The 144,179-nt window shown below is 39.7% G+C and overlaps 2 protein-coding genes across 2 annotated transcripts in view; one reads left to right on the top strand and one right to left on the bottom strand.

The window, feature by feature from the left end:
• LOC110192332 (uncharacterized) overlaps positions 1-1,816 on the bottom strand; it is a 23,563-nt gene extending 21,747 nt beyond the window's left edge. The window contains exon 1 of the mRNA XM_020963432.1: positions 1,331-1,816. Within this exon, the coding sequence (XP_020819091.1) occupies positions 1,331-1,766 (436 nt within the window). The 5' untranslated portion in view covers positions 1,767-1,816. The remainder of the gene's footprint in view (positions 1-1,330) is intronic.
• Positions 1,817-35,465: 33,649 nt separating this feature from the next.
• Positions 35,466-131,391, top strand: LRCH2 (leucine rich repeats and calponin homology domain containing 2). The gene is made up of 22 exons (XM_020963466.2): positions 35,466-36,024; positions 57,961-58,105; positions 63,832-63,958; positions 77,215-77,320; positions 77,402-77,538; positions 88,726-88,859; positions 89,300-89,387; positions 91,756-91,867; positions 92,083-92,180; positions 92,302-92,360; positions 95,944-96,051; positions 101,196-101,273; positions 103,280-103,348; positions 106,184-106,232; positions 106,313-106,429; positions 120,716-120,760; positions 122,482-122,532; positions 124,323-124,380; positions 125,184-125,296; positions 125,504-125,641; positions 125,823-125,900; positions 126,662-131,391. Exons 1-22 carry the CDS (start codon positions 35,712-35,714, stop codon positions 126,779-126,781), a joined length of 2,343 nt encoding a protein of 780 aa, XP_020819125.1. The 5' UTR covers positions 35,466-35,711; the 3' UTR covers positions 126,782-131,391.
• Positions 131,392-144,179: the final 12,788 nt, after the last annotated feature.

Below are 144,179 nucleotides of genomic sequence, written 5' to 3'. Positions count from 1 at the left end.
AGTGACTTATTAGTAACATATTTGCATCATATCATTGCTGGAGTCAGCTCATACCGATCATGAAAATAGACTGTTAAATTTTCAAAGTAAGCATTTACACCAGGGAAATCAGCAAATGCTACACATCATGGCTTGGTTATTGTCATTTTGATTGTCTAGATTTAAGAAGGTGATGAAAAGTATGCTAATAATGCATATTAAACTTAAAACTATGTTTTGCATATTTTTTTACATGCATACACCTGATCTTATAAATGATTTTTTTTTCCAGAGGAAAAAGGCAATAAATGATTTTTTTGTAGTAAAAAAAAAAAGCCCATATTATAGAGGAGAAAAGTAAGACCCAAAGAGAAGGGACAGCCCATGATCATCTACTACTGAACCTCAGATTTGAACCAATATCCTACACCAGAATCTCAAGGAGGCTACAAAGGAAGAGTAAGGTTAAAAAAAAAAAAATCAAAGAAAAAAAAAAAGAAAAAAGAACCGTACAGTGGCTGAAAAGCAAAGCTTGTTCATCCACCCCACAAACAACTCACAAAATGGCTGAGAAAACAAAGGCATTTTGTGTCTGCCATTTAAAAAAAAAAGACGTCATCTAGAGCTTATCACACCATTTTAAGTTCGAAGACGTTACTTTAAGTTTGAAAACACTATTTTAGGTTCAAAAACGCCATTTCCAAAAAGACACCATGTAAAGCTTATCGACGCCATTTGAAGTTGAAAGAGTTACTTTAACTTTCAAAAAGCCCTTTAAAAATTCCAGAAACGAATCCTAACTGGTTCTTGAAACATTTTTGAGAAGGCACCCAGGCCATGTGCTTGGGCGGCAACTCCTCTGCTAAACCCCAAAAGTATTTTGGGGGCTGTTTTCAAGGGCCTTTCGTTTGCTTCAGCCCTTTCCTTTACTCCCCTCGGGAGCACGAGGTGGTGGGGGGCAGGGGAGAGGCAGGAGGAGGAGGAGGAGGAGGGGGAGGCGGCGGCGGCGGCGGCCAAGGTTAAGGTTAAGGTTAAGGGCCGCGGTAGCCACTAGATGACTACCCCCGAAAGCCCGCGACCAAGCCCCGGGCTTTCCTGACAAGCAGAGCCGCGCAGGCCAAAGGGGCGGGGCGGAGGCCTAAGCGGGTATGGTCACCAGCTACCGGGCAGTTGGCCGGAGGCCCTGGGCAATCCGAGCGCCTGGCTCTCCCGCCCCGCCCAGGGTCTCCTCTGGGGTGGGAAGAAAGCTCCTACAGGGCCCGGAGGCCCAGGAAAGACTGAGGATCGGAAAGGGCCAGCAGGCCGCGGTTGCCCCTCCCCGCTCCCGTCCCAGCTCGCCCGGTCCACTCACCCAGAGACATGTCGATGAACGCACGGCTGCCGCGGCGCTTCCTGGGAGCGTCCACTGTGACCGCCGCCGCTGGATCTTGAGCTGAGGATGCCGCTGATGTCGAAGGAACTTCGGGCACTGGGGGGACAGGGCTCCGCTCCGTACTCACCGCCTTCTGTGGAGCGGAGATGACCTGGGCCTCCAGAACTTCACCCTCATTCGCAGGGGAGGCGGCGGCCGCGGCTTCCTCCATTGCTTTTGCTTTTGCCTCTGCTGCCTCCTCTTCTGTTGGGACCTCGACCTGATCCTGGGCCTGGGCCTGGACCTGGGCCTGGACCTGGGCCTGGACCTGGGCCTGGGCCTGGGCCTGGGCCTGGGCCTGGGCCTGGGCCTGGGCCTGGGCCTGGGCCTGGGCCTGGGCCGAGGCTTCCGGCGCCTCCGATGCGGTAGCTGCCATCGTCGTCTAATTTCTTCGTCCAAAGTGGGAGCTCGAGCTGCGCACTCCAGGGGGCAGTGGTGGAGTGTGCAGCGCCCCCCAGGGGTTTGCGAGGTCGAGCTGCGGCCCCGCCCCTTCCCCTTCCTCCTGGCACTACTGGCATTGGCCGGCTCCTGTCACGCTCTAGATGTCGCTCACGGAAAAGGCACCCTCTCAGCTCAGAGGGTGCAGCATCCAAGGCCCGCCCCCCGTGAACCTTCCCTTTCCCACCAGGTCTTTGGCCCTCACAGGCTTGCAAACCGACTGACTGCTTAACAAAGCCTTGGTAAAGGGAACCTTTCAAACTTTCCCTCAGCAGAAAGCTGTGCCAACCGTAAAGCCAAGAGAATTCTTTGCAGGGTTACATAAAATCATAAAGAAACCTACGTGGAGAAATAAGAAAAAGCATTACTCAGTGATTATCTTGGCAAACCATCGGTATGAGAGGACAGAGAAATAGGAACCCCCAAACAAATGTCCACAAAACATTAGTGTTTGATATAGCTTTAAAAACTACCCAAGGAAAGAATTCCTTATTTCACAGACCTACTTGAGAAACCTGGTCATGATCGGCAGTTTGGCTGGAAAGGAATTTAGCTCCTCGGTTCTCACTCTCTGCGTCAATGAATTGAACTCGATGATAAACAGAAAGGGGCAAAAACACCGTATAATTTAATTCGACAGACATTGAGTGCCCACTCTGTAAACATAAAAAAATAGAAGCAAATGGAACAAAGTGGATGTGAGGTGACTATTCAACAAATAGAAGCTATTATATTAGCACAGAATAGTTGTGCTTGACTACATGAGATGTAAAATTACATGGCAAAATCAATATAACAAAAATGAAAAAAATAGGAAAAATACTGACAGCAAATACCACAGATTGAAATATATCCCAAATTGATATAGAGAACTTGTAAAAATATACAAAGGTAATCCTATTACATAATGGATAAATGATCGAGGAATATATATGAACAGACACTTTTCAAGAAAGGAAGCACTTAGGGGCAGCTAGGTGGAGCAGTGGATAGAGCACCAGCCCTGCAGTCAAGAGGACCTGAGTTCACATGCGGCCTCAGACGCTTGACACGTAATAGCTGTGTGACCCTGGGCAAGTCACTTAGCCCTGATTGCCTAAAAAAATAAAAAAGGAAGGAAGCACTTGAAAATAATGGAAAAAATTGTTCCAATAGTCTGACAATTTTCAGGTACAAAATTAAAAATAATGAAATGAGGGGACAGAAGGAAAGGAAGGGGGACACTAGGTTGCTACTGGTGAGGTTGCAAACTTGTAGAATCTTTATGGAGAGCAACCTGACAATAGACAGTAAAAATACACCACCACCACCCCACCTAAATCATACCCATTGACCCAACAATTTAATCACTGGAGATAGGCCCTGAAGGTGTTATCAGGAGCAAAACAAAACAATAAAAGAGCTGTCAGTTCCAAAGTTTTTCATAGAACTATTATTTGTAATGGCAAAGCCCAGGAAGAAACCTCAATATCCAGCAAGGAGGGGAATGGTTCAATTAGTTCTGAAAAGGTGAATGGGAATGAACAAAGAACCCTGATGGAGACTTGTAGACACCAAAAAGTTAAGTAATTTTTTGGTGTCAAAATAAATTTCCTTAAGTGAAGTTGAAATCATGTCTAAAAGGTTATATTGATGTTTAATATTAGATTTTCCATAAATCATTCAAAGAATGGAGGAGCTGACAGCATTCTGGACCACCCTGGTTCCACAATTCCTGCCCTGGTCACTTCCCTGTGGTTTGAATTTGTTACCCTGTCCTTTATTTTCTCATCATTACTCAGACTAGCGCTCACTTGAGGTAATCATTGGAATAGTTATTAACTGGGTAGCGGAAAGTGAGGCTGCACTCTTTCTCTGTTAGTTGAGTCATCAGGTATGTTCTTTTCTTCAGGTATGCACCTTCTCTAATTTCTATTTGCTGTGCATTTAGATAAATGGATGATTTACTTTTTGGTCTGTGTGTTCATTGTGGAACTGGCATTTATTGGAAAAGAAGGAAGTAAACATTTATTAAGTGCCTAAAATGCATGCCAAGCATTTTAGAAATATCTTATTTGATCCTCACAACTCTGGGAGGTAGATGCTATTATTATCTCCATTTTATAGTTGATGATACTGAGACAGACAGTCCAGGGTCATACAGAGAGTATCTGAGGCTGTATTGGAACTAAGGTCTTCCTCTGGGGAGCCAAGGGAATCCATCCTTGGTTATATACCTTGGGACACTCTTTCCTCACTAAGAGAGAGATAGCAAGAGCTTAGCCAGAACCTAAAAATTATCTCCCATAAACTAAAAGTATTTTTTGGGGGGAGTAGAGTATAGAAATATGATTACAGCCCAGTCCACTTTCTCTGAGGAGAATGGAGTGGCCAGCCTTTGGCCCCAACCTCCTCTTCTCCTTGTCACAGTAATAAAAATCTCCCTTGGAAAAAGGTGCATGGAAGAGATTCTAGAGAGAGCTGTTCACTGCAAGCTCCATCTAGACAGAGTCATGTGGTCACACGTAACCTACAGTACGTGTATTTCACATTGTAGGTTTATGGCTAGAGTGTTGGACCTGGAGTCAGGAAAACCTGAGTTCAGATTTGGCCTCAGACACCTACTAGCTATGTAATCCTGGGCAAGCCACTAAACTGCTATCTGCCTCGATTTCCTCATCTGTAAAAGGGGGGTGATAACCTAACTCCCAGGGTTGTTGTGAGGAACAAATGAGATCATATTTGTAAAGTGCTTAACACAATGCCTGGCACATAGTAGGTGCTATAAAATGCTTATTCTCTTCCTCTTCCCTAATGTGTAATCAGCCTAGAAAGATAGGCTGAATAGCAAGAAAAAAACGTACAAAAATATACCGGAGAGCAGAAGGATATTCAGAAGAAGGTACAGACAAGCAAGGCAGTATTGGTACTGCCATGTTAAATTTAATATATGCTTAAATAAAACTCTGTAATAGAAGTTCACAGTTTTGTGTACAACCATCTTTGTCTGTTTTTTGTATATCAAAATGTTCATCTTTGTTGCGTTTGCAAAGTTCATGCTAAAAAAAGAACCTTTTTTTTGGTATAAAACCATTTGGTACAAAAACATTTCCCTGAGTTTGAGACATACTGTTACATGCAAATCTTGATATGGGATAAAATTGGGCCCTTTCTCTTCTGTGCGCACTCCTGCATAGATTCTCTGCCTGATTTTAATTGTAGACATTCTAGATTGTGACATCCTAGAAAAATTTGGTAATTTATTATTATTTTAGGCTGTAATTGTGTAGTCATTTCTTTTTTCTGGTGAATGTTCCCTCAGAAGTTTGTTCTGTTGATTTAATTTTATAAGCTTTTGTTAATTGCTCGACTGTTTAAATACTGATAATTTACTCTTGAATTCTCTATAAATATTGGTATTTAGTAGGAGAAATCTGGAGCTTAAATCACTGGAGTCCTGTTGAGTAGTAGAAATGTCCATATTGTTCTTTTGTATTTAAACAGACCTAGACTACTGACCTTTTTGTGACAACAAGATGCCCTACAATTTCTTGCTCCCTCCAGTCCCTTCTCCACCCATTAAGAAGGCAAGCAATAATATGATACCCATTATACATGTGAGGTTATGCAAAACATATTTCCATATTAGCCATGTTCATTCTGCACTCAGAGCTCATCAGTTCTGTCTCTGGAGTCTGTTGATCATTGTATTGATCAGAGTAACTAAGTCTTGGAGAGTTGATCACTATTTCAATAGTGCTGTTACTTGTGCACGGTGTTTTCCTGGTTCTGCTCACTTTGCCTTATATTAGTTCGTATAAATCTTTCCAGGTTTTTCTGAAACCATTCCCTGCATCATTTCTTATAGCACAATAGTATTCAGTTGTAATCATTATACCATACCTTGTTCAGCCATTCCCCATTTGATGGGCATCCCCTCAATTTCCAGTTCTTTGGCACCACCAAAAGAGATGCTATAAATATGTTTGTCCATATGGGTACTTTTATTTTTCTTTGACCTCTTTGGGGTACAGGCTTAGTAGTATTATTAGCGGGCGGCTGCAAGGGGTACGCACACCCAAATCAAGCAGCCCCGATCAGGGGCAGAGCTTGAGTTTATAAAGGCAGAGGCCACAGAGGAAACGGTCAGGGGTTGCGTAAGGGGGAAGTTACAGAAGCCAAACAAGCGATTGGTTAATCCTGCCTTTGGGACCATATAAGGATCATGGAATAAGATTGGGGCGGGTATCTTTCTTGGCGGGTTTTCTAAGGTGGGAACTCCTAATTCCTGAAGAAGGGCATACAAGGTGAAGGTCAGAAAACAAAATGGAGTTCAGCACATGGAGTTCAGTACTTCATTATTTGTCAATACATTATTAAGCAGTTGCTATGTTCTAGACTTTGTATTAAGTGCTAGGGATACAAAGAAAGACAAAAAGACTGTTCTTGCCCTCAAGGAGCTCACATTCTTTCTTTTTTGTTTAAGTGATGGGGTTAAGTGACCTGCCCAGGGTCACACAGCTAGTGAGTGTTATGTGTCTGAGGCCAGATTTGAACTCAGGTCCTCCTGAGTCCAGGGCCAGTGCTCTATCCACTGTGCTACCTAGCTGCCCCTGGAGCTTACATTCTTATGGGGGAGATGTCATGTAAATAACTAAATACATATAAAGTAGATGAAAATAATCTGAAAGGGTAAAGCTTTAGTAGTTGCTGAAAGTGTGAAAGGTCTCTAGCAGGAGGTGGTATTTGAGTTGTATTTTAAAAATTAATTTTATTTATTTTTTGTTACATTTTATGTTCCAAACTGTCTCCCTCCCTCCCCACCCGGCACTAGAGAAGGCTACTATTTGACTTAGTTTTATAAATATATGTAAAACCATACTATGCATACGTCTTATCAGTTCTTTCTCTGGAGATGGATAGCATCTTCCTTCATAGGTCCTTTATAGTTGATTTGAATATTTATAATACACAAAATGAATTAGTTGTTAAAAGTTCTTAGAACAATATTGCTGTTACTGTGTACAATGTTCTCTTGGCTCTGCTCATTTCACCCTTCATTACTTCATGCAATCTTTCCATGTTTTTCTAAAATCAACCAGCTCGTCATTTCTTATAGCACAGTAGTATTCCATCACAATCATATACCACAACTTGTTCAGCCATTCCCCAATTGGACCATCCTCTCAATTTCCAGATCTTTGCTACCACAAAGAGAGATGCTGCAAATATTTTCAGAACACAAAAGTTCTTCTCCTTTTCCCCTGATCACCTTGAGAAACAGACCTAATAGTGGTGTTGCTGGGTCAGAGGGAATACAGTTTTATAACTCTTTGGGAATAATGCCAAATTGCTCTCCAAAGTGGTTGGATCAGTTCACAGTTCCACCAACAGTGAATTAGTGTCCCAATTTTTCCACATCCCCTCCAACATTTGTCATTTCCCCTTTCTATCATTTTAGTCAATCTGATAAGTGTGAGATAATATCTCAACATTGTTTTAATTTGCACTTCTCTAATCAATAATGATTTAGAGCATTTTTTTCTTATGACTATATATAATTTTGATTTCTTCACCTAAAAAGTGCCTGTTTATATCCTTTGACTATTCATCATTTGAGAAATGATTCATATTCTTATAAATTTGACAAAGTTCTCTATATAATTTGAGATATGAGACTTTTATCTGAGAAGCTGTCTATAAAAATTTCCCCCAATTTTCTGCTTTCCTTCTAATCTTGACTCCATTGGTTTTATTTGTACAAAACCTTTTTAATTCAATATAATCAAAATTATCCATTTCATACCTCACAATGCTCTCTTGTTTATTCATAAATTGTTCTCCCATCCATATGACTAATAGGTAATGTGTTCCATGTTCTTCTAATTTCCTTATATCTCCCTTTATATCTAGGTCATGTATCCATTTTGACCTTATCTTGGTAAATGATGTAAGGTATTGGTTTATACCTAATTTCTGCCAGACTGCTTTCCAGTTTTCACAGCACTTTTTACCAAATAGTGTATTCTTATCCCAAAAGCTTAAATCTTTATATTTGTCAAACACAAAGTTACTACAATCATTTACTACTGTGATTTGTATGTCTACTCTATTCAACTGATCTACTTTTCTATTTCTTAGCCAGTACCAGATAGTTTTGATAATTGTTGCCTTATAGTATAGTTTGAGATCTGTCACTGCTAAATCTCCTTCCTTTACATTTTTTTCATTAATTTTTTTGATATTATTGATCTTTTTTTCTTCCAAATAGATTTTGTTACTATATTTTCTAGCCCAATAAAATATTTTTTTTTTGTAATTTAAAAGTAGATAAGTTGAATCAGTATTGTCATTTTATTACATTGGCTCTGCCTTCCCATGAACAATTAGTATTTCTCCAATTATTTAAATTTTTATTTGTGTAAAAAGTGTTTTATAATTATGTTCATGTAGTTCCTGAGTTTGTCTTGGCAGGTGTACTCCCAGGTATTTTATACTGTCTACAATTATTTTAAATGGGGTATATCTTACTGTCTTTTCTTGCAGAGTTTTGTTGGTGACGTATAGAAATGCTGATGATTTGTGTGGGTTTATTTTATATTCTGCTACTCTGCTAAAATTATTGTTTCAACTAACTTTTTGGTTGAATCGCTAGGATTTTACAAGTATATCATCATATCATCCATGAAAAGAGATAGTTTGATTACCTCATTGCCTATTTTGATTCCTTCCATTTCTTTTTCTTCTCTTATTGCTATTGCTAGCATTTCTAGCACAATATTGAATAATATTGGTGATAACGGCATCCTTGTTTCCCTCCTGATCTTATTGGGAAGGCTTCTAGATTATCCCCATTACAAATAGTGCTTACTGGTGATTTTAGGTAAATGCTTCTTCTCACTTTAAGGAAAAATCCATTTATACATATGCATTCAAGTGTATTTAATATTTGAGCTGTATTGAGGGAAGCTGGGGAAACTAGGAGGTGGCGGTGAAGGAGCAGAACATTCCAGACATGTGAGACTACCAGTGCAAAAGCATAGGCATAGGAGGAATGATGGATTGGAGGAGTAGGCCAGTGTAGCTGTACCTACATGGTATACAGGTGAGGAAGGTGTGAGAAGACTCCAAAGATAGGAAGCAGCCAGCTTATGAAGAGCTTTAAATGCCAAGCAGAGGATTTGATATTTGATCTTAGAAGTAATAGGGAGCCACTAGAGGTCATTGAGGGGACAAGATGCTATATAACAGCAAGACCTGAAACCCTGCTGCCTCCAAAGAACTACAAATCCCAAAGAGGGCAAATAAGAAATGTATGATGGTTGTGAGCAGGCTGATATATATAACCAATGAGGAACTACAAAGAACAACAGGAATAAAAGGAATCATCAAGAAATTATATGATAACCCATTATATGATAACCCAGCAATAGCACTTCTAGGGCTGTAGCCCAAAGAGATCACACAAATGGGAAAAGGACCCACATGTTAAAAAATATTCATAGCAGCTCTTTCTGTGGTGGCCAAGAATTGGAAATTGAGAGGATGCCCATCCTTTGGGGAATGGCGGAACAAGCTGTGGTATATGAATGGAATGGAATACTATTGTGCTATAAGAAATGATGAGCAGGCAGACTTCAGAAAAACCTGGAAAGACTTATATGGACTGATGCTGAGTGAAGTGAGAAGAACCAGGAGAACATTGTACACAGTAACAGCCACGTTGTACTGTGACCAACTTTGATATACTTGGCTCTTCTCAGCAATGCAAGGATCTAAGGCATCTCCAAAAGTCTCATGATGGAAAATGCTGTCCACTTCCAAAGAAACAACTATAGAGTTTGAATGCAGATCAAAGTGTACTATTTGCTCTTTTTTTATTTTCTTCTGTTGCATTTTGTTTCCTCTTTCTGGTGGATCCTCCTATTGGTTCTAATTCTTCTTTACAACATCAGTAATGTGAAAATAGGTTTAGTAGGAATGTATATGTAGAGCCTATATCAGATTACACATCATCTTGGGGAGAGAGGTGGGGAGGTAGGCAGAGAAAATTTAAAACTCAAAAGCTTATGGAAGTGATTATTGAAAACTAAAATTTAATTAATTAATTAAAAAAAGAAATTATATGATAGAACAAGAAGATGAAGATGGCATGGTCCCACGGTAAGAGTAAGGGATGACAGGTGGATGGCCTGAGTTCTACTCTCGTGCCCTCCAGTGGAAGCAAGGAAGGCCTCTGGAACCTTGGGTGGACTGTCTTTGGTGATCAAGAGTTACACAGGATGGGCAGGCCTGGATAGGCTAGGATCCACAACCTTGGAAGGAACTCCTAAATGAATAAGATCACAGAACCTTTTGAGTATTTCAGTATTCCCGGTGTCTAGCATAGTGTCTGGCATATAGTAGGAGTTTAATCAATGCTTGTTAGTTGATTGGTTAATGGTAATGGTCTGTTGAATCCATGGAACAGTTAGCAGTCTAGCTTTGTGTCTCTAGAGGAGAATCATGTAAAATGAGGCTTGAAAGGTACGTTGGACCTAGATTGTGAAGAATCCTAAATGTCAAAGAGGTATCTGTACTTTATTCTAAGAGGCCACCAAAGGATTTGAGAAGTGGAATGATATGGGCAGAATTGTGCTTGAAGAAGATGATTCTGGCAACTTGGTGACACAACTATGAAACACACAACTGTGTGTGCCTATAAAATAAGGCAGGCCTTGACATTTACTAACAGCAACCATCAATAATCCATAAATATGGTCTGCTTTTAGTGTTTCTTAGACTAGAAACCTGGAGTCACACACAGAACCATTTCAGTGTGGTAGGAAAACTAGAGCTGTGTAGCCCCAGAGGCCATTGCATCACTCAATAGACTAGTGAGTTGCCAGATTTTAAAATGTTGTTATTTTTATGGAAAACAAAGGAGGCATATCAGATTATAAAAAAGTTTGATAACTACTGCCTTGTGCTAAAAGCAACAAATAAATTAAAAAACCACTCTGCTGACTTTCATTTCTACTCTCAGAGTCTGGTGAGGAAAAAAAATACAACCATCTGTTGACACTCATGTCCTGTTTGTCCTAGAAAGACAGCAGGAACATTCAGGGGTGGATCAGTGGGTGATTTGTAATGAAAGGGAGAATGCTTCAGCTAGACTCTGACTGCCCAAGTCTGGAGGTTTCCCTCATCGTATGCACAGGGTAAAACTGATATTCAGGACTTAGGCTGAAATGTTTGCAAACTTGCCCAAGTGCAGAGAAAGGCTCCATTTAAGGCTGCAAATATGATCACTTAAAAAGCACCATTAGGAAGTTAAAAATAAATGTCAAAAACAACTAATTTTAAAGTAAATGAAAATTTCTGCAAGAGCACCTTTAATCTGTATCCTTTTTTCATTTGGATTAATCTTAACCATATAACCTACATAATCACAAAATTGTAGAGTTGAAAGTTATCTCAGCAATCACCCAGGCCAACCTGTACCTGAAAGGAATCCTTACTATAAAATGCATGTCTAATACTGAGAAACCGCTGCTGGGCCCAGAGGGGTGGGGACACTGTCCCTACTTTTCTTCTATTAAGAGCTCCATCTCTGCTCTGGACCCAGGCCTGTGGTCCAGACTGAGTTTGGTCCTGGGGGAGCCTGGACCCTAAGAAGAGGGTTTACGTATCCTTTTCTATCGTTGGGCTCTTTAAGCCCCTCACTCAGTCACACCAGGAAAATGCTGCTTAAGGCCAGGTTGCCTCCACTCTAGGGTCTCTCCAACGGGTAGTAAAAAAAATGTGCTTGGTATATGATATGAATTAGGTATGTATTTCCTATATACAAAGGAAATGTCCAAGCTCACAAAAGACTCAGTGTGCACTGGCAGAGTGACATGAATAGGATTCAGTAGCTTAATTTATAACTCGTTATATTTTACCAGGAGGTTATTGAATCACAAACATCAAAACATCAGTTTGTGGGGCTGATGCACAGACATGGCTACATTTTCTCTCTCTCCTTCATGGGCCGTACAACTCCCAGGATCCTCCAATTAGGGGCCATCTTCCTGGATGAAGAAACTCTTTGCAGCTTGTCAGCTTTGTCCAATGGACAGAGTGCTTCTGGAACTCAGAAGGTCAACTCCTAGCCTGGACATGTTCCTCTTGAGAACACTGGTCACCTACTTGGGAAAAGGAATACAAAAGATCACAAGGCAGCCAGGGGCCCAGGTGCGAGCTAGCTTTGCTGAGTGAGTCCACACTACATCTGAGAGAAGAGCACTCCCCCTACCCATAATCCTATCCACCACAGGAAATCTTCTGCCACATGGGAGAGAAGAAGGAAGAGAGTCAGAGACTGAGTCTACTTTGAAACTTATATTCTCCCTGCTACTGAGGAAGCTCCAGGGACCACCCAGAGTTTGCTACAGTTATAGCAAACTTCTAGGTTGGTTTTTTTTTCCCCAGAAGAAGCAGGTAAAATATTGGCCAGAAGCAGCCAGGAGCTTCTAACCCTCAAAACATTAAATCCCATAAGCACTGAGTTACACATACCTGTTCAATCTCTCTTCCATATATAAAGTTTAAATGTATATTTATACTTTAATACAGTCATCTATACCGCTCAGTCTCTGAAACACAGACCATCTCCTGTTAATATATCTTTGCACAAGCTGTTCCCCCCCACCCCTGCCTGGGGCGCCTCCCTCCTCTCCCCCATCCTTTTCTGGTTTCCCTCTGTTGAAATCCCTACTGGCTGCTTCAAGGCTTAGCGCAGCTGTGACCTCCTACAAGAAGCCTTTCATGATCCTCCCAGTTTAAGGCCGGTACTCTCTTGTATTTCTCTATATGTGAACATTTTGTCTCTCCCCTTCCATTAACCCTCTAGTAAAATGTAACCAATAGATGTCTTGGTCCTGTGTTTTGAAGCAGTTAGACTAAGTCGCCCAGGAACTGGTTAGTTTGTTTTTTTATCCCCATGGACTAGCACAGTGCCCTGTACACAGTAGGTGATTAATAAATGTTTGTTGAATCTAATTAAATGAATAAAAACATTTCACTGAGTTAACAGTGAATTTTAAAATGAAATTAATGAAAAGCTTTTAAGTTAAAAATAGTGTATTAACTTCTTTTTAAATTTGTTATTTCTTGACTCGATAAAATTGCTATAAAAATTAGTTCCCTTATTATTGATCCAGGAATAAATTTTTTCCCTGTAATTGCACAGATTGCATTGATCAATCTATAAATAGGCTGGTTTCTGAATCTAGGCTTTAACATAAATGTGAAGCTTTGAAATTCAGATTTCGCTATTGTAGCTGGCATCTTTCTAAGCCTTAAGGTTTTCAGTGGAAGCTAAGGAATGCACTTACCTTAATTAATTTTTAAATTCCTCTTAAGCACCTTTTAAATTCTGACAAATAAGTTGCCTCAACAAATACTTATTAAGTGCTTACTACAGCACATAAATGATGGAGCTGGATTGGAAATGCATGGAGGGGAGGGAAGAATAAGAAAACTAAGGATGTAGGGAGGAGCCAGGGTGGGGTAAAGAGCTTGAATGCCAATCAGATGATTTTATATTTGATCCTGGAGGTAACAGGGAGTAAGTGTTACCTTTTAAGTAAGGTTGGGTTGGGGGAGGCAGTGTGTGACATGGTCAAACTTACCAGTTAAGAAAAGTTATCTGGAAGCAGCTAGGTGGCGCAGTGTATAGAGCTCCGGCCTTGGAGTCAGGAGGACCTGAATTCAAATCCAGCCTCAGACACATAACACTAGCTGTGTGACCCTAGGCAAGTCACTTAATCCCAATTGCCTCACCAAAAAAAAAAAATCATCTGGCATTTGAGTGTGGGGTGGATCATAGTGGAGAGAGACAAGGCAGGGAGAATAATTTTGAGGTTATTGCAGTAGTCTAGGTGGTAGGTGACGAGGGCTTTGTGAATGGAGAGAAGGGAATATTGTGAAGGTAGAAATGACAAGATTTGGCTAGAGAACAGCTATGTGTGGTAAGCGAAGGCGGGGAGTCAAGGGTGGCACTGAGGTTATGAGCTTGGGTGTCTAGGAGGATGGTGGCACCCTGGACGGCAGTTGGGAAATTCAGAAGATGGGAGGGTTTGGAGGAAAAGAGAATGGGTTTTACTTGGATATGTTAAGTATCCAGTTTGAGATGTCCAAAAGGCAGCTGGTGATGTGGAACTAGAGTTCAAAAGAGAGAGAGAGAGATTAGTGCTTAATTTCTGCATCTGGGACTCATCTGCATAGCGATGCTAATTAAGCCCACGGGAGCTGATGAGAGAAGTTAGAGTGAGTGAGTAAATCGAGAGGGAAAAGAGAAGAAGGCTCACAAAAGACCTTTCGGGGATATGCATGGTGAGTGGGCATGACGTGGATGAAAATCCCACAAAGGAGACACAGAGAGACAGTTATGGGACAGGTGGAAGAGCCAGGAGATAGCAGTGTTACTAAAACCTAGGGAGAAGATGATCCAGGAGAAGGTGATCTGATAGCTGAACAAAAGATGGATCTCAAAAGAAGACATCCAAGCTATCTATAGCCATAAAAATCTGTAAGGATTAGAGAAATGCATATTAAAGCCATTCGGAGATTTCCCATCACACCCATCATGACAAAAGAGGAAAATGGCAGGAAGCCCCAGGGAGTAATTGATCAAGTCATTCTGGAAAGCAATTGGAAGTTTTCCCTTAAAGTTACTAAAACATGCAAACCCTTTAACTCAGCAATACCAGAAAAGGGCCCGCATGGGGAAAAAAATATTTATAGCAGCTCTTTTTGTAGCAACAAAGAACTGGAAATTAAAGGGATGCTCATCAACTGAGTAACAGCTGAATAAGTTATGGTATATGAATACAATTGACTCCTATTTTGCCATGAGAATTCGTTTTCATATGCTGGTTGAAATGCCCCACCAGAACTTTATTAATCTTAAGGAAACTTGTACACCATTTGTACTTTCCCCCTTACCTCCTTTTCCAAGGAAATGCTTTGGTCCTCAATTTGAAATCAGAAAGCATTACTAAAGAAAGAATCTCATTGCAAATTAGTATGTATGTATAGACATACATTATGCATTTACATATGCATATACATGTACATGTATATATGCATATGCACACACATATGCATACACACACGCCCACAAGCTGAGCAGTTTGCCCTGATGGACAGCCTTGTTATCATGCTGTGCTGAGTACACGTGGGGAAATATGCCTCCTGATTCACTGAGAGGAAGCTGAGCTAGACACTGCATACCTGCATGAATAGAGAAAGGATTTCTGCAAATGGCTGGAGGACTTTGAGAGAGGTGATTGAAACGGTCAGGTGCAAGTTTTTGAACAGCTCTCAGGAGCCCTTGGTGCCACAGACACACAAGGGAAGCCAGCCCCTTCCCTCTCCCCACCCTCCCCCGCAGCCAACATGTCCCTTGACTTAGCCCTTGTAAGCTTAGTGACTTCTAAGAGTGGATTCCATATTCTCAATGAGATCATTCTCTCCCCTCGGGAACAGAGATGCTATCCCACTCCCAAAGATGTCATCTACTTTTGTGTACATATTTTTTTTAAGGCAATTGGGGTTAAGTGACTTGCCCAGGGTCACACAGCTAGTACATGTCAAGTGTTTGGTCTGAGGCTGGATTTGAACTCAGGTCCTCCTGACTTCAGGGCCGGTGCTCTATCCACTGCGCCACCTGGCTGCCCCAACTTTTGTGTATTCTTGAACCTATTCTAATCTTCATAACTTTCCCAACTTCTATTTACTGCTTACTTAAATAAAGAGATGTACTAACTATTCATGATGGTCTTTTGTATAACTAGCATTTGATGAGAAGGAGCTAAGATGGTGATAGCAAGCTAAACATTATTCTCCCCTAGAGAGGAACAGGATATTTCTCCTTGGCTCCAAAGTGTTATATACCTAAATTACCAATATTTGAGGTGTGGTAGAAAAATATAATTACATCTCAATACCTCTTTTGGAGATAAGTGAGGGAAAGAGCAAGTGCCTAACTGCCACCTTCTTCCTGCTCCCCCAAAAGGCAGAAATTGCAGTTTTTCTTGGAGAGGAGTAGGCCAGATGCCAGATCCCATATCTATCCATTTCACATGTAAGCTGAATTTTCTTAATCTATATGCAGCAACCACACACTTATCCTATTTGTGTATGTACACATATATGTGTGTGTGTGTATGAAAAGTCCAGTTACTAATAAGAAAATAAAGTGTGATTTCCCACCTAGCTGCACTCATTTGTACTTTGGACAGCTCTATCTTTCCCCTTCTTATGATGAGGCTGTGCCTTGGATTTATCATGGAGATGAATCATATCTCTTCTGTCTCCTTAGTTGTGTCCCTGCCCCAACCTGGGATACACTGCCAAACTTGCGTAAGGTATCTCATAGCACAAATAACTGACTTGGAAAACAGATAAAGTAGAAAAAATTTAAGAATAATGGACTACCTGAATGCCATGACCAAAACAAGAGTATAGACATCATACTTCAAAAAATCTTAACTTAAAAGAAAACTGCCTAGATGTCTTAGAACCAGAATGCCAAGTGAAAATAGAAAGAATCCACTGGTTACCTCCTAAAAGAAATCTCAAAATGAAAACTCTCAGGAACATTATAACCAACAGCCAGAGTTTCTGAGTCAAGGAGGAAAATGCTGCAAGCATCCAGAAGCTAGGATAACATGTGATTTAGCAGCCACCACAATAAAGGAGCAAAGAGCTTGGAATATGATAATTCAGAAGCTAAAGAGTATTGGCTTACAGCCAAGAATAACTTACCCAGCAAAAGTGAACATAATCCTACAGGGGAAAACACAGACTTGATGAAATAGAGAACTTCTAAGCATTCCTGATGAAAAAAGCAGTGCTGCAGAGAAACTTTGAAGTACAAACACAAGAGTTAAAAAAAAAAAAAAAGAAAAGCAGTATTAAGCAATCATAAGTGATTAAATAAAGATAAATGGTTTATATTCTAATTTTTTTGGGGGAGATACATATATCTTCTTAGAACCCTATCATAATCAGGGGTCTTAGAAAGAGTCTGGGAGTGGTTCTATTATGTTTTGATTATCTTAAAAGAAGCACAAAAAGGGAGGGAAAGAGGACTACACCAGGAGGAAAGGAGGGAGTGAGGGGGAAAGATGGGAGAAATTATCTCACATAATATGGGAGTCCACAAGTAGAAATCTTTACAAACAGAAGGAGTGAGGGAAAGTGACTGATGCTTGAACCTCATTCTCATCTGAAGTGGTAAAAGGAGGGAAGAATACTCAGACATGCAATAGAATTGCCATTATGTCGTATGAAATGATAAAGGGGAAGGTTTCAGGGAAATTGGGAAGAATGATACAAAGTGAAGTGAGCAGAACTAGAAGAACAATTTATATCGTTGAATAATATTGTAAAGATAAATTATCTGAAAGACTTAGGAATACCGATCAGGAGCAGGTAGGTGGCACTGCAGATAAAGCACCAGAGTCAGGAGGACCTGAGTTCAAATTTGAAAACAAACCTCAGGCACTTACTAGCTGTGTGACCCTGGGCAAATCACTTAACCCTCGATTGCTACCAAAAAAAAAATAATTCTGATCAGTCCAATGACCAATCATGATTCCATAGGACTCATAACGAAACATGCTCCCTGATAGGGAGGTGAAGGATTAAGAGTGAAGACCGAGATTTTTTTTTTTTTTTTGCACATGGCCAATGCAGCATTTTTTGCTTGACTATATATTTGTAATGTAGATTTTCTTTTTCTTTATGTCTCAAGTAGAAAAGGAAGATTTTTTTTTTTGCTGATTTAAAAAATAAAATTGAATTAAAAAGAGGAAAAACCTTTCTAGTAATGAGAATTTCTAGCAACTGATAGAATGTCAGCTTCTTGAGAGCAGAGATTCTTTCTTTTCCCCTTTTTTGTCTTTTTATCCTTTTGCCTAGCACAGTGCCTGGTGCGCAGTAAGCATTTAAATGCTTGTTGGTTTAAAAAAAAAAAAAGGAAAACAAGAGAGGGTATTTTAAAGAAGAGAAGATGACAGACAACTGGAGTTGTTATGAGAATGAAGTGAGATGTGAATGGAGTACTCTTGAAAACCTATATAAATATAAAATATTTTTAGTTTTTGTTTAATGTTGACCAAGTCACTTCTTGCATTTGTTTCTCAACTTTATCATCTATAGATTGAGGGAGATGGACTAGATGATCTCCAAGGTCGCTTTCAGCTCTACTTCTGTTTCTGTGCAATGACCTGGGCCTCCCTTCCCTTCTAATTATTCTACGTTTAACTCATATTCATTGTATTGTGATATTCATTGTTTATCCATTGTTTGTATTTCTTTGCTTCTTGCAGCCCCTTCTGGGCACCAGGTAGAGATATTGTCTACTTCTGTCATAGCCTTTTCTTGAGGTCCTGCAGAGACTTTTAGGGGCTACCCCTGTTGTCGTTCAGTTGGTTCGGTCGTGTCTGACTCTCTGTGACCCTATTTTGGGGTTTTCTTGGCGAAGATACTGAAGTGGTTTGCCATTTCCTTCTCCAACTCTTTTTGCAGGTGAGGAAACTAAGGCAAGCAGGGTTGGGTGGCTTCCGCAGGATCACACAGCTGCTGGGTGTCTGAGGCCAGATTTGAACTAAGGAGGATGAATCTTTCTGATCTCGGGCCCAGTGCTCTATCCATTGCACCACCTAGCTGCCCTCAGAGCTACCCTCAACACATGTAACTCACTGCCACAATTCCCATATCCCCTTTAGTTGTATCTTTCATTATTTTACAACAATCCATGTTGTTCCCTCTGTGCCTGGAATAGTACCCTCCTCACCTCCAACTCTTGGAATCCCTTACCGACTCACCTTAACTGCCACCTCCCATATTAGGACTGCCTTTTAAAAAATCTATCCATTCCCATTAGCTATTATACCATCTCTCTTCTTGTCTTTTGTGGCTCAACAACTTGAAGACCCTCTGCAATAGGTGCCTCCACTTCCTTTTCCTCTGACTTCTTAACTCTATAGAGTAAATCTTCAGATTTCATTATTTAACTGGACTGCTCTTTCCAAAGTTGCCAGTGCTCTCTTTTATTGCCAAATCCAAAGGTCTTTTCTCAGTCTTACCTTTTGACACCTTCAACCACCCTCTTCTTGAAACTCTCTTCTCTAGGTTTTCATGATACTACTTTCTCCTGGTTCTCCGTACCCATTTGAAGCCTCCTCAGTTCCTTTGCTGGATCCTTCTCCAGATCACGCCCTCTAAGCATAGGTGTCCCACAGGGCTCTCTTCTGGGCCCCTCTTCTCCCTCTACACTACTTCATTTGGTAATCTCATTAACTCTAAAGGATTCAATTTTCATCTCCATGCCGATGATTCTCAAATCTATTTTTTCAGTCTTAACCTCCCTGCTGACCTCCAGTCTTCCATTCCCAGTTGCTTATTGCATATCTTGAACTGGTTGTCCTGTAAATACATTGGACTCCACATGCCCCAAATGGACTTCATTGTCTTTCCCCTCCAACCTTCCCTTCTATTGCTGTTGAGGGTGTCTCTATTCTCCATCACCAAGGCTCACTTCTTAGCTGCCATCTTGGTCACCATCCTTACTCTCACTCTCCCTATGTCTAGTCAGTTGCCAAACATCTCACACACACGTCTCTTTCTCTCTTCATGCTTGCCTGGACTATTTCAGTAACCTCTTGGTTGCTCCCCTGCCTCATGTTTCTCCCCACTCCAGTTCTCTCCCTACACACAGCTGCTGAAGGGCTTTCTAAAGCCCAGGTCTGCCTCTGCTCTCCTCCCTCCCCTTATTCAATAAACTCCAGTGGCTCCCTATCACCTCCAGGATCAAATAGAAAATTCTCTGGAGTTTAAAACCCTTCATAACTAGGCCTCCTGCCGACTCTTCTAGTCTTCTTAAACCTTATGCCTCCCCTTTCTCTCTACCCTTCTCCACGTACTCTTTGATCCAACACCACTAACTTCCTTGCTGTGGTTTGACCAAGATACTCATCTCCTGCCTCCAGGCATTTTCACTAGCTGTCCTCCAAGCTTGAAATATTATCTCTGCTTTTCTCTGCCTCTGGGCTTCCTTGGGCTTCCTACGGGTCCCAGCTAATATCCCACCCACAAGAAGCCTTTCCCAATCCCCTATTACCTTATCTCTGTGGATTATATCTAATTTATCCTGCACTTGTCTTCTACATAGTTGTTCTCTTATCTGACCTCTGGTTTCCTTGAATCCAAGCCCAGTGCCCTACCCACTATGCAACCTAGCTACCTCTTGGGGGGTGGGGGTGGGTGGGATTTAGGCTGTGCTTTTATGGAATATGCCTGCGCATGTAATCTTCATTATGGAGAAACTCTTGTGTATCAATTCCTATGACATAAATATGAATTTCTGAATGCTCAAAAAAAATCAAGTGTTAGAGAAAACTAATTGGACTAGTTTATCAAGTGGAAATACACATTAAAGATGAAAAGTTTTGTTCTTGGCAGTCAGCACTAATCTCGATGTGTATTCCTTTAACTAGCACATTGTCATTCTGGAACTATAACAATAGTGCTCATTTCTGTAGCTCTTTAAGCTTTCCAAAGTACTTTGCTCACCGCAGCTCTGGTGAAGCAAGGTTAACATTTTGCAGATAAGGAAATTGAGCCCAGGAAGAGTTAAGAGAATTGCTTGGGGCTCCATCGCTGATAAGCTATGGAGTCAAGATGAGAACTCTGATCCTCTGGGTCCCAATCCAGAGGGCTATTCAGTACACATGCAGGATTTTCCTAATCAGTGCCTGCAGTAATAGAGTTTTGTTTGGTAAAGAGAATTTTTCAAGTGCTGCTAAACACGACACTGTGTATAAACTATTCCCGTGAAGAAATTCCAATGATTAGGCATTGTCTTATCTTGTTCAACCTGTATTGAAAAGGATAGATTTGAAAAATGTGGTTCTATTAGAACATCAACAAGGAAGATGCTAGATAAAAGAAGCACTGATGGGCTGCTTGTACTCGGACCCCACTTCCAAGATCATATTTCTCTTTAGCCTCAAGGCACTATCCCTGACAGTTTTCTCCCCAGCCCAAAGACCCTCTCTCTGGCAATAACTCAGGAGCGTGCCCAGTGAGGCGAACTATGTCTCCCTGTTACAAGAGCAAGCTGACCTCTGTAGAATTGCCCTTGTATGACCAGGACTATCTTGTACCAGCACAACTATCAAGTACTGATGCCCACAGTTACGTATACAATCCAGAGGTCCAGCTATAGACGTCAACTCCCGAAACTATCTTGTTACAGACATAACAGACCAAAAACACACCCCTTAGGAAACTCCCCTCCCCTCAGTTTCCAGTAGTGAATAACGTAGCTGTATGTTATCACCTAATTGGCATGCTTGGCGCACAATCCACTACTTTTCCTATATAAGATTTAGCATCATTTGTGTTAGGTTGCAAGTTCCCTAAGGAGCTCTGTCCGCCATGGCAGAATTCCTTAAGGAGCTCTGCCCGCTGTATAGCGTAACAATAAATCTTTGCCACCTTTACTCAAAGAATTTGAACTCAGGCCTCTCTGATTCTAAGTGCAGCATTTTCTCTATTAAGCCCCCCAGCTGCCTCTTTGTCTTAGCCTGCTTCCCAACAGTATATGCCTGATAGATGAGGCTGGTACAAATTATACATTGTTGGGCCATTAAAGACAAATTTTCAGCCAATTTTTTTTTAATTGTAGGACTAATACGAGTTAATACGAATGATATCAATTCCTTCTTTGCTCAAGTGCCTAGATTAGTCAGTAGAGGGGAAAGGAAAGTTAAGTCCTAATTATTCTGCCTGAGGGATGAAAAAGGCACGGATCTTGGCTAAGGTTTCTTTTTAAAGTGGCCTGCTCATTCCCACGATGTTCTGAGATTGTAATTCTGAAAAATCTCTCTGCATGGGCTTCATGCAGTCTATGAAAACATAAAGATGCCCAAGTTTCTTCTTAACTTGTATTTCTGATTTCCCTTTTTACTCTCCAGAAATCAGTGAACACGTGAGAAGGAAGGAGCTTCTCAGTACTTCACATACTAGAATATCCTCACAAGTTCCAGAGAATGGCAGGGGTGGGGGGTGGGGATGGGGGAGTCGGGGAGGATGGTGTCTGCAGACAATTGCAAGAGGCTATATTAGGTCCACTTGCAAATATCCTTTGATAAATGTTTAACAATCCCAAAGATAAGATTAAGATCATTTGGATGGGCCACGTTAGGGTAGTTTGGATTTTCTATGGTTTGATAGCATTTCCAACTTCCCAAAGTCTGCTCAACTGTTTACTACATTTAAATGGACACCTTGCCAATCCATAGAATCCACAGTGGAATGCTTAAGATAGTCATTAACTTCTAGAAGAGTAGACGAAACCTTGGGACTATGTAACAGTCCTAATTCCTAAAACCAGTTACAGAATTCTGATCAAAGAGGATCGAACTTACAAGTGTTGCCAACAACTGTTGCCAACGAGTGACGTTCTAGGCATCATTTTCAAATCAACAGCACTTCTAGCCAGTGATTTCCCAAAATCACAATGTTAAAACTTATAAAACACGAATATAAAACAATCTCATGGAATTAAAACATAAACACAACATTTACTGGCATTCAAATAACATGAATCCAGTCGAATGCTTCTCCAGATCAGGTACATGAAAAAAACATTCCAATTCAGATACCAATTTGGGCAATTCAATACTAGTTGCATTCAGAAGCCATTTTAGAGTATTTATCACTTTTTATTCTCAATTACAAAAAGGTGGCAACCAGCAATTATTATTCAGAGCACAGATCAATTAATCTGTAATAATTGTCCTTAATTAATTTATCAAACCCAATATAAATCTAAAATTTAAATTGGGAGGTAATAAGCATTTATTAAGCACCTACTATGTGCCAGGCACTGTGCTAAGCACTTTACAAATGTTATCTCATTTGATACAACAATCTTGGGAGGTAGGTGCCATTATTACCCCCATTTTACAGTTGAGGAAATTGAGGCAGAGGTGAACCGACTTGTCTAGCGTCACATAACTAATATTTACTAGTTATTATTTTCAGATATTTATCTGAGGCTGGATTTGAACTCAGATCTTCCTGACTCCGGTCCCAATGCTCTACACACTGTGCTACCTAGCTGCCTCAAAATTAAAGGTTGCTACATGATTCTAGCTATTTCCCCACATCCACAAGGATACCAGAATCTGTGAAGTTAAGCTTCGAAATCATTAGCAAAAACTAACTCCAGTGGATAGAGATCCGGCCTTGGAGTCAGGAGGACCTGAGTTCAAATCTGACCTCACTTACTAGCTGTGTGACCTTGGGCAAGTCACTTAACCCCCAATTGCCTTACCAAAAAGCAAAAAAAAAAAAACCCCAAAAAAACAAAACTCCAGTAAAGATCTTTATTTAAGTAGAAAAAAACCCCATTACTTCTCTTGCTGCTGGGGACTCAGAAACTGACGTCACTCATCAGGGCTCTAGATGAGCTAATACCAGGGTATACGGAGTTGCATTTAGTTTTTTTTTTTTTTTTTACTTTTAAGACCACCCCCATACACTTCTCATTACCTTTTAATGGAACCTCAAGTCTATACTATGCCAGTGTAAACTATCTTTACTTTCTTTTAGTTCTTTTTTTTTTGTTGTTACTGACCTTGATTGTTCTAAACTGATCCTTTCAAATCACAGAAATGCATTTTTCTTTACAATGATTCATTATTTCGCTTTTTTCAAATACTGCTAATTTCTTAATCTCATATTTGTCTATTTTTAGTTTATGTTTCAAATTGTTTTCAGATCTAGTTTCCTTTTCTTTCCCTATTGGATATCTAGCAAATTAGCAAATTTTCTTGTGCGTTTCAAATTCATTACAAAACTTTGCTTGTAGGTGATCAGAGCTGAAACTTCCAGGTTTAATGATTGTTTCCAATGTTGCTATGTAAAATATTTCCAATTTGGTTTCTTACTTAACTTGCAAATGCAAGGTCTATCCTAATTCCATTTAGGTGACTTTGCTTCTAATTAACTCAGGCAACTAAATTCTACCACATCATTCAGAGAAGCCCACTGTGGTGGGGTAAACCAAACTTAAAATGGAATTTTGCTTTCTTCCAAATTATTTTACTGGCCTTTTCTGAGACAAAGCCTTCTTTGCTCCAGGTGATTTATACAAAAAGACCATTTAAGGGCATACATACTAGATGGATTTTAAGCATCAGTTAAGGCTTACTTCAAACTGCAAACTGCCAATTTTCTCTCTCCCTCCGTGTCTCTCTCTCTCTCTCTCTCTCCTCTCTCTCTCTCTCTCTCTCTCTCTCTCTCTCTCTCTCTCTCTCTCTGGTTATAAACAGGCAGTTTTCAGACAAAGTAATTAAAGCTATCTCTAGTCATATAAAGAATGCTCTAAATCACTAGTGACTAGATAAATGCAAATCAAAATAACTCTGAGATACTATCCTACACGTATCAGATTGGCTAATATAACAGAAAAGGAAAATGACAAATGTTGGAGGGGATGTTGGAAAATTGAGACAGTAATGCACTGTTGCCCTGAACTGATTCAAGCATTCTGTAGAGCAATTTGGAACTCTAAAACTGTGCATACCCTTTGATCCAGCAATATCACTGCTAGGCCTGTATCCCAAAAATATTTTTTTAAAAGGAAAAGGACCTATATATACAAAAATATTTTCTAGAAGCTCTTTTTGTGGTGGCAAAGAATTGGAAGCTGAGGGGATGCCCATGAAATGGAGAATGGCTGAACAAGTTGTAGTATGTGATTATGATGGAATACTATTGTGCTATAAGAAATGATGAGCAGGTGGACTTCAGAAAAACCTGGAAAGACTTACATGAACTGAAGCACAATGAAATGAACAAAACCAGGAGAACATTGTACATAGTCATAATAATATTGTATGATGATCAACTGTGAATGACTTAGCTATTCTCAGTAATGCAATGATCTAAGACAATTCCAAAGGACTTATAATGAAAAATACTCCAAGGAAAGAATTAATAGAGTCTGAATGCAGATCAAAGCATGCTTTTTTAAACTTTCTTTTTCTTTTTTTATCTGTGTTTTCTTTCATGACATGACTAATACAGAAGTATGTTTTGCATGACTGCACATGTATAACTTATATTAAATTGCTTGCCTTCTCAATGAGGGGGCAGGAGAGGGAGGAGAGGAAAGAATTTGGAACTCAAAATTAAAAAAAAGACTTAAAATTGTTTTTACATGTAATTAGAACAAATAAATATTAAATTAAAAATATTGTTCAATTATCTGTGATGCCTGAAGTATAATGTGGGCTCCTAATCATCTCTTTTAATAGTATTATTGTTGTCTTATCTGCAATCATGGTTGCCACTCCTGATTTTCTGAATTCAATTTAAGTGTGACATATTTTATGCCAGCCCCTCATTTTAATTCTATGTGGATCTTTTGTATTTTCTGCATGTTTCTTGTATGCTGCAAATTGTTGGGTTTTGTTTTCTAATTGATTCTGCAACCTCCTTCCATTTTAGGGTAGAGTTTGTTTCACTAACATCCAAAATTTATAATTAAGTTTGTTTTTCTCTCCATCAAAGCATGTTGTCTTTTTAAAAAAATAAGCACAAAGTATCCATAGCTTGTTTTGCTTGAAACAATCTGATCTCAGTCTGTCCAAAACACACACACACACACACACACACACACACACACACACACACACACACACACGCGAACACAAACACTCTTTTACTCCTCCCCCACACACATACACTCTCCATTCCTTCTACACTTTTTTTTTTTTTGGTGAGGGCTGGGGGTGGGGAGACATACAATCACATCTAAGTATCTTTGGTTTGTTTTACTTGATGCAGTTTCTTCCCTTACTTCACTCTCCGATCCAGACACACACATCTTTCTCCTTTCCCAATGCCCAGCTCACTCTTTGCTGATTTTTACTGCCATAATCTTTTTAGTATTTTCTTTAGTTCAGATCAGAGTATGGTTCAGGAGCTCTTCCTCTCCCCTAGGCCTTTGTTTAAATGATCTTCACCTACAGCATTCAATTTTGAGAAATGAAAGCCCTTTCCTTTCCCTCCTTTCTTTTTCCTTCTCTGAGGTATTCCTTTCTGATCACCCAAGATCATAGCTGATTTCTAGTTTATCCTCTCAATGATCCACAAATAGAGTGGGAATCCGGTGTAATAAGTCTTGTCTCTCCCTCATAGTACATAATCACTAACTCCTTTCAAGCTATTCATACTTGTTTACTATTCTTAATTTTCTTTTGATCACGGCATCTGCCCTTTAAAAAACTCTATTCAACTGGTCTTGTTAAAAGGAATGCTTGAAAATTATTAATACTGGTTAAGTGGAGGGAATCCTGTCCAATCTCTGCCTACTGTAGAAGACCCAACCCTCACTTAAAAACCTTCACTGATGGGAGGTTACAAGGCATCTCACAAGGCGGTCCATTTCATCTTTTGGACAGCTCTCATCACTAGGAAACAGAGTGTAAGATATTGTCCAACAAAATGTGATCTCCTTCCTAAACAGACAAATCTCTACTCGCTGTGAAGATCTCCTAGAATACTAAGAGAGCAGGTTTTGCTTGGAGGACATGTCACGTTGCCATCTGCCTTCCTGCCCTGTACATACACTGTCCCTGACCCCTACTGCAACATTCCACTTCTTGCTTTCACTCTGGGAACAGTAATCAATAAAATCAATGCAAACATTGTTGCTGTAAAGGCCATGTCAATCTACTGCCCTATGGCTCCAATCACAGTCCCCCTGACTGTCTAGATCATGGGCCCCAGCTTGGTTAGCTACTCCCCAATTGACGGTCATCTACTTGGTTTCCAGTTCTTTGTTACTATAAATATTGTAGTGGTGTATATGAGGCCTTTTTTTCATTGACCTCTTTAATATATACATATATATGTGCACACACACACACACACACACACACATATATATATATATATACCCCCCAAATATATAAATACATACAAATATATGGATACATATGATTATATATTCCATGTGATTACATATATATATATATATATATATATATATATATATATATATATATATATATATATATATATGTATTCATTTTGCAAAGCTATCCATGTATGTCTCTGGGTCAGAAAGTATAGATCTTTCATCCACTTTTTTGTCAAAATTCCAAATTGCTTTCCAGAATGGCTGGACCAATTCACAGCTCTACCAATAGTGACTTAGTCTACGGAAAGGGCAGAGCCAAGATGGTGGGGTAGCGGGAAGAAATATGATGAGCTCTCCCCACAATCTCCTCCAAATATCTAGAAAATGCAACAGACCAAATAATTAAGATAAAATCCAAGAAAAGTCACAGTGAGTCCAGGTTGACATAGGGACACAAACAGAGAAGTCTCCAGACACTAAGGATGCTGACTGGCCAGGACATGCTGCACAGAGCATTCCAGTGCTCAGGGACTGAAAGAGGACCAACACTATACATTGGTGCAAGACAAAGTCCTAGATGTATACCAGAGTACTGTGACCTCATGCAGGGTGTAGGAAGAGGTGCCAACTGGCAGTTTGGTTGCTCACTCCCCAGTTCTGAGTCACAATTCGAATGCCGGCAAAGGAGGGGGGCTTGTACCTTTAGGCCTGAGGGGTGATTGCAGGCTCTAGACTGTGTGCTAAGAGAGGAGATAGTCCAAAAGCAAACAGCAGCAGTGCAGCTCAGACCTTAGGAGTGGAATGGGGTCTGAGTTCCAACTTCCAGCCTAGCCTGAAGCCTGCAGAGGATAACCAGTGCAAGAATCCCATACCAATGGGGAGCTTATGGTTTTATCACTCTGAATCAGAAGAGCATCCCAGGTTCCTGAGAACCTAGAATAACACAATACTTAATACCCCAAGAAAGCAGCCACAGGCCCAGGCCAGACTTTTTCTCCAGAAATGCATGGAGCCTGGCTGTTCCTAACAAAAAGTACAAAGTCAGAAATTAGGTAGGAAAAATGAGCAGACAGAAAAAGAATCCCATGTTAAAAAAGCCATTATGGCAACAGGGACACTTAAGACACAAACCCAGAAGAAGAGAATGAATAAAATATCTCCAAGCAAAACCGCAAAGAAAAACAGAGTTTGGGCAAAAATTCAACCAGAATACCTGGAAGAGATGAAGCAAGTATTAAAAATGTTTTTTTTTTAATAAGTAAAATGAGAGTGCTAGAGGAAAAATGTAAAAGAAAAGACCAGAGCTATGTAGGAACTTGGAAGTTCAAGCACAGAAGCTAAGAGATGTATAAAAAGCTAAATAGGAAGAGCGATTATAAGGGACTAAATAAGGATAAGCTGCTTATATTCAAACCTAGGGAGAAGAGACATGTGACCCTGCCTGGTCCCTCTCATCATTAGAGGGTCATAGAGGAAGTTTAATTAGACTGAAACCCTGGGAGTGGTTCTGTTCGTTCATGATCATCTCAAAAGAAGAACGGAAAGGTAGGGTAAATTATTTCACATATTTGAGATGTGCAATTGAGGTGTGAAGTCTGTACTAAAAAAGAAGTGGGAATCGAGGGGAGGAGCTGATATTTGAACCTCATCGTCATCTGACTTGGTAAAAGGAGAGAAGAATACATAGACACACACAGAGTTCCTTCAATAGGGAAATAGGAGGGAAAGATGGGGCCACCTCCAGTCATCCTGATCTATGTCTTGCCACTGGACCCAGATGGCTCCTGACGAGAGAGTGAGGCTGGTGACTTTGCACAGCCCTGCCTCACTTAAATCCAATTCACTGGCAAGTCAAGACATCCCCTTCCTGATGTCTTGGATATGATTGGTTCTAGAACAAAGGACAAAGAAGAAGAAGAATGGGAGGGGAAGAGGAGTTGGGAGCAGGGGGAATTAAAGAGAAGGGAGATTAAGGGAGGGATAATTCTAAGTATGTTAGAATTACAAAGATATTTGTAGCTATTTGTGAGGTGGCAAACAATTAGAATATGAGGGAGTGCCCATCAACTGAGGAAGGGTTGACCAAGCTATGATATATAAATATGAGTTCATCTAATATGGGAATGATCTTCAACTTTTTTCTATGTCATGGAGCATCCCTTTTGGCAGTCTGCTGAGGTGTATGGACCCCTTCTATGAAGAATGTTTTAAAATGCAAAAACTAGAATAAATGGGATTACAAAGGAAACCAAATATATTATTCATTTTTTCCAACACCATCTTTCCAAAGAAGTCTAACTAAGGAGATTGCTGAAAAGAAATCTCTACAACATCTCTAACAATCGGTGACTCGGCCCGTGCTCTTGGCCTGCAAGAAAAATGCTCTGAATTTGTCTACTGGTATTACAATGATGCAAGAACTTGGTTTGAATGTCATTGCCACAATGATATTTTAAGTAATACTGTTGTTGGGATGGTTTAATACATAAACCACTTGGTCTCTAGACATCAGAGTCATTACTTTGGAGTTTGACCAGAAGCAAATATATGAACAGGCCATATTGTGGTGCCCAGGTTTTAAGTGGTGCGCCCAGATGGTGCCTTTAAGCAACAAGCCGCTGTTGGGTAATAATTGAAACTTTGGGATGATTGTCAAGTTTTTCAAGTACCAAGCAAAAAGAAATTCTCATGTCATGGAATGAAAAAACATAGATAAAGCAGAACTGCCACCTGACAAGCTTCCATCCCATTACTGAGCCTGCCTTGTCAGTATTGAACCAGTCCTGCAGACAGATTCTGGGAAATTGGAGTCAGATGAATGTGCTGTATTAGCAGACATCCTTGGATACTAAAACATCATGCTAATTTCTCTACATGTGTGGTCGTTTGTGGCCCAATCTATTTCATGGAGGAAGGATTCCCTGTGGGTAGTTGGGTCTTCCACATGCTTTTGTTTATGGATACTATAGATATTGTGCTGACTGCATTGAGTCTCCCCCCTCACTCCCTGCCCCAATCCTATTGAGTCTCCTTTGCAATTTTCATATTCATTCAGAAGAAATTGGCCTAACTTTCCACACAGGAAAAATCGAGTAGATACAGAATGCCCATTTCCCAGATTAGAACAGGAACCTGGATGGCTTGTCCATTCAATTAGTCCATATATCTTAGACAAGCACTGAGTATGGCTAGCCATATGAGCTGCCTCCTCAGCTGAATAGGAAGAGGCAAATGAATATGTTAGTTCAGATCAGAATTGCTTTGTTTGTATCTTTGTATGCCCAGTGTTTAATATAGGGCCTTGTACATAGTACATGCCTAATAAATGTTTGTTGAATTAAAGTTAATTGAATGGAAAGTGGGTTATACTGTATTTGGGAAACAGTGATGTCAAGTTGCTCCCTGATACCACAGCTTATCTTTTTTTTTTTTTAAACACCAGTATTCTCTTGGTGGTGCTATATGGCTGACAATCATAGAATGCCAGGATCTGTGAAAAATCAAAATTAGGAGTAACCCAAAGGGCACTAGCTAGGGGCAAAGTGAACTTAAATAGACTATAGACCTTAAATAGACCTTACCATGTGTATAAGAAGTGGTGAGAGAGATATCATCGGGGACAAGTATGACTGTAAGAGGAGACAGGCTATGAAGGCCCAGCTGGCTGGCAGATCCTCCACCACTGGGAGTGCCCCTTTATCCCTCTTTAACACCCCCCCCTTATCCTTTCCTCCTGCTGGGGCTGCTTGACTGTTTGTGTGTCTTGGATAAGAGAGCATTCACTAGTCCTTCCAGTGAGAAGGAGGACCACTAGGCCTTGCCATCTGCCTGGTCACTGCTTCCTAAAGTCCTCCAGGCTTTACCACCCTTCCTGACTCTATGCCCTTCAGATCCCTGGCACAGTCATCTGACCCAATGACATAAGCTAAGGACCCCTTGGGCCTAACCATATGCCTCTGTTGCTGACTCTTTGGCACTTCCAGACTTTACCATTTGCACTCCCTCTGTCAGAACTCTCTTTTAAGTGTTACCTCCTCCAATTGGAATGGGAACTCCTTAAGGGCAGTAACTGTCCCATTTTTTTCCCCTCTTGTATTCCCAGTACTTAGCACAGGGCTTGGCATATAATAAGCACTTAATAAGTGGTCTTTTTCATTCATTCATTTATTCATTCATTCATTCATTTATTCATGAATTGCATTCGAGCCATTCCAGATGGATAGTCAAAGTGCCCCACTGCTACAGAGTGTTTATGGATGGGCTTGGACAAGAGTGACAAAGGAGGAAAAGGCATTAATGGTTCTAGATCTGCATTGGCATAAGAAGTACCCATAGTAGCGAGATCCTGAATCCATCAGAGCCCTCTGGCTAGTCCTATAGCAAACGTGGGGGATAACGGACGGATGGCCCAAGTGTTGCAGCAATACTTCAGAACTTCAGGGATTTGGGGATCACATTGATGGGAGCATCCTCTCCATTACTGCCAGCTATGACCCATCTACTCTTCTTACCAGTGGGAACTGTGTTCATGTTTCTCTGTGGATGCACCACAAGTTTCACAAAGAGTGTTTGTGAACTGGAAACTTTGGCTAGATCCTCTATGATCTACTACTGAGATCACAGATCCTTTGAACTGTCAAAGAAGTGTGGAGAGCAGTTCTTAACTTGGGGCCTCTAAATGTTTTAGTATTTTAATAACTATATTTAAATATTATTGATTTTCTTTAGAATCATACATATTTTATGCATTTAACAACATTATTTTGAGAAGGGGTCCGTGGGCTTCACCAGGCTGCCTGCCCAAGGTGTCCTTCACAACACAAAAAAGGCGAAGATGCTCTGCTTTAGAGACGTCTCATTTCACACAAAAGGCATATTCTTTAAAAAATGACCTGGATTTCTTTTGTAAAATGAATCATATTTTAAATACACATTATTTAAAGGAACTTTCTAGTGAATCAATTTATAAAGCCAGAATTTTTGTGCAATGAAAATATTCCCTAATTTGTTGTTTTTGTAAGTTCTGATCTTCCCATGCCATATCAGGTTTTCTTAAAGCAGGATTGACCTGTACTGTCTGCCTGAATTATGGTCTCTATTTCCTCAGGCTCCTTTGCTGGAGGCCCTTAACTGTGAGTGGGCTCCAAGGCTCTGTCCTGGGCCTTTTTTTCTTCCCTCTCTACACTTGTTTCATATGGAGACTTCAGTTCCCACATGGATTTAATTATCATCTCTATGCTACATATTCAGCCTTAATCTTTCTCCTAGTCGCTAATCCCCCATCACCAAAGGCTGATTGGATATTTCCACCTGGATATCTTGTAGACATCTTAAACTCATTATATACGAAACTGAACTCGTGATCCACTCCCCCTCCCTAAAATCTCTCCCCCCCCCACCCCATTCCAAACTTTCCTGTTACTGTTGAGGGCACCACCATTCTTCCATCCCTCTGACTCATAACCTGGCTGTTATCCTGGATTCCTCACTAGATCTCACCCTCTTATCCAATTGGTTGTCAAAGCCTACCGATTTCACATTTGAATATTTCTCAAATACTCCCCCGTTCTCTCTTCTGACACTGCCCCTACCCTGGTGCTTCACCTCACACCTAGCCTATTGCAATAGTTGCTGGGGGGGCCTGCCCGACTCAAGTCTCTCCCCAGTCCAATCCATCTTTCATTCAGTTGCTCAAGTGATTTTCCTAAAGCACCCTTCCCTACTCAATAAACTCCAGCGGCTCCCTGCTACTTCCAGTATCAAATAATAATAGCTAACGTTTATATAGCATCTACTTATATGCCAGGCACAATGCTAAGTGCTTTACAAAGATAATTTCATTGATTCCTCACAACAACCCTGGCTGGTAGGTGATATTAATATCCCCACTTTACAGATGAGGAAACTGAAGCAAATCGAGGTTAAGTGAATTGCCCAGGGCTGCTCAGCTAGTATCTGAGGCCACATTTGAATTCAGGTCTTCCTGACTCCAGGCCCAGGGCTCTATCCACTGTGCTACCTAGCTATCCTAAATATAAAGTCCTTTGGCTTTTATTGTCCTTTCTAACCTAGCCCCTTCCTACATTTACAACCTTCTTATCCCTCCCACCTTCCCTCGGTCCCCCACCATGTACTCTTGCTGGCTTCCTAGCTGTTTCTTACAGAGATGTTCTGTCTCCTGGCTCTGCCTTTTCATTGGCTCTCCCCATGCCTAGAATGGACACCCTCATCTACTCCCCTTAGATTTAGATGACAGTGTAACTTTGGGAAACTGATCAGGTAAGTTAACAGTTAAGGTAGTCCGAATTAAAACAACAAACAAACCAACCTAACAAATAGATATATGCCACTTCTGGCAATGAAGCCTATATTCTGTACCTACCTTCATTGGGACCTCTGTGACTGCTGGGAAAAAGAGAGAGCTTTCTGGCTATAGTACTATCACCTTCTCACTCCCTTTTCGGTAGATCTAATTTGCATATGCTAATATGCTTCAGCCCAACGTGTATATCTCCATTGCCATTGGAGGCATCTAGTTTGGATTATTTGGGCATTGTTGATTCACTGGGCTGTGGGGACTCTGTTCCTTGAGGTCAGTGCCACATGCGCCCTTGACCATCTTTTCTGAATCCTTCCTTATTGTCTTGAGCGTGCCCGTGTCAGAATTTAAAGGACCCTGACAATCACCTCTAACATTTCCACGGGGAAATTCCATTTTCTAGATATTTCTACAGACGTCCTAGTATATTAAAGATGATCTATTTGTTAAACACATTTCCTGGGCCGAGGAAATGTCAGATATTGCCTTCCCGTCCTCATTCTGTTTGCTTGAATTAATTTGAACTTTGGACAAAGCTTGGAAGGGCTTTCAGGCTATTCAAATCTTCCAAGAAAACATAATGAAAAGCCCCTACGCGTGCACTGCTGCATCTCTTGGTAGGTAGCATTCCATTAAATACGTGTAATCTAGCAAAATGCTGTTTACCATGCCATTTAATCTCACCAGCTCAATGACATATTATGTATATTTAGGTCATTGGTTCCGAATTTCACTTACATTGACCGAGACTATTCTGTTTTCCTCACTACAGGAAATGCCCCACAGATACTTTAGGGAAGCAGGCAGACAGCTGGCAGACATCCTCATCGCCGGCCTGAGGGCTACAAAAAGCAATTCACCAAATCTGTCTTGCCCCACTTCATTTCACATCAGATTTTCAAGAATTCTACTTTTGCCCTGAGGATTTCAGCACGTCTCTCCCCAGCGGAGCAGCCGAAACTGCGCCTGTGAATTAGTCACCATCGATTTGCATATTCATTCGGAGGGATTTTGGCCACTACTTACTTTCTCAACACCTTTTCCTATTTTTGATTAGTTAATTCTTTTCTCTACAATTACTTCCCGCCTCCGCCCAATACATTTTAAAGCAGGACTGTAGGTTCGGACGTAGAAGGGACTTTAAGAGTGTCTACCAGTCCATCTCCTACATTTTACTGAGGAGGAACCCGAAGCGCCGAGATGTTAAGGGACTTCCCTAAGGTCACACATCAGGTCGTCTTAATTCGAAGTCCCACCCCTTCTCCCGGGTACCACAATGCCTCCTCTGGCACTTTCTCTTTAAACGTGCCGCCTGCGGCTTGATGAATTAGCTCCGCTAGGGGGTGAGGGAAGGATGGCACAAAACAGAGTATCCTCAGCAAAAGTGGGGGGGCAGCAATTACAAAAAGGAAGGAAATAATCATGTATTAAGCGCCTACTGTGTGCCAAGCACTGTGCTACTGCAAACAGCGCGTTGCAAACGTGGACTCTATCCTCTACGGCTCTCGCAAATAGAAAGCATCTATATGTCCACAATCTAAACGGACTCGCTCCAGTCCAGGTTGGTCCACGGCCAGCCAGCATTCGGGGTGGGGTGGGAGAACGGACCGGGACTTCAACTTTGTATCCGAAATAATAAGCTCAGCGGGCTGTCGGAAGAGGAGAGAGGCACCTTTCTTTCTCGGAGCCGTGGCGGAGACGGTGCCAGGGGGCAGCAGGTGCCGGGGGCCCCCACACTTGGCCGCGATTTCTCTTCCTTTCATCCGCGGGACGTGTCGCCCTCGCAGTTTGGGAGAGGAGAGGAGGGGCGGGAGGGGGAAGCCAGACGAGTTGGCCGCGGCGATCAGGGCTTTTCTGGCCGTGCCGCGCTTCTTTCCTTTCTGCTCTCTTTGGCGACCCTTTTCCGAGCCCCCCGCCCCTACTTAGCCCAGTGAGCTCACAGTGGCCTCCTGTTTGCAGCTATCATTTGCCTTTCTTGCCTGGATCTCCCCCTACTCCTTCCCCCCGGTGCCCGCCTACCCCCCTAGGCAGCTCCCAGCTTCCTCCGGCCAGAGCAGGGCGGGAGGGCGCAGCTCCCACCGAAGCGCCAGGAGCCCGCCTCCGCCTCCTCTGCCTGATGGGGGTTGGTGCTCACCCCGAGCAGCGGAGCCGAGCCTTCGCATCCCTCCCTCCAGGAGTCCCGACCTGCCAGCACCAGGGCTGGTTCCTCTCCAACACCCCCCTCTTCCCCTCCCTAGCCAGGAGGCAGTCCCTGCCCCGCCCCCTCGGCCCCCCTCCTCTTCGCTCCCCTCCCCTCGGCCCCTCTCCTGCTGCGCCCCGCCCCGCCTCTCGCGCCCCCCGCCCGCCGGCGCCCATCCGGCGCATGCGCACCCCCCGCGCTCCACACCCCACAGCCCCCGCTCGGCCAGGAGTACTGTAGCGGGGGCTCGTCGATCTCGCTCGCTTCTTTCTTTCTCTCTCTTTCTTCTCTCTCTCTCTCTCCTCTCTCTCTTCTGCCTGTCCGTCTGTCTCTTCCTTCTCTCTCTCCATACTCACACGCGCGCACACACATACACACACACACACGCACGCACGCACACACGAGCGACACTCGTCCGCTCGCTCCCAGGAACATGGCGGCGAGTCAGGGCAGCGGCGGCGGGGGCGGCGGGGGCAGTCCGGCTCCCGGGCCCGCGGCCGCGGCGGGGGCGGGGGCGGGCCCGGGGGCGGGTCCGGGCCCAGGCCCGGGGCCGGCTCTCTTCAGCCAGCCCTTCTCGGGAGGGCCGCAGTGGCCCCCAGGGAGCCTGCAGCCCCCGCCGGCGGCCGGCCGAAGCCTGGACCGGGCCCTGGAGGAGGCGGGCACGTCGGGCATCCTGAGCCTCAGCGGCCGCAAGCTCCGCGACTTCCCGGGCTGCAGCTACGACCTCACCGACACCACGCAAGCAGGTGCTAGGGGCCGGGCCGAGGGGGGCGGGGAGGCGGCCGGGGCGTGGCGGGGGCGAAGGCTCTTGCGGAGCGGGCGGGGCGCGGCTCTGGATTCCCCCCCCCGCGCCGGTTGGCACCTTGGTAGGAGAGAGCCCCCTTTCTCCTCCCCCCTTCCCCGCCGTGCTCCTGCTAGTTGCCCATGGTCCGCACTGGCTTTCGTGCCCCTAGGATGTCCCAGCCCTTTCCCCTTCGCCAGTCTTCCCGTATTTTTGTTTGTTATCCTCGAATATTGGGGGTTCCTTCATTGTCACAGGCGTCTGTCTCCATCTCTCGGAGCTCTCTCCTCCCTTCGAGTGGAGGTCGTGCCTGGGAATTGGTGGGACTGCTGGGATGGATTGGTGCTCTTGCAACAAATGAAATCACGTCATTTACTTAACGATGTTTGATTTGGGGGGAGCAGGACAATCTCAGCTTGCTTATTTTGGGTTATACCAGAACCTTACAGTTAAATGTATGAGGCGAAACCAAACAAAACCTGGCAAAATTGAAAAGAAAAAAACCTTTCCCCCCCATAAAGTTACCGGGATCAAATTAGACATTGTATGTTAAGTCCGTCAGCTAGCATTGATTAAGTAAGTGCCTACTATGTGCCAGGCCCAGCGTTTATTGTTTTACGGCACCTCTAAATGTTAGGTATTATTATCATTTTGACTGAGAAGATAACTGTTACATTGTTCTCATTTAGCAGTGACCACCCAGTGTTCTTAGCATTCTTTTCTGCTAATCTCTGTCGTGTATCCAGCATTTTCTCTTATGAACACACCCCTTTCTCCCTCTTCCTTCTCACGAGCTAGGGTTGATTATTTTGAAGCGTCTGATGAAACGGTCACTTTGCTTGTTCTTTAGTTTTGTGCTCTCTTCCATTTGCTATACAGAGTTAAATCACAGATGAAATTGCTTTAATTGTTTGGAAATAGATATGGTGATTCTAAAGCATTTAGGCTTGGCTGTGAATTTGCTGTTAATGAGAGAGAATAAAAGACCGTTTATTTGTAGAACAAGATTTCAACGTGTTGAATTTCTGGAAATTCAGAAAATCAAGGTGTAATATTAGCTGACATTATATATTACTATATATATATGTGTGTGTGTGTGTGTATATATACATATATACACACACACACATATATATATACATATATATATATATACATATATATATATATATATATTTTGGTGAGGCAGTTGGGGTTAAGTGACTTGCCTAGGGTCACATAGCTAGTGTCAAGTGTCTGAGGCCAGATTTGAACTCAGATCCTCCTGACTCCAGGGCCAGTGCTCTATCCACTTGGCAACCTAGCCACCCCCTTAGCTTACATTATCAAGGCTTTACATTTTGTCCTCTAGACAGCCCTGTGAGATAGGTAGTACAAAAACCATTTTCCTGATATTACAGATGGTGAAACTGAGGCCCAGAAAGCTTATTTCCCAAGTTCACATGGCAGAGTTAAGATTTGAACCAGGGTCAGTGGATAGGGTGTGGGGCCCAGAGTCAGGAAGACTCATCTTCTGGAGTTTCAGTTTGGCAGCAGATACTTCCTACTATGTGACCCTAGGCAAGTCACTTACCCCTGTTTGCCTCAGTTTCATTATCTGTAAAATGAGCTAGAGAAGGAAATGGCAAACTGCTCCAGTATCTCTGCCAAGAAACCCCCCAGAGAGGGGTCACAAAGAGGCTGAAAAATGACTTAACAACAAGAACTTCGGAGTTCAGGTCCAAAGTTATTGCTGCTCCATGGTGCTGAAGGGATCTTTTTTCCCTTTTAGTCCTATAAGTCTGTGATTAGTATTTCACCTGGAATCCCTTCCTAAGTACTGGCTACTTTCAGTTCATTCATGGAACAAACATTTGTGGTTTAAGGGCCTCTCTGTGCAATACATCCTGAGTTATGGTTCCAGCCCTCAATGATCTTAAAACCTAGTGGATGTCAGAAGACATGTTCACAGAGAAATATAATACAAATTGGACTAGAGGTACATAAGGAAACTAAAAAGTGCTTTGAGATCAGATAAGGCAAAGTCAGACCTGGGGGAATCAGGAAAGCCTTCATAAAAAGTGTTTGTTGTTGTCAAATTGATATTTAGGGATGGATGTGTAATTTGTGAAGCCTGCTAAATGTCTTTTCTTTCACATTACATGTATTGCCCAAACATCACAAATAGATATTAAAGTAACTTTTTTGTTCTCATGTTCTTATTGTATTTGGTCCTTCCTGGGGATGCTTGAGGAAGGAATTATTCTGTCCTACTTCATTGTGCAGAATTGAAAGTATTAACTTTTAGTGATTCCCCATTACCTTACAGGTCAAACTTAGCCTGGACCTTTCTTGACCTAGCTTCCTTAATTGTGGCTCCCCTTTTCCAACACTGTTCTAGTCGCACTCATTGATCCTCTCTAGAAAATTGTACAGACAGTTTCTTTCCCTCTCTATTATCCACCTACCTAATTTGTGCATATATATTTCCAGGTTTAGCTTTCTTTCTTTATGAAATCCTCCTTGAAGTGAACTTTGCCTCTTTTGGACTCCCATATTATTTTACATACTACACATTTGGTTTTTATGCTACCTTTCTTGTTTTCTTTTTTTCCCTCACAGAAGATCATAGAATCAAGGATTTTTAGAGCCAGAAGAGAGCTTAGAGATCTGCTGCTAGTACTGTCTTCATGTTTGATATCCTTGACTAGATTGCACACTCCCTGAAAGAGCCTGAACCCCCCCCCCCCAACTATCACTGTCCCTTGCTCACAGAAGGCAGAGGATAAATATTTGTGCACGATTGGCCTGACGTATGTAATTCTTCTGTTCATTTTGGGATTCCTGGAGTTGTATACACATTTAGCAAACCAGTTTAGTATTTAGAATTTAGAAGCTTCCAAGATCCTGTTGTTGTCTCCTTTCCAGGCAGTCATTTTCCCAGATTTCTTAGCAAATTTAAAAGTCAAAATTAGGGATAGCAAACTTCAAGTCTAGTCCAATCGATCCCTGAAAGGAATTACCACTATGAATACCTACTAAGTGGTCATTTGGCTCTGCTTGAAGACCCCCAAGGAGGGGGAATGGATCCTCTTTCAAGTTGGACTGTTCTACTTTGGAACAGCTCTTATGGTTTAGAAATTTTTTTCACCTGACATTAAGCCCAAATTGACCCTTTGCACCTGCCACCCCCCCCCCAATTGCTCCAGGTTCTGCTGTCTGGTGCCAAACAGAACAAACCTAGTTCCTCTTCCACATGCCAGCCCCTCAGATATTTGATTACTGCTTTCAGGTCACTCTTCATTCTTTTCTTCTCCAGGAAAACATCCCTAGTTCCTACAGATGCTTCTCATATGATAGGGATCCCTTCATATGTTTCCTTCTTTGTACATTCTCTAGCTGTTGATGTCTTTCTTAAACTGTGGTACCCCCAAACCACCCAGATGATGTCTAAGGGCAGAAATCTTATGAAACCCTTCTCTTCATTAGTTTGATTTTAAACGTTGGTCAATGTACATTTTTAATGTTATACAGGAAATATTTTGTTGCTAATGTTTTTATCCTTCTTGATCTTTCTGCAAAGTCTTACATTGCTGCCCATCTATCCCCTTGTTGCTATTTTGACTTCTCTTGGCTTCTATGATACTGCTCTCTTTGTATCTGTCTGATAGCTGCCTCTTAGCCTCAGACACTGGGGTTTTGTGACCCAGGGCAAATCACTTAACCTCTGTTTGCCTCAGTTTCCTCTGCAAAATGGAGGTGATAATAGCACCTACCTCCCAGAGTTGTTGTGAAGCTCAATGAGATTGGTGTCAAGTGCTATGTACATGTTAGTTATTATTGTTATTATTGCTGCTGCTACTCTACTGAACGTAAATGTCCTTCTGAGTTCTGTCCTAGGCTCTCACCCTCCAATTCTCTGTGCTGTTTCCCTTTGCAGTTTCATCTTTGCCCATGACTTTAATTATCACACCTATTTGAATGGATCCCAAATTCCAGCCTGATCTTTAACCTGAATGTCCAGTCCCACATTTCCACCAGCCTCATATGTGTGATACCACCTCAAACACATCACGTCCAAAACATTATCTTTCCCCTAAAACCTCCCCACCTCTCCTTCCTTTCACGTTGCTAATTCCTCTTGATGCCTCCTTTGCCATCTGCCCTGTTACTTGTACTTCAGATCTCAGGATCGTCTTTGACTCTTTCCCTCCTGTCCTACATCTCTCAGTGGACTGACTGACTTTTGCTAAGTTTTGTCTATTCTTCCTTCACAATTTCTCTCCCATTCTTCTGCTTTCCACTTATATACATTGTTTCTAGCCCTATTTCAGGCCTTGACTTTAATAAATAACCCTCTTTCACTGTTTCTCCACTCTCTTCTTTTTCTAAACCATCATTGACATAGCTACCAGAATCATCCTGATGCACCAATCTGACCACAACACTCGGCTGCTAAAAACCCTTCTGTGATTCCCTTTCCACCTCTAGGATAAAATACAAACTCAGCCTGGCTTTTAATGCCCTTCACAACTTGACTGCAATATAACTTCCCAGCTTTCTTTTATACTAGACCTCTTCTTATGTTCTTTGATTTTACACTCTTTGATCTTGTCTTTGGGGATGGCCATTCCCCCATCCCTTGAGCATATGCTTTCTGCATTCTTGCCTAAGAAATCAGCTTCCTTCAAGGACTAGCAAGTTGGTATCTCCTCCTCACAGCTTCACTCATCTTTTCAGCTGAAATGGATCTTCCCACGTTCGCATGTTCAAATAGTGTTTTGCATGGATACCTCTTTACACCTGTTACATTCTGTCTTGAATTGTGCTTGTTTGTGTAGATATCTTATCTCCCCCCTTCGATTTATTTTAATTTTCTTTTATTTTCATTTCTGAATTCTTCCTTTCCTCCTCCTCTCCCACCCATTGGAAAGGCAAGAAACAATGCCTCATCAATTTCCAGATCCTTGAGGGCAGGGAGTGAGTGTTTTTCATCATTATATTGCTAGCACAGAAGCTTCATGAAACAGTGAATTGATTATGTGTTGCATTTGGAGTAAGGAAGACTGGGTTCAAATCCTGCCTTTGACACTCACTAGTTGTATGACCTCAGTGAGCAAGCTACTGAGAATAGCTCTGAGCCTCATACAACCTTAAGAATTATCTACTAAGAGCCTGCATTGAGAGGTATTGATGCACACAGTGCCTGGTACACAGTTAAGCGCTCAATCAATGTTTGTTGAGTTGGATTCTGTAACGTGCTTGTGCTCTGTGTCATGTTGGAAGGCGGCGTTTTTAGAACTCTTCATTCCATGAATGGTGGTGGCTGCGGCTGTTGGTTCTGTGTTATCAATTTACTGGCTATGGCTATGCCATAGCATTAACCAGCTAGACCCATCTTTGCTCTTTATAACTATTTCTTATAACCTTTACTGGTGGTATCTATGCACTTGCACAGGACCTCCTCAGATTGTTGTATCTTGTTTTCTTTTTGTTTTTGAGCAGTAATTCTTCCTTTCTTTCTCCTTTCCCTTCCTCCGTCCCTTCCTGTCTCTCTCCCTCCTTCCCCATCCATAAACCCAATTCCAAAACTGATCAGCTTTAACCTGTCCTGTTTTTTTTCTGACCTGGCTAGGTTTGACTCTCCTTAAGCAGCCTGGTGGCCCTACTGAATTATTAGTAGTAGCAGGGTTGGACTTTAAAATGCTCTACACATATTATCTCATTTAATCCTCACAACAACTCTCTGAAGATGTTATTTCCATTTTATAGATGAAAGAAATGAGACTTAGAGGCAAAGTCTCACAGTCATTAAATGTCAAAGATAGGATTTGAAACCAGACTTTTCCTGACTCTGTCCCCTGTAAGAGATTTTCAGATAAGATTTAGAAACCTACTTAAATTTACTCAAATTTTTCATGGAATACATTCTCAAGAAGTTCTACCTTATGCCCAACTTCTTTTTAGCTATAATTTAAAACTGTTTTCTGTACTTTTGGCATGCCTGCATCCTGTGCAAGTCATTTATAGCCTTCATATATTTGACTATATTTGTTTTGCTCCACAACTTGTCTCTAGAATAAATGGATCTGCCTTTTAAAGCTGTTTCTATAAAACCTGTTTTCAGATCCATTGGTCATTTTCATTGGTCCTTTCTAGACCACTTATTCTGAAGATGTGGATACAAAACTGTTATTAAATATGAAAAAAAAGCTGTGGTCAATCCTAAGGATAAGGAAGGAAGGATGACTTTGATAGAATGTCAAGATCCTGTTTAAATCTCCTTAACTTGGGTTTTAACTTGTGGTACCCTCTTGTCCCCAGTTCTTTTGTGCTGTATTTAAGATCTCCTAGATTGTGTGGCTTATAGTTTATTTTTATTCAAGTCTACTGTTTTTTACTTTGTTTTTTTTTGGCTTACATGCCTTTTTATAGGCCATCTGCCTAAATGATTGGAGCTGTTTCCAAATTGGAATTTTATCAGTTCTTTATTTTAGAGTATTAGTAATCTCTATTATTATCTTCATTATAATCTACTTAGTAATCCACACCTTGTCCCCCCATCTTTCCCCAAGGATGAACAATATCCCAGCCTCTAAGGTAGTCATTACGGTGTCACTCTGGCTAAACTCTGGGAATTCCAATACTGCATCGTTCATCCTTCCAGTTTAACAAAGAGCATTGTACTGGGGGGGGGGACCCCTCTATTTGTCGGCCCAATGAAATGTAAATTTGCGTAGACCATGTCTTCTGATCTTTTTCAAAATAATATTAATGTAGGACATAGAGTAGGGCCTCCTAGTTTTGACATGGATTGAAGCAGTCAGCCTGCCTCTCAGTTATAATTCTCCTTAACTGATAAATAAATCCCGTTTACACATAGCAGATGAATGCTTGTGCCCTCTCTGCACATCCATTACAGATGATGGGGCAGCTCGCTCAGTTCTTATATTGAGACAAAAATCTGCCTCCTTGTATCTTCTCCCCACTGATCCTGTAGGGTAAGTCAAATCCTGTTAAGTTGACAGCACTCCGCCTGTGTGAAGACACTACCAGGTCCCTTTCCAATTTTCCTTGTCTGTTTAAACAGAACAATAATAGTAGCTAACATTTGAATAGTGCATGTATTTGCATGCTTTATTTCATTTGATTTTCACAACAACCTTGTGAGATTAGGTGATACAAATTTCATTATCCCCATTTTACAAATTAAGAAACTGAGGCACATTGAAGCTGAGTGATTCACAGAGCTGGAAGTCGGTGATAGACTTCTTAGTCTCTATCACACTGTACTTGCCTCCTGTTACTTCAGCCATCCCTCACATGAAATGGTTTTGAGTCCCCTTACCATACCCTGGTGGTTTTCCCTTGGATATGTTTCAGCTTCAGTGTGCCTCTTAAAACATGGCTTGCAAGTCCTGCCTCTGACACATACTGACTATGTGACCCTGGGCCAGTCACTTCAACTCTCATTGCTAAAGACTACTAACTATCTTAAGACTACAAACTGCAGAGCAGATATAGATCTGTGTTGGTACAGGGAGACTCCTTACTGGCCAGTTCCCTGCACCAAAATCATGGGTCCAGACAAAAAAAAGACCCCTTAGGATGATACTAACATTTTTGGGTGACCACATCACCAACTGATTTGCATTGCACCTATAGTTACTACAGCTATCTATCTATCCATCTATCCATCTGTCCATACATATACACGCTAATCTGGTTGCCCTTTTGAGAATATACATCAGCATGTAACATGTATATATTTAATAAGAATAGCCAGCAATTCTAGCATTTTAAAGTTTTCAGAACTTTTTATAGATATCTTTACAGCTGGTCTGACTGTTTTAAGATACCTGTTCTTTTTGCTTTTGCTGACTTTGATAGCCATATATATATATATAACCATATATATATGGTTAGTTCATGTGAGAGAGATTCATTCTTTTTTTTTTTAGTGATCACCAGTTTTTGACAGTTTTGGTTCCAGGGTATAGAAATTAATTGAATTCTATTTGATGTCTACTGTGTTAACAGTGTTTTTGATAACATAGCTGATGATGGCCAAAGTATGCTTTTGAAGAATATTTGTATGTTGTGAATGTAAAAGAATTTTTGCTAAAAAAAAAAAGCACCTGATTTCTTTTATGTGTATGTATAATTTTTTAAAAAGAGCAATTGTTACTCCTTGTTCCATTCTTTGATATAAATAAAATAATATAAAACAGGGATTTTATTAGCCCAAGCCCCTTGGCCTTAATTTTGTGTGTGTAGATATACCTTTGATATGTATAGTATGATCATGGGGATTTTTTCTGACCACGATCGGAACTCAAATTCATCCCGTACTTCAGGGGTTGGCAAACTGGAGCCTGCAAGACTAGGGCCTGAGGACCAAAAACATGTAGCGACCAGTTTTTGGGCCAGTGACCTAAGAATGGTTTTTACATTTTAAATACAACCAAACTTTATTTAAAAATGTAAAAACTATTCTTAGCTCAAAGGCTGAACAAAGACAGGTGTATCTGGCCATAGTTTGCTGACCCCTGTTCTGTTTAAAAGAAAAATATGAAAGATGTCAACCAGTCACTAAACATTTATTAAGCACCTACTGTGTACCAGGCACTGTGCTAAGCACTGGGGATAGAAGGAAAGGGAAAAGATAGTTCTTGCCCTCAAGGAATTTATAGTCTAATAGGGGAGACAAGTTGCAAGCAAATACGTACAAACAGGCTGTATACAGGATAAATTTGAAATAGTCAACAGAAGGAAGGCACCCTACCCCCCAAATAACCAAAGGAGGACCTTCCAAGGAGAGGGCCAGACAGTCAAGTAACCATGTGGCTTAGTGAACCAATGCAGTGTGAATAAGTGAATGACTGAATGAATGAATGAACTAGCAAAGCATTTATTAAGCACTTAACTGTGTTCAAAAAATCACTATACTAAGAAGTGGGGATACAAACAGAAAAGTCAGACAGTCCCTGCTTTCAAAGAACTCCCATTCTAATGGAGAAGACCACCCACGGGAAAGGTCCCCGCTTGGCTTGTGCAAGTACTTCTCTTCTCTCCCATGAGTGACTAGAATTGTTGTCTAGATCTGGATGTCCACCTGATTGACTTGATGGTAAAGCATGTAACTAGAAGCTTTTGGACAATTTAGTCCTAACTTGGGGACATTATATGTTCCTCATCACTTGAGAAATGATTCATGTGAATGAATTATTCAAATGCAATTTTCCTTGAAGAGGCTGATTGTCTTTGCATTTTTTAGCAGTTTTCATAAATAATTTTATAGTGTTTTTAAAAACATGCATATAAAATGTTAGTTGTAACAGCTATTTGAGAAAAGAAGTACTATCTAAATGCTCATCTACTTGGGGTGTGTGTGTGTGTGTGTGTGTGTGTGTGTGTGTGTGTGTGTGTCCGTGTGTGTCCGTCCGTCCCCACATGCATGCATGCACGCACAGGTGAATGTTAATGCTCTGCAGCATTAACAGCAAGAACAGTGGCCTGTTTAGTCCTGCCTCATCTTCCCCCTAGTGGTATGCCTCTGGGTAGCTTACTTTGCCCCTCTGGGCTACCCAGCCTCCTTTTAGGTAAAATAAAGGGTTAGATGAGGGTGTCTCCAGTGTACATTTTAGCTTTGGGATTTTACACTTCTCAAGGCTGCCTGATTCCTGATTGGCAGGTTGCATAGTGGATAGTGTACTGGACTTGGAGGAAGACAGGAGTTCAAATCCTGATACAGACATTTATTAACTGTGATCCTGTGCAAGTCATGTAACCTCTTGCAGCCTCAGTTTTCTCATCTGTAAAATGAAGGGATCAGACTTGGTGGCCTCTGCAATTGCTTCTGGTTTTAAATCTACGATTCCCCTTCTAGCCGTTTTAGAAATTATCATTGTTTTTAGGATCTTTCTAGTTGAATATATTTCCTACCCCCCACAAATTAAGTGTGACCTCAAACATTTTGTCTGCCTTCTGTACCACACTCCCATCATTTTGGATAGTGTGATCTGTCCTCCCAAGTCTGAAATCGGGGAATGATTTTTTGTATTCATCTTTCTCCCCCACAGTGCCCAGGCTAATGGTTTTCTTCTCACGTTTCTTTTCTTTTCTCTTTCTTTTTTTTTTGGGAGGGGGTGAGGCAGTTGGGGTTAAGTTGGGGTTAAGTGCCCAGAGTCACACAGCTAGTAAGTGTTATGTGTCTGAGGCCAGATTTGAGCTTAGGTCCTCCTGACTTCACTGCGCCACCTAGCCGCCCCTAATGGTTTTCTTCTTGTCATTGCTCAAACTGTCTCTCATGTTCTTATATCCTGAGTCTGGTTAACTTGTTTTAATAGTATCCCAGCCACCAGCCACTCCAGAACATTCTGTATATTGCAAGTGAAATAGTTTTTAATGTCTACTATTTTATTTTAATTGAATTATCTTAGAGTTCTCTAATTCTTGGAACTTGGTTATTTGATCTTGCAGCTAGAGGCAGTTACGTGGCACAGGAAATAAAGTGTTAGACCTAGACATGAATTCAAATTTGGCCTCAGATGCTTATTAACTCTATATGATGTTAAGTAAATCACTTAACTTCTGTTTGCCTCAGCTTTCTCAACTGCAAAAAGAATAGCACCTACCTCCTAGGGTTATTATGAGGGTCAAATGAGGTAATATTTGTAAAGTGCTTAGCACGGTGCCTAGCACATAGTAGGTACTTAATAAATCCTGCCTCCCTTCCTTCCCTACCCTCCTCCCTTACATTGATCACATTGGGAAGGACATGCTGAAGGGGCTAGCACAAAGCAGTGCCAGCTGCTGGGAGAGGCAGAGGTTCTAAAAGTAAAAAAGTCCCCAGTGGCAGCTCTCTGGCGTCACTTTGCATAGAAGTAGCCAATTCTGCATCCCTGCATAGGGCATCACTGCATGATCGTCGGGGTTTAGAACTATTGGGAGTCATCAAGAAAAGGCTAAATTGTGATTGGTATATTTGGTGTCAGAAGTTGGTCAAGTGCACAGCACATTTTACAGAGAGCTCTGCCCACAGGGTTACAGCCCAAAGTCTTGGGACTTGAAGGGTTAGGTTTCAGTTATTTGCAAAATTAGTTCATAGGAAACTCCTCATTGCTAGAGTGTTGGAGAAATGACTATTACTAGTCTTTGGCTGTAAGCTCTGTGACAGAACTGTGATTTGGATGAGGTCCAGAAGAAATGGCCAGAATGATAGAATAAAGTCTAGTTACATTGACCCAGGGAGAAAAACGGAAAGAAACTGCAGAAGAACTGACCAGGTAGGGGAAAAGTACTTCAAGTATCTGAAGACACATAATGTGAATCATGGTAAACTTGTCTCTGTTGCCTGTGTCTGTTGTTTGTGAGGACAGGTAAAAAGAGTATGAGCTTCTGTTGGAGGAGAAGTTTAGGTTGGAAGTTAGGAAGAACTTCTGGACTCTGAAAATGACACCATCTGCAGTATTTCCAGCCTCTTTTGCTCCTTGGCATCTGTGACGTGGACACAGTAGGGACGATACCCTGGGCATTGGTCTGTGTAGACTTCCTTTTCTTCCCCTGATTTCCTAATGCTTTCATGCTTTAACAATCTACTAGATTGATTTTTAACAGTCCACCAAACATGTATGGACATATCCAGACACTCCAGCACAAACTATTCTGCTTCCTCTCTACCACTGTTTACCTACTAGCTCTACCTTCTTGGTCAAAAATTGGCAAAACAAAATAAGGAAACTCAGAAATGTGTGGCAGTTGAAAGACACTTATTCAGGGGCACCGTGCATTGTATTAAGGGGAAGCATCAGCAGCTCATGGCATGCAGGGGAAAGTTCTTTTAGTGTAATTATTCCAGAGGATGGTGATTGTTGGTCCCAGGCAAAATGAGATTGGGAAGTTTCTTTGCTCTCCTTTGTCCTCACTCCATTTCCCCTTTCGGGTTCTCCTGGATTCACTAGGTTCCTCAGGCCTTCAAGCTCTCCTTCAGTTGTCCAGAGTTTTTTATCGCCACCCTTCATCCAAGCCTGCCTTCTTCATGTTCCCTAGAACACAGAACTACCTTCCCTGGTCACAAATTCCATTTCCTCCACTGAGTGATGGGAAAAAGGCAGTGTGACTATGTAATTAAGGGGTTTCACGTGGGTGCCCCTTGTCTGCGCCCTCACCTCCTCCCTTTCCTACCAGGGCAGAAGAACAGGGGTCAACAAATTGGCATCACCCCCAAATTCTGAAGAGTATCTTTTGGACTGCCTTTGGCCAGATGTCCTAGAAAGCAGTCTTGTACATCTGGTAATAATCCTGTGCCGATTTGTTGACCTCACAGCCAGTGTAATCCAGCAAGCATTTATTAAGTGCCTATTACTGTGGTCAAGGTGCTATGCTAAATGCCAGACAAAACATAGTACAGGTCCTTCCCTCAAGGACCTTATACTTTCCTAGGGACAGGACTGTTAGCCTGGCAGCCATGGATGGATTTTAGGGAGTCCATGAACTTAGATGAGAAAAAAAAGACATCTGTCGTCAATAAAGCACAGGAGTATTGATAGTAGCTGGGACTCTGTCACCGGTTGAAATGACAGCTGTTTTCATATGGAATTATAGTTGTAGCACACATCTCCTAATGTTGTTTACATTTATCCCTGCTTTGGAATCACTGTAGTTGTTAGCCCTTCTGCTGGACTGCATGTGATCCCAGGCTTCCTGCCCTCAGACAGATGCTTCTGGATGGAGCTGGCCACTTCTTGGGGCCCCTAAGTTTTACCTGACTGCTAAAGTGATCCATGACACCCAAAAGGTTAAGAACAAGAACCTTTGTTTTCGGAGGACACAAATTGGGGGGGGTGTCAGAAAAGGCACATGAAGTGAGACTTAATGGAAAGGAGGAGTGCACAGATGCAGAAGGAATGCTGCATGTAGGGAAGAGTTAGCTAGCAGGCAGATTTGGCTAGAGCATTGAGTGGTTGAAGGGAAGTAATTTGTGTAGGCTAAGTTTGGAAAGATTGGCTGGAACTGTTTGTCCCATCCCCAGCCTCAGCATTATTAAGAGGTACCACAGGAGAAGGATGGGTTTACTTTGTGCATGATTAGCATGCCTTTCAGCACTTTTAGCTGACAGCACTTCTGATTTGTTAGTCAGGGTATCTTGGTGGAAAGGAAGGCTGGTAGAATTGTTGAAGGACAGCTGCCAATCCTCTGGCAGTTGGCTCTGCCTCTTTTTCTTCTATGTGAAGGCCCTTCCTTTGATTGTGCCCAATGGCTGCAGTCCTTTCCACGCTGATAGCTATCCCATGTCATCTGTGTTCTGGTTAGTAGCTGGGCCTTTTGCTTTTATTATCAGTTGTTGTTGTGAGCTTTGGGGTTTTTTTGGCTGCTTCGTAGGCTGTTTTTTTCCCCTCACCACCCATTGCTACAAGTCAGAGTGGTCTTTTTCTTGTTGCTTTCCATAATTTGTAATTGTGCCACATATTTCAGTGTGGAATGGTAAAATTTCTTCCCTCCGTGATGCCCCATAATTGATATTTCAGCTTATTTTGGAATAGTTTAGAAATTCTGTGGCCCATTCATTTTGTTTATCCAATGGGGCTTCAGTGCTACAGACCAACTTTATTATTTTGTCCTGATTGATAGTATGACTTCTTGGGAGTACTCAGTCCAGAAATCACCTGTCTCAGCATAGGGCATCTGTTGAAAGCAGATGCCAAAGCCATGAGGTTGTCATTTCCCATCAGGTTCCAGCACCAGAGTCTCCGTTACTTTAAAGGTGCTCTCAGCTGTAGTAGCCACAGCTCTGGATACTGCTCCCTCTTTGCTGTTACTCTTGGTTCTGCTCACTTCACTCGGCATCATACCATATAAGTCTTTCCAGGTTTTTCTGAAGTCAGCCTGTTCATCATTTCTTATAGCACAATAGTATTCCATTACATTCAGATACCACAACTTGCTCAGCCATTCCCCAGTGGATGGGCATCCTCTCAATTTCCAATTCTTTGCCGTGGGGATCTCCTGAAAGAGATCGGTGGATTCTTTCAATTTCTATTTTGCCCTCTGGTTCTAAAATATCAGGGCAGTTATTATGTATAATATGATCATTGATTCCAGCCCAATGAAAACACACAATCAGAATTTGAATAGTGCGAACCAGAATAATGCAGTGACTTCAGGGGATTCATTATTCACACTAGCCAGGACCTAGCTATAAATGTCTGCTGAACTAAACCTTACTTTTCCTGACCCTTTTCAGGGGATAGAGATATCTACTCTAGAGAAAGAAGGCTTTGAAGGTATTGTGGAGTCTTAAATCTTTCCTTTCTCCATTTGTTGTTGTTGTGGTTGTTGTTGAGTCTTTCAGTCTTGTCTGACTCTGTGGACCATAGCACACCAGGTTCTTCTATCCTTCACTGTCTCCTGAAGTCTGTCCAAGCTCATGTTTGCTGCTTCCATGTCATTGTCTACTCATCTCATCCTCTACCATTTTCTTCCTTTTACCTTCGATCTTTCCCAACATCAGGGTCTTTTCCAATGATTCCTGTCTTCTCATTATGTAGCCAAAGTATTTAAGCTTCAGTTTCAGTATTTGTCCTTCCAATGAATTGCCTGAATTAATTTCTTTAAGTATTCACTGATTTGATCTCTTTGCTATGTAAGAGACTCTCAAAAGTCTTCTCCAGCGCAGTTCAAAAGCGTTAATTCTGTGGTGCTCACCTTTCTTTCTCGTAGGCTCTCACAGCCTACATCGCTACTGAAAAAACCATAACTTTGACTCTATAGACCTTTGTTGGCAAGGTTATGTCTTTGCTTTTTAGTGTGCTGTACATGTTTGTTATGGCTTTCCTTCTGAGGAGCAAGCATCTTTTAATTTCAGGGCTGCAGTCGCCATCTGCAGTGATGTTTGAGCCCAAGAATATAAAATCTGCCACTGCTTCCATTTCTTCTCTCTCTATTTGCCAAGAAGTGATGACACTAGTCACCGAGTTCTTAGTTTTTTTGTTGTTAAGCTTCAATCCAGCTTTTACAGTCTCCTCTTTTACTGTTATCAAGAGACTTCTTAATTCTTAACTTTCTGCCGTCAGAATGGTATCATCTGCATATCTGAAATTGTTGATATTTCTCCCAGCAACTTTAATTCTAGCTTTTGATTCATCCATCCTGGCATTTCACATGATGAACTTGCATATAAGTTAAATAAATAAGATGACAATATACAGCCTTGTCATACTCCTTTCCCAATCTTAAATGAATCAGTTGTTCCATGTTCAATTCTAACTGTTGCTTCTTGGCCTGCATTGTATGAAGTTCCTCAGGAGACAAGTAAGATGATCTGGTTTTCCCTTCGCTTTGAGGACTTGCCACGTTTTTGTTGTGATTCACATAGTCAAAGGCTTGAGTGTAGTCAGTGAAGCAGTACATGTTTTTCTCTGGAACTCTCTTGCTTTCTCAATCCAGTGAATGTTGGCAATTTGGTCTCTATTTCTTCTGCCTCTTGAAAAACCAGCCTGCACTTCTGGTAATTCTCCGTTCACATATTGCTGAAGCCTAACTCGCAGAATCTTAAGCATAACCTTGCTGGTGTGTGAAATGAATGCAGTTGTTCAGTAATTTGAATATTATTTGGCATTGCCATTCTTTAGGATTGGGATGTAAACTAATATTTTCCAATCCAGTGGCCATTGTTGCATTTTCCAAATTTGCTGGCATATTGAGTGTAGCACTTTAACAGCATCATCTTTTAGGTTTTTTTTCTTTTTCTAAAATTTATTTTATTAATTTATTTTGATTTATCAACAATCACGTCCATATGCTTTTGAGTTGAAAATTTTTCTCCCCCCTTCTTCCCCACCACCCTCCCTAAGATGACGCACAATCTGATAGAAGCTAGACATTTACATTTCTATTAAACATATTTTGACATTAGTGAAGTTTGTAAGTAGAAATTAAAACCAATAGAAGGAACCATCAGAAAGAGGAAACAAAACTCAACAGAAGAGAAAAAAAAGAAGATAGTGATTCAACTTCCATAGTTCTTTCTTTGGATGTGGATAGCATTTTCCATCACTAGGCCTCTGGAGATGTCTTAGATCCTTGTATTGCTGAGAAGGTTAAGTTTATCAATATTAGTCATTGCCCTTTGTAGTGCTGCTTCCCTTATTTTTGCTGAGGCCCTGGGAGACCAGTTTGCTGGGCTGCTGCACTGCTGTTCCCCGTCTTTCTTCTACTTCAGCTGTTCCAGAGGTTTTTTTTTTTTCCTGGGGTGATATTTTCTTGGTTTTCAGAGGTTGATAGGCAAGGGTGAGAGTGACTACCTTTTTAACCCACCATCTTGGCTCCCACATCTTTTATGATTTTAAATAGCTCAGCTGGAATTCCATCATCTCTACTAGCCTTATTGTTAGCAGTGCTTCCTAAGGCCCACTTGACTTCATTTTCTAGGATGTCTGGGTCGAGATCAGTAACCACACCATTGTGGTGGTCATCAGTGATGTTAAGATCTTTCTTCTATAGTTCATTGCTGTATTCTTGCCCCCTCTTCTTAGTCTTTTTTTTTTTTTGGGGGGGGGAGAGGGATTTTTTTTAATTTTAAACTTAAATATGAAATGAGAAAAGAAAAAAAATTGCCATGTATACAACAGAGCATAAGAGAGGATAAAACAATAAATTTCCATTTCAGGAAGACCTATGTAATAAACACTACATGTTGTTTTCAGAGCTGCCCAGCTTTGCTTCCTTGTTGATTTTCTTTGTTCTCTGCTGTGCATTTTTTATTTTTCCCCCCTTCCTTTCCCCACCACCCAAAGAAGGCTACAATTAAGCATGAATATATATATATATATATATATATATATATATATATATATATATATAATGTATAAACACACACACATAGATATCTATAAACATGTACATAATACACATATATACTCATACACATATATATTGTTAGATCGCAATATGCTTATTTCCTCCTATCATCTGTATCTCTGAAGGTGGACAGCATCTTCCTTCATAAGTCCAAATCTTTCCATATTTTTCTGAATCAACCAACTCGTCATTTCCTATACCAGTATGTTCCAACCCTATCACTTCCTATGTGAGAAATTGTCTATGAGAGTTTTCCTCCCATTTTTCTGTGTTCCTTCTATTCTTGGATACATAGATTTTATTTATACAAGAAAATTTTAATTTTTACACTTCAGCAATGCTGTCACCTTTTAATATAGTTTAAAGTCTGATACTGCTGAATCTACTTCCTTTATATCTTTTTCCTCTGGTTTCTTTGAAGTTCCTGACCTTCTGTCTTCCAAATGAACTTTATTTTTTTTTATAACTCAGTAAATTCTTAATCTCTTATACTTCTATTGCGTCCTGGCCGTTTTTGTCTTTTATCATGCTCATTTTTGCGTGAAATGACCCTTTGATATCTCTAATTTTCTTGAAGAGATCTCTCATCTTTCCCATTGTGTTGTTTTCTTATATTTCTTTGCATTGCTTATTTGTGAAAATCTTCTTATCTCTTTGCTGTTCTCTGGAATTCTGCATTCAGTTGGGTCTATCTTTTCCTTTGTCCTTTCCCTTTGGCTTTCCTTCTTTCCTCAGCTATTTGTAAAGCCTAATTAGATAGCCATTTTCTTTCTTGCTCTTCTTTTTCTTTGGGATGTGGTTTTTTTTTTTTTGCCGCCTCCCATACAATATTGTGAACCTCTGTACATATTTTTTTGGGCACTCAGTCTATTAGATCTAATCCCTTAAATCTGTTCGTCACTTCCCCTTCATATTCATAAGGGATGTTATTTAGGTCGTACCTATATGGTCTAATAGTTTTCTCTACTTTCTTCAATTTTAGTCTAAATTTTGCAATAAGAAGCTCGTGATCTGACCCACAGTCAGCTTCTTCCTTCGTACTACTGCCCTAATGATCTTCCCCAAATGCGGGTCTAGCCACACTAGGCTTTTCCCCTTTCTGCTCCAATACCACCACTTACTGGCTTCCTCCCAGGCACTTGTGCTTTCTATTCTCAGATTACCTTACTTGTTTTGATCAATTTTGCATATGGCTATTTATTTACATGTTGTCTTCCCCATGAAGATGTAAGCTTCTCGAAGGCAGGGATTGTTTCTCAGCTTCATCCATCACAGTAATAATAATAAAAACAATAATAACTGGCATTTATATAGCGGTTTAAAGTTTACAAAATGTTTTTCATATATTATCTCATTATCTCCTAATAACCCTGTGAGGTAAGTACAGTTATTTTTATACTATTTTACAGGTGAGGAAACTGAGGCCCAGAGAGGCTGTGTGGTCACAGAGCTGGGAATTGGGATTTGAGCCTAGGTCCATGACTCCAGCACTCTTTCTGCTATGTTGGCTCATGGGTCATTCCTTTGCCTGTATTCGTCATGAGTACTGCAAGGCAATATGACCAAGTATTTAATGAGCTGATGTTTCTTGTTGCTTTTAGGTCCTCTGAGGAGGACCTAGGAGCTGCTGAGCCGTTTAGCTGCCATAGTGCTTGGAGTGTAGTAGGTGCTTAAATGCTTTTTCATTCATTAATTTACTTTTTGTCTTCTGGTTTCTTTATAGTAGTAATATCTTCATGGATTTTACTGTTCAATTCCTCCAATAGCACATGAAGTTGTTAACTATTGTATAATAACCTTATAAGATACTGAAAGTTAAATTAATGTTGATAGACACTTTAAAAATCATGATTGTTAGCACCTTTTGTCTCCTTCTCAGCCTCTACATACAGAAGAGGGCTGCATAGTACTGAGGCTCTTGTGTATGTTTCTGTTATCTAGGTCTCTGTGGCTGAAGAATTCATCCTCTAGTAGCCAGGGTGCTTGGCAGTAAGCTTGGAGAAGACCATCATCTCTGTACTTATAACTAAGTGGATCCTTAGATAGCAAACACATTTTGTTGCTGAGACTATACACGAAACCTTTCCAGTTTGCAGTCCACTGTGCCAGCCTTTAAGAATTCAGGCAACGAGAAAAGCATCCCAGTGCATATGGCTTTGGCGGAAGAACTTTGTCATCTATCAGACTCATGTAAAAGTTTATCATTGGGGCTTTTTTGGCGGGGAGAGCAAGGTTGGGGGGAAGCATAAGGTGCCACCATTGTGAAATGTTTCAAGAATGTGAACCAGTAGGTCTTTTTGCTGTTTTCTCACCTCCCCTTCTTCTGTGGATCTACTTTTCTTGTTCTTCTTTTGGCAGATTTAGTTGTGTTGCTTATTAAACCTCTACAAAGGATGTTTTTGCTCTTTCAAAACCTGAGGCAAATTGGAAGTAGACTTTGTTAATTAGAGGGTTGGTAATTAGCTAGTATTTTTATTTTGACTATAATATGTATTATCTTCTTCAGCTCCACTAAATTAGAATAATTCTGTAATTTTAAAGTGGTATTTACAAAATAAATAGAAAACCTCCTGCAGAAACTTGGTTAAGCACATTTAATTGGGTAGCCTGGACATGCCTGGAAGTAGCAAAGTCTCTGGAAGGAGCTTGCAAAGTTTTTTTTTTTTTTGGTAGGAGATAATGAAATGCTCTTTTTCTTGAGGGGAAATGGCTGTTAGAGAGAGGAGTAAGGGCTGGCTCTGGGTTCTCATTGTAGTTGGAACCAGAAGCATGTCCTCCTTCAGTGCAGGATGTGAAAAGTAGATCTTCTCTGCAACTGAGAGTCTTTGAGTACTGCCTGGGTACTGACAGGGGAAGTGACTTGCTCAGAGGGTCATGCAACCTGTAGCCTGTATGTATGTATGTATGGTGCATGTGCCACATGCATGTGCAAGCAAGCATGCAGTATATGTACATATGTGCTGTGTATGCATATGTGTACATATGTCTATAGTACACACACGTGTGTGTGTGTATGTACTGTATATATATGTACGGATATATGTATGTGTGTGTCAAAGGTAGGATTTAAAGGTAGGTCTTCTTGGCTCTGAAGACCATTCTCTTTATACTCTAATATGCTGACTCTTGTTGACAAAAGTTGATAGTTTCGTATACAGCCCTTTTTCTGTTTCTGTTGATTAAAACATCCATGTTTGTGTTTAAGTTAATAATAAAAAGAAAATTTAAAAATGTGTAGGTTATAAAAAAAATTCACGTGCTATTCTGAAACTGGAGAGGCAGCATGCTGACCTCAGCATTTGCGGGATTGGGCTTCAGGTCCTCTGATACATGCATGCTTCCCCTCTCAGGACCACGGGCAGTTCTCAAAGACTCAGTTGTAGAGCTGGGGGGGGGTCCTAACCAGGAGCTCCCCACCATAATATAGTCAGAGCTCTGTACCAGTAGACTATATTCACTTGCATATTTCATGTTATACTCATTAACCCCCTTTATAATCTGGGATGAAAATATGAGACAATGTTTTTCTAGCATAATTCTTCTTCCTTACTGTCAATATCATTGTAATAATAATAACAACAACATAATAATAACAGCTTTCATTTATGTAGTGATTTTAAGGTTTTTGTTGTTCAGCTGTTTTTCAGTTACGTTCGACTCTTTGTGACTCCATTGGGGTTTTCTTGGCAGAGATACTGGAGTGTTTTGCCATTTCCTTCTTCAGCTCATTTTACAGATGAGAAAACTGAGGCAAACAGTGAAGTGACTTGCCCAGAGTCACAAAGCTAGTAAGTGTCTGAGGCCAGATTTGAACTCAGGAAGATGAGTCTTCCAGACTGCAGGCCTGGTGATCCATCCACCGTGCCACCTAGTGGCACCTTTCCTTCTTCTACTCCTGCACAGTTTTACTGATTTAGAGATGGAAGGGACTTCAGTCCAATCCCCTGAATATAGATGAAGAAACTGAGGCCTACTTTCTACTTGCACTGGGCTTACATTTAGAAATGTCAGTTCCCCAGCCACCCTGGAGTGACTCAGATTAAGGAGGACTGTTGTAAAAGTACAACAGAGGAGGTTAGCTTTGATGTGATAGAATATTTTAGAATATGGCATTTGGAGTCAGAAGACTGGGATTTGAAACCTGACTCTGCTGTTTACTAACTGTGTCACCTTAGACAAGTCACTTTGCCCCTATGGGCCTCAGTTTCTTCCTTTTTAAAATGAAGAAGTTTAGACTAGATGATCACTAATAACCCTTCCAACTCTAAATCTGTTTCCAGGAGGGGAATGCTATGTTTAAAGTAGTGACTAGGAGAAAAAGGAATATAAATGAAGAGTGTAGCTTGAGAGGCTATTGAAATCCATCAGAGTTGAGAGGATGAAAGTCTGAATTAGGATGGCAGCAGTAAGAGTGGAGATTAAAGGGTAGATCTTGGAGATACTTGGAAGAAAGTTGACCCCATTTCATTCTATTCTGAGTACTCTTTATTCAGGGATGCTGGCTATTCAAATAGCACCAAATCAGATATCATCTCTTCCTTGACTCCCCTCCTTCTTCCACCTTCATTTCTCATATTTCCCATAGCACTTGGCCTGGCCCTTCCCTTTGTACTTTTTTCTTTGTCTCCTTTGCCATGGTTATTTATATAATTGTCCTTTTCCCTATTAGACTGTGAAAGCAGGTTCTGTGATATCCATACATTTTTTATTCCTCTTATCTAGCACAGTGCCATGTGCATAATAAGTGTTTAACATAAATAAGAAAATTGAATATACCATACTTATGTGACACTCATTGGAACATAATATGCATATCAGATCAAAAATGTCAATAAAAATGCCTCCATGAGTATGTTTTTGGAGGATGTGTTTCTGTTTTTTCTTCTAGGTTGCAGTAGATAGTGTTTTATCTCATTGTATCTTATATTTCATGTGTATCTATGAATAACTTTGATCATTCTATAATTCTAGGTGACTCATCATATATGAAAATAATGCTGTTGATTACCATAGCTATAGGTTTGCTTCTAACACTCAAATGAAGACAAACTTTCATTTTCAGATCTTTCAAGAAATCGATTTACAGAGATTCCTTCTGATGTCTGGTTATTTGCACCACTCGAGACCCTAAATTTATACCATAATTGCATCAAAGCCATTCCTGAAACCATAAAAAACCTACAGATGTTAACATACCTTAATATTAGGTAAGCACACCTTTTTTCCATAGTTCTTGGTGTTAAGCCAGATTGTTATCCATTCTACTAGCTGGGGAATGTTTGGATCCAGTTGACACAGGATTTTGCTTATATTCTGTGTGTTTTGTCTGGTTTCCCTTATTGATGATGATGTAAGAAGGGTTGAGGTGGGAATTAGAGGGTGGTAATTTGGCAAAACCCTAGTGGGTTGATCTTGAACCCATCAAAGCAAATGAATAGAATGGCTGCCATCCCCTTGAAATGGTTCTAATATGAGTTACCTCTTAGAATTTATTTCTTGTTGGGTTTGTTTGAGTGGGAGATAATTTTTCTTCTAATTATTACGTTTACTTAGCTGGAATTCAGGCATCATAATCAGTAACGTTTTTGTTTTTGGTGTGATCTGTCAGTTTTTATGCTCAAGTTCTCATTCTAAAGTACTTTTGAATAAATTATCCATTGCCATGTTTTTGAACAACAAAGTAATGCACACAAAAGCAAAAAGACAGAAGTAAATGAAGCAGCTAATAGTTGGGTTTGGTGCATGAACCTCTTATTGCATACTTAGTCCAAAGAACCTTAGAGTTTTGGTCTCTAATCCTCATTATTGTCTTTGTTTAAGTCTCCTTTTCCATTCCACGTGTTGGAAATTCCACATGGAATAACCTATATGTTATGTTGGGCAAGAACTTCTTAGAGAACCTTTATTTTTTTAAATTTAAAGTATTAATAAAGTTTCTACTCTGGATATAAGATTTATTTAAGTGAAGGGAAGCTAATGTTGAAAGCTTTGTGGCTATAAGATGGGATCTCTATATAATATGGATTGGCAGGACTTGGGAATTTTTTCCTGTTCTTTTTTTTTTTTTTCAGTAAAAGATAGTATCAAGTAGAAGTTTCCACACCAGAGTAATGGTAGTTTGGACATATTAAATAGTCATATTTTATGTTGGGAAATTTAGTTTATGTTGTCCATGGGCCCCATGATATTAATACTCTTGGACCTTAGGTTCAAATTGTAGGGACTTCTATGACTTGCTCAAGATCACATAACAAGGAGGTGTGGGAGACGGGATTTGAACCCAGATCCTTGTAGTATAAATCTACTATTCATTGGATAGCATTGAGGCAATTAAATATTGAATATATACTGAAACAAATAGTAAAGTACCTGGGAGATGAAATGAAGTCCCTACAAACTCCCTCCATCAATAAAGAAGGCAGGTACAAGATCTTCCTGATGCTGAACTTTACCTCCTTAGCACCTATATCTCTGTTGGATATCTTATTGCCTTGCTCTGTGGGGTATTAGGGACAATCTGGGACTCCTTGGTTTGTGAATCTTAACACTGCAGTCTTGGATGTCCCTTGATGTGCTCACAAACCCCAATTGAAAACCCCTCTTAAAAGTCCCATTTCCTTCCCAGCAATTTCCTTGATGCACTCCTCAGACATACTGTTGACACCCATCTGTCAGTAATTTGAAGAATAAGGGTTTTTTCAGATAAGATAAAAACTGGACCTGTGAGTTCATCATGGTACAGAAATACCTTTGCCAAGGCAGTTTGATGCCTTTGCTGCAATTTACAGTCCTTAAGACTTTCGTAGTGTAGAAGTGTCGAACTCATGGACCCTGAAAGTCTAGGGGAACCAGATTAAAATATAATGGGAGGGGCAGTTAGATGGCACAATGAATAGAGCACCGGCCCTGAAGTCAGGAGGACCTGAGTTCAAATCTGACCTCAGACCAAATACTTGACACTTACTAGCTATGTGACCCTGGGCAAGTCACTTAACTCCAATTGCCTAAAAATTGGGAAAAAAATTAAAATGTAGTGGGAAATGTTTAACAAAATAAATAAAAATACAATAAAATGTAGATAGTGTTAATTTGTAGTTTTGTAAGTCACTTTGCAGCCAGCAGAGATCCAATTCTTTTTGAGTTTGCCAGTCCTGTCATAGAGCACTGAGAGTGAGGCAGTACTTGAATCTAGGTCTTTCTGGCTCTTTTCAGTGTTGCCACTGCACCACAATTTGTGAAACTCAGATATATTTGGTTCTTTTTTCCCATTTAACACTGTTTACTTTTTTTTTTTGAAAACTATGTAATAAAAACTACACATTGTTTTAAAAGCTTTTCTGTGCTTCCTTCTCAGTTTTCTTTAGTACTCTACTGGGCACTTTTTATTTTTTTCTCCCCCCCTCCCCACCATACCCTAGAAAAGGCTACCATTGGACACACACACACATACACACACACACACACACACACATATGTGAAACCATATATACATACTTCTACTTATCAGTCCTTTCTCTAGAAGTGGATAGCATCTTCCTTCATAGGTCCTTTATAGTTGATTTGAATATTTATAATACTCAAAATGACTTAGTTGTTAAAAGTTGTTCTTAGAACAATATTGCTGTTACTGTGTACAGTGTTACCTGTTTCACTCTTCATTATTTCATGCAAACATTTCTATGTTTTTCTAAAATCAACCAGCTCATCATTTCTTACAGCACAGTAGTATTCCATCACAATCACATACTGCAACTTGCTCAGCCATTCCCCAATTAATGGGCATCCCCTCAATTTCTAGTTCTTTGCCACCACAAAGAGAGCTGCTATAAATATTTTAGAACATGTAAGTTCTTTTCTTTTTACCCTGATCACCTTGGGAAACAGAACTAATAGTGGTATTGCTGGGTCAGAGGGAATACAGTTTTATAACTCTTTGGGTGTAATTCCAAATTGCTCTCCAAAATGGTTGGATCAATTCACAGATCCGCCAACAGTGCATTAGTGTCCCAGTTTTTTCCACATCCCCTCCAACATTCGTCATTTTCCTATTCTATCATTTAGTTAATCTGATAGATGTGAGATGATATGTCAACACTGTTTTAATTTGCATTTCGCTAATCAATAGTAATTTAAGAGCATTTTTTCATATGACTCTATATAGTTTTGATTTCTTCATTGAAAAACTGCCTGTTTATATCCTTTGACCATTTATCAATTGAGGAGTGATTCATATTCTTATAAATTTGACAGATCTCTTTATATATTTGAGATATGAGACCTTTATCTGAGAAACTGTTTATAAAATTTTTCTCCCAATTTTCTGTTTTCTTTCTAATCTTGGCTATATTGGTTTTATTTGTACAAAATCTTTTTTTATTTAATGTAATAAAAATTATCCATTTTATACCTCACAGTGTTCTCTCTCTCTTGTTTATGTAAATTGTTCTCCTAGCCATAAATCTGATAGGTAACATATTCCATGTTCTTGTAATTTTCTCATATCTCCCTTTATATCTAGGTCATGTATCCATTTTGAACTTATCTTGGTAAATGGTGTAAGATGTTGGTGTATGCCCAATTTCTGCCAGACTTTCTAGCTTTCTCAACAATTTTTTTTTTACCAAATAATGAATTCTTATCCCAAAAGTTTAAATCTTTGCATTCATCAAACACAAGGTTATTATAATCATTTACTATTGTGTATTGTATGTCTACTTTGTTGCACTGATTTACCTCTCTATTTATTAGCCAGTAATAGATAGTTTTGATAATTATTACCTTATGGTATAGTTTAAGATCTGATACTGCTAAATCTCCTTCCTTTATAATTTTCATTCATTCCTTTGATATTCTTGACCTGTTGTTCTTCCAAATGAATTTTGTTACTATTTTTTCTAGCTCAGGAAAATCATTTTTTAGCAACTTTTATTTTAGCAACTTAATTGGGATGGCATTGAATAAATAGATTAGTTTTTATTATATTGGCTCTGCCTTCCCATGAACAATTAATATTTCTCCAATTATTTAAATCTGACTTTATTTGTATAAATTTTTTTTTGTTTTTGCTTTTTGGTAAGGCAATTGGGGTTAAGTGACTTGCCCAGGGTCACACAGCTAGTAAGTGTCAAGTGTTTGAGGCTGGATTTGAACTCAGGTCCTCCTGACTCCAAGGCCAGAGCTTTATCCACTACACCACCTAGCTTCCCCTTATAAAAATGTTTTATAATTATGTTCATGTAGTTCCTGGGCTTTTTTGGGTAACTATACTCCCAGATATTTTGTACTGTTTACAGCTGTTTTAAACAGGGTGTCTCTCGTTGCAGGATTTTGTTGGTGGTATACAGAAATGCTAATGATTTATGTAGGTTTATTTTATATTCTGCCACTGCGCTAAAATTATTAATTGTTTCAACTGTCTTTTTAGTTGAATCTCTAGGATTTTACAAGTATATCATGTCATCTGCAAAAAAGAGATAGTTTTATTGCCTCATTGCTCATTCTGATTCCTTCAATTTCTTTTTCTTTTCTTGTTGCTATTGTTGGTATTTCTGGTATTGTACTTTATCAAAAGCTTTTTCTACATCTATTGATATAATCATATGATTTTTGTTACTTTTGTTATTAATGTAATCAGTTATGTTAATAGTTTTCCTTATGTTATATCATCCCTGCATTCCTGGTATAAATCCGACTTGGTCATAATGTATAATCTTTGTAATATATTGTTGTGGTCTCCTACCTAGTATTTTATTTAGGATTTTTGTATTATATTTGGTTCTTAAGTTGTCTTATATATACCATTGTAGAAATGAACCAGTTGACTAGTAAGCCTTTTTACCAAATACTTATCCTGGCTCTCCTTTTTTTAAGATCTCTAAAACCTGATGCTTGGTTTTCATTTCAGATTTTTGGAACAAATTATATTGAAGAATGTCACCTAATTCTAATGGTTGTTAGCAGTCTCCCAAGTGTACAGTGAAAAAAGTAGTCAAATATGTTTTCCTTGTTATGTATAGGCAACTTGAGTCTAGTAGAGGAGGTTAACTCTCTTGGATTCCATGATCTGTTTACAAAGAAAAAGGGCATGATAGAGCATTAGAATGGAATATGCCTTGAGTGTTGGCACCCATGTCTTATTTATTATGTGACTTAAAGATTTAATCTCTTCATCTTTGTGTAATTTTTAATATAGCACATGTAGACTTTCACTAGTCTGAAAAAGTATAGCATGGAAAGCAATTAATATAGTTAGATCATATCAAAGGAAGATGAGGAAGAGAGAAATAATTATTGCCTTTCCTTCAGTGAAATGGCTAAGAAGAAGAAGGTTAAACAGAGCCCTCTTCTAGGGTTTTTGAGAATTATGAAGGAGAAACAAGCTGGCCAGGCTGTATGAAGACTGCTGAAGATATTGAGTATATTGCCTTATGCAGGCCAAGCCAGGGCCTTTAATGAGATCCAGAGCAGGCTGGCAAGCCAAGAGTAAAGTACAGAAGACACCAACAGGGGCAGTTTCCAAACAGTGACACCCAGATTGTCTGCATTGAAAGCTTCAGACTTATCACCCCTTTCCTGCCATGCTGGTTGCAGAGAGAAAAGGACATGGCTCTATCAAAGCCATTAGTCTTTTGGATGAATTCATTTCTCAGGCTACTATTCATGGATGTAGAGAGTGAATAGATGCTGTCTGCATTGGGGAAGGTATACTGGTATTGCTTTTGTTGCCTTATTTATTTTTGTCCTGATTAAATATCTTATGTAAAAGAAAGATAATAGATTAGTGGTGATACCTCGCTTGGTAGAGTCAGTAGATAGGTTCATCTCCTTTGTCAGAGTTATGCTATTGACTTTTAAAGTGAAATGCTTTTCCTTGACGATACCACGTGTCAAGTTTCAGAGACTTTGCTGACAGTTTTTCTGATTTTTTTTTCAGTCGAAATCTTTTATCAACATTGCCAAAATATCTGTTTGATCTCCCGCTTAAAGTTTTGGTTGTCAGTAATAATAAACTGGTATCCATTCCTGAAGAAATAGGGAAATTAAAAGACTTGATGGAATTGGTGAGTAAATAATTGTTAATTATATTTAATATGAACAATGTATTTCTATCAAATATATAGCTAGCCCTTGTTATGGAGTATACAGGATTTCACTGTAATGCAATTTTGTTTAAAATTGCATTGATATAGGTTACTCTTTTGTTTATTTTAATGACATTTTAAGGTTCACTTTTCCTCATATCTAATAAACACCAAACTAGGAAGAAGCCTGGTTATGTCACTCTCCTCTAATACCCCAGACTAACTTTTAAGGTGAGAAGAGGTATAAAAAGACTGATAATGCTGTCATATGTTTGAAAGACACTCTTCAACTCCATAAACATTTTCCCCATTTTATAAACAAAGGATATATACAAGGGACAAGAGGGTTAAGTAAGGTTTTGCTTGACAGCTATGAGAAAAGTAAGAACAGGAAGGGGATGAAGAAGACAGCAAGAGGCCTGAAGGTAGGAGGAAGAGCAAAGCTTCCTTTTGCTTATATGGTTTTTATTATATTTTGAGGTCAGAAATGTTTACAAAGAAGCTATGAGATATAACAATAAGTTAAAACAATAGCCTGGGGTTGTAAAATTGAAAATGTTAAGGCAGCTTGGAGGAATGAAAAAAGTCAAGTTTCAAATGCATTAGGATCATGAGATCAAAGGACTTAGGGTAGGAGGGACCTATGAGGTCATCTAGGCCAACCCCCTCATTTTACAGAGGAGAAAACCAAAATCCCAGGGAGATCGTGACTTGTCCAAGGTCCTACAGGTAAGTAAAGTTCCAGGTCCTCTGACTACAAATCTAGTACTACTCGACAGCTTCCTCTGTCTACATCTTTCTGTATCACAACCACATATAACAATCATCACAGTAGGTGTCATTTTTACTTTTTATTTTGAATATTAATCATAAACTTTTCATTTTTCATTAAATATATGCTCCACGAGATCCTGTTCCATTACTTCATTGTGGCATGGCCATGACTTTGAGTTTTTGAAAGTTATACTTGTGGAACACAAGCTGTGGCAAGTTGTACTCTTTTGACAAGACTTGGAACGTGGTCCTGGTGATGGACTGAGCCTGGTTTCTGAGGCTCAGCCCTAGTACAAGAGGCTCAGCAGTGTGCTGACTATGGAAGTTTTCTTCAGGCCAGTGTGTTCCCCTTTTTTTTCTGTAGTGATGGGGGCAGAATGGCAGAGAACAGGTGCAAGGGTGTTAGGAATCTTCATTTTAACACCATCTGTGGGAACTTGAACTTAGCTATTGTTACTCTAAACATGAGTTTATCATGTTTTTATCATTGTCATACAGTGACCAAAGAGTGGACATACAAGAGGAACTGAGTTATATCATTTGTAACATTCTTTCATTGAACGAAACTAGAAAAAGGAAAGTAATCGTAGCTGATTGGAAAGGTGGCCCACAGGTTTATCCTTGGAGAAGCAAAGAAAAGAAGTGGTGGACTTGGTTTTATTGTGCACCTAAAGGCAACAGGGAAGCATTATATCATAGGAAATGTGATCATCTCATATTGTGGTGTTCATGATAATAAGTACTTACAAAAAGACTGCCTTGAAAATAATTTCAGCTTATGCACCAAAATCTCCACCAAAGGATGACGAGATGGAGAAATTCTGTGAAGAATTTGATAAGACTCTCCAAATTAAATTAACATACTCTTTGATACTTGGCGACTTGAGTGAATGCAAAGGTGAGACTAGGTGAGGATGGTGAGATATAGCATAAAGTTGGTCAGAGCATGTGCAAAGCTGCCCGTGGGGCTTCCAGCCGACTCACAAGTACCTAACTGGCCAGTGCTGAGAGGGCTTGGCACCTCAGGGACAATGATGACGAAGTAATCCCCTGTTGAGAGCTGAGTCAGAGGAGCCTGTGACTCAGTGGACCTTTAAAAAGGAAGTGACTCTCCCTGGCTCTCCTGTCTTTGCTCTTCTTTCCATTGCGGGGCTGTTTGTGGGGCTATTTTGAGCTGCTTTCCCTAACATGTAGTGATTCCAAACCCCTGGCTGCCAATGCTCAATCCTCTTCTCTGTCCCCCACTAATTGCTCCCTTATTCCTATCCCTCTCAAACCCCTCTCCCCCAAATTAAAAATATTTTCTAAATTGCCTAGTAAGAAGTGGGCATGGAGAGACAGGGAAGTAGGGAACTTACCCCTAATTGTTCCAGTTCAACATGAGGCTGAAAAAGGACCTTAATAGTCAGTCTGTCAGGTGATGACCTTTCACGTCCTTGCATTCAGACAAATGGGGAAAATCTTTACAGCAAGTTTCTCTGATAAAAGTCTCGTATGTAAAATCTTTAAGGAACTGACGTTCTCCTAATAGATAAATGATCAAAAGATATGAATAGGCAGATTTTTCTTGTTTTCTTTTTTTTTTAAATTAATTTATTTATTTTTCGTCTTCAACAATCGCTTCCATAAGCTTTTGAGTTTTAAATTTTCTCCCCCTCCCTCCCCTCTCCCCTCCCCAAGATGGTGTGCAGTCTGATATAGGCTCTACATATACATTCCTATTAAACATATTTTCACATTAGTCATGTTGCAAAGAAGAATTAGAACCAATAGGAGGAACCACAAGAAAGAGGAAAGAAAACAAAACAAGAAAAAAAAGAGCAAATAGTCTGCTTCAGTCTGCATTCAAACTCCATAGTTCTTTCTCTGGATGTGGACAGAATTTTCCAGCATGAGACTTTTAGAGATGTCTTAGATCCTTGCATTGCTGAGAAGGGCTAAGTCTATCAAAATTAGTCATTACACAATGTGGCTGTTACTGTGTACAACATTCTCCTGGTTCTGCTCACTTCACTCAGCATCAGTCCCATATAAGTCTTTCCAGGCTTTTCTGAAGTCCACCTGCTCATCATTTCTTATAGCACGATAGTATTCCATTACATTCATATACCACAACTTGTTCAGCCATTCCCAATTGATGGTCATTCCCTCAATTTCCAGTTCTTTGCCACCACAAAAAGAGCTGCTATAAATATTTTTGTACATGTGGGTCTTTTCCCCATTTTTATGATCTCTTTGGGTCAAAGGATATGCACATTTTTATAGCATTAGTGTTCCCGTTTTCCCACACTTCTCCAGCATTTATAATTTGTTTTCTTTTATTGAAGAAGTTTTTGTTTTATTTTTTCTCAATTACATGTAAAAACAATTTTAACATTTGTTTTTTAATAATTTTTGAATTCCAAATTCCCTCCCTTCTTCCCTTTCCCTCTCCTTTAGAAGGCAAGCACTTTAATATAGATTATGCATGTGTAGTCATGCAGAATGTTTTCATATTAGACAAGTTGCAAAAGAGAATACAGACCTCCCCCCAAAACCCAAGAAAAATAAAGAAAGTAAAAAAGTCTGCTTCAATCTGCATTCAGACTCCATCAGTTCTTTCTCTGGAGGTGGACAGCATTTTTCATCATAAGTCCTTCAGAGTTGTCTTGGATCATTCTATTTCTGAGAAGAGCTAAGTCATTCATAGTTGATTATTGTACATTATTGTTGTTACTGTGTACAGTGTTCTTCTGGTTCTGCTCATTTCATTTTACATGAGTTCATATAAGTCTCCTCAGGTTTTTCTGAAATATCCTGCTTGTCGTTTCTTATTGCACAATAGTATTCCATCACAATCATATGCCACAACTTATTCAGCTATTCCCCAGTTGATGGGCATTCCTTAAATTTCCAGTTCTTTGTTACCACAAAAAGATAGCTTTGATTTTTTTCTTCTGAAAACTGAAATAGGCAGTTTTTAAAGGGGAGAAAAGTATAAACTAATAGAACCATATATGGAAAAAATACTCTAGACACTAATAATTAGAAAAATTCAAAGTAAAACAAGGTTTCACCTTACACACTTTTCACACTGGCAAAGATGACAGAACAATTTGAAAATGGAATATGTTGAAGGAACTGCAGGAAAAATGGTACACTTGTACACTGTTGGTGGACCTGTGGACTGGTGCAGCCATTCTGGAAAGCAGTTTGGAACTCTGCTCAGAAAGTTAAAAAACTTTGCATACCCTTTGACCCAGCAGTACCATTACTGAAGAAGTCCTACATCATGTCCAAAAACATAGCAGCTCTTTTCATGGTGGTCAAAAATTGGAAATTATGGGGGTGTCTCTTTGGAAATAGCTAGACAGATTCTAGTATATGAATGCAATGGAATATTGTTTTGCTATGACAAGTGGTGAAATGAACAATGTTATATGAAACAGAATACCTCTATGAATTGATGTAGTGCAAAGTGAGCAGGAATAGGAGAATAGTCTTTACAATAATAACAACATAAGGAAAATACATTTGAAAGACTTTAGAACTCTGGTCAATGTAACGATAAACCAGGAGTCCAGAGGACTGAGGATGAAACATCCCACTCACCTTCTGCCAGGGATGCGAGGAACTGAAAATGCGGAGATGAGCATATATTTTCAGGCATGGCCAATGTGGGAATTTGTTTTGCTGGACTATGAATGTTTATGATGTAGGTTATTTTTTAAAATGGGGTGGAAGGATCAGGGGAGGGACAGATTATAAATAAAAAAACAAAAACCTAACAGATCTTCATTTAAAAACAAAACAAAACAAAACCGGAACCCAGGATTCAGTAACTTACTCTTTGTGTATTGATAGAAACCTAAACTAAGCAAATAGCTACAGTAAGTATTATACTAGGAAGTTGAAACTTAATCATAAGAACACGAAGCAATTTGCAGGACTGCAAGTAGACATTTATGCATTTTGCTTTGGCTCTGTACTGTCTAGACAGCTCTAGGTCCATTTCTTCTTTCAGCTAGGCTAGGGCTTGGGCTTACCCTTTTCTGAATGTTAAGTCAACAAGCATTTATTAAGTACTTACCATATGCCAGTGACTGGTCATCTTCCCTGATCTAGAAATCTCCCTTGCCACCATTGAGCTTTGACCCATCAAGTCATGAGATTGCCTCCAAGATGGACACATCCATCTGAGGATGTATTACTGTTCAGTGACCTGTGATCTGACAAAGAAACACAAAACAAAGAGGTAGCCAGAGCCCTGGGCTCAAGCTTATCTAGTTGAGTCCCCCTGCCTTAGCTGGTATGTGGGCTCTGTTGCTAGGGAGAGAGAACAGTAACCAGCCCTTGCCCCCACCTTTCCAGTGAGAGGATCAGAGCACTCACATGCTTTGTGGCCCAGAAGAGAACGAGGTCACTGAGGGTGGGTCATTCCCTTTATTTATGTTGTTTCTTTAGCACCTACATTTCATACTTTATATCTCCCCCTCCTACTCCCAGATGACTGTCTTTTGTAGTAAAGAATAAACAAGAGAAAAAAGAGTTCAGCAAAACCAACTTATATGTCAAAAAATCTGATGTTATGCAGTGCTTTATACTCATGTTTCTCCATTTTTGCAAAGAAGTAGGAGGAAGTGCCTTCTCATATCAACTCCTTGTGAATAAGTTTGGTCATTATAATTTTGCAGCATCCAATTTTGATTATTTTTATATCAGAGAGGGGAGGGAATAATTATTCATTAAGTGCCTGTTACGTGCTAAGAACTTAACAAATATTCTCTCTTTTGATTCTCCCAAAAACCCTGTGAGGTAGATGCTATTATTATTTCCTATTTCACAGTTGAGGAAATTGAGGCAGAGGAGGTTAGGTGGCTTCCCTAGGGTCATATGGTTAATAATTATTTGAGGCTGGATTTGAACTCAGGTCTTCATGACTCCAGGCTCAGTGCTTTATCCATTCTGCTTCTTTGCTGTCCTCAGTTGTTGGACATTTAATTTGTTTCTAGTTCATTGCTCCTGTAAAAAGTGCTGCTATAAATATTTCATTGTATATGGGCACTTTCTTTTTGTCAATGACTTCCTTGTGATGTGTGTGTGTATGTGTGTGTACACACACATACACACACACATATACATATATACACACATGTATCAGTGGAATCAAAGGTATGGACATTTTAGTTAATTTCTTCACATAATTCCAGATTGCTTTCCAGAATGGGTATATTAATTCACAGATCCACCAACAATGTATTAGTGTGTCCATTTTCCTATGCTCCCCCTAGTATTTACTGTTTCCATCTTTCATCATCTTTATTCATTTGCTAGGTATGAGTTAAAACCTCGGAATTACTTTGATTTGAGATTCTCTCGTTATTAGTGATTTGGAGCATTCTTCCATGTCATCTTTAGTTGTTTGTCATCCTTTTGTAAACTTATGTTTTTTCATATGTTTTGATTCACTCTCCTTTATCTACTGAGTCATCTCTGTCCAATAAGGAGATTGTTTTCTCATCCCCAAAGCACCTTTCACTACAGACATACGTCTGTTTGTCCAGAAGCAGCCATGATCCTCATCATCTTGAAAGTGCCAAAACCTGATGTAGCACATGTGGTTGGCTGGAATCAACGTGGAAAGCTTGGTGAATGAATGCCTTGTGCAGCTCCTAGTTAAGCAACAACCACTTTACTTATTTGTTAGCCAGAGAGATATGGAAGCCAAGGGTTTAGAACATAAACACAGATTTGGAATATAAACTTGTTTGTAAAACCTTCTGAAAAAGAATGAAGGAAGATTATGAGCCTTGTTATCTCATAAACAGAAAGAAACAGTAGAGCCTGTTTAAAGGAAACTCAATGAAAGACCAGACAAGAAGGAGAGCATTTGAGGGTGAACCAGAATCATCATGCTGAACAGAAGAAAAATCGAAAAGATATTCAAGATTCAAGTCACCGTATTTGATCTGTAACATAACTGTCCTGGATTTGCTTATAGGGGAGCTAGAAATAAATGATACCAAAGAGAAACAAAGGTGGGAAAAACAGGTGGGTTAGACAAAGTATACGTGGAGATCATCTGTGCAGAAGGTCACACAAGTATTAGGGCCCTGAAGGATTGATTCAGAAAGTTATTTGAAGGAGGGGAAGACATGAAAAGTATGAAAAAAACCTTTGGATCCTATTAATACTAAACAAAGGAAATTGTGACAACTACTGACATATTCCTACTTTCCTTATCTATATGAAATTTTCATGAGAATCATCTATACATGCATTGCAAATACCCTCAATGAGAGCAATAATAGGGAACCAGCAGATTTTCCAAGTTGTATTCCACAGTAGGTTATATCTGTAAAATCATGGAGCTGATGGAAAGTTGCGGAGAATACAAGATCCAGCTGTACTTATTGCTTGTTATTTATAAAATATTGCTTGATTTGGTAAAGTAGAATACCACCCCTCCTATCCATATAGCAAAATAATTTAAGGTTCCTTGAAAGATAAAATAACAGAGGTAACCTTATTCTTCCCTCTGGACACAAATTTGAATTCAGGCATGTAATTGAGAGATGCTTGATTTTTTTTTTTGTCATCATCATGGAATAAATCTAGAATAAAGCTCTATTTGAAGGAGGATTCACTGTGGCTGTCCAGGTCGTTCAGGTGCTTCTGTATGTGGATGAGGTGGTTATCTTTGCATCCTTTTGGAACAGTGTTGAGCCTCTCAGAAGAGATGCATAACCTCTCAAGAGTTTGGTCTAACCATCCACACGGGAAACACTAAGTAGCCGAATAATAAAGTCTTTTGTCAACATTATGATACGTGCTTAAATGGGCAATCTACAGAATTTATCTGTCAGCATATTTATCTCGAACAGTTAGTACAGATAGACAAGTTAGTCTCAGAATGAAACAGCAGGAGGAGACTCACAGTCTGGATTGCCTTCAGGAAATTGCAAAGCTTCTTTAATGACTCCAAACATCTCACAGAAATAAAGGCCTATTTAAAAAATACCATTCAATCAGAGTGCATTTATTAAGCACTTAGTATGTACGGTGGAGATACAAAGGGGAAGAAATGATCTCTGCTCTCCAGGAGCTTACATTTTAATAGCATATATATATATACACGCACATATATATATATATACATATATGTGTGTATATATATATATATATATATATACATATATATATATATATATTCATTCTCTCTCTCTCCATATATATTTCAAAACATATTGCATGGAATCAGAATAGATGGAAGATAATCTCAGAGGAGATGGAACTAGTAGCTAGGGGACCAGGAAAAGGCTCCTGGCAGAGCTGGCTTTTGGACTGATTCTTAAAGGAAGCCAAGTATTATGAGAGAGGTTGAGAAGGAGAACATCCTAAATATGGTAGTGACCACTACCAGGAACAGAGATGGGGTGTTACGTGTGAGGCTGGGCCACGGAATGCATGGGAGCTTGGACAACATAAGGTTGGAAAGGTAGGAAGGGGCCAGTCTTTGAAGGGCTTTAAATACCAAACAGTGGAGTTTATATTTGCTTTTGAAGGTAATAGGGAGCCTTTGGAGTTTATTGGATCAGGGGGATGAAATGATGAGACCTATGCTGTAGGAAAAACACTTTGGCAGCTAAGTGGAGGATGGCTTGGAGTAGAGAGAGACTTGAATCAAGGAGACCAGTTAGATGGCTATCGAATGCTGAGGTGAATGATAATAAAAACGTGAAGCAGGATAGTGGCTATGTCAGAGGAGAGAAGAGAAGGGGATGTTTGTAGGAGCTGTTGTGGAGAAAGAAATGATAAGATTTAACAACAGATTGGATATGTGGAGTGGAGGAGGTAGGAGGAGTTGAGGATGACACTGAAATTATGGGGGAAAGATTTGTTCTGTTTTGGACATATTGAATATGAGATGTCTATGACTGTATAAATAGATCTGGGAATCATCTGCATAAAATGATCATAGAAGCAGTGGGAGCTAATGAGGTTACCAAGCAAGAGTGTGGAAGGAAAAGACAAGAGATGCAGGACAGAGCCTTGGGAGACACACAGTCAGATAATCTGAATGAAGATCCATCATCAGAGGCCAGAAGAACCAAGGGAGCAGTCATGAAAATGCAGAGAGAATTGGGTATCTAGGAGGAAAAGGTAGTCAAAAACGTTAAATGCTGCTGAGAGGTCAAGAAGGATGAGGACTGAGAAGAGGCCATTGGGTTTGGCAGTGAGATTACTGGTAACTTTGGAGAAGGCAGTTTCAGTTGAGTGAGATTGGAAGCTAATTTGTGGAAGTTTAGAAGACATTGATAGAAGACAGTGGTGACACTGTTTGACGGTGGCTTTTTCAAGTTTAAGAAGCACAGGAGAGGTATGGGACACTAGCTAGCAGGCCTGGGAGGATCTAATGAGGGTTTTTTAAGTATGGGAGCTTGGAGGTAGCAGAGAAGGAGCTGGTATATACATAGGGAGAGGCCGAAGATTAGAGAGACAATGGGGGCGATGGTAGGATCATGCTAGAGAAGATAGGAGATGATGGTATTGGGAGTGCTTGGGCAGGTGTTGGCCTGAGCAAGCCAAGGGCCACTTTAGCATCAGAGACTTTTGTGAAGGAGGAGATAGGAGGGGAAGATCTGTGTCAGGGAGGAGAGATGACGAGGAGGAGGAGGGAGAAGAAGGAGCTCTTGGTGAATGGCCTCCATTTTTTAGTTCAATATGAGGCAAGGCCCCAGCCTAGATGGTGGGGGAAGGGTGGCATGGCTCCAGGATTGCTATGTGGCATCTGCTGGCTGTGTTTTGGGATAGATGGAGCTCCTAAAGTTCTTTGTACTGTTTCATTGTCATTTCTGCCTATTGTTTCTCATTCTGCACTGTGGTCTAGACTTCACAAGTCAGACTCTTCTTGCACATGACAGCCTTGCAGACATTAGAAGACAAATTTCATCCTGTTTCATTTCCCCCTCTCCCCATTTTCTTCCCTGTGCTAAACACCCCCAGTTTTTTTCACCTAACACCTTGTTTCAGACCTGTCACCATGTCAGTCGGTCTTGTCTAGATTTTTGTTGCTGTTCAGTTGTGTCTGACTCTTTGTGAGTGATATGGAGGACAGGGGGAGTGTCACCTCCATTGGTCTGTACGCTTAGGATTTTAAACATACACGTTGATGTTAAACTCTTAGTTTCTTTGATTTTCATTTTTAGGCGAGTATTAGACATATTGTATAGGACAAGGTTAGGAAAAGAAATGTGAAAAAACTATATTGTTAGAATCGTTACTTGTTTTCTTATGGTCACATTCCATCCCTTGCTTCCAGGCCTTTGCACAGACTGTCCCTTGTGAGGGGAATATGGCCCTTCCTCACTTCTGCCTCTTGGAATTCTTAGCTCCGTTCTGGCTCAGCTTACATGCCACCTCTTCCGTGATGCCTTTTTCTTATTGCATTAGGTGTTAATGCTTCTCCACCAGTTTTGGTGAACTTAGCTGGAACATGCTGATTCCCTCAAATAGAGCATATGCTCTTGGATGGCAAGGACTGTTTTCATTTTTGTCTTTGTCTTTAGTCTAACACAGCACTGGATGCATAGGAGTCAGTTGATTAATTCTTGTTAAATGTTATTGAATCAAATATCTACAATTTACTTGACACTGTACAGGATGTACACATGCTGCTTCAAGCCTCCAACAGACCTGTCGTTTTATCTGTGTGGGCCCTTTTTCCGCTGAAGATCACAAGACTTTGAGCTCTAGTGGTCATTTACATGAGCAGCTGACTTCTTTCTGTCATTTAAAGAACTAGGTAGGTCTTCACAACCCAGTTAATAACAGCTATCCTTCTGGCCTTATTAGATAGCGTTCCTTCTCGTGTCTTCTGCCGTCCAGCCACATTGGCCTTCTCGCCGTGCCTCACACACGGCACTGAATCTCTTCTACTGGCTAGCCTCCACAACTGGAATGTCTTCTCTTGGAGTTGTAAGGCTCAGCTTGAGTGCCACCTTGTGCATGAAGCCTTTGCCAATCTCCTCCCCCCAAATTACCTTGTATACATGTTCTCTCAGCCTAGGAAATGGAAATGCCTTGAGGGCAGAAGCAGTTTGATTTTTTTGCCTTTTTATCCTCAGTGTCTAGCACATAGTAGGTACTTCATATATGTGCTTTGATTAATTTCTGTAGCCAGAACAAATTGGTATTGTGTGTCATACGTCCTAGATGTGTGTGTGTGCCCACGTGCGTGTGTGTGTACTGGTAAACATTTATGAAGTGCCTACTATGTGCCAGGCACTGTGCTAAGCACTGGGGATACAAAAAGAGGCAAAAAACAGTCCCTGCCCTCAAGGAGCTTGCATTCTAATGGGGGAGACTACATGCAGACGGATATATTCAAAGCAAGCATAGATAGGATAAATAAATTAACAGAGGCAGGGGCACTAGAATTAAGAGGGGTTGAGGAAGGCTTCCTATGGAAGAAACATATACATACATGTACATGCATCTATACATACATATGTGTGTGGCTGAAGCCTGTTACACACACACACACACACACACACACACACACACACACATATATAAATACTCTTCAGACCTATTATAATGGAGGACACCAAGAAAATGTGTAATTGAAACCATAAACAATTTACCTCTTGAGCTTCTGGATGGGCCTCCTTTCTAAAGGCAGTACACTTATGATCCCACCGAGAGTCATCTCCAGTCATTCTGATCTATATCTGGCCACTGGACCCAGATGGCCCCGGAGGAGAAAGTGAGGCTGGTGACTTTGCACAGTCCTGCCTCACTTAAATCCAATTCACTTGCATGTCATGGCATCAGCTTCCTGATGTCACGGTCCTGTTTGAGAAGGAAGGACAAAAACATATCTGTGATCCCAAAGCCATTGATGTGGTGGCAGAGAGGGAGGAACAGAGAAACTCTGTTGAGAGGAACATCTCTGTTCCATTTGGGAAAGTTTCTTATCTGTCCATTACGAGCGGATTTAACCAAAAGGCAGGGCTTCTCTGATGCCAGGTGTTCAGGTTACCTGACGTCTCTTACCTGTAGTACAAGAAACTCAGGTTGGACAAAAGTGAAAGGGCAGCTAGGTGGCGCATTGGATAGAGCACCAGCCCTGAAGTCAGGAGGACCTGAGTTCAAATGCGGCTTCAGACCAAACACTTGACACTTACTAGCTGTGTGACCCTGGGCAAGTCACTTGACCCCAATTGCCTTAAAAGAAAAAGGGGAAAAAAGGTAAATGACTACTCTTTTCCATTATATATTCCTAGGTTTTTCTGAGAAAATCCATTGGATTAAACACATCTAGGAAGAAACTTTTAAGTTTATTTTTTACATTTCTCTATATTTTCTCAAACATGGGGAAAAAATCCTTAGTGCTTTAATGGAAATCTATGGGAGACCTTTACCTGCAGTCTTTACTCTCCTATGGCCTACTCTTCTTCTGCAGAGCTCTTATTTTTATTCTTTTGTTCCTATAACCACTCTCTCTCCTCTTCTGTTTTGACAGACCTCTGGTTTTGAGAGTGTTTTTATTTTCTTTTGACAAAGCTAAAAGCACTCCTAGTGAAAGCTGGAAAGCAGAAATTGTGAATTTGATTTGCACTATCCCTAGCATGCTTGGGGCAAAGGAGAACCTTTGCAGGACTCTTGTTATTGATGGGGCAATTATATGTAAGTAGGAAGGGGAGAGCTACCTAAGCCCTTCTCTTTATTCAGCTGTTATGGTAAGGTGTGTTCATTGCTTAGTAGTTTTACTAATGGAGCCTAGAGAAATTTCCAGGTCAGTGTGTTGGAACGGAAGGCTGGGATTGGGAAGCCTCAAACTGAATCTCCTATCATTTCTAACATGGTCAGTTCTTTTGGACAAAGAGAGTGGGATTAGCATCCTAATAATAGTCATAGATTTAGAGATGGAAGGGGCATTAGAGGTCATCTAGCTCACCTCACCCATTTTAAAGATGTGGCAACTGAAGTAGAGGAAGGTAAGTAACCGACTTGCTTGACATCTGAACCCAGGTCATGTGATCACAACCCCTGTCCTCTTTGCACTCTACGACCTGCTCAAACCTTTTCTGCAGTTTTTCCTTTTCTCTTAGTTCTATTTGTGCCCTAAACTTTTCTGTCTTACTGAAGTAAGTGGCCCATCGTAGCTGTTATTAGCTACCTAAAGGTTCATAGTGTTTAGTACTTTCTTTTACTTCTGGCTAAGCAGCAACTGTGTTTTGGTTACTGCTCATTTTTCTGCATTGCCTGGTTGAAAGTTAATGTTCGTTTTGAAGTTTCTGAGGGGAACAGTTTCTTCAGTGATCTTAGATTAAGACTTGAACTTTTCTGTGGAAAACCTTTGGTCAGTCAACATGCCACTAACTCACATTAGCAGGCAAGTAATCATGTGCTGTATGACTAATTTAGTTCCCAGTTTCATACAAGTGCTGATTTTTTTGTGTGTGTCTTTCATGCAGGATATTAGCTGCAATGAAATTCAAGTCCTTCCCCAACAAATAGGAAAATTACATTCACTTAGAGAACTAAACATAAGAAGAAACAATCTTCACATGTTGCCAGACGGTAAGCAGCTCACTGTTCTTTACCCAACATGAACAAGAGATTAAAGAGATTTAAAGTTCAACTTTTTGTCTCTCTTGACAGAATTGGGAGATCTCCCTTTAGTTAAGCTGGATTTTTCTTGTAACAAAGTGACAGAAATTCCAGTTTGTTATAGAAAACTCCGTCACTTACAAGTGATAATTTTGGATAACAATCCAATGCAGATACCACCAGCACAGGTTTGTACTAGAAGCTTACTCTTTCTTTCCTCCTTCTGTCTCTCTTAGTATTTAAGAAATACCTGAACTGGGGCAAAATTTGTTGTTTATCTGTATCTGAATAGAATTGATTTCCTTCTTTGCCTGGGAAGGAAATTGTTCACTTTGGAAAAGAACACTAGCTCAGGCATCCTGGTAGATAGCCATGAAGTTGGTGTTGGCAAGCAGTGTCACTGCATGTAATGTAATTGCTAATTTACTAATCAGTGTTCTAGTATTACCTGCAATGAGGTAACAATTGTAAAGCACTTAGCACAGTGCCTGGCACATAGTAAGCACTCTATAAATGGTAGGTACTATTATTATTGTTGTTATTGTTATGATTAGCCCAAATACGTTCTTTTACCTCCCAAATGCATATAGTTTCTCAGTGCAGTGGTTGGTCGGGTCCAGTGCCCTGTACTATATTTGGGAGGGGGGTGGAATTTCTTCTCTTTACACTGGAAATGATATTTTTCTTTAATGTAGTCACTTTTCTCCATAGATTAGTACTGTACATGTTGTTTCTATACAAACATGGCATCTGAAGACTGGTAGCTGGGTTCTACGTATTTCTTTGGAGTCTTTAGTAGAAAAATCAACAGGTATTTGTTGGAAGCCTTTTTGAGATTGCTCTTGTAGTTAGCATTTTCTCCTGCCCAGGATTTTTACTGTACTAGAATGCTACATTTTAAAAATAATAGCTAATATATACAATGTACCATACCAAGCACTGGGGATACAGAGATGAAAAATAGCACAGTCCTTGCAGTCAGAGCGCTAATTATCTAGTAGGGAAGACAAGGCAGACCCAGATAGTGCGTGAGACACGCCGACCAGAAGGCTCTGTACTGTGTAATATTTGTATCACTGACACAGAGAAAGTTGTAGGTAAATCAGTCAACATGCATTTATGAAGGCCCTGGCTCCATGGCTTCCAGTGTATGTTCTTTTGGGGGACACATAAGTATATATGAAGTAAACAGAAAGTAATTTTGCGGGAGGGGGGCATCAGCACCTTAATGGGGTAAACTAATAGATACTCAATTGTTAATATCCAATAATGAATTACTAATAGTGGCTTATACTTCTATGCCAGTTATGGGATTAGGGTTGCTGTTACAAAGTATTTTACTTATGTTCAATCCTATATTATGTGATATACTTATAACATTTGCTGGTGATGCAAATCCAGATGATGGAGTCTTGATGAGCTAGACCATTGGGCCAAATATTAGAAAATAGGGAGAAAATACCTTAATAAGGGATTGGCTTTAGTGAACTTCCAGGAGACATGAAGTGACCTGCTCCAGGTCCTCTGGCTCCAAATCCTCATCACTTTCCACGGCATAGAGATGCTAATTGAATTGATTTGAGTTGATGAGGTCACCAAGTAATAGAATATAGAAGTGGAAGAGAAGAAGTTGTAGGACTGGGAAGTTAAGAGGAGAAGTTAAGTGGCAGTTGAGGAAGTGTAGGCAGCTTTTTTTAGGAGTTTGCTTGTGAAAGGGAGGAAATATATAAGATAGCGAGAGGCAATAGCACAGTCAGGTGAATGGATCTTAAAAAATACTTTTGTTGAGACCTTCTGCATTTTACACAACAGTTATTTCCCAATTTTCTCTGTCCCTTCCAATGGGCACTGCCTTGTAACTCTCCTCAAAGTTAAAACAGAATCTAGGAATAAAACTGATGTGTGTGAAAGAATATGTAACTTGTTACACCAATTGTCCCTCACTTTCTCTTTTGAGAGGATGGAAGTGTGTTTAATCATTTGTCTCTAAGATGAAGATTGGTCATTGTAATGAATCAAAGTGAAGATTTTGTAAAGATGAGCATGACCTGTATGCATTTGTAGGGAAGGAACTCGTATCTCAAGAAAGATTGAAAGGAAGGGGGCGGGGGAGGGAGAGAGTGAGAGAAGAGGAAGAAGAAGGAGGAGGAGGAGGAGGAGGAAAGGTGGGGGAGATATAGAGCAAGAGCAAGAGTGGGTGGGGGAGATGACGGGGGCGGGGAGGGGGGAGAGTGGTGGTCTACTAGCATCTTAAAGTGCTTGAAGTTTGGGAAGGAAATGGAAAGGGTGGGAGAGGCTCATGGAACTTTAAAGATTAAAACTAAACAAAGTTGCCAGATGATAATGCCAAAAGATTTTGTTAAAAAAAAAAAAAGGATTGACATTTGTCCAAGTTCTGTCCTCTCCCTTAGGAATAAGAATAGTCAGTGTGATGGAACTCTTTCCATCTTCCCATTCAGGGGATTACATTGAACTCCTTTCTCTCACCACTGGATTCTTGAGGTTTAGTACTCAATGCCCCTGCCTGGAAGAAGCGTCCAAGACAGACAGAGCTCTGAATTTGTTGTGCTTCAGCTGAAGCTAGAAAATACAGGTGTAACAGGATCTCAGAAGTGAAAATTGATTGTCATAAGTAAAATTCAACAAAAGGTAGACTGAGGCAAATTCTTTGCAAGATAACATTTTATTAATAAGAACACTACTTGGCAATAGAATGGATCAGTGGATTGCCTCAGTTTAGCCAAAGACCCTAGATGAGGACTCAGCTCTTTTTTATAGGCATAGACCAAAGAATAGAATAGGGTAGGTGAGGTAATATTAAAATTGTTCATAGGATTGGTGACATCATGGGGGTGATGAGTCATGATTGGTTACATATCTGAGGCATGGGGGACAATATGATTTGTTGGAAGTTGGAAGTGAGGGGCTAGCAACAACTCCCTCCTTCCCTCCTGTAACTAAGAAACGTTCATTGTTTGAGTCCATCTGCAAGGTTAAAGATAGTGGACCAGACTTCTTTGGAGAGCAAACCAGAAATCCTTGCAAGATACTAACCAGACTCCCTGGTGTCCACTTGCATTACTCAAGGATAGCAGATTTCCTTGAGGCAAGAATAGAACAGCAATTAGCAGAACTGTATTTCTAAACTTAATTCCATCTGAATTTCTGCACTAAGTTCAGAGACAAAGAATCATGACTTAGGCAGTTACAGGACAAAATCAATTAATTGTAAATAGGATCACTAAAAATGATGCAGAATCAATTCAATCTGCTCAAGACCTGATTAAAAGATATATTCAGGAAAATTACATTTTGCTAAATGATAGCATAGAAAATGACAGAATATAAATAGTGATGTACCAAATGGTATAGCATCCAAATTCCCAAAAGAAAAGAGTTACATGAGGAAATAGACAGTAGAAGTATAATATTGGGGTAATCTCAATTTACCCTTCTCAGACCTATGTAAATCTAACCATATAATAAACAAGAAAGATATTAAGGTGAGGAATAGAATTTTAGAAAAGTTAGATGTGGTAGACTTTTGGGGAGTATTGAATTGGAAGAGAAAGGAGTATACTAATTTTTTAGCTATGCATGGCACCTTTACAAAAGCTAACCATGTTTTAGGGCATAAAAACCTCACAAACAAATACAGAAAACTAGAAATATTAAATGCATCCCTTTGGAAACATAATACAATAAAATACATTCAATAAAGGGCCTTTGAAGCATAGATTAAAAATTAACTACATACTAAATTACCCAATCCTAAAGAATGAGTGGGTCCAAGAACTAATCGTGTGAACTATCAATAGTTTAATGAAAGATAATGATAACATTGAAACAACATCATAAAATTTGTGGAATATAGCCAAAGCAGCATTTATGGGAAAATTTATAACTCTGAATGCTTACATCAGCAAAAGAGAAAAAGAGCAGATCAACATATTAGACATGCAACTAAAAAAAGCAAAACTAGAAATAAGACAAAATAAAACTCCCTCAATTAAGCACCACAGTAGAAATCCTGAAAATCAAAGGAGCAATTATTAAAAATGAAACTAATTGAATTAATAAATACAACTTTTTAATGAAAAACCCAGTAAAATTGATAAACATTTGATTAATTTGACTAAGAAGGGAAAGAAGAAAACAAAATTACCAGTATCAAAAATGAAATGTGTGAATGCCCAGCAAATGACAACAAAATAAAAGTATTAGGAGCTACTTTGTCTAACTGTATTCCAGTGCAACAGAAAATCTACATGAAATGGGGGAATACTTATAAAAATATAAATTGCCTAGATTAACGAAGAAGAAATTGAATATTTAACCTTATCTTAGAAAAAGAAATTGAACAAGACATAAATGAGCTTCCTAAGAAAAATCTCCAGGACCAGATGAATTTACAGGTAAATTATACCAAACATTTAGAGAACAAATCATTCAATACTATCTAAAGTGTTTGAAAAAATAGAGAAAGGAGTCCTACCAAATTCCTTCTATGATAAAAATATGTGAGGTTTTTTTTGAGGCAATTGGGTTTAAGTGACTTGCTCAGGGTATCACAGCTAGTGTCAAGTGTCTGGTCTGAGACCAGATTTGAACTCAGGTCCTCCTGACTCCAGGGCCAGTGCTGTATGCACTGCATCACCTAGCTGCCCCCAAAATATGTGTTTCATACCTAAACCAGATAGAACAAAAACAGAAAAATAAAACCATAGACCAATTTCTCTAATGAATACTTATGCAAAATTTTAAAGTAAAATGCTATCAAGGAGATTACAGCAATATATCATAAAAGTCATGTACTGTAACCAGGATGGATTTATACCAAGAATGTAGGGCTGGTTCAGTAATACTGTGTTATTGACCATATCTATATCAAAACAGCAAAAATTATATGACTATTTCAATAGGTGCAGAAATTTTTTTTGACAAAATACAACATCCATTCATATTAAAAACACTAAAAAACACTAAAATAAATGGAACTTTTCTTAAAATGGTAAGTCGTATCTTTCTAAAACCAAAAGCAAGCATTACCTTTAAGTAGGATAAGAATGAGGTGAACCATGAATGTCCATCATAACCATTACTGTTCCATATTGTATCAGAAATACTAGTTGTAGCAATGAGACAACAAAGAGAAACAGAAGGAATAAGCATAGGGAATGAGGAAACAATAGTGTCACTTTTTGCAGACGATATTATGATATACTTAAAGAATCCTAGAGAGTCAGCTAAAAAACTACTCAAAACAATTAACTTCAGCAAAGTTACAGGATATAAGATAGACCCACACAGATAAATCATCAACATTTCTGTAAATTACCAACCATGTCCATCAGGAAGAGATAGAGAAATTCAATTGAAAATACCTGCAGACAGTATAAATACTTGGAAGTCTACATGCCAAGACATACAGGAACTGTATAAACACAATTACAAAACATTCATCATACAAATAAAAATTATGAGTATGATATTCCAGAAGGCAAAAGATCTAGGATGACAACTAAGAATCTCCTACCCAGCAAAACTGAGTTTAATCCTTTGGAGGGAAAATGGATAGTTAATGAAATGAAGGACTTCCAAACAGACCAGAGCTGAATAGAAAATTTGACATTCAAATACAAGGTTCAAGAGAATCATAAAAAGGCAAACATGAAAGAGTAATCATAAGGGACTCAATAAAGTTAAACTCAATAAAGTTAAATTCCTATTTGGGAAGATGATACATATAACTCCTAGGAATTTTATCATTGTTAGGGCAGTTAAAAGGAGTTTACATAGTAGAGGGCATGGGTGTAAGTTGATTATGTTGGAATGATCTCCAAAATAAATGAATGGATGAAAAAGAGAGATGCACTGGGAGAAGGGGGAAAGGACATGTAGAATAGGGCAGATTTTCTCACATAAAAGAGCTGTGCAAGGAAGAGCTTTTACAATGGAGGGGAAAATGGTAGGGGTGGGGTGGCCAGCAGTGCTTGAATCTCACTTTCATCAGAATTGGTTCAAAGAGAGAATATGAATATATATGTATAAAAACTTATGTATTATATGTATGTAAATGCACACATACGCACATTCAGTTGTATATAGAAATGGAACTTACCCAATAGGGAAATAGTGGGGGAGGATGCTAAAAGGAGAGGCAGATTCAGGGAGGCGGTGGTTAAAAACAAAATAGGCTTTTGAGGAGGGACAGGATAAAAAGAGAGAGAGAGAGAAGGATAAACAGAAGAAAATGGGATGGAGGGAAATACACAGTAATCATAACTGTGAATGTGAATGGGATGAGCCCATCCATAAAATGGAAGCAGATAGCATAATGGATTAGGAAACAGAATCCAACAACATGTTGTTTACAAGAGAGACACTTGAAACAGAAAGACACAGAGTTAAAATAAAGGGCTGGAGCCCAATCTAATATGCTTCAGCTGAAATAAAAATGTCAAGGATAGCAATCGTGATCTCAGACAAAGGAAAGGCCAAAATAGACGTAATTAAAAGAGATGATCAGGGAAACTACATTATGCTAAAAGATACCATAGACAATGAAGTTTCTCTGATAAAGGCCTCAGTTCTCAAATATATACTGAGTATAGAATGGAGTCAAGTTTATAAAAATAAGAATCTTTCTTCAATTGATAAATGATCAAAGGATATAAACAGGCAGTTTTCAGAGGAAGAAATCAAAGCTATTTAAAGTCATGTGAAAAAATGCTCTAAATAACTACTGATTGAGGTAGCTAGGTGGCACTGCAGTGGATACAGTGCTGGGCCTGAAGTCAGGAAGACTCATCTTCCTGAGTTCAAATGTGACCTTAGACTCTTCCTAGCTGTGTGATCCTGGGTAAGTCATTTAACCCCGTTTGCCTCAGTTCTTCATCTGTAAAATGAGCCGGAGAAGGAAATAGCAAACCATTCCAGTATCTTTGCCAATAAAACCCTAGATGAAGTCACAGAGTTGGACATGACTGAAATGACTGAAGAACAATACTGTTGATTAGAGAAAGGCAAATTAAAACAACTCTGAAGAACCACCTAATACCTATTGGAAATGGCAAATTCTGGAGGGAGTGAAGGAGAAATAGGGACACTAATGAGTTATTGGTGGAATAATGAATAAGTCCAACCATTCGGGAGAACAATTTGGAACTAGGCCCAAAGGGCTATAAAACTGCATACCCATTGACCCAACAATACCACTGCTAAGTCTATATCCTAGAGTGATAAAAAGGAAAAGGATATATGTGTAAAACAATTATAGCAGCTCTTTTGTGGTGGCGAAGAATTGGAAATCAAGGTGATAGAGTTCTATTGTGCTGTGGGAAATAACGAGGGGAGTGGTTTCAGAAAAACATGGCAAGACCTTTATGAACTGATGCAAAGTTTCTGAAATGAGAAGAACTTAGAGATCATTGTGCCCAGTACCAGCAGTGTTGTAATGATGATCAACTGTGAAAGACTTGGCTACTCTGATCATTAATTCAAGACAGTTGCAAAGCACTCATGATGAAAAAATACCGTCTACTTGCAGAGAGAGAACTGAGGAAATCTGAGTGCAAATTGAAGTATAATTTTCTCACTTTCTTTACTTTTCTTGCTTTTTTTGAAATATAGCTAATATATAAATGTAATTTCACATGTGTAATTGATATATTGTTTGCTTTCTCAGTGAGTGGAGGAGGGGATGGAAGGGAGGAAGAGAATTTGGAACTCAAAATTTAAAAAGATAAGAATGTTAAAATTTAGTAGATAAAAATAAATGCATTAATTTCAGTAGGGAAAAAGGTCAGGACGGGGGGGTTAAAAGAGAGAGAGAGGGAAGAGTCTCAAGCAAAGCACATTTTGCCTTTAGCGGGTAGATCATCCAGGGGAACAAAGAAGTGATGAAAGGGATGGATTCAGAGAAACCCAGAAAGACTTGTATGATCTGATTCAGAATAATGTGTGCAGAACCAAAATTTCCACCCACAATTCTGTTCTAGATATTTTTGTCCTTCTCTCACTACCCCTTCCCTGTTTACCATATGGATGGGGATAGGGATAGTCACTGAAGCTTCAATTTCACTGGTGTAGAAATTCCCTCCATCAATATGAGTTGGCACCTTCTCTGCAATTTATAGTCGCCGTGCTTCTTCTACTACTACTCTCTTCTGTTTACCTTTGTACATATCTGTAAATATCGAGATGTGTATCTTGTGTGTACATGGTTGTTTGCATGTTGTCCCCCCCGTTAGATCAAGGCCAGGGAGTGTCTTTTGCCTTTCTTTGTATTCCCAGTTTTGGGCACATAATATGTGCTTAATAAATACGGACTACTAAATAATAATAAATGACAACTAGCTGCGTGATCTTGGGCAAGGCACTTGACGCCTCTCTGGCTCTGTTTTGCACTCCATCGTCCTTGGATCCTTCTTACCACTGCGTCCGTGAACCTGTGACACCTGAGCAGGGGCAGAAACGGCCCTTAGAGAGCTAACATAATCCCTGATACGTGGAATTCAATTCTCTGCACGATGTTTTTTGTTTTTTGTCTCTCCCATTCAACGGTGAACTCTTGGAGAGTGGGGACTGTTTTTGTTGTTGTTCTTTTCTTTCTTTGTATCTTCAGTGCCTGACGTGTATTTGCTGACTGGTCTACAGATTTGGATCAGAGATCCTGTTTTACTGCTAATGAAATCCATGAGTAGGCTTGGGAAGATGAGATAAAATGGATTGTCCACATACTGCTGTTAAAGACCTGAGCACAGTGACTTAGGAGGACTAGAGCTACAAGCCCGAGGAGCTGGGATTGCAGGGGACAGTTGATGTCCTTAATCAGTGATCATTAAATAATGGGATTTTTTTTTCGTTAGGTTAAATGGGTTTGAGAGTCAGGGGGTAGAGAAAAAGGAAAAATAATTACTACAAGTGTTAAAAATTCATAAGCTTCAAAATTTTTGATTTCTAGAATCATGCCTTTTTGGGGCTCTCTCTAACCACAACATTCTCCCATACTTTCTTGCCATGGGAGTGATATTTATCAAGTGCTAAGTATATGCCAGGCACTTTGTTAAGCGCTGGAGGTAAAGAGGTCTCTAGTGGACAGGAGATTGGAAAATGAACAGACAATCGATTAGGGAGGTAGGGAGGAGGAAATGCTCCATCTTATACTAAAGAGACTACTTAGGTATGCTGTGCCTGCCAATGGGATCTTGGCATCTGTGTGAGCACAAGAAGTGTGAAAGACAAAGGGGAGTTTAACGATAGTTTGAAGATTCCAGAGGGCACAGTGGAAAGGGAGGAAAGAGTAAGGTAGGGCTGAAGTAGATGGGGAGGAGAGAGGAGTGGAAGCCAGGGGAAGGCTGTTTTTGACTAGGAAGCTCAAATTTCAGTTATTAGGAGAAAATGAGGTAGGAATTTTGCTAGCAATAGCATTGAGAAGCATTTGACTGGAGACTCTCATCCTCATGGGATCTGTAATGAGCTGTTCTCTTGAGTACCAAGCCAGTAAATACTTCATTGTCATGTTCTGAGGGTCCTGACTGACCTCATATACATTGTCCATTCTGTTACCTCACTCTATGTTGGTGGGAATTAAAATTGAAGACAAAGGAGCAGATGAAGTTTTCAAGGGAGGTAGCATGGGAATTAAAGAGGAGGACCAAGTGTAGGTGGGAGGGAGAAGAGGAAGCTGTAAAGCTGTAAGGAACTAGCAAGAGAATTGGGAGAAGATAGAGCATTTATTAAGCACTTACTTAATGTGCTGGGCTCTGCCCTAAGTACTCACAATACAAATAGAGGCAGGCAAGACAGTGCCTACCTTCAAGGGGAAAGATAAGTATAGGGATGCTAGAAAGTGGGGGGTTTATGGGAAAGAAACCTGTAAGGATGAGGCAAGCTGGGAGAGAGTCCAAGCAAGAATGAGGTGAAATGGTGGTCACAGGAGGAAGTCACCAATGTCGGACAGTGGCCCTAGGGCCAGGGTATCTCACGGGTGGCAGTGTTGCAGGTGAGAAGGAAGAGGAAGAGTCTGGAGAGGGTCCAGGTAATAATGTCTTGAATATGGTCACAGAATCCAAGTAATGGGAGAGAATTTCAGTGCAACTAGGAGAATTAAGAAGCCTTTGTTTTTACAGTCTACAGATAAGGACCCAGTAGATAAGGTGAAAAAAGACCATTGGATTTGGTAATTAAGAGATCAGTGGGGACAGTAGTTTTAAGTAGAATGAAGACAAAATCAAATTTATAGTGACTTGGGGTATGAATGGGATGGTAAAGAAATAGAGGTAAGTGTAGACTTCTCTTTCTCAAAGTTTAGAATTGGAAGACAAACATAGGACAGTAGCTTGGGGGTACAGTAGGGGCCCTGGAAGGTTTGATGTTTTAAAAAATGGGGGAGACCTAAATGTGTTTGCTGTTTTCTTCCTCTTGGTTTACCAAGAGGGAGCGATTGAAGATGAAACAGGATTTCAGAGGAGACTAGAGGGAATGGATCAGAGGCATGAGTGAAAGGTGTAGCTATGGCAAAGAGGAAGTAGCCTCACATCAGAAGACTTTATCTTGGGAAAACAGGAATCAAGGTCATGTCCTGTAAGGAATATAATAGCAAGTCATTAAGATAGAAAGGATTGTGATTTCACAAGGAGAGGTCACTTGAATTTAGATGCCATAAATCTGTAGTAGACAACTCAGTTTTCTGACCTCCTCCACCCCTTAGGAGCAGGAATAGAGAATCAGAGTTGGAACAGTGGCCAAAGGGTCAAAGGTAGGGTAAAGGAGAGTGTATGTTGAAATGGCTAGCCATCAGGTCAGGACCACAAAGAGTAGAGGGTTGTGATCTAGAACATGGAAGGAGGGATAAAGAGACCAGGAGTAACAATGAGGGCAAAGAACAGGTGAAGGAAGAATGTAGGAGGGGGAGAGGTTGTGATCATAGAATGAAATTTCAGAGTTCAAGATCCTAGAGGTGGAGCAGGTTTTGGTGATCGTGAGGTGTAAGGTGTATTTTATTTCTGTATCTTTCAGCATATTCTTGTTATTTTAATAGTGTGGATAGTGTTTTTGAATCCCCAAACATTTCCATGGTTTTTAATTATTGTGGCTCTGTTCTTTCAAGAAGGAAACTTTGTGAAACAGATGGGAAAATGGTTAAGCTTCTGTTTTCTTTTGTCCAAGAACAGGAGGAATCAGTAAAACTTAACACTTGGTTATATTAATGGTTTTAATATTTCATTTATGATAATCAAGTACAAAATACACTGATATGCTTGCACGATTTTAGGAGGAAAACAAAACAAATGTATAAAAAAACTCTGAAAAATGGTGGTTCCCTTTGATACTCTGTAGTTAAATCCATTTTCTCCTGTGTTCCCTGACAGATATGTTTAAAGGGTAAAGTACACATATTTAAATTCTTAAATATTCGAGCATGTTGCAGAATAGAAAAGAAGCCAGACTCCTTGGATCTTCCTTCATTAGGTAAAAGAATTCCATCTCAGCCTCTCACAGACAGGTAAGTTGGTATTCATGATGGTTCGACTGTGTGATATTTAGCCTCAAAAATCTGTTGTGAACCCAAAGTTCTAGAACTTCATGGGAATGGTTTTGTGGTGTCCAAAGCCCGTTCTCTTGTACTTTGTGAAATTGGGCAGTTGGAAGAAGGCCAGTTCAGTTTAGCAAGCATTTATGGAGTGCCTAGTATGTGCTGATGGCTGGGGTTCTTTATGCACACAAAAGGAAAGAAAAGTGTTGCATTGGGCCTTGGAAAAAGGTTTGGTGGAAAGGAGCATGGCACTTCCCCATTGTAAGCCAGGGGGCTTTGGGCTTCTCAGAAGTGTGTGTTATTGGGGAAAGTTTTGTTCTGTTTGTTTTAGATGTAGTAGATATAGTTATACATTGAGGAAGAATGCTCTCATTGCTCTTTGAAAAAAATAAATCATCATATTTTTATAGTATGGAAGATTTCTATCCAAATAAAAACCATGGTCCTGATTCTGGTATTGGAAGTGATAATGGAGAGAAACGATTATCTACAACTGAAGTAAGCCTTATTTTTTCTTCTGAGAAAATGTTTTATTCTAAAATAGTCCCTACTATTTGAAATAAGCAGATGACAAGAGGCATGCATATGCTTGGATTTTTCTGTCTTTATTTTTAAAAATTTTTATTCATTTTGAATTTAAATACAAAAGGACAAAAAAAGAACATTTCCATGTACACAGTACAACATAAAAAGAGGATTTGGTGTAGAACCGTGAGTTTCTACTTCACGTTGTTTACTTTTTTGAAAAGCTATGTAATGAATACTATACATTATTCAAAGTTACCTTGCTTTTCCATGCTTCCTTCTAAGTTTTCTTTTGTTTTCTTTTAGGCACTTTTTTTTTTCTTCCTCCCTCCCCACCCCACCTTAGAGAAGGCTGCCACTAGACACAAACATGTGTGTGTGTGTGTGTGTGTGTGTGTGTGTGTGTGTGTGTGTGTATAAAACCATATTATACAAACTTATATTTATTAGTCCTTTTTCTGGAGGTAGATAGCATCTTCCTTCATAGGTCCTTTGTAGTTGATTTGAGTATTTACAATACTCAAAATTATTTAGTTGTTCAGTTTTGTTTTGTTTTGTTTATTTTTGCTTTTTGGTGAGGCAGTCGGGGTTAAGTGACTTGCCCAGGGTCACACAGCTAGTAAGCGTCAAGTGTCTGAGGGCAGATTTGAACTCAGGTCTTCTTGACTCCAAGGGCAGAGCTCTATCTGCTGCTCCACCTAGCTGCCCCTGTTCAGTTGTTCTTAGAACAATGTTGCTGTTACTGTGTACAGTGTTCTCTTGGTTCTGCTCATTTCACTCATTATTTCATGCAACTCTTTCCATGTTTTTCTAAATCAACCAGCTCGTCATTTCTTATAGCATAGTAGTATTCCATTACAGGCATATACCACAACTTGTCTAGCCATTCCTCAGTTGATGAGCATCCTCTCAATTTCCAGTTCTTTGCTACCACAAAGAGAGCTGCTATAAATATTTTAGAACATGTAGGTTCTTTTCTTTTTAACCTAATCACCTTGGGAAACAGACCTAATAGTGGTATTGCTGGGTTAAAGGGAATATACAGTTTTATAACTCTTTGGGCATAATTCCAGATTGCTCCCCAAAATGGTTGGATCCGTTCACAGTTTCACCAGCAGTGAATTAGTGTCCCATTTTTTCCACATTCCCTCCAATATTTGTCCTTTTCCCCTTCTATCATTTTAGTTAATCTGATGGGTGTACGATGATACTCAAAGTTGTTTTAATTTGCATTTCTCTAATCAATAGTGATCTTTTTATATGACTATACTTTTGATTTCTTCATGGAAGAACTGCCTGTTCATACCCTTTGACTGTTTATTGATTGAGGAATGACTCATATTCTAACAAATTTGAGAAAGTTCTTTATATGGTTGAGATATGAGACCTTTATCTGAGAAACTGTCTATAAAAATTTTCTCCCTTTTTTTGTTTTCCTTCTAATCTTGGATATATTTGTTTTATTTGTACCAAACCTTTTTTATTTAATGAAATCAAATTATCCATTTTATACCTCACCATATTCTCTAATGTTTATTCGTAAATTGTTCTCCTGTTTATAAGTCTGATAGGTAACATGTTCCATGTTCTTCTGATTTCCTTATGATATCTCCCTTTATATCTAGGTCATGTATCCATTTTGACCTTATCTTGGTAAATGGTGTAAGATGTTGGTGTATGTCCAGTTTCTACCAGACTACTTTCGAGCTTTCCTAACAAACTTTCACCACATAATGAATTCTTATCCCAAAAGTTTCAATCTTTACATTTGTCAAACACAAGTTTACTATAATCATTTGCTGCTGTGTATTGTATGTCTACTAGGTTCCACTGGTCTACTTTCTATTTCTCAGCCAGTACCAGAAAATTTTGGTAATTATTGCTTTATGGTATAGTTTAAGATCTGAGTACTGCTAAACCTCCTTCCTTTACTTTTTTTTTCATTAATTCTTTTGATATTCTTGACCTTTTGTTCTTTTGAATGAATTTTGTTATTTTTTTCTAGCTCAGTCAAATCATTTTTTTTCTTAATTTAATTGGGATGGCATTGAATAAATGGATTAGTTTAGGTAAAATTGCCATTTTTATTATATTGGCTCTGCCCAAACATGAATCATTTTATTTTTTTAAAAAAGATATCAGTACTAATTTGATATAGGATTTCAAGAGGAGAAATGCATTTACAATTTCGAAAGTAGGCCATTACACTTTTGACAGTTGTACTCTGTATTAGAAGCTAGATGCAAAAAATATTCTAAAATTTGTTTTGTCAGTAACTAAAATTTGTTGCAACTTAATTCTTGTGTTTGTTCACAATGTTCCATCCTTTTATCCCTTACAGCCATCAGATGATGACACAATCAGCCTCCACTCTCAAGTATCAGAATCAACTAGAGACCAGATTCTGAGAAGTGACAATCACTTGATGGGAAGCAAACTTGACTCTCATAAAGGTAGTTCATTGGTGGGATAGTTCCTATTTTTGTTTTGGGTAGCTACTCCTCCTTCGAGTTGATCTGGGCTCAAAAACCAGGTTTAAATGTAATGCCTGTACTTCATAGTATGATGATATGTTTAATCAACTGCATCTCCTAGCACATAAAGCAGAATGGCGTCAGAGGCTGTGGTTTAATATTCTTATTTTCTAATACATGTAAACCTGTACTAGACCAGGAGGTGTATGATTACATTGACCCCAACCCAGAGGATGTAGCAGTTCCTGAGCAAGGAGATGCGCATATTGGATCATTTGTCTCTTTTCTGAAGGTAGAGAAGTCTTTTTTTGCCCTACTGTGAATGAATTTTTCCTTTTATCTCACAAATGGACTGAATATTTCAGTTTGGTCTGACAGCAAATATAAAAATTATGTATTTTTTCTTACTTAAGGGAAGAGAAAAATATTCAGAGAAATCTCAGAAAAACGAAGAATGGGGAGATGAGAAAAGGTAAGCATGTGATACTTGTATAATCCAAAAGGGTTGTATGTTAAATATTTGTTAGAGAGTCTAATCGAATATTTATTTAAAATAATTTAGGTGTAATCATTTGCTCTGTACTTCATTCATGTGTCCTATTTAGATTAAATTTGTTGGATTTTTATTACTTCACAAACTTGTGTGCTACAGTCATATTAGAAATCTCCGAAAGCACAGAATAAGGTCATAGATAGCTAGACAGACAGCAGGGCATTTAATGAGTGCCTACCATGTGCCAGGCACTGTGCTAAGTGATGAGGGTACCAGTAAAAGCAAGCAGGACAGTCTGTGCGTTCACGGAGCTTACACTCCAGTGGAGGCAGACAGCCAGAGCACAGGAGCTGGAAGGAACTTGAGATATGCCCATGGTGACATGGAGATGATTGGGAAGGGCAGTGGAGGCTGGGCCTAGGCAGGAAAAGGTAAAGCCTTACCCAGCTATCAGATGGTATAGGCAGCATGAGCATTTCTTTTTGAAGCATAATAATATACCTCCTATCTATGTAGAAGCAAGGTGGTGCTAGGCTTGGAGTCTTGAGGGACTGAGGTTTGCATCTCAGCTCTGATACTTATTGACTGTGACCTTGGGCATGTCTCTGAGTTACACTCACTGAGTCCTCAATTTGATACTCATTCAATAAGTATTTATTGGTGTTGTAAGGAAATTACTTGTAAGCCTTATGGCAAGGCACAATAGAAGTCTGTACCTGGTGCCTCAAGTTCCCTTCGTCATATTCTGTCTGCAAACCCCTGCCATCTGACTCTTGCCCACCCCCATCTTGGTCTCTTTAAAGTTACCAGTGATCTCGTAGTGGCCAGTGTTCTCATTCCTCATCCTTTTGCTCTCTTGGCACTATTTAACACCATTGGCCACCTTCTCCTTTGTAGGTTTTTGTAACTTTCTCCTGATCCTCCTCCTACCGGTCAGACAGTTCCTTCTCAGCCTCCTTTGCTAGGTCTTCATCTGTGTCATACCATTCACTGTGTCCCCCGAGGCTCTGAACTGGATCCTCTTCTCTCCTTTCTCTCTCTGTCTCTCTGTCTTTGTCTGTCTCTCTGTTTCTGTCTGTCTGTCTGTCTCTCTCTGTCATATCTCATCAACTCCATTGGTTTCAGTGATCTCTGTGCAGATTATTCCCAGATCTGTATATTCATCCCCAATCTCCTGATCTCACTGACTGCCTATTTAGATGTCCTGAAAGTGTCTCGAGGCAGTTCTTGGTACAGTGGCTTGTCTTAGAGACAGGAAGACACGAGTCCAAATCCTACCTTAGACACTAGCCTGTGACCCTGAGCAAGTCAGTCAACCTTGGGCTGCCTCATTTTCCTTGTCTGTAAAATGAGGATGGTCATAACACTTACCTCCAAGGGTTATTATGAGGTTAAAATGAAATAATATTTATAAAGCATTTTGCAAACCTTAAAGCATTACATAAATGCTTCTATTATTATTTATTTATTTCAAATCTAGCCTTCCAAAACAAAAGTTACTATCTTTTCCTCTCAAACCTGCTTCATTCTGAACTTCCCTGTTTCTGTCATGGGAACCACCATCATTCCAGTCTCCCAGGTTTGCAAGTGATGTCATCATCAACTCCTCACTCACCTCTTCCCACACATTCAATAAATTGCCAGATCACCTCGTTTCTTTCTCTGCAACATCTCTGCTCTCCGTTCATACAGCCAGTGAGGAATCTTTTTTAGAGTTCAGACAGGTGATGATGAGGGCTCAAAAAATTTGTGGAGGAAAGACTTGAAATCCAGTTACTATTTTTGAAAACCAAAGCGTATCTCTCTCTCTTCCCACACTTCCCTTTTTCAGTTGAAGATATCACCATCCTTCCTGGCACCAAGTCTTGGAGTTATACTTGACTTTTTACTCTCTTTGTCAATTCCTGTATGCCATCAATTGCAATAGCCTGCTGATTTTACCTTCTCACTATCTTTTGCCGTCTACTCACACAGCCAGCACTTGAGTTCTGGCCCTAATCATGTCTTGCTGTCACAGGTAGCCTCCTCATGTCTCTAGTCACACCCTCCTACAACCCATCTAGCAGCACACAGTTGCCAAAAGTAATGATCCTAAAGCACAAGTCTAGCCATGTGTAAACCTGGCTTCAGAGTTTGTAGCAGCTCCCTGTCGCATCGACAATGAATGTTAACTTGTCACTTGGTATTTGATTGTCAGGCCTCATCCTGCTCTTCCAGGATAATTTCACATTGTCCCTCTTGTATACTCTGTATATCATCCAAATGGACCTGCTTGCTGTTCTCTGCATTTGGAGCTCAGTTTCCTGTTTCCATGTCTTTGTATAGGCTGTTCCACCTGTCTGGAGTGTGCCCTTTCCTCCCTTCCACCTCATAGAATCCTTAGCTTCCTTGAAGGTTCAAATCAGATGCCACCTCCTGTAGGTACTCTTTCAAGACCCCCTTAAAGTGTTGGTATTCTTTGCCTTCTCAGAGTATCCTGTATTTCTTTATCCTGTGTGTACATATCTATAGCTATATCTATAGATAGATAGGTATGTATATCTATATATAATTAATGTTCTTTGTGTTCTCAAAGTATCTTATTGTTTTATCCTGTGTATATCTATATATCTATAGATAATACGTGTGTATGTATATATCTCTCTATATGTAGGTATGTTACATTCCCCTCAGTAGAGGGCCTGTTAAGAACCGTTAGAGGAGGGACAGTTTTTCAGTTTGCCTGGTTCGGTGCCTTGCAAAGTCATGTTGGATTGAATGTCTCGGTCTTAAACTCCAGAGGGAGCTATTAGTGACTTGCAAGGTAGGGAGGAGGCATTAGATAGGTCTCATCATGTTGCAGTTTTGTCCACTCTCAAGGTTTTAAGGTGTTGCTAACTCCTTCTTGAATGAGCTTTTCTGTGGTCATGATAGCTGGAGATGGAAGGAGAGGGTCGTCCTTTTTTGCCTGGGTAAAATCCTTTGTCCTTTGTGAATAGTGTAAGTGGCATTTTGATTTTATTCTACCTCTCTTGACAGTTTTGCTAATCTTATTTGAAATTTATTCTTGGCATTTCTTTTAGTTTTGAAACCTTCTGTTTTTATTTTGGTCACCTCTTTTTTTTGCCTAACAGAAATAAGTAATTGATGAAGTTTTTCTTCTGTCATGTAGGAATTTTTATAGTGTGTCAGCTATTTCAGTTGCTTAATATGGAAACTCCAAGTGTTTCTTACCCAAAGTTGGAGTGAGGGCTTTGGAAATGTGTGTGACAGACTACTGCCCAATTCCTGTGGCCATTCTTTTGTTACACGTTTGTGAAAGCTACCACCCCATAGACTGTAAGTTGATGGCCGGTACTGGCTTTAAATAGACAGCAGGTGACATTTCAGATCGAGGCTTACTAGCCCGGAAGCTCTATGAGAGCCCATCTAATTTAGAATGTTCAGAGCACAGGTGTCAGAATGTAAGCGTTCTTAGTTTGTGAGAAACTAAAATGGCCTTTGTTTCTGAAAGTTGGTGAGTGGATAGCCTGTTTTACCTTCGTATGCATTTGGGAATAACAACATTTGTCTCCCCTTTCAGGATTCAGAAAGAGCAATTCCTTGCAGAGGAAGAGGATGATGATTTGAAGGAAGTTACAGATTTAAGGAAAATAGCTGCTCAGTTATTGCAGCAGGAGCAGAAGAACAGGTATTCATTGCAGTGATCAGATTGAAGTAGGAAGGTTACTTGGTCATTAAACAGATTATTAAAAGTTAAAGTATATTAGATTTACAGTAAATGGTAGAGCCCTTTTGGGGAATTTTCAAGGGACTAACTACTAAAAATGTAGTGGGAAATATTTAGGCAAATGTGTGTGTGTGTATAATTACAGCTTAGAAATGTGAATGTATCTTAAGAGGAAAACTTTGTAGGCAGGAATTTAAAAAATGATCTTTAGTATATTTCAGAATCCTTGGTAACTTCTTTTCCCTAAGTGATAAATTATAAACATATGCACAAATTATACATGTCAATGTTTATATATATGTGTGTGTATATGTATTTGTACATATATATGATGTCCCCAAAGTCTTAGTGTAGTTTTAAACTTTATTTCAGAAGCATAAATTCTACAAACTTACCCAGAACATCATTTGAAAGTTTCAGTATTTAAATGTCATTTACACTTATTTAGTTTTGTGAACTTTGAGTGATAAAGTTTTAATTCAAAGGAACACGCTGTCACCATGTGTTGCATCTGTGACAGTTTATGACATTTTCTCAGATCAGTGGATCTATAGGTCAAAGTTTGAAAATCAGCTTGAACAACATATTGTCCAAGGTTGGATTCTAATAAGAAACTGAGCAGTATTTCAAACATGGAAATGACTAACTTTCCAGATATTGTTTTTTTTTTTGTAACTTTGTAGCATTTATTCTTCTGAAGTTATTAAAGCTTAAACCTGCACAAAGACTTAGAACACCCTCTGTGAGTGTGTGTGCATTAGCACATGCACACAGCTGTATATGAATACATATATTTATACACACACACACACATACACATATACACATAAGCATCTTGTTTATATGTATGTTTCGATATTAGATAGAAGACATTTAGTAATTGTGTGTATGCTTCAAATAAATACTTGAATAGTTATGCTGTGCCTTTAAAAGATCTTACAGTGAATGTTAGCACTCTTTGGGGCACCTGTGAATTATACAGCTGATGTTGCAGTTGTTGAGTCCAAGCTGATAGGTTCCCATTGCTCTGTTTCATGGCCACGGGCAGCCTTATGTCATGAGGAGCCCCAAAGGCCTGGGAGTTTGAATCAGTGAAATCCCCTTCCTTGCTGAGGTTAGCCTAGTTGTAGCATCTCTTTATTCAAAGAAATTACATGCTGTAGGGGGCCACATAGTGATGAAAAGTGGTGACAGGAAATCCCTGACATCTTTAGATTTTTAGTGGTGCACATGTGGAACAAACACGATTATTGGGCTCTTGTCTCCTGTTGTTGTTGTTTTTATTAACATATGAGAGGCAGTGCTGCATAGTGGACAGAGATCCAGCATTGAAGCCAGGAAGGCCTGGCTTCAGGTTCGACCTTTAACAAATACCAGCTGTGTGACCCTGGGCAAGTCACTTAACCTCTCCCTTAGGAAACTCTTTAACATTCTAAGTTTCAGAGGAGCCAATGTGCATCGGTAGGGGAGTTTCCTCACCTGAGAGTTCCCTGTACCAATGAAGTCACAAGTCCAGTCCCCAAAATACATTACCATCTTTTTGGAATGGTGCGACTGAAGTGTTCCAGCATTTATGCTATTGTGATAATGCCCAACCATAACCATGGCAAATGGTAACTGTGCACACGTCAGGGGTCTTTGCGATCCTTTATTTACAGATAGGCTGTTCTTAAAAAAAACCCCCAACAACTTTCAAATAGTCAGTGGATGACATGCCAAAATATGCTTTAGTTTTCTTTTATGAAAAGGCCTGGACTAAAATATTAAGGTACTTATTAGAATCCTCAATAACTGTCTCATGCCCTTTCTCCATGTTTGATGTGCCTTCCTTCCTTGTGATTTGTGTTGTTTGTGCCCTTCACGTCTCCATTTTCTGGGATGCCTTGATTTTTCCATTTCGAATCTCCACTGGGCTTTCTCTGCACTGGCCACTTGAAGATGGAGGTGAGCCCAGTCTTGCCTAATATGATGCTACTCTACTCCCATTTTATCTCCCAGCAAGTGGCAAGACAGTTTTGTTTGCTTGTTTTTTTAAAGTTACCAAGGGACTCAAGAATGGGAGGAGGTGAGAATTGTTGCTGGCTAAGGAGGCCCAGTGGCAAGAGTCGAGTCCCCTTGTCAGAGTGCCTTTGAGGGGGAATCTCCCAGGCACCTGAGGAGCCTCATTCAGTATTGAGCTTTGCAGTAGAAATGTCCATAGTGAGTCTTTTTCGAGCACGTGTCTGTTAGTTGATCATTCATCTCTTTCTCCCCACATGAGCTGATGTTTTTATACTCTAGGTGTTACAGGGACTGTATGGTAATTTTATAGTTATTTTTTCCTCGGAATTAATACAAAACCCACCATAGCACAGTGCTTTACACGTGGCAGACCATGCTCAGGGTAATTGAAAAATAAGTCAGAGTTTATAGACCTCTTTATTCAAAAGGAACCTTTGTTTGACAAACAGCTATTTAGAAGAAATGACTTGGGCTGTTTGTAAGATGACTGGAAAAGTTATTTTCTTTTTTTCTTTGATACTTCTATTAAATTTCCTTATCAAGTATAAAAACATTCAATTATAAGATCTTTTCAGGTCTCTTTTACTAAATGTTGAAAGCTAATTATGCTATTTTCTAACAAGATTCAAGATATTTAAAGGCGCTGACAGGCAAAAAACAACAACCTGGTGACATAAGTGAGGAGCCTGGCTAATTTTTCACAATTTATTATGTATTTAGAAGGTTAAATAGCATTAAGAGAGGCAGTGTGGCAGAGTAGAAAGAGGCCTTTCCGTTAGAAAGACCTGTATTGAAGCCTTGCCTGTGACTCAAGATGGCTGTATAGCCCCGGTAAGCCACTGACCTGCTGCTCCTGGCCACTCTGGATGGATAGAAGCTGCAGAGCTGTCACTGATCCCCAGTGGTTGAGGAGATTTTTGAATACCAATGAAATCACAGGCCCACCCCCTTCCCCAGCCCCATAAAAAAAAGAGTTAAGTTATCCAAACACTTTTGTTGGTGGCCAACATTGAGATGGAGTTCAGGTGATCAGATTTGGAGTCCAGTGCTTTGTCCAGATCTTTTCTTTCCTCTGCTTTGAATAATCAGCTCTGCCTAAGTTTCTGGTAGGTGCTTATGTTCTTGGCTTCTTTCTGTCACTTGGATGTGATTGTAGAAGCTTAAATTGAGCATGTCTCTGCCTTCTCCGTCTTCACCCTCTAGAATTTCTGTTTTACCTCCCAGGTTTATCCTGCATGGGTCCAGAGTTATTTTACAGCAGAAATGATCTTAATGACTTTCCAAGCTGCCAACAAACAAACTATAAAAGTTGTAATGGTTTTCTTTTCAGATCTCATTGCATTTGTCCCATTTGTTTTTTGTCATCTTCACACTTGATTAGAAATAATTTTTCTCACCAGAGGTTGTCTTTGACTACCACAGTGCATTAACTATCTTTACTTTTTATGTAGGTTACCTTGAATGCTTGTTTAACTGTTCATTTACCACCTGCTTAGTTTATAGTGAAAAATCAAAGTACTGTCAGTTTACTGGTGAGGGAAATATTGATGTGGCTAATCCCAAAGAGCAGAGAATGCCAAAGATGTTGCTATTAATTGAGGAAGATATCATAGATGATTTTCTTCCAGAAACTATGTTTTGTTCAGAGTATATTTTAAAATTGGACATCTAGATGGTACAGTTGATAGAGTGCTGGGCCTAGAGTCAGGAAGACTCATCTTCATGAATTCAAATTCAGCCTCAGATACTTACTAGCTGTGTGACCCTAAGCAAGCCACTTAACCTGTTTGCCTCAGTTTCCCTTTCTGTAAAATGAGCTGGAGAAGGAAATAGCATCTTTGCCAAGAAAATCCCAATGGGGTCATGAAGAGTCAACTGAACAATAACAACAGAATATTTCAAAATTATATTTTTTTGTTCTTTGAGCATGCACTAGTTAGCTGGCTCCTGAAGGCATCCCGAAGGGTCTTGCATGACATGGAGGTGCTGGCAGAAAATCAGTATTTTTCATTAGGTAAACCATTAGGTGGGCATTTTGTAATTGAGTATTAAAGAGTTAGCAGGAAAAGATTTTAAGTAATCAAAATCCGAAGACTTCACCTCCCTTCCAGCCAGCCCATCACAAACCCAAGAGGCATAAAATAGTTTCTGAATTTTCTTCATGGATTGAATTTCTGTTCTATTAGCTACTTAGGCATAATTTTCTTCTAAAAGTACACTTAGTTTTATTCCATATATCTAATCACTTTAAAAAAATTCTCTGCATATTCTAAATTCTTGTTACAACTACATTTGATTGTATCGAAGTCCATTTGAAACATTGATTTAAAAAACATTGAATTTGTCCTTGGGAATAATTTGGGTGATTAAGTTCAGCCTTTATAAGAAATCAGTCAGTTTGCAGACATTTTAACCAATCTATTGAAAGTTCTCCATTATCAGAAAAGTGATATTCTGCCTGAGGGTCCTCAGCAAAAGCTGAAATGAGAATGGCAACTGCTGCTTGTCTTTTTGTGTTTTTTTTTTTTAAAGCATGCCACCTGTCCCCTTCATTCATTTGATGCTCCTAGCGTGTAGACTTGTTGGCTTTCATGGGTCTGTGCAATACATCATTTCGCTTGGCCAGCCTTGTTCCAGGGCATTTTCAATCATACCAGTTTACTCGATAGCGCAGTAATTCTTTTATATATCTCTTACTTTTTACCATCTCTTTATTTGCTTTTAGACCACATGAAAGTTTGGACTTGTTTTGGAAAGGAGATGGTACTAAGCATTGTATAAAATAATTCAAGAATAAAAAACCTGTAAGTGAAATTGAGTCACAGATATCGGTCACTGTGATTGAACATTCCTCATCATGTGAATTGCTGGTGCAGTGTTGTTGGTTTTGAGTTATAGTGCTTCTGTGCATAGCTATTTATGTGGCTTTGAGGGTCATCAAATTAACTTCTGGCTTGGTCTAACTAATCACTCAGTTCTTTCTGCTCTTGAAATCTCTCCACTCTTTCCTTGCTGTACTAATGACTTCCCTGTCCTCTCCCATCAACATCTCCTTGCTCCTTCCATTTTTGGGTTTGGTTGATGTGCGGGAAATGTGAAAACAGACGGAGACCTTTAAGTTATAGAACATCATTCAGTGAGAAACTCTTCCAGAGGACCAGAGCAGCAGGACGTGCATCAAGGTATCTCAAGTTTGTGAAGTATTTAAGGGCCATTTTTATGCAACTGATTGTGGAAAACTTTTGGCAGTAGGCTTTTGGTTGGAGCCCTGCTGTGAATTATGTCTAGGTTAGTGACATCTTCTAGTGAGCAACAATAGCTCATAGTGATTTCTCGGTGTGTAGTGCCATGAGTTTCTAGAGATCACGTTAGCAAGGGACTTATCATGTTGAGCAGAGTGAGTTATGTTTTCCTGAGAGATTTACAGAGCTCACTATTTTTAACCTTCGTTGCTTACATCACCAAATGTGATGGAGCCTGATTGTATATAACAGCATGAACAGTCAGCTCCAAATCCTGCATTTCTAGAAGAGAATAGAGGTCTGGCTAAGACCCAATATAGAACACACAAATCATGTATGTTTTTGTTTATCTCTGGAAGTCGGCAAACCTCTTTGGATATGCCTTTATGGTCAGAAGTTTACCGCAACTGCCTCCTGGCTTTGTCTGGGTCCCAGCTGTGTAGATGACAATGAATAACAGGACTTTGATTCTCTTTGTATTGTCACTTAGTAATTGGACAATATTACCCATTCACACGTAGCTGTGTTCTCACTCCCTGATCCTTAGCCTCCAAAATTATAAAGGGGGCATAAGAAGAAAACAAACTCACTTTTCCTCATAGAGGGGAGAAGGGAGGCAACTACTTTCCCATTTTCATGATGAAAGAAAGAGTTCTGAACTAGGAGTTAGGAGAGATTGTATTGTTTAGTCTTGGGATGGTTCTACCACTAACTAGCTATGTTCTAGCCACTAACTAGGCAAGTTGCTTCTTCATTCTGGGCCTCAATTTCCCTATCTGTAAAACAAGGGGGCTAAGTGATGATAGATAGTGCTACAATTCTATCATTCTAAATTGACTAAGAGGACCTTCCTCTGTGGGTTTATGTCAAAGGGATGTGCAACATATGGACTAATTATTGGGCTGCTTTTCACTTATAGTTCGTTATATAAATGGACTCCTGTGTTACAGAAATTCTCATTAAGGGATTTCAGAGGTCCTTAAAATTAACGTTTAAATAAATGAAATTTATCCACAGTTGTTTTGACCTCTATGAAATCACTCTGATGTCAACCAGTAAAAACTTGGGAATGTTTGTGAGGGGGTTGCACTTTAAAATGATCTAGCTTGGAAATGACTTCCCTAACACCCATCCCCCAACTGGCCTTTGTAGCTTTGCACCCTGTAAGGATCATCGTCATGCCCTCCCCCCTTTTAGGTCATTGACACTTCAAGACTCTATCTAAAAACTGCAGGTAGTTCTGTTATTGCCTTTCAAATTTGACTTTTCTGAACTGTTGGAGATTTAACCATTGATTTTCTGCATCACTCAAAGTCCTTGCTGCTTAATAATCATATTGGTACTGGAGCAAGGAATTGTAATTTGAGGTAAATTGCTTTAGAGTAAATGATGCAACAAATAAGCTCCAGGTAGAAACTGCTAGGAAACCAAAAAGTATTGTCAAGGTGATGGTAGCGATTGCGGGATTATCATTTTCTTCTTTGGACTCTTATTTGTGTTGAGTGTGTTAAAGCTGCTGTAAATGGCAGGGCTTCTTAGTTCACTGTCTCTTTATGCTGTCAAACGCAGATCCTGTAATTTCCTTTATATTAAAATACATTCTAAATCAGTCATGCTAGCACCTGAAACATCATTGCTTCTCTTTCTTCTGTCTTGGAAAATTGGCTCTCTCAGCTGGAATTGGTAGGTATACATGAGCATCATGGCTAGGAGATGCTCCGGTCTTCAAAGAGGAGCCTTGTTACAGGAAGAGGTGCATAAAAGGCCCAGTGAGCTCCATTCCTACTAAACTTGCCACTGTCCTTAGGAGCCCCTGTTCTAAATGGTATTTCCAAACTTGTTTCCCAGCAATTTTCCTTTTGGCATAGTTGTATCTTAAAGATGTTATTGATGAGCTTATACTCTAATTATTATAAATAAATGTTGATTTCTTGATTTGTTTCTAGGCTTCTTAATCATTCATCTTCAGTAAACCCAAGAAACAGACCTAAGCAAACTGTGGAATTTGAAAAAAGGTATACAACCATGTCAGTGCTTATTTGTTTATGGTCCATCTGGTTTTTTCTGTTTGCCAAATGTACAGAAGCTTGTTTGCAGACTCCTGCTGGGAGATGGGCTTTTGGTCACAGCAGCTCTCCAAGGCACAGGTAGAGGGAGCCACGCCAAGACAGTCTCGGATCCTGGAAGTGGGGAACTCTTGGTTTCCTCTAAGGTGACTTGGTTCCAAACCCACAGAGAAGTTTGTTTCTAAGTGGTTCACAGACTGGTCTAGCATATTGAGAAGAAAAAGCGTGTATGGCATGGATATGACTAAAATGCTTTGTGATTGAGCAAGACAAAGATAAGGAGACTTAAGTTGTTCTGCTGGGTTCGTGTGTGCCGTTTGACTAGGTAAATGGTACCTTTAACTGGTCAGTGTCAACTTTTCCTCCTCATGAGCTATACTCATTCTTCATACTTCTGCTGCGTATAGAGCTGGATAGGAGGATTTTGACATCACTTGCAGATTCACAAAGCATTTTACATATTTTCTCTCATATGTTCCTCTCTGTGAAGAAACTGAGGCCAAGAGAGGCTAAATGACTTTTCCAGGGTCACACAGTTAGCGTCTAGCACTTTAGTCTTTCGAACTTTGAGTCCAGCACTCAGTGGCTGCCTTGCCCTTTTAAATTAGTTTTGCTCAATCCATTTGTCCATGTACGTAGTTATAGTGGGCGTAGCACCATGCAGATGAATGCTGGAAGACCACACTCATTGCTTGAGAATCTAGGCGGCCATTGGAGCTGCGGCCCTAGGGTTGGACCTCAGGATGTGTAACTTAGCAGTTATCTGCTGAGAGGAGAGAGATGGGCGCAAGTGTTGAGGGCCTTCAGGGCCCAGAATCCGCCCAATAGTGAAGAGTCACCTAGGAAGGACTGTTCATGTCCCTCCACTGTTCATGCTAAAAATCACCACAAACCACCAGATGTTACATCTTTGGAAGTCTCCAAGAGTTGTTTTTGACTGACAACGAAATTCATTTAAATTTTTAAAATTCCTGGACCCTAGATTAAGAACCCCTATTGTAGATGAGGCCAGATGAACATTATGTAATTATTATAATGTATTAGGTAGCAAAATTAAGTTTATTAGTCCTAGAATTTTCAAAATGCAAATAATGTACTTCTTAGCTGTGCTCACTGGTGCCACCATTTGTTTTCATGTGGTTTTGGTCACTGTGAAAGTTTGGCCTTTCTGACTCTCTGCTTTTGGGTTTGAGGTTGGTGAAGCCAGTTTACAAAGGGACAAGTGTGTAGGGAGACTTTTCTCCATTGTTCCTGCTTTGGTACCCGAGAGTGTTTGCCCCTGTAGTAGCTGGGCATGCCTGGTTATGAGTTACAAACATTGATATTAAAAAAGCAGAGAGGTGGGTATGTTCTTAATGCAGACAAGGTACATACTTCAAGGCATTTTTACACAACTTGGACTTCTTTGTTAAGTAACCTCCTATTTAAAGTAACAATCTCATTTGATCCTCCCACAGCCAGGAGAGGTGGGTAGTTGCTATTATGATCCTCATTTTACAGATGAGGAAGATAAGGCAAACAGAGGTGAAGTGACTTGCCCAGGGTCATATAGCTATATCAGAGATCTATAAAACTCCCTTTAAAATACCATCTTACAAAGAGGTTGAAGCTATTTTCATTCTTAAAAGGAAAGGAAGGAACCTCCCTTTCCTAAATTTTCGCTAGAGGGCCTAAGCCCCAGAAGCACACTTATGCTACTGGGCTGAGGTTTTTATTTTAGCAGCATTTAGACTTAGTACAGTCAATTATATCACTTCTCCCCTTTCTTTCAAGATACTGCTTAAGCAGCAGCTGCATTTTTCTTCCCTTCCCTTTTCTCTGTCCACACTCTTTCAAAATCTATCCTTTCCTCCCAACCCTACCTCCTCTGGAATGCATACAATACCCTCCTTTTCCTGGAACCCCTCCCTTAAAAAGAAAAAAATCCTATTCAGCCCTCCGCCTCAACACAAAAGTTTTTTTTTTTTTCCCATGGAGAATTTCCTTTAACCAACACATTGTATCAGAATGCAAAGATTAGGAAATGCAGCCTTGAGTAAAGCCAAAACACTTCAGAAATGCAGTAGAAAAGCAGTCATTCATCTAAATTGGTTTACATGTAGAGCAGTTTAATGATGGACCGATTTAATTTTTCACTTTTTAACTATTTTAGCATCCTGTAAGCAGAGCTGAAATGAACTCTTGTCTTTCATTGTGAGTCTTTACCACTTTTTTCCATAATAGAATATTCTCCTGGGGTGAAGAAGTATTTTAACTTCTGGCTCTGTCTCCCAAGTGCCTAGAGTTGGCATAGGGTTCTTTTTATGAGGGTGTTGGTCAGAATGGTCCTGTGATTTTATCAATGTAGGGAACTCCCTCTTATCATTGCAAGTCAACAACTCCTGTGTAATTGATATTCTTGAAGAGCTGCTGAGGCTTGTCTGTGATTGCTTAGCTTAGCTAGTCAGCTAGTGGGTGGCAGAACTGGAACCCAGTTCTTCCTACCTGGCTCTTTGCTTTCCTGCTTTGCCTCTTGGTCTCTCACTGCAGATTACTCTTACTTTATAAGTGCTCACCCACAATGGGGTGGTTTCTGTAGAGCATCATTTATTTTGAACTCTTGAGTTTTTATGGCAATACACATTTTACCAAGTGAAATAAATTTGTCTAAGAATTTATTTAACAAAAGAAAATTCCTATAATAAAAATGGTGACTTAATAATGGAGCTTTTTTTTTTTTACCAAATGTATACTTAAAGATGCTTCCAAACATTTTAACAAATTAAGATATGTTTAATTTTTTAGTGTCTTGGCAGATGAAGTAAATTCTGCATTGTCACCCTTCATGTGGCAGGTAAAGAGGAAATTAAAATTGCTGTTGTGTTCCTCACTGTGCACTCATTTACATAGTTAAAAAGCATTATTTCATTACAGCCTTTAGGAAATGAAAAGGATCCAGTTGATGAGCAGCAGTGGCCTGAAACTCAACCCATAATCTGGCAGAATGAAGAAAGGAGGCGAAGCAAACAAATTAGGAAAGAATATTTCAAGGTATCTGTTTTTTTTTTTAACGTGCTATGTAACTATTATTGTTCATCTTGTCATTTTTATTGTAAACATAATTGCTTTGCAATAGAACTTATTGACAGATTTAAATGTTGCATTATGTAGTATTGATGTGTGATCCAGTGATGTCTAATAAAATCTTTAACATTTGTTTTTAAAACTTTAGGTTTCAAATTTTCTCCCTTCCTCCCTCCGCACCCACCCTCATTGAGAAGGCAAGCAACTCGATACAGGTTATACATATGTAGTCATGCAAAACACTTCCATGGTAGTCATGTTGTGAAAAACTAACTATATTTCCCTTCATCCTATCCTGCCCCCCGTTCTCTCTTTTAACCCTGTTCCTCCTCAGAAGTGTTTGCTTCTGATCACCCCCTCCCCTAATCTGCCATTGCTTCTATTATTCCCATCCCCCTTATCCCCTTTCCCACTATTTTTCTGTAGGGTACGATAGATTTCCATACCCAAATGAATGTTAAACATTTCCTAGTTAACATTTGAATCTGGTTCCTGCTGCACTTGTACTCTAGAGTTTTCTTTTTTTTCTTTCTTTTTTTTTTTTTTTTTTTTGTCTAGGCAGTGGGGTTAAGTGAGTTGCCCAGAGTCACACAGCTAGTGAGTGTTACCTGTCTGAGGCTGGATTTGAACTCAGGTCCTCTCGACTCCAGGGCCGGTGCTCTATCCACTGTGCCACCTAGCTGTCCCTTAATAAAATCAAAGTAATTTTGAAAATTAGTCATGTCGTAAGAGAACCATAGTTTACAAACTTTGGATACAGGTCAGGTCGAGAATCTTTATTGTCACAAGCCCGGGTAGGGAGCGATCACTTGGTTAATAGCATTCCTTCATCAGCCACATGAGCTCTGAATAGAATTTCCTACCATTATAAAGGCTGTTCTAAGGTATTAAAACTTAAAAATGCCCTAAGACTTCCAGGACACTCTGCATATAGTGTAAGAAGCAGTCAGTCTTGGCCTGCTGCTCACTTCAGGAGCAGAGCAAGGCAACTTTGTTCTGTTTGCTGGCTGCCAAATGGGAAGTGAGGAGCTCTCAGTCTAATGAGAGGGAGAACACACAAACAAGTAAGTACAAATAAGATACAGACAAGATAAACTGAGGGTAATCTGAGAGGGAAGTGTCTTGTTTGAGGAACATCTAGGAGGCCAGTGTCACTGGAGAGCAGAGTTCTTGGAGGGGCAGGGAGGGGCAGGAAGGGGCGAGTTTATGAAGGGCTTTAGAAGCCAGAGGACTGGGGCAGCTAGGTAGCGCAGTGGATAGAGCACCGGCCCTGGAGTCAGGGGGACCTGAGTTCAGATCTGGACTTAGACACTTGACACTTACTAGCTGTGTGACCCTGGACACATTAACCCCATTGCCTAGACAAAAAAAAAAAAAGCAGAGGACTTTATATTTGATCCTGAAGGTGATAGGGGGGCCCCTGGAGTTTATTGAATGGGAGTGGGAAGTGACATGGTCAGATGTACATTTAAGGAAGATTAATTTGACAGCAGAGTGGATGGACTGGAGTGAGGAGAGACTTGATGCAGGGTATTGCAATAGTCCAGGTGTGAAGTGATGAGGGCTTGTGACAGAGTGGTGGCAGAATAGGTGACATACTCGATATGTGAAAAAGGTAAAATGAAGAGAACTTGGCATCAGATTGGATATGAGGGATGAGGGAGTGAGAGCTTGAGAAGGATGCTGGGCTGGGAGCCTCTGTGATGGGAGGATGGTGGTGCCCTCCAAGTACTCGGGAGGTTAGGAAATTCTGTTTAAGATGATTTCCAGGTGTCCATCAGGCACCTGGAGATGTCAGTGGAGTAATTAAATTAGGGCTGGATAAGTAGACTTGCCAGTCATCAGCATGTTGATAATAACAGCATCTGGGGGAGCTGAGATGGGTAAGTGCCACAGTATAGAGGAAGGAGAGAAGAGGCCCTTGGTCAGAGCGCTGTGGGACTCCCATGGCTGGGGGCATGACCTGTATGAAGATCCAACAAAGGAGACTGACCCAGAGCAGTCATATAGGTAAGAGGAGAACCAAGAGATGGCTTTGTCATTAAAACCCAAGAGAGAAAAGGAAGGGGGTGCTTGACAATGTCAAAGTCTGCAGAGAGGTTAGGAGGGATGACAATTGGAAGCCAGACTGCAGAGAGTTAAGAAGAGTGTGAGATAATAGTAGGTAGAGGTACCCGTTACAGATGACCTTCTCAAGGAGGTTAGCCACAAAAACAAGGAGGACTTATATATATAATAGTGGAGTTTTTTTTTTTTTGAGGATAGGTCCACTGGGGAGAAGAGGAACTACATGGTCAGATCTATGTTTTAGAAAAATAACTGACACTATATGGAGGGTAGATTAGAGAGGGGGGAAATTTGAGGCAGGCAGACTATAGGGAGCCTTCTTCAGTTGTCCGGGAGAGAGGGGATGAGGACCTGAACTTGAGTTGGGGCCCTAGAATTGACTGGTTAGCAAATTATTAGCTATGTGGAATGAGGGAGAAGAAAGAACTGAGGCTGTAAACCTGGATGAATGTAGCATGGTAGTGCCCTAGATGGTAATATGGAGGTTTGGAGGGAAGTGAGGAGACTTAGAGGAAAGATGATGAGCTTTGTTTTGGACTTGTCTTTGAGATACATATGGAGGCTTCATTTAAAAATGTCCAAGAGTTAGTTTGTGATGGAAGCTTAGTGTTTAGGAGAGATGCTAGGGCTGGGACTGTGTATCTTAGAATCATCTGCATAGGGATGATAATTAAACTCATGGGGACTAAAGAGGTCACTAAGAAAGAGACTTTAGAGAGAGAAAAGAAGAGGGCTTGTGCATAATCTGGGGGTACACTTACCATTAGGGGACGTGATCTGATTGATGATCTAGCTAAGGAAACTGACATGTAGGAGGAGAACCAAGAGAGAGCAGGGACAGGAAAACTTCGAGGTGGGAGGGAAGTAAGAAGGGAGGAAGAGAGGGGAGAGGGAGGGGAGGGAGAAAGACAAAGGGAGAGCGAGACAGAGAGAGAGAATGAGAATCCAAGAGGGGAGGAGGGGAGGGTGGTCAGCAGTGTATAGTGCTTCAGGTAGAGAAGTACAAAGACTAAAAAAAAAAAGTCTTTGGCTTCGGTGAGTGATGAGGTTGAAGCTAGATTGCAGAGGTTTGAGGTGTAAGAGGAGAGGATGTCGAGGTCCTGGCTGTAGTTTTTTTTTCCCCTAGGAGTTTGTGTAAATATACACTAAATTTAAATTTAAAATTAAATTTTAATTTACTTTAATTTATTAAATTGAATTTAAAAAATTAAATATATGTGAAGATTATTAAGAGGATGGCTTGAGGGCATGGTCAAGTCAAGTGAGGATTTTTTTAAAGTTGGAGAAGACTTGGATGTATTGGTGGGCAGAAGGGAAAGAGGCAGGAGAGAGGGAGAGATTAAAGATTAGAGAAAGGAGAAGATTCCTTCTTTTCCCCCTTTAAAATCCTCAGAAGAGATCCAGTGTACCCCTCAGTTCTCTGTTTATCTTCTTTAAAAGTCCTTTAGTACCCTTTGAGGTCCTGTAGACCACTTATTTCTCTTCTCTCCCCTCCCTCCCCCAATCTTAACACTCAGCTCTTGTCTTTTTATCACAAATGCTTGAAAGTCTTCTTTTTCCTTTAAAGACCTATTTTTTTTTTACCTTGTAAAATTATACTCGGCTTTGTTCATGCTCAGTTTGTGTCAAATTATCACAAATTCCTAGTGAATGGAGTCCAAACTTAGTGAGGTTTTAATATGTTTAAATTTATTGGTTAGCAAAGGGATTTGCAATGCTCCTTACAAGTCACAAGATGTCACCGTAAGCACATTTCAAAGAGACTTACCCTGTAATTCACAGGCTTTACACTAAATTAATTCAGAACTGCTATTTTTTTTTTTCATGGTTAAAATATCTTGTAGTTATCCAGTGCCTTTCTCTCAAAGAAAAGAAAAAGGTAGACGTTCTCTTTCTTCTTCAGTCTCCTGAGAATTGAGGAGACTTTTCACAGGATCTCTTATTAGACTTAATCTGAACTTGTTTTTCATTAAACAGTGAGTTTCCATACTCTAAAGAGAGAATTTGGATCTAAGTGGAAGCATCACTCAGTGGGCTGATATCTCTTTTGGAGTTATTTTGTTTCTGTAACTTGATGAAATTTATCTGGAAGCTTCTTTCTGCCTGGCCAAAATAAATCCCGCTGGGCCACTAGGGCTTTATGGATTTTCCCATCTCTAAGCAAGCAAGCATTAATAAAAGTTATTCTTCTAAGGGAGTTTTCAGCAAGAGACCGAATCTGCCACTGTTGTGGGCAAGTGTTGGATAGACTTTTTCAGAGGAGCTTCAGAAGCATTGAAATTGCCCTCAAATGGTACTAGATGAGATGAGGAAACTGGCTCTCCTGGAACTACTGTACATGGTTTGGGGTGGCCTCAGTCTTTCCCAGGACTATTCATTCTGCTGCAGTGCATTAAGTGGTCAGAACAAACTGATTCAACTTCAAGTATTCAAAGAATGAATGCCCTTTCCACTACAATGTAATTGGGAAATTATTTGATGTAATTTAAAACAAGATACCAGCCGAACACGCAAATCTACTTGGTAATGATTAGGAGTTCAAGTCATTTTGATGGCTGATTCCTGGGGGGATGTGTGTGTGTGTGTGTGTGTGTGTGTGTGTGTGTGTGTGTAAAAGAACATTATTAGAGCAGTCTTTCTGAGGCAGTTTGAAGGCTGACTAGTCTTGTGGTGCAAATGGAAAGAGTGTTAAACTTGGGGTCAGAGGAGCTGAGTTCAAATTCGGCCTGCTATTCAGCATGCTGTGATTTGAATAAAGTCATGTTGCTGAGCCTTCATTTCCTGATCTCTAAAACGAGAGGATTGGATTAGGTAGCTGCTGAGGAATACTTGTAGCTCTAACTCTTTGATCTTATGACCTCTTTGTAAGGAATAGGTCAGGTTATCCAAATGGTTCTGGTTGCTGTGATTCCCATCACTGTTACATGTACTGTTGTGCAATGAAAACTTTGAGATGCATTTCTTTTTTTTTTTTTTGTCAGGATGATATTGTTCTTCAATAATGCAATTCAAATCAGCCAACATTTGTCAAGTGCCTCTTAAATGCCATCTCCTTAGTGAAGCCTTTTCTGACTGCCCCTGGTGGTAGGGCTCTTCCCCTTCTCCACATCCTTTTTATTAAGCTTCCTTTATTTTTCTTGCCTTTTTTTGTACAACCTGGCTGATGGGGAAGTATGTTTTGCACAATTTCACATGTATAATGGGTATCATATATCTTGCATTCTCAGTGGGTATGGGAGAAGTGGAGGGAGGGAGAAAATTCAGAACTCAAAGTAAAAAAGTCAAAAAAAGATTACAAAAATAAAAAAACCCCAAATGGCACAAAAAATGTAAGCACTAGACCCTTTCCTTAGGTGCTTACATTCTTCTGGAAGGAAGCTTACATTCTTTGGATTGGTTTTTGATTAATAGACTGAAGAAAACTGGGTCATAAAGTAGTGTAGGTCAGATTTACTTCCTTTCTTGTTACATTAATGTGGGCTTAAGTGGCCTGTCGATCTGACTGTATGTCGCGTTTGTCAGCCTACGTTTTGCTATAACATCTGAACCTACAAATCAAAATCTTCACTATTTCACAGCAGATAGAGGGAGTGGACGGAGCTGAATTATTGAAATGTCTGATTTAGATTTTTTAACATTGGCATCTATCTCATCATAGTATTTTAGAGCCTTTTATTTCTTTAAAGTATATAAATTAATTCAGACTAGGTGTGCAGTATTTACTAGTGTGAATGTATAATGGTTTTATAATGAGCATAATTGCTGAAATATAGGTGACATTGTTGGGTGAATGATCTCTTCATTCATAAGATCATAGGTTAAGAGCTGGGAAGCACCTCAGCTGGTCTTCTAGTTCAACACCCTTCCTGACATTTAAAGATGACGAATATGAAGTCCTGATTCAGTGAGGTGCCTGAGGTCACACAGCTCTTAAATGAGGAGAGGTGGTTTTTGAACCCAGGACCTCTGACTTAAAAGCCAGTGTTTTCCATTGTACTGTATTGCTTTTCTTTCTCTTAACTGAATTTTCTAGTCACCTGATGAATCATTATTTATGCCTATAATTGGAAAAATGCTGTAATAGCACCTGGTATATGCCCCCTCACCTATGGGGCCCTCAGAATGGCTACCCCAAATTCACAGTACTCTGGGAGTATGCCTCCAGTCAATATCGTAGCTAGTGAACTCCCACAGATATTCAATTTTTTCCCCCTAGTCATCCAGAGGACAGTTTTCAAAGCAAAGGCATTTAATGAAATAGCATAGTAAGAAAAGTAATGATAGCTCATCCCTCCTCACTCTCTTACCCTCCCCCCCCACCTGGGGCATACTCTCACAAATATACCCAATGTCTGGGTAAGATTGGGCTTACATGCGTGCATAGGGATTCATGAATGGGGGGGGGCTGCCTCTCCGTTTGACTAATCAGTACTTTTTTTGATGAGGCAGTCAGGGTCAAATGACTTGCTCAGGGTCACACAGCCAGTAAATGTCAGGTGTCTGAGGCCAGATTTGAACTCAGGTACTTCTGACTCCAGAGCCAGTGCTTTATCTACTGCACTACCTAGATGTCACTTCTTAATTAGAAACTTAGCTTTCTTTTTCTCCCTGATCTTCCTCTGGTAAAGTTACTGGACTTAACCTGATGCTTATCAGGGAACCCATCTTTCTTACAAGGGACCAAACCTTAAACCAGAATCTCAAAGGAAAGTGATGGTCCTGTACTGATCACCATCTGATTTTTTTCCCCAGTCAGGAAATTGCCAATCCGCTCATCATACAGGCCTTTCCCACTGCGTTATTCTGCCTCTACCTCTCCTCAGTTCCTTCTTTGTGTAATGCAGAACATTATTTTGCCATTTAGGTAGTAGGGCCCTTTAAGCCATGGAAAGCAAAAGTTGGTGCTTAATCTTGCCCCAGACCTCTTTCCTTTCTACCTTAAAGTAAAAATAAACCTTTAAAAATGGAATTCATTAAAACTAAGTTGATGTAAAATGTCCTCAAGTAACATAAATAACTTCCCAAAGTACCATAACAAACTAAATTCCTAGTTGTTACAGAATTCCTAGACATCACAAAGTTCCTTAGTCAAAAACGGAGAAAAAAATTCAGTTTTTATAATGCGTGAAGAACATTACCACAACAACAAATATTATCAAACCTTTAAAAATTTACTCAGTTTTTTTTTTCTGTCTGTAAATGTATCACTGGAAATTAGGAAAAACTATTACATTCTGGAAGCTCACCTAGACAGTGAATGTGGTAGTCCATAAATCTCCAGATTAACGTATCTCAAGGATTCTCATTTACTCAGGAATGTCACAACACAGGAAACGTTTACACAGATTTGATAAGAATTATAGGTGAAACTTCCTCTTAAAAGCGAATAAAACTTGGAAGTTTATTCTAACCCATTCATTCTCCCCTATTTATTTATTTAGCTTTGGAGGGGTAGACAAAAATATATTCCCAAATGCAATACCCTTGTTAGGCTTAGAAATGTACTGGACCAGTAGTCTGATTGCTTTTTCTTTCCCATAATGAACAATCTTTAAAAGAACCCACCCGGGGATCTAGCCTGAAAGGTGGGTGGACATAATTCCCTCCATCTCTCCTCAAACTGCCCTTACTATGCACTCAAAACAATTCACTCCTCTGAGTTTCCTTCAATGTACCTAAGTGCAAAACAGTGTAACAAATGCTGAAATTGAAAACCTCACATATTTACCAATTTGGATGAGCTGGGGCTTGTGGGAAAATATCAACTAAACCCAGCAAGCCGTAGTCCTCAGCACATAAACCATTTGTCTGTGTTCTGGTACACAAGAACTTTTTTCTTTGTCTCCACACTCAAACTTGGCCAGAGTTAGAATGCAGAGAGAGAGAAACTATTACTCATGCAAAAGTCCCAAAACCTTCTCACTTTCAAAACCTCCAGTCACACCATGCAACTAAACCATATTCCCTTCAAATTTTCTACACACACTCCTCTCTCCTACGTGCTTAAACTTACTTGCCTTTCTTTCTAATGATTTAAAATCCCCTTAAAACCTGTACATATCTCATTCCTTTCTAATTCTGACCTGACACTTCATAAATCCTTCCCAACTTGCCCTCTACCAACCATATAACCTAAATAATAAAGTATTCTTCTCTCTTTCCCTCTCCCATCCACGTACTCCTTTGAAGCTGCTGTTACCTGGGGAGGGAGAGGGGGAGAAAGAAGGCAACTTTTCAGAGTCCTGCTGCAGCCTTTGGCTGTCTGGCTGCAAACAGCCCAAGAGGGAGGGAAATGATGTACTAGCCGTACCCCCCCGTTATTGCAGAACACAGACACAGACAAACAATAAAAGCCTGACCACAAACACATCCTCCCAATGGAAGTTGGAGGAACTGCCCTGGAGAAAACTGTCTGCAATCCAGTCTGACACCTGCCTTTCAGTATGAAACAGAGATGGTTTCAGGCAGATGATTGCAAAACAGAATCTCTTAAAAACACAATCTCTACACATATAAACTAATAGACCGGCACTGAGACAGAAACCAGGAATGAGACACGGCCCGATGGAACTAAGACAGAAACCAGGAACCAGGTACCAGGAACCAGATACAGGCATAGTCCTGACGTCTCGGGGTGCCTGGGGGATTGAGGCACTAAGTGCTCTGCCACGTCTGGCACTCATTCCCCACTAGAAAACAGGTCTGCAGACATTTACCTCCGGAGGGTTACCAGGTCCACAAGGGCCAAAATGAGGTACAGTCAGAGTCGGGGAGGGAGGCTTCTCCTAGTCCTGAGTTCTGGGGCCCTGGAACATCATCAGGGGCCGGCTCCCCTAAAAGTCAGAACAGAACAATTCCCTCCTCCCAAGGCTGATGTCCTCTCCAGATGGGTCTCTGCAGCAACACCGTACGCTGCTATCTCACTGGGGCCTCCAAAATGTTGTACTGAGAAATCAGCGAGCGAGACCCAGACGTAATTTAAAATGTGGATTTATTAGCCCGCGGCTGCCAGGGGGTATGCACATCCAAATCAAGCAGCCCCGATCAGGGATCGAGCTAGGGTTTATATGGAAAAAAGCATGGGAAAGAAATGCCAGGAACACTGATGAGGTAATCCAAAGGTGCAGGTGTCTTTGGGGGCTATGGATGGGAAAGTACAGGGAGTACACCGGACAGGGAGGGGGATAGATCTTTGGAGTCTGGCAGGAGGAAGAGTCCTTGGGCTGGCCAAGGACAGCCCTCTCCCTCTGTCTTGATGAAAGAATGCTCTGCAACAAGGGAAAGCTTTCTCACAACACAGGAACTTACTGAGGAATTGGGAGGCTTCCAGAGACATGATCTGAGGGCTGGGGCCTGAGCAGCCCAGCTCTGTGTAGCTGTACCAGGCAGATTGATAAAGGTTATGCTGAGGCCCATGCATGAATAACTGCTAGGCACAGTGTCCTTGGGCTAGGGAGTGGTTGTTAGAGACAGCGTTTCTGAGACTAGGGAGAAATTGGGGCACAAGTACAAGTACCCAAGCACCCCATTATTACAGGTCAGAGATCACACAAACCAGACCAGGTGTCCTGGTCTCTGGTATAAACATAATTATCTAAAGCAATTATATTGCAAGCTTTCTTATCCATTTGTGTTGGAGGTACGCATGGGCTATGCTGAGCTATGCAAGAGTACATTTCACTATTGTTTAGATTTAGGAGGAAAGAGGTCTGGGGCAAGATTAAGCACCAACTTTTGCTTTCCATGGCTTAAAGGGCCCTACTACCTAAATGGCAAAATAATGTTCTGCATTACATTTGTTTCTCACCTATAGTTAATATGAAGAGTACTTATTGAATACAACTTTACATTTTATAAAATCCCTCTCTGCTACTAGCTACACCTTTGAAGTACTAAAAGCTTTTCTTAAAGCAACAAATCTTTTTCCTTCTGAACATTTATTTTGAACCTAATAGGATCTGAATCACACTTTCTTCACATGGGCACTTTATAATGCAAATTCAGCCAGTGGTTACCTATTTATTTTTATATCCAGAGGATTGTATTAACCAGAACAACAACAACAACAGAAGGCCAGAATTTTCTGCCTGTGCCTCAAAGGCATTTTTGTACCAGTTAAGCAGTTCCAAGCCTTGATGGTGGTGATTAGCATTTGAAAGCCATTCTGAGCATCTGAAGCTTTTTTTCTTTTAGAGAGAAGACTTTAGTTTGAAAATCTTTTTGGTACCTTTAGCTCTCCTCACCTATGATTTTATCCACAAAATAATAATAATAATTCTAGCTTCTTGGAAGAGTCAAATTACTTTAATGCTTGTAGCCAAATTGTTTTTGTAAATAGGTGCTTCTGTGGTGCTTTTCTAGGTAGCTGACAATAGTTTGTTCTTTTAAATATGTTTTTTATATAAATTTATTTATTTTTAGTTTTCAACATTTACTTCCACAAGATTTTGAATTCCATATTTTCACCCCATCTTGCCCCTCCCCCACCCCAAGATGGCATGCATTCTGAATACCCCTTCCCCTAGTCTGCCCTCCCTTCTATCTCTCCTCCCTTTTCTCTTATCCTCTTCCCCTTCTATTTTCCTGTAGGGCAGGATAGATTTCTGTACCTCATTTCCTGTATTTCTTATTTCCCAGTTGCATGTGGAAACATCTTTTTTTTTAAACATGTGTTTTTAAAACTTTGGGTTCCAAATTTTCTCCCTTCCTCCCACCCCACCCACCCTCATTGAAAAGGCAGGCAAGTCAATACAGGCCATACATGTGCAGTTATGCAAAACCCTTCCATAGTAGCCATGTTGTGAAAAACTAACTCTATTTCCCTTAATCCTATCCTGCCCCCCCATTTATTCTGTTCTTTCTTTTGACCCTGTCCCTCCTCAGAAGTACTTCCTTCTGATTACCCCTTTCCCAATCTGCCCTTCTCTCTATCATCCCCCTGCTCTCTTGTCCCCTTCTCCCCCTATTTTCTTGTAGGGTAAGACAAACTTCCATACCCGATTGAATGTGTATGCTATTCCCTCCTTAAGCCAAATCCTATGAGAATAAGATTCCCTCATTTCCTCTCACCTCCTTTGTTTCCCCTCCGCTGTAAGAACCTTTTCTTGTCTGTTTGTGCAAGATAATGTACCCCATTCTACCTCTCCCTTTCTCCTTCTCCTAGTATAATCCTCTCTCACCCCTTAATTTTATTCTCCAGATATCACCCCTTCATCTTCAACTCACCCTGTGCCCTCTATCTATCTATCTATCTATCTATCTATCTATCTATCTATATCTATCTATCTATCTATCTGTCTGTCTGTCTGTCTGTCTGTCTGTCTGTCTGTCTGTCTATCTATCTATCTGTCTATCTATCTATCTATCTATCCATACATACATATAATTTTTCCCCTCCCACTACCCTAATACTGACAAAGGTCTCATGAGTTATAAATATCATCTTTCCATGCAGGAATGTAAACAGTTCAATCTTAATAAGTCTCTTATGATTTCTCTTTCCTGTTTACTTCTTCATGTTCCACTTGAGTCTTGTATTTGAAAGTCAGATTTTCTGTTCAGCTCTGGTCTTTTCATCAAGAATGCTTGAAAGTCCTCTGTTTCACTGAATGACCATTTTTTCCCCTGAAGGATTATATTCAGTTTTGCTGGGTAGGTGATTCTTGGTTGTAATCCTATCTCCTTTGCCCTCTGGAATATTATATTCCATGCCCTCCGGTCCCTTAATGTAGAAGCTGCTAAATCTTGTGTTATCCTGATTGTGTTTCCACAATACTGGAATTGTTTCTTTCTGGCTGCTTGCAATATTTTCTCCTTGACCTAGGAACTCTGGAATTTGGCTACAATATTCCTAGGAGTTTTCCTTTGGGGGTCTCTTTCAGGAGGAGATCAGTGGATTCTTTCCATTTCTATTTTGCCCTCTGGTTCTAAAATATCAGGGCAGTTTTCCTTGATAATTTCTTGAAAGATGATGTCTAGGCTCTTTTTTTTTTATCATGGCTTTCAGATAGTCCAATAATTTTTAAATGATCTCTCCTGGATCTATTTTCCAGGTCAGTTGTTTTTCCAATGAGATATTTCACATAGTTTTCTAATTTTTCATTCTTTTGGATTTGTTCTACTGTGTCTTAATTTCTCATAAAGTCACTGTCTTCCAATTGCTCTATTCTAATTTTTAAAGAAGTATTTTCTTCAGTAATCTTTTGGACTTCCTTTTCCATTTGGCCAATTTTTCTTTTTAGGGCATTTTTCTCCTCATTGGCTTTTTGGACCTCTTTTGCCATTTGGGTTAGGCTATTTTTTAAGGTGTTATTTTCTTCAGTATTTTTTTTGGTCTCCTTTAGCAAGCTGTTGACTTGTTTTTCATGATTCTCTTGCATCACTCTCATTTCTCTTTCCAGTTTTTCCTCTACTTCCCTTACTTGCTTCTCAAAATCCCTTTTGAGCTCTTCCAAGGCCTGGGACGGATTCATATTTTTCTTGGAGGCTTTGGATGTGGGAGCTTTGACTTTGTTGTCTTCTTCTGGTTGTATATTTTGATCTTCTTCATCACCAAAGTAAGATAATATAGTCTGACTCTTTTTGTGCTGCTTGGTCATGATCCCAGCCAATTACTTGAGTTTTGAACTCTTTGTTAAGGTAAAAGTCTGCTTCCAATGTGGAGAGTGTACTGTCCCAAGCTTCAGGGGTTTGTGTAGCTGTTTTCAGAGATACTTGTAGGGACCTGTAAATTTTCAGTTCGTCTAAGGTGATATGATAAGGGGCGAGGTGTTTACTCTTTTCCTGGCGTGAGCTCCGGCCACAAGCAGTCTTTTCTCTCTTGGAATGGTGAGGAGGGTTTCCTTTCCACAGCCACTGTAAGTTCCACCAAGCCAGTGCTCCTCCTCACCCTAGGACTACTTATGACTAATTTGTCCTTTTTCTGAAACAAGGGTTTACTTGGCAAAGGTCAACTTCAACCTGGCTCTTGTAGAAGTTATTATATATTTTGGATTATTCCTGTCTTGACAATAAGGTTTTATTATATTTTAAATGTCGGCCAATTCACTCAGGTTGGTTTTTGTGCTGGACTCTGCTAGTTGTTGGTGGAGCCGCTGTTGCTGCCTTCTAGGACCTCGGGCTTCTTGGGGAAACAAGATGAAGGAACATGAAACAAAGAGCAATGGAAGGCCCTATCCAGGGTGTACTCAGGTGCTGCCAAGGTAGGGGACAGCCCATAGAGAAGGAAGGGGAAGAGCAGCATTGATAGGGATGCAGAGAGAGCACCAAGCAGAGACAGCCAAGTTTGGAACAATTGATGGATTTGGAAGGTGGAGGCACCAGCTTGAGCAGAGGTCCATAGTCAGGGAAGAATGTGAACTGTGTGGATAATAGTGAAGGAATCTGCTCCTTCAGAAAGAAAAGCTGAAGCTTCTCTTGTGCTTTAAGGTTTGCATTATTATATTTGAGCATTACAACAACCCTGTGATGTTGATATTGCAGGTATTATTATCCACATTTTTACAGGTGAGGAAACTGAGGTTCAGAGAAGTTAATGATTTATTTATAACCACAGCAAATGACTAGGGTGGGGTTTCATCCTAGGTCTTCATTGTTCCAAGTTTAGTATTCTGTTATGCCATGCTGGCTCTCTAGAATCTGTCAGTGACCTGCAGAATGAATAGTGGGAGAGACTGGAATCAGGGAGTCCACTTAAGAGAAGGGTGTTACAGCGGCTCGGCCCTGATGTATTGAGGTTCTGAGTTATGGTCACGACAGTGGGAATGAAGGGGAAGATCCATTTCTGAGAGATAGTTCACAGAAGAACTGATAGGCCTAGGCCACGAATTAGACCTAAAGGATAAAGGAAAGAGAGGAGTTGTAGATGAGTATATGGTCTCAAGTGTGGGTGATGGAGAATGATGATACCATTGGCACCAAAGGAAGCATTAGGTTGGGAGATGGGTGTAACCATTGCAAAATTGGCTTCAGAGTTACAGCTACTTCTATAACTCACCCTGTTTTTGACTGGTTGTAATTTTTGGAAGCACAAACTCTAAATAAATCCATTAACCATAAAATTCAGTAGCCCAGAAAAGGTAAGAAGAGTTCTAGAGTACTTTAATCTTTGCATTTTATTGAATTTGATTTGAATTGAATGGTATGACAGAGGAAAAAAATAATTTTTGCCTTTCAAATGTTTTGCAGTATAAATCCTCAAGGAAGAATTCAAGTGGAAATGAACATGACGAGGTAAGAAGACAATCAGCAGTTATTGGAATTATTTTGTCTTCCTTTCTCTGCTTGCCCTGCTATCAAATCAATTGCAAAGTTTTCATTTACCTCTTTCTGGCAACCAACAAAGCGAATCCTCTTGTAATGTTCTTCATCATAAACCTGGCCCGGGTGGGTAATTTTCTCCCCTGAGGCTGATATCTTCACACCAGAACACCTGGCGGCCACAGGGAGGCCCAGGAGACCCTGGCCCAGAAAGCTCCTGAAGGTCAGCGTCCCTGGTCCCCACAGCCACCACCATCTTCTGCTTACATTTTAATTTTCACTAACTTCTAACTGAAATTCAGCATTTCCTTCACTTATGAATACTTTGAAAACTCATTATTCTGAGCAGAGGTGCAACTTCACCAGATTGCCTAAGGGGTCCATGACATCGAAAAGGTAAAGAACCCCTGACTTAGAGTCTCACAGAGTCGCCTTTACTGAAAGGTCACACAACCAAGTATGTGTTGGCAACACTTGAAGCCAGGTAATACTGAGTAGGCTGTCTTGTCTAGACAGTGCACTCTGTGGTTTTTTAGTGCATAATAAACACTTTGAACATCGATGGCACTCTGATTATTTTATCACGTAATTTCTATAGTATACATTAGCCCCAAACTGTAGAGTTGTCATATTGTCAGTAGTTTTATCAACATTTGTTTTTTGTCGCCTTCATATATTCATTGTGAATTTTGGCCTTATCTTCTTTTATCTTACTCTCATAGACCATGATTTAAATCTCAGGTTCTCATTGCTAAATCAAAGATAAGTTTATTTATAAATCCTGAGAATTGACAAATCTTAAGTTGAACTATTCCCAGCATTCTCATTGGCTAGAACTGCAAGGTAATCAAAGCCACAGACTTGTGAATTAACTCGTATAATCAATAGTTTAGATTCATACATGGTGACTGGGGGTGGGAGGGGGGAGGGACATGAACAGGTAGTTCATGTGACACAGAATGCTGACATTGCTGCCCCAAATTCCTTTGTGTTTAGAAAGTAGGACCAGAGATGGGCAAAGTCCGGAATTGGCCCAGGAGTCCGGAATTGGCCCAGGAGTCTCATTTTTCTTCTCCAGCCTAAGCATCCTATTTCTACCCATGACCTCTCTGGAGAATTTTTAGTGGGACAAATAATGGATGATGTTGCACAAAGTGGCCAGTCATGGGGTAGATGGACCTGAGTTGCCTATGAGGGATAAGGCCTCACTGGGATGCAGTACTCCATATGTTTGACAGAGTCTTTTAGTACTGAGGGTTTTACCTGCAGGCTAGGCCATCAGTTCTTCATGAGCAGCAAAATTCAGCTCAATACTGAATTGACTTGTTATAGGACTGGCCCCACATGGAGGGAACTTAGCATCATTTTAGACAAGTGTTTACAGAGTAATTATCCCAGTGCAAGCCCCAGTTATCGGAGGGCCTGCCATAAATGTCCCAGGGGGAATGGGATATTTCATTGTCTTCTGTCATCAGGAAGTAATCCTGGCAGAATATTTTTCCACAAGCAGGTTTTAAAAAGTTTTCATATATGGTCTTTATAAATGGCTCCCCACATATAACCTGTAGTAGATGAGAAAGTTCAGTGTCATACTTAGTTGATTGAAGCAATTTTGAGTGTCTTGTATGTCTCCCTAGATCATCATTCACATGTTTTAATTTCTTTTGTTTCATATTTTTTATCTCTTATTTTAGCAAGACAGTGATAATGCTAATGTGTCCCCACAGTCTCCAGTATCATCTGAGGTACATGTTCTGTTTTTGCGTGCGTGTGTGTGTGGGTGTCTGTGTGTGTGTGTGTGTGTGTGTGTGTGTGTGTGTGTGTGTACAGGGTGCCTCCTTCTCCTCCTGACATCTTCACTTCATCCTCATCTTTTGTACAATATCATTGGTTAACACTGTTTTTTTTTTTTTTTGTCCATGGGAAGTAATACACATCCTGTTTGGCAAAAACATTAAAAGTTAACATTACCTTTTCTATGCACATTCTTTTTTACTGAGGTCAGTCTTTGAGTTTGACATCCATGCGTTATTATTGAGAGTAATTATTTAAAAAGAACTTGGATACATATTTACTAGAAAAAAATAATACACCATCTAGATGACTTTTCTCAGCTCTTTATTGTTTGAAAATAAATAATGAATTTTAAGGACAACTGTTACAATTTGTGAGAAACTGACATTCTAGCGGTCACTTCCCACTTGGATTTGTTTTAGCTTTTTAAAGCTGTGCCGGACCGTGTGAACAGAGTTACGCAGATGATCGTGAGGTAGCATGGCATGGTGAGGAGAACACTGGTCTTCTAGTCAGACCCTGGATTCAAGTCCCAGCTCAGCTAATCTCTGTATGACCTGGGCCAAATCCCTTTCCCTCTCTGTGCTTGAGTATACTTTTCTATAAAATGAGAGATTTTGGGCTGGATGGCCTTGGAGCGCCTTCCCAGCTCAAAGTCTAGAATCCTTTTCTGATTCTGCAGTTATCTAGAGAGCTCAGGGCTTGGCCAGAACACTCTTACTTCCTGGGAGATGGGTCCACATGCACTGGATGATGGTGCATTCATTCATTTTTTTTTTTTTGGTAGCTGAGTATAATACTTAAGTGTGTGGGCATGAGAGGGTGGTTTTTTTCTTTTTGCTTAAAAGAGGCAGACCTTTTTTTCTGTTATATTTACTTAGTTGCTTTATGTCTTAATATTTTACTAAAGATTTTAAATGCAGTTAGGGAAATCATTTGGTAAATATGTATGGAGAAATAAGATATACATATAATTTTCAGAAAATTTTTAGATTTGGATTGCAGAAATAACATGTGTGGGATTCCATATCATTCCTTCTGCATTTATTGCTGCATATACACCTTTAGCATTGATAATCTGAGCTGATGGAGGAGCACAGTAACATGGGGAAGACTTCTGCTGGCTGCCTTCCATGCTGGCCATAAAATAGAGATGATTATATGTGCTCTGCCTTCCTCATGGAGTTGTTATGATGATCAAATGAGATGTGACGAGAAGGGATTTGAAACATAAAGTTCACCCATAAGCCTGAGAATGAGTTCAGATGTGGCCTGCCGGTCCTGCTAGTGAGAATTTAAGGATTTGCTGAGTATAATCTGCCACCCTATTATAAATTCTTCACCTAGTAGGTAATCAATAAATGTTGCTGACCAATTAATTTTTCTATTGAATTGTTGAGCCTCGATGCAGAACTGAATTGATTTTTCTGAGATTTTAATCACGCCCATATTTCCTCAAATCCTTTCTACTTATTTCTTATCTTTCATGATTATTGTTTCTGTCCTTTTTTCACGTTGTGTGTGGTGAGACAATTGCAAAGACTGAAGTGTTTAGTCAGTCAGAAAATAAATAGTGATTGTTAAATGCTTTATCCACTTGATTTGAAGCACAAATCTCTCCTGTACAGAGGGGAATTATTTAGGGGGAGAATGAGTACGACAAAAGAAGGGTACACATGTGAATGACTAGCTTGGTCATTGTGAAAGCCAATCGATTATATTGGTTTGTTCTCATTTGTAGGATTATGACAGAACTGACAGTTATTCACACGGTCCATTTGGCTTGAAGCCTAGATCAGGTAAAATCTGTTCTCTAAATTCAGTGTCTCCGAGATTATATGTCAACTCAAGTTTCTAAATGAAATGGCACTCAGTCCATAGTTATTGGCTATATGTAATTTCTTTCTTCCCTCCTAAAAAAGAATTTTCTCTCAACTCTGTCTTTCCAATTCCTGTTCTCCATTTCTTTCTTCAAACTCTTCACCATCAAGCTCCCAAATGCTTTAGTTTTTTGTCTTTGAGATATTGGAGTGTTATTTATCCTACTGGGACTGCTCTTAACACAAACACTCCTGCCAGCAGACCCAAGCCTGTTTAAAATTACAGCATGCCATTATGTTAGCTTTCAAAAGGAGATCTTTTTGTATTTGGCAAGCCCAAAAGAAAATGCATCCAGGTGCCTTGGCAAGGTATTGAATCACAGTCCTCATTCCTGAATAAGCATACTGACCTTCAAGAATAATTTCCTATTGCTGTAAAGAGAATGAAAGTCTGAATTATATTCAGTCATTTTCTAAAGCCAGGAAGTAAAATTGTAACAACTTATTTTCAGATCAGAACACATGCGGGTATCCAAAACCATTTGTATGCTTGTTGTAGTCCTGTTGTTTTCAGTTATGCAGATGAATAGATTTTTACTCTGTTGTATTAATGTGTTTTAATATGTTTTCATGTAGTGGTAAGGAAATTGAAACATACACATCACTTAGTTTGCATGGATTCCTTTTTATCATGCCTGTTTCGCCAGTGTTGGGTTGGTGTTTCTCTGTTTCACCATTTTCACTGCCTATGTTAAAAGAGAGCAAATGTCTGGTTTTCGTAGCTTTCAGCCGTTCATCTCGTCAGGAATATGGGACAACAGATCCTGGATTTACAATGAGAAGAAAGATGGAACATTTAAGGGAGGAAAGGGAGCAAATACGACAACTTCGTAATGTAAGTTAAATTGCTAGTTTTGATTTGCTGTGCAGAAGTGGAGTCAGATTTCAATTATTGATTGGGAAAATGAGGTTACTTTTACTTTCAAAGAAGGAGTGCTCTTAAAAATAGGTTGATTGTATAATAAATTGTAGGATAAGTATACCAGTTGTTTTTAAAGATATGAACTATTTACAACTCCTCCTCTTTTTTTTTTTCCACTAGAATCTTGAATCGAGGTTAAAAGTAATTTTGCCTGATGATATTGGAGCAGCATTAATGGATGGAGTAGTTCTTTGCCATTTAGCCAATCACATAAGGCCACGCTCTGTGGCTAGTATTCACGTACCATCGCCAGCAGTGGTAAGTCCCTTACTTACAGAATAAGGTTTATCAAGTCAGCTGTAAATTTAGAAGTCCGTTGCTCTGAATAATACACTTTAATATATTTAGTTTCTGGTCAAGCTCTTTTCTATTATATAAAGTTCATGATGCCCTCTAGCTAATGAAAATTTGATGACTCATGAAATTCTTCTCTTTACAGCCTAAGCTAAGCATGGCAAAGTGTCGAAGAAATGTAGAAAACTTTCTTGATGCTTGTAAAAAATTGGGTGTCTCACAGGTAATTAGAATTTGTTTTAAATGTTCTCACTAAAATCCCCCTTGTGCACATTTACTAAAGTTCTCCTCATGGTGTAGAGGTGCCCATGGTACTTAAAGGGAGATCATAATCCCTTGTGTGGGGTATCCTACCAGGTTGGAAGGGCCTGGCAGCAGATTGTATATGTGAGGATTAAGCCAGCTAGATCTTCTTTGCCATTTTTATTTTGATGCTTTCATTTTCATTTTAAAGCTGCGACCACACAGTTTATTTTGAAAACACAGAATTCTTCTGTAGCTATTCTTACTGAAAGAATTACTTTGAAAACAGGAAAATGTCATAATATTTTATTTAACAAAATACCCTCAGTATGTTGAATGACAAAGGGCTATTCTTGACTTGGTTGGACTAGGCCGAAATTTACCTTTTGTAAATTCTAGTTTCACATTTCAAGGTCAAAGATTTGCAAAGGAAATACATAAGTTATTTAAGAGAATAAACAGCTCCAACACTTCACAATGCCTGTTCATCAAGTTTTATTGATCATCGTTTATCCATCCTTGGTCATAATTTATTAAAGCCAGTCTCTTAATAATGTCTGCTAGATAAAACTGTTCAGCTAGTCCGTGTTTGTATAGGGAAAGTGATCTTAAACAAATATCCTCTTACTCAGACCTGTCACTCACTAATTCATACAGCTCTCTTGCCTAGTTAGTGGAGTTCTACTGTGCTATTCAGAAGCCATGGCCTAGAGATCACGTCTTGTCCTTTTTGTTTTCCAGGAAAGACTCTGCTTGCCGCACCATATTTTGGAAGAAAGAGGCCTGGTGAAAGTTGGTGTCACAGTTCAGGCTCTTCTGGAGCTGCCCACTACTAAGGCATCTCAACTGTCAGCAGCTTGACATGACTGGAAACAATTATGCAAAAAAAATTCTAGTTTTATTTATTCGTACTCGTTTTAAGCACCTCAGCTTTCTGATGAATGAGAATGGCCAATCAAAAAGTTTTTGTCTAGAATGTGTCTTTGTTTTATTATGTAGATAACATTGAAGTCAAATCAAAGCTTAAGTAATTAAGCTCCTCTCAGAATGAGATTCACAAAACAGTTTTTATGCACTCAAGTCAATTGGTAATGCTTGATTATTTTTTTGGAAAAACTAGATTATTGATAAATTGAAAATGTGGCTTACATATTTTAAAATCTCAACATAATGGCATATATCAGATAAACGAATCCATTTTTACTAATTCCAAATAGTCTTATATTTGCGTTCTTAATTACACTCAAATATAATTTTTATGCTTCACAAATTCTCCAGAACAAAGAGTTGGCAAAAAAAGACTTCTATTCCGATTCTTTTCGTCTGCTAGGTTGGTGCCAACACAGTTTCAGTTGTACTGGAGACTGTTTACATAGGAAGTGCCTGTGTAATTGATGACTCTTAGAGTCTTAAACCTTTTTGGAATTTCTCTATGTATGGATGTGTTCATTAGAACTTTGCTGATATTTTCCTAGTTTTCTGTCAGGCCAGTGATGTGTGAGGATTGAAATGTGCCTCACGATATTTTATTGCACACTGTTTTTTAGTTATTTCATGTTGTCAAAAAATTAATATGTGTGATTTATTTATACTATTTAATTTTACAAAACTTAATCATTTTTTAAACTGTATTATTACTTGGGTCATATTTTATTTCATATTATAGTGAAAAGAGGATACATAAAACAGTGAGGTATTTGAGAACTAGGGAAATACTGATTATCAGGCATATTTTAATACAACTGCCAAAATCTCAGGTTTGCAGCTTACCTTTCAGACTTGTTATCACATCCTTCCTGGCTTCACAATACATCTGCATTGCAGCAGCAATCTCCATAAGTAATTTAAAATATAGGACAGCAGTTTGCTATGTTATGGTGTTCAAGGCCACCATTTGAGCATATTCATGTTCCTGCATTGTGCTGTGGAGGTGGCCTGTTTCTGGGCCCCAGAGTTGCCATTGCAGCCAGTGGGCCACGAGGAAAAAGTCACAACTGAAAGGCTCTCATGAGTTTAGAGTAAAAATCTTCTTTCATTTAGAGGTGGCTAATTTCAAGGTGACAGCAGAGAGAGCTCAAAAATTTGCCTAATTTTGGCCTTTTTCCCCATAGAAAACTCTGGCTGGTTACTTTTGAGGTAACCATACCAAGTACTTTATCTTATTTTCTTCTTACTATTATTTGCACTTGTTGCCTCTTAATCCATATGCAATTTGATTTAAAATTTTGGCCTGGGTATTTCAAAGAGTTCTAAGTTTGGTGGGGGAGAGGAAGGGGTGAGTGAAGGGGGAAAAAGGATGGCCAAGTTTCATTCTCTAAATGGATAAAACCTGTGAAACCAAACAGTGTTGTACTAAGAGCTGATTCAGGAGCTGTTCTGATTTTTTCCCCAGTTGGTGAGTAGCCGTGCCATTTATCATTGAATTTTGGCTTTAGAATAAAGGATAGTCTTTACATTTCTCCAGTAGCAAATCGGTGCTCTTCAGGAAGTATGTCTCCTGGTGGCTGTAAGATCTAAGGAATTAAAGTGTGTTTAGTTTATCGTTTGAAATATCTTGAAATAGTTACTTTTTAAGAAAGTTTACTTTGAAGACAGCTCGGTGAAGTAACCAATCACTGCCTCCCTTGGACAACCTATGAATTTGTGTAAGAAATGGCTAGGGGGCCATTTTTATACAGAAATTTGACAGTGTTCCAGTATTATAACCATTAAAATTCAATGTCTTAACTCTTTTATCATATCATTCCCTTTATGATCCAGTTATTATGATATTTTGACAAGTATTTTTATGTTTCGCATGAGTGCACTTCAGTGAAACCCCAGGAATGTTATTCACCCTGAAGATGTTTAGGCTAGTACCTTGTTACGTATAATTGACTGAGTAATTATTTATTACTTTTAAAATAGGCTAGAACCTCCATAAAACATTCTTTGTTGAAAGGCAGAATTCAGTGTGAGGTGGGAGCTTCCCATCATAATCCAGGGGGGTTTACTTACTTGCCTGCATATACCAAAAGGCAGTTTGGCCTGGAAGATGGGCCTGTGGCATAGTCCCCTAGGATAGCAATAGAGCAAGGCTCCAATGTATTTCTCTTAGTAGATTTTCAGTGTCGAAACTTGGTGTTGGTGTTTTTGGTGATGTTTTCTATTATAGTATATTTATTTCAGCAGTTACTGGATTAAGAATGATTTATTTGCATTATAGGAATTGGATTTCCTGTTACTTGGGGGATGGATGATCAAGCTTAAATATTTTCATGCGTCCTACAATAACAATACAGTAGATTGCTACTTCTGTAGGATTTGATGACTTTGTGGCACAAGGAAGCGTAAATGTTAGATATGTTAGAATGGAAACAAGGAGTAAAAATGTATTACTGTTTGGTTAATCATTATCTTTAAATAATGGTAAGTTAGTGACCTTTTTTCTACTTGAGTCTTTTGGAAGCTTTGGAAATGTGTACTAGAGCCTAGCTCTCCCGTGGTCCATTTTCACATGCATTGAGAATCTGTCAAATTGCTCATTGTAAATTGCCCATGCTAACTGTGGGTAGAGAAAATGGAATGAAAGAATAAAAGTCTGGGACAGCATTTCTTTCTTTCTTTTCCTAATATCACCACCTCCATTTCTTTTCATGTATTTGAAAGTTTAAAGTCTGTGCCTCACAATGTGTATGTATATTGTTGACCACACAGAAAGCATTCACATTAGAAGCATTTCAATGACAAATGTACGTATGCGTGTATGTTCACATGCCATTTCAAAAGGCAGTTCAAATGATAAATAGAACTTTTTTGCACAAAATGAGTTTACCTATATAGAATCTAATATACAGTTGGTTGACAATGGTTTCAGTTTGCATGGAGAGTGAAGCTAGAGTAAATTTTGATGGACTTTGCTAATTAAGAGAGGCAGCCTGGCATAATTACAGGCCCAGTCCCTATCCTTATGCTTCCTACTTAAATGCTTTTATCTGAGCTGCTTGATTGGATTAACTCTAAGATAGAAGATAAAAATTTAAAACTTTAATCTTTTTCAGTTTCATATAATTCTGCTTGAAAGCAAAAAATCTCTATCCGGTATCTGGTCCCCCCCTGACTGGACTATCAGGTCCTGATGGCAGCAGCTAGAACTTTGTTTCATCTTTGTTTTGCTACTGCCTAGAAACATATATTGTAAATAATGTGTGGCCAATACATGTCAAATGAGGGCAGGATATTCTGAGACTCTGGCCCATGGTGAAGAGTCCTGGAACGTGGACTACCTTTGGCCTATTTTCCATTTAGAACAGAGGTCCCCAAACTTATTTGGCCTACCACCCCCTTTTAAAAAAAATTACTCAGCACCTACCTGGAAATCTACTTTCTTTAACTCTTTAGTGTTTTTTTTTTTGAAATTTGTGTCATTTCAAAAAATGTATCTTTTTTAGAAAAGATGCATCTTAAATTTAATAATGTATTGTAAATTTGTGTTTTTTTTCCTGCATTGAAATTTTGATGACACAATATCACATAATGTAACTGTATAGCATAGTATAGTAAACAAGTCATTACACACACATATTCCTGTCCATGGATGCTGGACTTCCTGACAACGGGAGACATGCTTACCTGCCAACACTTGCTTGTAAAGACCTGTCAGCGGACTGGACCACCAATCAGTTATAACTTGCATTTTGTGTGTTTATTTGAAAAATAATGTATCACTACAACTTTAACTCTGTTACACAACAGATGAAACATGTATGAATGGTTTTTCAAAACTTTCTTTTCTTCTCTTCTTTCTTTATGCTTTTACTCCTCTCCCTTATTTTTATTCATGCTCCCCAGTTGCACTAGAGGCTACTACTGCCCCCTAGAGGGAGGTATCGCCCACTTTGGGAACTTCTGATTGAGCATTTATAATACCCTTTGGAAAAATGTCTTGTGCTTTAACTATAAAATTGAGAAAATCACAAGTTAATCGTTTATTCACAAGTAGACTTTATTTACATTTGAAGATAAATACTATGGTTATAATATGTAGGGATCATAAAATTTCTACCTATGTTTCATTTGTTTGTGAAGTCTGTTATAGCCAGTTTAATATTGATCAGATACATGGAAAAATGGAGTTGGAAGACTTCTGTTATGTCATTTATGCTGGCACAGTACAAAGAGAAAAAGCCTTTGAGAGAGCTCTTCATTCCCAGCAAAACCTAAAGGCCCAAGGTTCTTAAGGAATGTATTGTTGGTTTTGTAATACTAAACAATTCATCACTGATAACATATTGCTTTTTTTTATAATTGAGATAATCTTGTCATTTCTAGTTAGAAATAAATGTGTTCTGATCAGCTCTATCATTTGGATGAAAAGTGTGTAGGGTATGTGTGCTGATGAAAACGTGCATGGAATTACATTTTTTGGTGTGTAAATTGAACTTTTAAAAACCATCCTCTGGTATTTGTAATAAAAATGTCATAATTCAAAATGCTACCTGAAATCATAGTTTCCTAGTTTCAGATCAGTTTCAGCCATGTGGGCAATGGAGGTCATATCATTTTGAATTAGGGCAGTGATTCGGAATTAGGGTAGTGATTTGTTATAGACTATTTCACCAACTTTCTCCCCTAAGTTTTCTATTTCAGAATGTTTTCTTACTGCTTTTAAGGACTTTGATATTCTCATAAAATTGCAAATGGTGTGGCTTAATGCTCTGATGAGTTGTTTCGTATTTTAAATACGTATTTGAAGTATATTTTAAAGTTCATAAAATATCTATTTCTAAACAAGATAGAATATATGACCATGACAGTTATTCGTGTAATCAGGAACTGGACAAGGAGGACCCAGTCCTAGGAGTACATGTTTGGTGAGCCTACTTCTGGAGAATCCTATGGAAGAGTGGGGCCCAGCTCTCTACTTCAGAGTGTGTTGCATGTATGGGGTAACTGTTTTCTGTCTGCTGACTGCGTGGTGAAGCCTTTGGGTTGGTTGCTGAGCCAGAACTGAGCGTACATACAAAAGGCATTAAGTGGCCAAAGAGAGCCTTCTCCCTGGCTACCTTCATCTAAGGATTACAAAGTGCTGGGGGCCTCGGGGTGAAAGAGGGGCCCTGGGCCCTTTGGTACCATCTCATCAGCAAGCACATGGTGTAGCCGTTTTCCCGTCTCTTGTGTCTGTTTTTTCCTTCTCTTAGGTGAAGGAGTATTGGCTTAAACTAAGACTTTGTGAGTTTCAAGAGGTTGGAAGAGAGTGCTGAGGAGGTCCAAGAACTAGAGTCCTTGCCAGAGTTTGTTGGCAGCTGTGCAGTGCAGGCATAGCCCAGGAGGAGCAATCTGCTAGCCCATTAGCTGAGATACTTTGTCTTTCAGCAAGGCAGCAACTACACCCATTGGTGATGTATTTGGAAGTGGCTAGGTGATGGCTTCACAACAGCCCTATTAAATTTAACCCACTATCCTTCGGAACTAAAGTGATGGAGGGCAAGCGTGCCCCTCATTCAGAGGGACATTTTTGTACATCTTTGGTTCTTGCTCTATATTTTCAGTAAATATCCCTTTGTGAAAACAAATTGATATTAATTGGTTAAATTAATAGTGGGGGGGGCTCTAGTTGTTAGTATTGATGATAATGAGGAGATATTAACTGGTATTGATGATTGATAACTAGGGGAAAACACCAGAATTGGGGCTGAAGCTGATTGCATTAAAGAAGACTCCAGGACCATGACGGGGAAATGTAGTTAGCTACCCTCTGGGGATCCTTCTTGCCAGTGTGAGTGTGAGTTGGGATGAGGACACCCAGAGTCTGTATAGGCTAGCTACATTAGAAGTATTCAGATAAGTTAGAATGAAAACTCAATGAATAAATAGGAAATAATGATAATTCTTCGTTATAGTGATATTTAAAACTACCTCAACTGAATTAATTGATCAATCACTTAATCAGTAAACATTCATTAAGCTTTTACCATATGTGGCAGGCATTATGCTAAGCACTGGGGATACAAAAAGAGGCAAAGGACAGTTGCTACCTTCAAGGAACTTACAGTCTAATGGAGGAACATTACATGCAAAGCAATGCAACATGCAAACATACACACATAAATGTGTATACAGACATACAAAGCAAACTATAGACAGGATAAATGGGAAATAATTAACAGGGAGAAGGCATTAGAATGAAGAGGGGTTAGAAAGTGTGATCTGGAGGAGAGTCTGCAAAAGAGACAGAGAAGGAGCAGTCAGCTAGCTAGGATGAGAACCAGGAGACAGTGGTGTCTAAGAAACCTAGAGAGGAGAGCATATTCAGCAGTGTCAAAGGCTGCAGAAAAGTCAAGGAGAATGAGGACTGAGAAAAGGATGTTGGATTTGGCCATTAAGAGATCACTGGGAACTTTGGATGGAGCAATTTTGGTGGAATGATGAGGTCAGAAGCCAGGTTTTAAGGGGGTAAGAAGAGAGTGAGAGGAGAGAAAGTGGAGGCCTGGAGTATAGACAGCCTTTTTCCAGGAGTGTAGCCACAAAGAACCGAGAAGATAAAGGGTGATGGCATGGATAGAAGCATCAAGTGAAGGGTTTTTTCAGGATAGAGGAAACATGGGCATGTTTATTATTGTTCAGTTATTTTGCAATGGTGTCCGACTCTGACCCCATTTTGGTTTTTTTTTTTTGGGCAAAGATACTACAGTGGTTTAACCATTTCCTTTTACATGGTATGTTTGGTTAGTCAACAGCCTAGTCTGTGCAAAACACTGAACCTCCCCCACCCCCTATGTAACACAGAATTCTTGCTGTTTTACATTACTCTCCATTTCATATTCCTGAAATTTTAATAACTTGTCTCTGGGAAGTTTAACTGTAAGCAAATAATTAAGGTAGTTATCATGAGGCTTATAAATGAATGAAGTAAGGAAACAAGCAGTCCTTAGGCCCCTGTGATGTGTTGGGTATTCTACAAATATATCATTTGATCCGTAAACACAGAGAAGAAGAAATTAGGTGACTTATTAAACATATGAGGCAGGATTTGAACTCAGATCTTTGTGACTCCAAGCCCAGCACTCTCTCTACTGTGCCACCTAGCTGCTGCCTTTAGGTCTGTATCAGCTATAAGCATCAGGCTATAGACCTGCAGGTTTAGAGCCGTCTCCATGCCAATGTTCACATGGACTCTTTGTGCCTGATCTGTGGCAGAACCTGTTCTGGGCTGGTCAGCTCCAGTCGAACCCTGACACAGTGATGTCATTTTGGTCCTCTTCAGTCAGCCTGCCAGCTCTGTGTCAACAATAACCACAAGGTAGGTGTTATAGAAGTCACTCAGTCATACCTTTCTAGCTCAATTCATTTTGTTTTTTTGGTTTGGTTTGTTTTAGAGTTGGGAAGGGGCCTTGGGGATTGTCTGAGCCTCCTCTTTCATTTTAAAAATGAGGATGCAAAGGTCAGGAAGGCAGTTTGGTGACTATGAGACAGTGAGATCTTGTCCCAGCTAAGAACATTTGCTGTGGGAGATCTTCAGTGTTAGCATTTTCACATATACATGGTTGCAAATGATGACCTTTCCCTCTCTATAATAAAGGGGAACAGTTTCTTAGTTTCTAAATGAGTTTTATTTAGGAACAGTAACTTTATTTTTGTGATTACTTAAAAAATAACAGTAAATTCTATCCACTTAACTTTGTAGATTAATTTTTGTTTATATTTTTCTTTCATGATAAAAAGTTAAACACAACCAAATCAGAAACCTTAATTCGATTGCTTTTGTTTAGAATCTCTGTGCATACACGTCTATGCACACACACACACACACACACACACACACGTCTGCACAACACAAATTCGGAATTGCATTTTATCCTGTACCTTCTCATGCAGTGTATTCTTATTTTTTAACATTTATTGTTCAGGACTAGAGTGTATTGAGAATTTTTTTTTTAGTCTGCTTTACTTTCCTACTGCTGGTATTTTCAAGTTACATATTTCTTTTTAAAAATCCCATTTCTTGTCATTTTTATTCATCTACATATCTAAAACCGATATGGCCTCACAGTCTCTGTATAAAAACACAGGCTATTTTATAAATTGCTGTATTCAAGTTATTCACAATTTTTAATGAGAAAGTATTTAATACCTATAAAATGGAAAATTTTTCTTGTGAAGCTTTTGAAACATTTTAGGTATTATCCTTTTATGTGCAGGGTATATAGTTCTGTTGGGCAAAAATAACGAGTGAAGCCATGTAGGTCTTTGCTCAAGAAAAAGGGGAGCTGCAGCATTTCATTTGTGAAAAAGCTACAGGAAATTTCCTTTTGTTTTCCAGCCATTAAAGGGTTTACAACATTTCTTCTGGTGTCCAGGAGATGGTATATCAACATTACCTTAAGTCAATAGAAGTTGAGGCCAGTCCAAATGTTCTAATTTTTTTTCACTGACCAAGTTACAAAATAATTTGGATTTTGATTTAATATTATGGTGCCTGCTTTTGGAATTTTTGTAGATAATTATCATGGCTTTTGGGGGTCCTGAAAAGCACCATTTTGAAAAAGTTGGTCAAAAAAACTAGAGACATCCACTTGTTTGTCCAAATAAAGAAATAGTTTGGTTGACTAAAAAAAAAAATGAAAAAATTTATCGATTTATTGAAAGATTCCATTTATTGTAATTTTTATTCCATTTACATGAACTCTACTTATCCAAAACTGAGATGGCCTCACAAAAATAGAGATGGCCTGTATAAGAATATAAGCTATTTCATAAATTGCTATATTCAAATTATTCACAATTTTTTTTAGGTTATTGGAGTTAAATGACTTGCCCAGGGTCACACAGCTAATGTCAAGTGTTTGGTCTGAGGTCAGATTTGAACTCAAGTCCTCCTGACTTCACGGCCCTAGTGCTCTATCCATTGTGCCACCTAGCTGTCCCCTAAATTATTCACAACTTTTAATGAGAAAATATGTGTTACCTTTAAAATGGAAATTTTTATTGTGAAGCTTTTTTTATTAAAATAAAATTTATTAAAGTAAATCGATAAATTTGTTCATTTAAACTCAAAGGCATCAGTTCGTTGGTTCCATGGAAAGATTGAAAAAAGCTGAGAGTCCCAGAGGTTCCTGGGCATTGAGTGTCATCATCTCCAGAAGGAGAGGCACCAGAATAATTCCAAGCAGTTTCTCCAGTTTTCTGTAGCCCATCATGCACTGGTTTTTGTTTTTCTAACTTCTGCAGTGACCTTTGTCATAGTCAGACTGAAAGGACAAAAGCCTGAACAGAAATCTTGGAAATTTCCTGGTTTCAGCAAGGTGGTTTTTCAACATTTTTCTAAGGAAGATAAAAATCAAAGGTGGTTCAATTGATCCAGATTTTTTGAATATCCAATATACAAAATAATTTGGATATTGATTTAATTTTGCAGTGCCTTATTTGGAATTTTTGTAAATAATTGTCAAGGTGCTGGAGGTCCTGGAAAGCACCATTTTGTTTTTTTTTCTTTTTTCTTTTTTTTTCTTTGGTTAGGCAATGAGGTTAAGTGACTTTCCCAGGGTCACACAGCTAGTGTTAGGTGTCTGAGGCTGGATTTGAACTCAGTTACTCCTGAATCCAGGGTCCATGCTCTACCCACTGCGCCATCTAGCTGCTCTGAAAGCACCATTTTGAAAAAATCCAAAAAATTAAATCTGGTTGCCCTCACCCCCAAAAAAGTTTGGTTGGCTGAAAAAAGTAAGAGAAAAAATTATGATTTATTTTAATAAATTTATCAATACAAGTATTTATTGTAATAAAATTTATTGAATTAAATAAACTTATTAAAATAAATCAGTGGATTTGTTCATTTAAATTCAGAAATAAAGGCTTCAGTCTATTGGTTTCACAGAAAGATTATGAAAAGCTGAGGATGGTCTAGGACCTAGGGCATTTAGCACCTTGATGTCTACATAGAGAGGCGTCAGAAGGCTTCTGGTCAGTTCCTCTGATCTTCTAAGTTAGAACTTGCTTTTTCTTTTGTTCTGCTTCTACAGTCATTTTTGGCACTGATAAACCCAAAGGAGCAAAGATGGAAAGGAAAGTACGGAAATGTCTTGATGTCAGAGAGGTGGTATTTTGAAGTTTGGACCAATTGAAATGGTTCAGATTTTTTGATTGCCCAAGATACTAAATAATTTGGATTTTTATACTGGTAAAACACACAGACACAGACAAGTCAATTATTGGAACAGATTGGGTACATGACCTATATAAGGGGGAAGAGAAGGGAACAAGCATTTATATAATGCCTTCTATGTGCCAGGCACTGTGCTAAGTGCTAGCTACTCTGAGAGGTAGGTACTATTTCCTCCATTTTACAGTTGAGGAAACTTGAGATGAACAGGTTCTGTGACTCGCCCAGGATTACACAGGTAGGCCAAGCTAGATTTGAACTCAGATCTTCTTGACTCCAGACGGTGCTATCCACCACACTAAATAAGGACACCCCAGTTCACAAAAACTGTAAGGAAAACTGGAAATTAGATTCAGAGCAGTATCTCACATTTTTGAGGTTTAGAGTTGGGAGAACTGGTTCAGGTGTGAAAAAATTCTCTTAGACCATCTCAGTAACCATTGGGAGCTTTATTGACACAAAAGCAATGGGCTAGCTCTGGAAAGAGGACTAGCAGCTTACAAAAGGGTAGGGGTCTGTTTTATCTTACAAGATAAGGGGAGGGGTAGTCATGACACAGGATGAGAAAGATGGATGGCAGGATAGGGGACCCAGGATAAGGAAGATGGGAAATTTTATGACTCAGGATGAGGGAGACGAGGAATTTTTATGGTCCAGGATGGGGGGAAGTTTTATGGTATCTCAAGATAAGGGAAAGAGACTCTAGGATGCCCTCAAGTTCAGGAGGGGCCTCACAAGGTGCTGGAAAAATGACCCTTAGTTAATATTTGTTTCTTTAAAAAGCTTTCAACTTTTAGGGCACTGTTTGCTTTTATATCAACACCATATACCAAGGTAAGTCCCAAATGGATACAGGACTCAAATATAAAAGGTTGCATCATTACCAGTTTAGAACAGCAAGGAAGGAAATACCTTTTGGATCTTTGGATAAGGGAAGAGTTCATGACCAAAAAAAAGTTGGGGGGAGAATCACAGAGGATAAAATGGATAATTTTGATTACATAAAATTGAAAAGTTTTTGCACAAACAAAACAAATGCAGTTAATATTCAGAAATATCTGGGAAGAAAAATATTTACAAAAGTTTCTCTGATGAAAGTTTGATAGCGAAAGTTTATAAGGAGTATAGGTGAACTAGTCATTCCCCAATGGGTATAGTCAAGGCATATAAATAGGAAGTTCTCAGATGAAAAACTGCAAGCTATCAACAACTATATTAAAATGCCCCAAATTAATATTAGAAATGGAAATGAAAACACATCAAACCCTTCCGATATTGAGGGAGTTGTAAATTTGTCCAAGCATCTTGGAAAACAGTTTGGAATTATCCTCCTGCCTTCCCACCCCTCCCTGAAATCACTCAACTGTGCATGCCCTTTGAGCCAGTAATTCTGTGACTAGGTCTCTGTCCTGAAGATGCTCAAAGAAGTAGGAAAAAGGACTTATTTGTTCAAAAATATTTATAGCCACTCTCTTTTGAAGTGGCAAAGAACTGGAAACTAATAGAGAACCCAGCAGTTGGGGAACGGTAGGTGAATGTAATGGAATATTATGCTTTAAGAAGTGACAAAAGAGATACTTCAGAGAAACCTGGTAAGACTTGTATAAAACTGGCATAGAGTGAAGAAAGCCCAATCAGAATAATATATGCAATGATGACATTAAAAAAAAAAAAACTTGGAGAGACTTCAGAACTCTGGATTACTGCTCAGTCACTAAACTGTAATAAGCTCTGGGATACAAAGAAAGGCAAAAAGCAGTTCCTACCCTCTAGAAGCTCACACCCTAATGGGGGAAAACATGTAAACAACTGTGTATGAACAAGCTCCATGCAGGCTGAATAGGAGATACTCACCTGAAGGGTTTGGAAAGGCTTCTTATAGAAGGTGGCTTTTAGCTGGGTCCTGAAGGAAGCCAGGGAGATGAGGAGGAACAGTCTTCCAGGTATTGGGGATAGCAAGTGAAGATGCCCAAAGTCAAGAAACAGACCAACTACAATTCCAGAAGACTGCTGATTGATGATGCACGTTACCCAGGTACTGATGGCGTCATGACGCACCCAAGGAGTGCAAAGTAAGATCTATTTTCATTCATGGCCAATGTGGGAATTTGTTTTGCTGGACTATGCATGTTTGTAATCAGATTTTTTCCCAATGGGATAGGAGTTGTGGAGGATCTTGAATGCCTGAAAAAATAGGCTGAAAAATTAAGGCCTTTATTTGGTGAGCTCTATGGAGCCACTGAAGCAGTAGATTGTTATGATCATAACTGTACATTAGGGAATTGGCTCTAATAGTTTGTCCAGGATGGATTCAAATAGAGACATATTGAAAGTGGAGTTAGAAAGGTATCTTAGCATTAGAAACCATATAAACCTCTAACATCATCAACCAGTGATTTGACACCATATTTCTGCAGCTCACCAGCCACTTTCCCAATTCTTCCTTGTCTCAGGAAACATCCATACTCTAAAGTGGGCCACTGACATCAGAAATCCTGAGTTCTCTATCTTCCTCTAGAAATGCTTGTGAAATGTTTTGAGCCATCTTATTTCACTCTGGATTCTCATGGGTAAAAGGCTCAGCGTGAGTATATTTTGGATTATTATTTGTTCCACCTAGTTCCTTAAATCAGAATGATATCATCTCTGATTCTTACCAGAGTAGCCTAAGAAGCAGTGTGACTATGAATAGTTGGGAGGGATGGTAATGGGAGCAGGTGAAAATGGTCTAGTTGTGGGTGCATTCATTCATGCAATGCCTATATCTCTACTTAGCATGTCTTCTGTTCCTGCTACCACCTGATAGTCTGTCACCTCTCCATACTCTCTTTGAAGCCCTTTCTTTGGATCCTGCATTTTGGCTCGTTTACCCAGAGTTGTCTTAATCTCTCTGTGACACAATTGCCTAACAGTCTGATGGGAAACAAGTCTTTTCCTACTGGGCCTAGATATTACATTTTTCGGAAATGTAGTAAGTCATAGGAGGAGTCTTTTTTAGTGTCTAAATCCTCTATAAAAATTAATTAAGGTGAAATATTTTAATCTCCTTAAAAGTAAATAGTTACTTGGGTACCAATGGAGTCCACCAATAGTTGAGGTGATTCTTGTTCAAGTATGGATTGGATTAGATGTAGATGACCTTTGAGCCCCATTCCAACTCTGAGTCTGTGATCCAAGTGTTTTTATTTTCTTGAATGTCTTTGTTTTCCTGTCAGAGCTGTGTTATTTATTATATGCAGTTTCACTGAAATGTCTTATTTGAATGTATTCTGTCAAGATATTAGGAGACACCCTGTTTTCCAGAGCGAAGGCCCAGCAAACAAGCATAACAACAATCTTTTGCATTCATCCTCTGGATGATCTCACCCTCTGACAAAATCACATAATTACTGTATTGCTTTGAGTAGCACCAGGTATTCTCTGAGCTTGGACAAGCATCTGCTGTATGCATGTTCCAGTCATGAAGCCCTGCTTCACAGTCAGGGCTCACTGTGGAGCCATCGCTGTAAGTATTGAGATCTCCCCACACTGCCTCGGGTTCCCCCCACTAGGGGCGGGGCCCTGGCACATGTGTCTAGATCCCTTCCTGGCTTTCAAGTCATTTCTCTCACTTGGATTCCTGAATCTCCTGTCTCTGGCCTGCCCTGTTTGGCTTTGGCCATCCACAGGTTAGAGGCCGGTTCGGTCCTGTTGACATTAAGAATAAATCCTCCAGAGACAAAACTAATAATGAGTGCAGAAGGAAGATGAAATGGGGTTCGACAGTTGGCTGTATTCTAATTGACAGCTTCCAAGAAGAATCTGGATTCCTCAGAATTTTCCCCATCAATAATCATCATGTGTGCCTTCCAAGAATGAATGCTTTAACCAAAGCAGAGTACAAGTAGAAACTCATTTTAGTGCCATTGAATAGGATTTTTATTTTCTTAGGCCCCATCAGCATACTTACGCGCAAATTGTGATTTGCAATCAGTTTTGAAAATGACCATTTTTTTCTATTTAGAATAGAAAATTTTTCTATTTTCTATTTCTATTTTTTTCTATTTACTATTTATTTCCAGAAAATAAAACAATTTGATTAAGAATTTACAAACTTCTATTGAGCATTTTGAAAATATGTATAAGAAGATGCTGGTGATTTCTGGATAAAGCTGCTTAAGAGGTTCAGGTTTATTTTTTATTTTTAATAAACTGGTATAAGATTCCCCTCCCCTAAATATTATTGTGTATTTCTTTGTGTGAGCCATGTCATCTTTCATCCTTGGCAGGCTTGGTAGTTTTTGGTGTCAAGAGTGTTTCTTCTGTAGACCATCTTTTTCCCTTTGAAATCAGACTTCATCCAATGTATTTTTGGTCTAGGACCATAACTGCCAGGGATCGGGATAACCAAAGGCATTGAGAGGGAGAGGGAGAGCTGTGAGAGTGAGCTGCAGTTTCTTAATTCTATCTCATCCATATTGGTTGGCTGTCACCTCTGGATCCTTTCTCTGTTATCTCCCTTAGTCCACCACCCTCTAATAAGTTGAGTTAATGTAGTTTCATTGTAGGGGGGAGAGAGTGATAGTGACCCCATTCAGATAAGCCAGCCATTCAAGTCTGGATGGTTTACTGCTGGCACAAAAGTGGGAACACAGAAATATGGCAGGTTCCACTGCCTTCACAAATGGCTTCTAGCTGGGACCTGGGCCCTTTTCCAGGGAAACCGTAGTATCACATTTCTCATCGAGGTATGAAAATAAGTCTTGGCTTTGGCCTGAGGAGAAGTGGGCATTGGGCCTAATCAGACATTTACCATAGCAATCCTTTTGCTTTTCTTTCCACCAGAAACCCTTTTTGAAGGAGATTAGTGTGTTTACAGAAGGCAGATGCTTCACTTTCATTGTTCTAGGGAGCTGTAAAAGGAAGCAGAGGTGGCTTTGGAATATGTGGGAAGAGCCAAAAGATGTTTACAGGCCTAATGATCTCTGAAAACTTTTTGCAAGGCTACCTGGGTCAATAAAAATGTCCATTGGTGCCGGGCCATGAGGAACGATCTGTTTTAGTTTGTATTTCTTCTGAGCTTGTTTTGAGGAAAACCAGTTGAATGGAAGAAAAGGACAGTTTTCAGAACCAAATGAGTTAATAAATTGGAAACCATGCCAGAAGTAGGCAACACATCCTTTTTGTGTCCCCAGGGTTGTCATCTGATGTTCTTTTCCCAGGGTGCTTCCCCACTTTATAGTGTTGAATTGACCCAAACTTCATGCAGACTTTCATGTCTTTGAGTCTGGATTAGATTGTGAGAGCTTTTTCACGCTTGAGCCTATTCTCTCTTGTTGCTCCTTTTGCACTGTGTTGAATGCACATGTGCTCTCCTGGATCCTTTGCTGTCAATGCTTGTGGAGAAGATTGTTCATTTCTTCCTGGGGCCATTAGGATATACTGCTATAGGCAGCTAGGTGGTGCACTGGGCCTGGAGATAGAAAGATCTGAGTTCAGATTTGGCTTCTAGTCCTTATTAGCTGTGTGATTTTGACCAAGTCATTTAATCCCTGGTAGCTCCAGTTTTCTCAACTGTAAAATGGGGATAATAATAGCACTTACTTCAAAGAATTGATGCAAGGATGAAATGAGATAATACTTGTAAAGTGATAGCACAGTGTCTACTGGCACACAGTAGGCACTTAATAAATGCTTGTTCCCTACCCCGTCTCCTCACCTTGCTACTTTGTTACTCTGATTATAGCTTGATCGTCCCCCAAGGGGAACAGCTGTGTATGAAGGTAAAGAATCCAGAATGATCAAGGCAGGCTTATGGGATGGTAGTGGACAGTGAATGTTGGCCATTAGTGGGGAAAAAAGTGAAATAGATCAAGTTGGACCAGGTTACCGAGGGACTTTCAAAACCAGGCATTGGAAACATAAATTGGGAGAGAATCTGCCTTCTCAAGTTCCATCCATCCAGCCTGAGTGCCTTCTGCAAATTTGTTTCTAGCTGCTCCAGTACACAGTGATCTTCGTCTCCTCTGAGCCTCACTGGCATTTACCCAATATAAGCACACTTTATGCTCTGTTCCTGTGTCTTGCCTCACGAATACAACTGTGAACTCCTTGAGGGAAAGATCCAGTCATAGTCAGTTCTGTATTTTTCTCATTGTCAAGCCCATGGATAGGCACATAGTAGCTGTTCAGTTGGTTTGTTGAGTGAATGAAGCAATTGCTAGCTCATTCACAAGGATTTTTCCAAGTACCCTTAGCAGTGAAGGAGTGAACATGGTATGCCTTTCTGCAATTCTAGATAATTATATCCAGCTCCAAAGAATAGGAGTAAAGGATGTCATCAAGGAATTATATGGTAGGAGGAGAAAATGGATTGGGCATGTGGCAAGACAGGGATGGCAGATAGCCCGAATGCTTACCTGGTAACTCTACAGTGTTAGGCAAAAGAGACAAAAGACCTCCAAGGCAGATGAACCCTGTTTGATGAATATGTGGAAGGATATGGACAAGAGTCCCATGAGTCATCTTCAAAGTCATCTCTGCCAAAACCAATCACTAACCAACTGCCAGTGATGGGCAAGGAAGCACAAAGGCCCTGGGTAGACCCTTATAGAGATGTGACCTGGCAACAGCTTCCTCGGCAGCCACAGCTACTGATGATGAAAAAAAAAAATCTTGTCACCAAAGTCCTTGCCACCATCATATGGCTCTACGTCAATAAAGGATGTTTTTTATTAATGGAAATGACCCTAAAGAAATGACCCTAAAGCATTGCCATCTGCTTTGCTGTTGCACTGATGCAACTGAAACCTCCCATATGTGTTGTCTCCCTCATTCAGAATGTGCATTTCTTGAGAGCAGTAACTTCCTCAACACTTAGCACACAGCAAACATTGAAATGTTCATTCATTCATTCCAGATGGACAGGCATGGATGGTTTGCAATCACATCCTGAGGCAATGAGATCACAGATCCATTTTAAGTATTGAGTATTCCTCCTTTTTAGCTCCCCATTAAGTCTCTTGCTCTGTTTTCAGTGCTTTTGGAGTTGTTACTCATTTTAAAATTATTTTATGAAGAAATTAAAAGGTCAATTTAAGGCCAGATCTATGTACTCTTTAAAAAATTATGGTTTGGATT

This window comes from Phascolarctos cinereus, unplaced genomic scaffold (assembly GCF_003287225.1).
Source record: "Phascolarctos cinereus isolate Bilbo 61053 unplaced genomic scaffold, phaCin_HiC Scaffold_8;HRSCAF=390, whole genome shotgun sequence".
In the NCBI taxonomy this organism is placed as follows: domain Eukaryota; kingdom Metazoa; phylum Chordata; class Mammalia; order Diprotodontia; family Phascolarctidae; genus Phascolarctos; species Phascolarctos cinereus.
This window is presented reverse-complemented; position numbering and strand designations above follow the sequence as displayed.

What these genes read in the sequence shown, in the direction of transcription:
- LRCH2 (XM_020963466.2), top strand. Translation starts at nt 35,712, where the DNA reads ATGGCGGCGAGTCAGGGCAGCGGCGGCGGGGGCGGCGGGGGCAGTCCG. An exon ending in AGTCTCCAGTATCATCTGAG is followed by an intron (nt 122,533 to 124,322) that starts GTACATGTTCTG and finishes TCTCATTTGTAG; the next exon opens with GATTATGACAGAACTGACAG. An exon ending in ACGTACCATCGCCAGCAGTG is followed by an intron (nt 125,642 to 125,822) that starts GTAAGTCCCTTA and finishes TTCTCTTTACAG; the next exon opens with CCTAAGCTAAGCATGGCAAA.